Source organism: Odontesthes bonariensis, chromosome 14 (genome assembly GCF_027942865.1).
Source record: "Odontesthes bonariensis isolate fOdoBon6 chromosome 14, fOdoBon6.hap1, whole genome shotgun sequence".
In the NCBI taxonomy this organism is placed as follows: domain Eukaryota; kingdom Metazoa; phylum Chordata; class Actinopteri; order Atheriniformes; family Atherinopsidae; genus Odontesthes; species Odontesthes bonariensis.
Genome location: NC_134519.1, coordinates 8,496,109 through 8,628,667, shown reverse-complemented (window position 1 = coordinate 8,628,667; position 132,559 = coordinate 8,496,109). Strand labels below are relative to the sequence as shown.

Genomic DNA, 132,559 nt, shown 5'->3' with positions numbered 1-132,559 from the left:
TAATATTTCCATTTTATCAAAAACTCAAGCATCATATCTGTGGGCGCTGAAGCTTTAAACCAGGTTGACGTAACTCGTGTACCTTGACTCTACGGAAAACAAGAAACGTTCGCAGGACTACGGTGTAAAAGATTAACACAATGTATTTATTCCAAAGTTTTCCAAGGTTTCTTGTTACAGGAGTATTCCAAATCAAAGTTTCTCATCCGAAAAGGCATAGCGGTTAGAAAACTGTGTCGCTAAAGCGCTGTTTTCTTAAAGCGACAGTGATAAAAAAATGTTACAAAATTCTATTAAAATAAACATGAATTCAATCAAATTAATTAAATAACCTTCCACCCTTTTCCTAATCAACGTTTTATCTATTCAAATTGACATTCATATGAACTTTCACACTAAACAAGCAAAGGCATGTAGAAACACACTTTGGCTCCCACAATATCCTCTTATCAGTGTTGATTCCGGTTGTGTTATGCTTCACAAAATCTCGAGTCAACAGCGGGGTCATGAGCAGCATTCACTTGATGCCCAACATGCGCCTGCATTTAGGATGACTTTCAGAAATCTGGAGGCAAACAGACTCCTTTAGTAAGAGGAGTTTGTCGTAGTCTGGTCCATTACAACACAGTGGATCAGGACCTGGGCCGTCTCCAAGGACCTCGAGGTGGATCCTCCCGATGATGTACAGAACGGATCCACAGGAGCAGCTTAAGACTTTGAATAGAGCGAGCGCGTCTGTATGCAAAAGCACTTCCTGCGGTCGGCTAGAATGCTGCTCAGAATGATCAAACCGAAAGTACGTGATCACCAGCCGGCTCTTTTATATATCAGTCTCATTTAAATATGATCTTTGTGACAACATGATGGACAGAATGAGTGATGGAGACAGAGAGGGATGAAAATAGTGCGAGAGAAAATAATGACTGAGTGATAGAGGGACAAAGTGGTGGAGGCTCCAATCATCAACCTTTCAAACTCCTTCATGAGGAAACCAACCATCCATAATGCATCACACGTCTCCTAGCAACAGCCGGATCCTGGCAACAGTATCTTAGCAACAGCAACAAACTGCCACCCTCCTCGTGTTTTTAGCCAATAGCGGAGACCCGTTTCTAATTCGTAGCAGCCAATCGAACGTCATGGAGCCGGAACGAGAGTGAAGTGGGTGCGACCCCTGCACAGCTGATTGAGCGCACAGACAGACAGGCAACACACGCACGGGCAACACATGCACGGGCAACACACGCACGGGCAACACAGACAGACAGGCAACACACGCACGGGCAACACACGCACGGGCAACACACACGCACGGGCAACACACACGCACGGGCAACACACACGCAACACACGCACAGGCAACACACGCACAGGCAACACAGACAGACAGGCAACACAGACAGACAGGCAACACAGACAGACAGGCAACACATGCACAGGCAACACAGACAGACAGGCAACACATGCACGGGCAACACACGCACGGGCAACACAGACAGACAGGCAACACACGCACAGGCAACACAGACAGACAGGCAACACACGCACAGGCAACACACGCACAGGCAACACACGCACAGGCAACACACGCACAGGCAACTCACGCACAGGCAACTCACGCACAGGCAACTCACGCACAGGCAACACAGACAGACAGGCAACACACGCACGGGCAACACACGCACGGGCAACACACGCACGGGCAACACACGCACGGGCAACACACGCACGGGCAACACAGACAGACAGGCAACACAGACAGACAGGCAACACATGCACGGGCAACACACGCATGGGCAACACAGACAGACAGGCAACACATGCACGGGCAACACACGCACGGGCAACACAGACAGACAGGCAACACACGCACAGGCAACACAGACAGACAGGCAACACACGCACAGGCAACACACGGACAGGCAACACACGGACAGGCAACACACGCACGGGCAACACACGCACGGGCAACACAGACAGACAGGCAACACACGCACAGGCAACACAGACAGACAGGCAACACACGCACGGGCAACACAGACAGACAGGCAACACACGCACAGGCAACACAGACAGACAGGCAACACACGGACAGGCAACACACGGACAGGCAACACACGCACGGGCAACACACGCACGGGCAACACAGACAGACAGGCAACACACGCACAGGCAACACAGACAGACAGGCAACACACGCACGGGCAACACAGACAGACAGGCAACACACGCACAGGCAACACAGACAGACAGGCAACACACGGACAGGCAACACACGGACAGGCAACACACGCACGGGCAACACACGCACGGGCAACACAGACAGACAGGCAACACACGCACGGGCAACACACGCACGGGCAACACACACGCACGGGCAACACACACGCAACACACGCACAGGCAACACACGCACAGGCAACACACGCACAGGCAACACACACGCAACACACGCACAGGCAACACACGCACAGGCAACACAGACAGACAGGCAACACAGACAGACAGGCAACACATGCACAGGCAACACAGACAGACAGGCAACACATGCACGGGCAACACACGCACGGGCAACACAGACAGACAGGCAACACACGCACAGGCAACACAGACGCACAGGCAACACACGCACAGGCAACACAGACGCACAGGCAACACACGCACAGGCAACACACGCACAGGCAACACACGCACAGGCAACTCACGCACAGGCAACACAGACAGACAGGCAACACACGCACGGGCAACACACGCACGGGCAACACACGCACAGGCAACACAGACAGACAGGCAACACATGCACGGGCAACACACGCATGGGCAACACAGACAGACAGGCAACACATGCACGGGCAACACACGCACGGGCAACACAGACAGACAGGCAACACACGCACAGGCAACACAGACAGACAGGCAACACACGCACAGGCAACACACGGACAGGCAACACACGGACAGGCAACACACGGACAGGCAACACACGCACAGGCAACTCACGCACAGGCACCGAGTTTGGAAACTCACATGTCAGCCTGGAGTGCTGTTAAAGACACATGCACACTCACACAGCTGCACAAAAACTCTGAAGTGAACCACGCACATAAAATGTCAATGAATCCGATCAATGCGAGGACTGAAATGCTGAAATGTATCGTTGGTTCCCTCTCCATAATTACACATGCCATTCATCCCAGTTTTGTAAAGTAATGGCATACAGGTACAGGGAAGCAAATTTGTCTGGATGAGGGGTTGAGAATACCTGGAAAAGTATAATGTCATCCCTTCAACCCAAAACCTGAGAGATAAGGAAAAAAAAACAAATATAGGCGAGAGAGAGTAAAAAAAAAAAAAAAAAACAGTGAACAAAATGGCAAGTTCATTGGCTCCATATAGGGGAATTGAACTTAGGTAATGTACTTATGTTTAATAAAAGGCATCTAGATTGGAAAATAAGAGATTATCTCAAACAGCACAAGTCTAAATCCTCATTATTCTCCTAAACTCGGCTCCAACCACAGTTTGTGCCACCCATGTAAAGACATGTAAGGTCCAAAACGTTTAGTTAAGATGGAGAACATTAAATCTGGCTCACTTCCACCCCAACTTGAGCTCCTATCCTCCATCACTGCCGGCGGTAACTCCCGCTCCCCCTGGGGATTTGAGCAAAACAGAGTAATCGTCCCCCTCAGAAATATCCAACATCCGTCACAAGTTGGCTTGTGACTTTAACAGAAAAATGCTTAATTGCTTCAATCACCTGCAAAAATATATTTTCTTGCCTTCTACAGATGACGGACGGTTTAAGAGAACAAACCACGTGACCCCTCAGAGGCAACCCCGCTCACACTAATAAATTACATCGTTATTAGAGCCAAAGTCATTGTTGATAACTCAAAACTCCAAACTGCTCTCAGGATCTGTGGCTTTGCACGTAGTTCATTCAGCTGGTTCAGCCTCTCCGCCCTGAGAAATGTTGCAGCGTCGACTCTGCACCGCTCTCATCGCATTCAGGCCGAACATGCAGCAGGTTGATCTCTAAATCTGGCTTCCTCTTGCTGTGGGAATACATCACCCGCTGCAGCTTTAAATCCTGGATGGCTTCGGCTTCCCTGTACAACATTGTTATGATTCAATATCTTGTTACTGGTCTTGGCCTACTGCACGACTCCCCAACCTTGGGAACCTAATAATCTAAACAAAGCATTCATCTTATAACTTGGGAGTTGGTGTTTTTTTTTTCAACAAGCACATAAATAGTCTTGTTTATTTTAATGTTACAAATTAGATCAAACTGTCTATCAAAGACAAAAAAAACAGTCCAACCTAAACCCAGCTGACTGCTTTGCACCAATGCTCCACATCCAACCTGCCTGAACAAACATTTCTGCCAAATAGATGGAGAGAAAATTCCAAAGAGATGCCGTTCAAAGCTTTTTCAAGAAGCTACCATTACTACCAAATGCAATGTTTTCAACACTATTTGCTCTATTAGACTGTTGGCACGCAGTGGTGCAAGTTAACCTTCCCGTGTTAAAAACGTGGAAAAAAAAAAAAAAAAAAAAAAAAAAAAAAAAAAAAAAAAACTTATCTCAGCATCGGGCTCAGTGGAACCTTTGGATGGTATTTCTGCATTTCCTCAGCCGCCAGCACAAGAAACCTTAAGTCTAGGTTTTAATTGTTTTTTGCTAAAATAATACAGTTGGGTTGTGGCTGAGTGATCAGTATTATGGACCGTTTCTAAAAATTAAAAGTTCCAGTCAAGATGAGTCGCTAAATATTTACAGCTGGAGTTCCGTAAATCATTAAACTAAAACATGGCAATCGTTTTTACTCCAAACATCCAAGAAGAAATTATTTCATTCCTTCAATTTTCCATGATTGAACTCATCTATTTGTAAATCACAAAAAGCGCCAATGAAGAAGCCATGTTGAGTCTGAAAGCACCCTTCATCATCATCCTCTTCCTCTATTGGTTTGAAGATTGCTTGGCACCGAATGGAGAATGAGCTCCATCAAGCTAGCTAAAAGGCAGGCGAGTTCAGCCTCACTTTTCATTCATCCATCCGAGACCAGGGAATGAATCTCCAGATATTACACACACCTTTGGCCTTGGAAATTGAAAAGTCTCGTTTCTCTGCATGATGCATGATCCATTGAAACCCATTTTCCTGATTTTTCTATAACATGGAAATATTCTTCAAAACTGAAGAAGTCTTTTCTTTCTCTTGCTTTAAACTGGTTCAAGTCCTATCTCGAGGACAGGAAATATTTTGTTGAAATTGGTAACCGTCTCAGACCAAATGGCTATAACCTGTGGGGTTCCCCACGGGTCAATCCTGGGACCCGTATTGTTTAATCTGTACATGCTTCCATTAGGCCAGCTAATACACAGCTATAATGTGTCCTACCACAACTATGCAGATGACACTCAGATCTACGTGTCACTGACAGCAGGAGAACACGGGCCTGAAATCATTGTCTGTGGTCCACAGAAACAAAGAGAAAGTGTTATCAGTCACCTTGAGACGCTCTCTCTAAAACCTAACTATCAAGTTAGAAATCTCGGGGTAATATTGGACTCAGACCTGAACTTTAACAGCCACATTAAATCAGTAACATCAGCAGCTTTTTACCATCTGAAAAACGTTACCAGAATCAAAGGAATAGTGTCTAAACCAGACTTAGAAAGACTAATCCATGCGTTTGTCTCCAGCAGGTTAGACTGCTGTAACGGCCTGCTCACTGGGCTCTCTAAACGGGCTGTAAGACAGCTGCAGTACATCCAGAACGCTGCTGCTCGAGTCCTGACTAGAACCAGGAAATACGACCATATTAGTCCAGTGCTCAGGTCTCTGCACTGGCTTCCTGTCGCTCAGAGAATAGACTTTAAAACAGCTCTGCTTGTGTACAAGTCTCTTCATGGTCAAGCGCCAAAGTACATCTCTGACATGTTAGAGCCATATGAACCAACTGGGACTCTGAGAACCTCAGGGAGGGGTCTCCTGCTGGTGCCCAGAGTCAGGACTAAACAAGGTGAGGCTGCGTTTCAGTTTTATGCTCCTAAAATCTGGAACAGCCTTCCAGAAGATGTGAGACAGGCCTCAACTCTGACAATGTTTAAATCCAGGCTGAAAACAGTTCTATTCAGCTGTGCATATGACAGCTGAAAGTATTTTATCTGCACTCTTAAATTTATTTAATTAATTAATGATTATTTTCATGGAATGATTTTATTTGGCTTCTTGTGATTTTGTTGCTGTAAAGCACTTTGAATTGCCTTGGGTACGAATTGTGGTCTACAAATAAACGGGCCTCGTCTTGCCTAAAGTCGAGTTCAAATACAAGAATTTGAGTAAAATTTTTTCAACCCAGACAAATTTTGGAGGTTGCAAACAAATGTTCAAGAACTGAGGAAATGGCTTTGCACTAATGCTCCACATCCAACCTGCCTGAACTAACATTTCTGCCAAGTAGAAGGAGAGAAAATTCCAAAGAAATGGGGTACAAATCTTTAAAAAAAAAAAAAACAAAAAAAAAACTTGAGGCTACCATTACTACCAAAGCTGTTACTGACTGAATAACTATTAGCCGTCTGTAGGACAAATTGTTATATTTGTGACGAAAATCAGAATTCCCTTTACAAAGATTAGCTCAGACCATTGTTAGCTAGAAGCTAAGTTAAAAGAAGCAATAATGCACATCCTATACAATGAATCCTACAACTATTCATGCGGAGCAGGGGTATAATTTTCTCATTTGTGACACCAACAGTGTCGGGTGAAGACTGAAGGGCGGATTATAGTTCTGCGTCTATCGTCTTGACGTGTTGCTTTGCTCTGGTCGCGAACCACTTTTCATGTTATGGTTCTGCAACCTCGGTCTGGAATTTCTCAGGACGCACAGCAGTTTCCCCTCGCGAGAATGTCAGTGGGCGGTGACGAGAACTTCGGCGGCGCCAGCGGAAGTGTTTATCTTTCAAAAAAAAAAAAAATAAAAATAAAAAATGTATGCAAGATATGGATCTGGAGCTGGAGTTGCTCGACATCGAAGAAGAACAGCTTCTTTTATTGGAGTTGGCGAAAATGCAAAGGAGGAAGCCACACAGACAACCGGAAAGGCACACCGAGGACCAATCACAGCCGCTTTTGTCTGCGCACTTCCGTTGGTGGTCTGCATGCGTCTTTCGCGTAGTCAGGATTTTTCTGAGGTGCACGACAACGCGTGCAGAGCCTCTGCGTGGGGGAGTGGTCAAGATTTTGACGCTCGCAGAGGCTCTGCGTCCGAGCGTCAGAGGCTTTGCGTCTGAAGCATAAATCAGCCTTGAATCCATGCCAGCTCAAAGACAGACATTTAGATATAGGCTGTGTTCAAAACCGCATACTACATACTTCCATACTCATCGTTCAGACAGTATGCAAAGCGTTTACCCACAATGCATTTCACTCCTGCCCGAGCCGAAATCAGCCGTCGTGAAGCTGATTTCGCTTAAGCTCTAAACTCTGTAAACTTTAGCAACATTTGAAACATTTTCAGGCGAGAAAGTAGTCGTTTAGATCCCCAACGTGTTGAAAACCTGACAAAATACCGGCTATTTACAATTTTGTTCCCACGAATTCGGCGCTACTAAAGCTAGCCGCAGTGAGCAACGCACTTCCGGTTATTTTCACAAAATAAAATACCCGTTGCCTTTTATCATAGGGAAAGCCATTACGATACAATTGGTGCTTTTGTTTTGAAAACAGGAAGTGAACCTACCCTCATTGTAGCTAGCTTGAAACTGCCGTTTTGACAGGAAATGACGATCGGCGACGTCACGTCACGTTGCATCTTGGGTAGTTTGAGTATGAGTAGTGACCTCATGATGCATACCCAACATGTCGGCGAATCTAGTATGCATCCGGGAACTTCTCTCACACTCAAACTCGCATACCAACTCAAAAAGTTAGGAGTAGTAGGAGAAGTATGCGTTTTTTAACACAGCCATTGTGTAGGAGTTTTGGTGAATTTCTCCTTTTTGTCCAATGCCTTCGGTCAGTCATTTTGTTGGCTTGAACTGCAGCAGTACTTGGCTATATGGGCTGCTTGGTGTCTATGGGATTAAATAACCTACATCATCTCAGGAATTCCACCTGTTGTTCACCTCTGCTCATCCCTATGGATCAAACAGAGGCGGTGTGTACCGCAGTATCAGGCTGTGCACTACATCATGCAACAAGGCGCAGCAGTGGCACAAAGGACCCATCTTAAACAGGTTGTGTGTAATTTCTGTCCAATTGTAACAACCTAAATCATACCTCTGGACTTAACCAATGAGACAAAAATCACATCTTTAAAGATCTTCAAAGTAGAACTCAAAGGCCATTACAGGGGCCTAACCGAGAGTTCATTTCCAGCACATTCAGTTCTTTCAATGGTTCATTCGTTAGAAATTTAGATACCACACTGGCACTCTAACCTAACCACACAGTAATACCAATCCCACCACATTTCTGCAGGAATTTACTCACAATTCAGCAACTTATTGATAGCTTCTGAAATTTTAGGATTTGGTTCAAATTATTCAACTGTAACACAAAAAAAAAAAAAAAAAACAGATTAACAGGCATTGTGTATCCCTTTAAAATGAGGATGAAGCAAGCACAAGTTGAGCTGAATCCCAGTCAGTGTTTGGAGATATATATATATATATATATATAAAGAAAGAAAGAAATGAATAAATGACTAAAATGTGTTGGTGTTTGCAAGTTTACAGCAAAATGTGCTCACTTAATTGTGTCTGCACATAAAAAAGCAAAAAATATGGAGTCCGTTGACAGGCGTTCTGTGATTCATTTGCAAAAAGAAAGAGAAAAACAGCCAATTCTCTGCTTCAGTGTGGAGCTACATCAGATTAAGTGAGTCACCCACGGCTCTTTAAATAAGTAATTAAAGGGAGCTTGCAGTTGACATGACATGCAATCAACTAAGATCACGTTTGGACTTCTGGATATTTAATATTTAAACCTTTTCTCTCACCTTGTTGAGAGAAATCTGAATTGCAAATTTGCCTGCGTTGACGGTGGCTGCTGTGCCAGTTCAAAGAGATCCTTGGCTTTGGAGAAGTGATTTTCAGCGGGGAGAGAGGTGAAACAAATGACAGTGTAATGAAAGCCTGTATAGGCCAGATGAGGATCAGTGGAGGAAAACACATTCCTATGGAGAGTAGAAATGGTGAATTTCTCTGTGTGTTTTATAGATGGATAGTATTGTTTCTGTGTTGGATGCATAAACACTGCTGGAGCAGCCCAATGAAAATATTTAATATGAAATTCAGTTACTTATCCATCTGAAAAGAACAACCGGTGCGCTGTCGTAGTCTTGCGTCTCCATCTCGAGTCGGAGTAAATCTGTGCAGCAGGGTCATTGAACGTTTTGACGGGTGCCAATTTACAGCTGCAAACACACAATGAATGGCAGACCGTACCTAGCATCTACCACAAAGCTTGCCCGGGTCTCAGGCTCACTACTTTTCTTGTGTTTGTGACGACTTGTTTGGAAATAAATCTTGTTGAATTTGTCACGTTACAGCTTCCCCATACCACACATTAACTCTGCAGCCTCAAATAATAGCCACAAATCCTACAGTGTTGTGCCAGTGTACAATAAAAATGGATCATTAAAATGTTCATTAGAGCATGCACTTTGTGGTACAAGCCCCCCCTCAAAATTCCCTAGGTATGCCATTATTGTTTGAAATGTATTATTGTGTTAACTGCAACCGGTTAAGCACATTTCCACAGAAACAGTGTCCACCCTACATAAATTGCAACGACTCAAAAAAATAAATAAATAAAAAACACAAGAATATGTAGTCATGACACATAACTTGGCATGTTATTGATTGGTACCATCCTGGGAAAGGACACCTCTGTGGCTGTGCTCTTCAGGGCACCACAAATGTTCTGCATTTGAAAGATAATACATGCAAATAAGTTTAAAAAGATACACATGTAATACCTTCATCAACGTTTCTCCATTTCTATTGCAAGAATTTTCCAAATGGATAAAGAATCTTTAGGGTATAATTAAATTATTGGGTGCACACCAAAAGTGGTTTCAGCCACCTGCACTGGTTGGGAACTCATCCAATAGTCAGTTTAGTCCAGTGACTCAGTCAAATCATGATGGAGTGCATTTAAAGGTGGGAACTGAGAAAGATGAATTGGAGCTAATACTGATTAATATTGTGGTGGAAGGCATTTCAACCACAACATGTTAAAGAGCTAGGGCTGGGCAACGATTAAAATGTTTAATCTAATTAATCACATTTGTACGCAAAATCCAAAAATGAACTCAAAAGTAGTGAGGTGTATAGACCCTCAGACAAAATGGAGGAAACAGGCCTTATTTGAGTTCATTGAGTCCACAGCTCTATAAGTTCATTAAGTGCATAATGGTTGCGCGCGCCTCCGCGCGTCTCCGTGCAAGGCACTGAGATACACTGAAAAATAAACCCTTAATATGACCAAATAAGGTAGATTTGAGACATCCTTACAGTCAGACCATATCTCTTGGCTTTACGCCTGGCCTTGAAAAACCTTTAAAGAGTGAGGACTCTCTCTCCAAGGGCAGAAAGGATTTCATAGGGCTATTGGACAGACTTTCTCCAGAAGATGCATCTTTCTGTAAATTGGACACGAACCTGACGACAGAGATAAAGATTTCTTTTGTTCGACTAAATCCGTGTCTTCAGACTCCATCACTCATCTCTACAATCGTTCGGCGAACATCACAAATCCACCAAAGTAGTGTATAGCTTTTAGCATTTAGTTTTATTTTAAATGTGCTGCCATATGAATGAAAGTGCCATAACATTTGTTGTGCAAACACACTTTTAACATCAGCATCTTTCTGTAGTTTTTATGTAGAAGCCTCGCTCTACTGTCTGTTTCCTTGAATGACTTGCTGCTATCAGTTGTGTGTTTTGCCTTTAAGTGATATTTTAGACTGGAACTACTACGCTGAGAAGACAATTCAACTTGGCAGTGTTTACAGATGACTTTGGTTCTGTCGACTCCGCCGTCTGGAAGAACTTTAAAATGAAAATGGCCGAGTAAAAGTTCCGTACCCTTCTCCATGTTTGGTGGATCCGCCGATTACTTTCTTTTCCGGTTCCACAGCAGACAGCAACAGACTTTTACAAATTAAAAGCCTGTGAGCAACAGAGTTTTACAAAATAAAAGCCTGTGAGCAACAGACTTTTGCAATAATAAAATAAATAATAAAACAGGCGCCCCATGTACTAGAGGGTACAGTCCTCGCTGCAGCTGGCCCCGGTTCGAGTCCCACATCGTACAGCCCTTTGCTGCATGTTGTTCCCCCTCTCTCTGCCCCCTGCTTCCTGTCTCTCGACACTGTCCTATCTCATAAAGACATAAAAAGCCCCAAAAAATAATTAAAAAAAAAACATAAGATGTAGTCATGACACATAACTTGGCATGTTATTGATTGGCACCATCCTGGGAAAGGACTCCTCTGTGGATGTGCTCTTCAGGGCACCACAAATGTTCTGCATTTGAAAGATAATACATGCAAATAAGTTAAAAAAAAAAAAATTAAAAAAAAAACAAAAAAAAAAAACACATGTAATACCTTTATCTACGTTTCTCCATTTCCATTGCAAGAATTTCCCAAATGGATAAAGAATCTTTAGGGTATAATTCAATTATTGGGTGCACACCAAAAGTGGTTTCAGCCACCTGCACTGGTTGGGAACTCATCCAATAGTCAGTTTAGTCCAGTGACTCAGTCAAATCATGATGTACTGCATTTAAAGGTGGGAACTGAGAAAGAGATGCATTGGTGCTAATACTGATTAATATTGTGGTGGAAGGCATTTCAACCACAACATGTTAAAGAGCGCATTGCAGGCCCTGAGGAGAGCAGATTGAGTTGAGCCATAATCAACTCAAGGGAAGATGAGGATGCAAGCAAAGTCCACCCGCTGTCTAAAGATATCTTCAGAGATAAGGTGAGAGGTCTGGACACGGGGAAAAGAACAGAACCCATTGCAACTTCTTGCCCGAGGGAGCAAAGTTACCGAGGTGTGGAATTGATTCAATCATTTGATACAGACGCCTTGTGGAGGCATTGGAGTAGAGCCTGGGGCAGACACGGAGCACATAGGAGTGTTTACATGTCCCATTTGCCCTGAGAATACAGAGGAAAATAAATATATTAATATATTTTCAAAAATCCCCCCCAAGGGAGCTGGAGAATGTGACAGGTGCTCCTGAACTACCCGCCACTGTGACATGGAGCCGAATATAATGGTTTGAAAGGGAATGGATGGATGATACCCAATTTGACAGGGAAAAAGAAGATGATAGAAATGTATGTGTCTTTTTCTAAACAGCTCAGGTTTTCTGTCTCTCTGCTTGCTTTTAGATCCAATCCAGCGGGGGCGGCAGGAGCGAGGACGCTAAATCAATTTCCTTTCCTCGATGTAAAGTCCAAATAAGTGTTGCATGGTGACTGGATGTGTGCCCAAATAGAGATTACACCTGTTAGCGAGTAAACACCAAACTTCCTGCCCTTCCTAACTCGTCCTTCTTCCAGTCCGCTCAGATCTCACCCTTTCAGACTCTTCGCACATAGTTTTCCCTTTCCCTCCGATACTTTCCACTCTCTTGTCCAACATCTTTGTATTGCAGTCCCATTCCCTTTCAAAGACTCTCACCCATTCGCTTTGTATTCATTTTTACGCTCTTGATTTCTCTGCTCTCTTTATTCTCTACAATTTTAAGTCAATTTGCTTTATTGGCATGAATTTGGTCAAGTTGTACTTCTGACATTTACAGTACACGCTGCATCCGCAAAGCAACCAGTATTGTGGATGATCACAGACACTCTTCACCCTCCTACCGTCTGGGAAAAGGTACCGAAGCATCCGGGCCCTCACATCTAGACTGTGCAACAGTTTCTACTCCCAAGCTATCACACTGGAAAAAAATCTAAATCTTACCAAGTATATTTGTCTCATTGAGTATCTCATTACACACAACTGCCTAACAAGTACCATTTCAGCCAGATATAGGGACTTGTTTGAAGACAATACATCTTGAATATCTTGTTAAGTGAAAAAGTCTTGAAAACAAATTGTTTTGAGTCATATTTCACATGAAACAAGCTTTTTATTTTCCATTTGAAGAGGTTTTTAAGCTAATTTCAAGATCACTTTCATCTCAAAAGTCCTAAATATCACATCTTATTTCAAGAAATCTTGAAAAGCCGATTTTCACTAGTTCCATTGGCAGATTTTTTTTTGCTTATTTCAAGCAAAAGCGTCTTGTATTTATTGTTTTTCATATCCATTTTTGGAGGGGCATTTTTTCCAGTGTAAATCTGTCTACACAAACTTAGGAGTACAATATTTACATTATTTCAAATATGGACAAATAACTGCTGCTAAACACATTGTTTACACCTACTGTTCCCACTATCAGTGGGCTATCTGCACTGTTCCCTTCCCTGTATTTACTGTTTTTTGCTCTGTTATATTGTAAACTGTCCTGCGTACTTATTATGAATCGTCTTGCGTTATTGCACACGCTACTGCACACGTGCACTTTATGTTGTGTTTTGTAGTTCCTGTTCTGTGTAGCACCTCGGTCCTGGAGGAACGTCGTTTCGTTTCACTGTGTACTGTACACCACTGTATATGGTTAAAATGACAATAAAACCACTTGACTTGATCCAGTCAGACAATGAAAAGAATAAAGAAAGAAAGAAGTCCTCCCTGCCCCTTTCGTTCACCCCATCATGCCACATTCTGCTGGCTTCCTTTTCTCCCCACACGCCGTCTCAGGTCTCTGTCACAGCTCAGATTATTCAGCTGCTTCCTGCCAGTGTCTGAGTGTCAGACAGCAGCTCAGTGTCCTGACTCTCTGTCCACGTGTCATCGGCCTGCCTGCTGCGTCTTACCGTCTGCTTTTTGATTGGATCGATTTTTCTCTCTTTGGGTAAAGAATTCCCTAAACAAAACAATGGGAACCATTTCCATATCTCATATCTCCATGTGAAACATCCCCTCAGCAATCACTTGCAAAAGCTTTTCTTCTTTTTTTGGCCATTTTGGAATCAAGCAGAGCTTACAAATGAAAGATTTTTTGCATGTCTCCACTTGGATTTCGGACCATACATGTTCTGTGGTAATCTCTGGGTTTTTTTTAAGATTGTAAAGTTTCTTTGCCCTTTAGCTGCATAGCTTGGATCATTGTCTTGTTGGCATTTCAAATGCTGTCCTCCTGAACCATGTTTCTTTCTGCAGACTTTCTGATATTTTTCTCCAAAATCTTATGGCATTGAAGTCTGAACGGCTGGTTTAAAGATGCAATATGAAACAATAGGTCATACCAAAACAAACTAGCACCTGATAGGGCTCTTTATCACTCTCAGGAGGCTTTTTAAGTTGGAAAATGTAGTTTATTTGGTTAAGTAAACTCTGGAAGTTTGCCTGTTCCTGACTGTTTAACCTGGAATCCGATGCAGAGATTAGAAATCTGCATTACAAAAAAAACATCACAGGGAAAGAGACCTCCTTCTCTGGTAAGGACACAGTTATATTCGGATAGATCTTCACACAGATAATAGTGGTTTGCTGCCATATAAACACTCATAATGCTGCATATGAAACCTCTAAGACACGAATGCGTAAATCTTGGCCAGCATTTTTTAATTCATCCATGAATCATCGGGGGCGTGTTGTCATGCCGAATGTGCACCCGTTAGTCTTCAGTGAGTCAGCATGTCAGTGAGGAGTCAATTTATTCCGGAATGAAGCTATGTCCAGGAAGTCCTGGACCACTGGACATGTGTCAGCTTGATTCCAAACCCCACAATAAATGGACTGATGGAGAATTTTGACAGCTACTCGTTTCCCTGCGCTTACTTCCTGCCCTGCTTCCATGGTGACAAATATTTACACTGATACAGTTCATAGATTAGTTTCTGCTCCTAACGGTAGATGTATAAGCACTAGGGCTGGGCAAGTTAAGGCGATAATTATTTAACGCAGATAAATATTTTATTGTGCATTAACGCAGTTTTAAAAAAATATATATATATTTTTTTAAATTAATTAATTTTATTTTGTAAAAGTCTGTTGGTGTCTGCTGCGGAACAGGAAAAGAAAGTAATCGGCGGATCCACCAAACATGGAGAAGGGTACGGAACTTTTACTCGGCCATTTTCATTTTAAAGTTCTTCCAGACGGCGGAGTCGACAGAACCAAAGTCATCTGTAAACGCTGCCAAGTTGAATTGTCTTCTCAGCGTAGTAGTTCCAGTCTAAAATATCACTTAAAGGCATAACACACAACTGATAGCAGCAAGTCATTCAAGGAAACAGACAGTGGAGCGAGGCTTCTACATAAAAACTACAGAAAGATGCTGATGCTAAAAGTGTGTTTGCACAACAAATGTTATGGCACTTTCATTCATATGGCAGCACATTTAAAATAAAACTAAATGCTATACACTACTTTTGAATTCATTTTTGGATTTTGCGTACAAATGCGATTAATCAGGGATATCAGAATAAAAAGACTAAATAAAGTAACTTCTGCACAAAGAATTTAGCATAATCACAGAAAAGCCTCTTCTTGCTTCCTTACAGTCTCTCGTTGCCACCGATGAGACTCCCTCTTCTCATCCTATAAATTGATATGTCCCCCCCCTACTTATTTAATTTGATATCACATTAAGGCTATGGAGGAAAAAGTTAATTACGCAGCATTTTGAATTGTGATACAGTTTAGTAACATATTGCCTCATTTCTCACCGCAGACTGAAGCTGCAATGAGATATTTAACAGTTACTTTTCAGGTATCAGAGGTGCCATGTTCAGAGGGATCTTTTATATTAGTTGAATTTTATATTAACTTGATATCATCTTTTCTTGAGTCGCACATGACAGATGAAGGGCTTGATTCCAGCATGATATACGAACTGAATCTGGAGAAGAAAAAGAAGCCTCATCTGAAATTCCCTTTCCTACGAGTAACCCATAATGTGACTGTCTTAAACCGTGGTTGTTTAACTTTTTTTTCACTGTTATACTCCACTAATAGTTTTCCCAGTTTAACTTATGTTAAAAAATTAGCATCTCAAATGAGAGCAGCGAGGTAGATCACTGCGATCAGACATGCAGCAACCGGTCACCGAGGACCCCTTCTGACGCGTCTTTTGAACCAAGCTGATACCTGCGTTTACAGAGGCACGATGACACAGTGCACTGGAAAAAAAAATGGTCCTCCAAAAATAAGTAAAAAAAAAAACAACAAAACAACAAATACAAGACGTTTTTTCTTGAAATAAGCAAAAAAAAATAATAATAAATCTGCCAATGGAACTAGTGAAAATTGGCTTGTCGAGATTTCTTGAAATAAAATGTGATATTTAGGACTTTTGAGATGAAAGTGATCTTGAAATTAGCTTAAAAACCTCTTCAAATGAAAAAATAAAGCTTGTTTCATGTGAAATCCAACTCAAAACAGGATGTTTTCAAGACTTTTTCACTTAACAAGATATTCCAGATGTATTGTCTTAAAACAAGTCCCTATATCTGGCTGAAATGTTCCTTGTTAGGCAGTTGTGTCTTATATCAAGTGTAATGAGATACTCAATGAGACAAATATACTTGGTAAGATTTAGATTTTTTCCAGTATGAGGTCCTACTCCGTTATAAGCAAAGAAGTCAAACCATCTCATCATTGTGATAAACAAGTGGAAGTAAATGAGGGCATGCAAAATCTGTATTCTACACCTAAAGTTGCACGACACAATTTGCTTTTGAGAGCTCAAGTTTTTTGATTAAAGACCAAAGAAATCATCGTCATAGCTAGAGTGATCAGCACTCTAAAGAACTGACCAGAAACCAGAGATGGGGACTCAAGTCACTGTGACTTGGACTCAAGTCGACTCGAGTTGCTGTTTTGATGACTTGTGACTTGACAAAAAAATAAAAGACTTGAGATTTGACAGTTAAAGACTCGGCACTTGACTTGACTCGAGACACGATGACTTGAGTGTTAAGCATCTAGCATAATTTCAAACTTTGTTCCTCATTTGAAGATCCATTCTGACCAGTAAGTGCTTGATAAATTAGCTAATATGAACCTGTTAGCCTAGTCGGTAGTTAGCTAACGTTAGCTTGATATGATACGGGGTGGACAGGTTGGACACATTGGCCAATGATGTTTACTGACAATTACTTATATCTTGTCTTTTCACTTTATTAAGATCAGATTCTGCAGGTAAAATTGCAATAAGGTGACTTGACTTGAGACAGGACTTGACCAAGAAAAAATTACTTGGGACTTACTTGAGACTTGAAAGCTAAGACTTGAGACTTGCACATGTGTGACGTGGTCCCATCTCTGCCAGAAACTGCTTCTTTCACCTAAGGAACATTGCCAAATTAAGGTCACTGGTCTCGAAGGCTGAACTTATGATTATCCGTGCTTTTATTTCCTCTCGATAAGACTACTATAACAGCCCTTTTTATGTGTTTTAATAAGAAAGACCTGGATCGTCTCCAGACTGCACAGAATGCAGCTGCACGGCTTTTAACTCTTACTAAGAAAAGAGCCCACACATCAGCCCAGTTTTAACATCCCTGCATTGGCTTCCAGTCCATTTTAGAATCCATTTTAAAATACTGGTCCTTACTTTTAGAGCCCTACATGATCTGATCTCTGATCTGATTTGTTACCGTACATCTGCCCATACTCTGAGATCAGAGGTGGTTGGTTGTTCCTCACACACACTTCCACACTCGAGGAGACCCAAACTCTGGAACGCCTTGCTGCTTTCACTGAGGTGCTCTGAATCTGTGGACTCTTTTAAGAAGCAGCTGAAAACTTTTTATTTAAGCAAGCTTTTAGTTAGACAGTAGTGAACGTACCTATGTCTCCAGTTATATATATATATATTTTTTTTCTTCATCTTGGTATGGTCTTTTGTCTTTTATGATGGCGTTTTCTTATAATTGTTTAATGTATTTGATTGTAAAGCACTTTGGGATCTTTATCTGTGAAAGGTGCTATATAAATAAAGTTTACTTACTTACATAAAAGTAAAATTTATCACTCTGTTACTTGCTGGACGAACATTAGGTGTTGAAATTATGTGTAAGAACCAAAGAAAGCAAATAACTTCTCTTCCATTGACCAAGTTGTCCTGGTGACGAGTTTTGCTCCTGAAGAAAAAAAAGATTGTTGGAAAAAAATATATATATGTATATATATATATATATTCTTTTAAAGTAATGTCAGACTAACCAAATGATATATTCTCATGAGTATGAACAAGTAGTGTTTTTCCTAATTCTATCTCTGAAAAGTGATCGTAACCTTAAAACATTTAAAAGTGATGTAATGGACTCCTTGTTTAAGGTCCGAATGAAACACTTTGCAGAATTCCATTTGGTTTCTCATATTTACACTGGAAAAAAATGCCCCTCCAAAAACAAGTTTTAAAAAAAGCAACAAATGCAAGATGTTTTTGCTTGAAATAAGAAAAAAATAAAAGTCTGCCAATGGAACTAGTGAAAATCGGCTTGTAGAATAGAAAAATACTTTATTCATCCCCCAATGGGGCTTCTTGTCAAGATTCTTGAAATAAGATGTGATATTTAGGACTTTTGAGATAAAAGTGACCTTGAAATTAGCTTAAAAACCTCTAAATGTCAAAAAAAGCTTGTTCATGACTTAAAACAAGATGTTTAAGACTTTTTCCACTTAAGATATTCAAGATGTATTGTCTTCAAACAAGTCCCTATATCTGGCTGAAATAGTACTTGTTAGTCAGTTGTGTCTTATATCAAGTGTAATGAGATATTTTGACTAGAAATGAGACTAAATTACTTGATAAGATTTAGATTTTTTTCCAGTGTACACTAAAACTCCCTCCGAAAAAGCCTCGTCTGCTCTGATTGGACGGCTCCAGCAGCTTGATCAGACGCTGCCAATCATTCTGCTTCCAGTATGCTGAAACTGCCCGTCATGCAGACAGAGTCAGCCATTTTTTTCCTCCCAACAGTTTTCAGGGGAAATTCAAACTGCTTGAAAGCTCTCATGAATCAAAGTGTGTTAGAATTTCAATATACCACAACAACTTACATCATTTGGCGTTTTAACAGTAAAATAGGAGCTTGCTCGTTTATTTTTCCTCAACGGGGGCACACGAGCTGAATCACCATGTGCAATAAACTATTGGGGTAGCCTTGGCTCAGGTGAGAGAGCGGTTGTCTTGCAACTGGAAAGGTTGGCAGTTAAATCCCCATTGGGTCCATGTGTTGGCGTGTCCAGGAGCAAAACATTAGGCCCCACATGGCCTCCAGTTTGTTCAGTGTGAGATTGTTGAGAGATTAGCTCAATACCAGTGCTGTGTGAATGGGAAACACTTGTAAAGTCCTACCTCAGTAAATAGACCAGATTTATATAGTGCCTTTTTGAACCTATTTGTCAAGAATTTGAAGCCAAATGCAAGATTATACGATACTAATAAACTGGGATTTTCTGGCCCCAGGGGAACTAAAAAGCTGCATGCATTGGTATGTTGTATTACTGACATGAGTTACTCAGATACCGGCACTGAAAAGGTGCAGTTTTTTTTTATTTAAGACCTACAGGGGAAAAAAAAAAAAAAAAAAAAAAGGACTGATCTGACTGCTTAGGCTGAAACTAATTAAAAGAAAAGGAACCATGTGCAGTCATAGTCATTTAAAGATGCAAGAAATTGAGATTATATTGAATAATGTATTTTTTCCAAATGGAATTTATTATTTTTTTTTCCCTGTATCAATCGAAAAATAATTAAATTTGAAATAAAATTGAAACATACGAGCAAATAAAATGGCAGATTAGGCATTTCATCTCAGAATCTCCCGGCAGAGTCATTATGAAAGGAAATTGAGATGCACCTTTAGATGCATCAAATCATTATCGGGTGAACTGAATCAAATCCCGAGGCAAACAAAGATTCACAGCTCAAGTTCTGAGGGCTTTTTATGGGTTATGAAGACATGAGAGCGCTCTGAAGGACAACACAGATCCAAGGGCTTTTTTCTTTGTTGAAAGATAGAAACACTAAACTGAAGAATGAAGGGAAAAGTAAATCCTTCCGTCTTATTTAAATTTGATAAACCTTCGGTTTTATCGCCACTCCATTCCTGGGTTGTGTTTTTGTTGTAATTACGGCAGATTCTGGTGTCTCGCTTACACATTCAGCCAATCAATCACTCCAACTTGCATCGTCTAGACTGATCATTATACTGTTTAAAAAAACAAAAAAAAAACAAATAAAAAAACCAATCACCATGCAGCTGCTTCAAAGAGAAAAATCTCCAATGGGGCAGAATAAAAGCTATACGAACCACAGTATAAAAGGTTTTCTGCACTTTAACGGGACAATTTCTGGAGAGAAAGTTGCTGTATTTGAAAATATAATTCCCACAATGTTGCAGGCACAATTATTCACACTTGTTAGCAGTCGGTGTCTAACCCACTGCAGACAGTTTCCTGACGGGAGCGCTGAAGTTAAAAGCTGGAAACAAGAAGAGCAAAACTGTGGCAATTCAAAGCAACTCGAATCTGAAAAAGGGAATTCTTAAAGGGATAGTTCGCCTCTTTTGACATGAAGCTGTATGACATCCCATATTAGCAACATCATTTATGAACATTTTCTAACCCCCTGCTTGCCTGTGAGCCGAGTTCCAGCCTCGTTTTGGCGTTGACGAAGATAGTCCGGCGAGTTGGCTGGGGCTTAAAAAAATAAAGCGTTTTGCTTCTCAAAACAATATGCGTTCAAAAGGGTAATACATTTTCGGGATCAACTGCCAGATTTTACAAGGCCTGGCAGCCTTTCATCACAAACGTAGAGAACTGCGGGCTGGATTTAACAATTTGAGGTTTATTGTGTCCGGAGCTGAGTGTTGCCGTAGCGTGGGATGCGCCAACTTTAATTGATTGCGCCCGATTTATTTTGACCCCCTTTTTTTTCATTTTATGCATTTGTTTTTTTTTTTTCTGGCCCCCCATTGTTAGGAATTGTAATTTTTATTTCGTTATTTCTCGCCTGTCGGCAGCAGGCAGTGATACAAGGGAGAGAAAATAAGGCCAAGTGATTGTGAGGTCTGACTTTTTCCTGGAGAACGATTTTGATGCAAATGTATTACTCTGTTGAGCGCATATTGTTTTGAGAAGCAAAACGCTTTATTTTTTAAACCCCAGCCAACTAGCCGGACTACCTTCATCAACACCAAAACGAGGCTGGAACTCGGCTCACAGGACGCAGCAGGGGGTAAGAACATGTTCATAAATGATATTGCTAATATGGGATGTAATACAGCTTCATGTCAAAAGAGGCGAACTATCCCTTTAACTGTTCAAACATGTGCTATATTACGCCACAATCACCTCTACAGCAAACAGTCGTTTAAATTTCCACCACAACTCCGCTTTCCAATTACAACACCGTGTGGGAGCCATGTCACATGGACCCAGTCTATGCAACTGATGCAGAAGAGAGGCGGTGTAAATATTCCCGATGTAGTGTTTGCTCAAACTGCTTTTTTAGGTTCAAGATGAAAAACTCCCAACGGAGAAGCTTCAGATTCTCAAAACGGAGAGCACTCTGCAAGATAAGTAACAACCCCATTTAAGTTTAGTGAATAAAAAGTCCAATTTTACTCATCAAGCAGACAAATTAATACACAATGACAACGTATAACAAGTTTGAGGGCCTCACAATCTGATTTATACATATTGGAGTAATAAATACCTACATGATAACTTCTAAACATAAGTGAGGATTTGTGGAGAGCTCAGACTCCCACATTTACACTCTATACCATTCCTGACCCCCACTCCCACCTTCTCCAACGTCCCCAAACCCCCCCACCCCAGTCATTTACATTTATATTGAATTAAGCCATGGTGGAAAGCGAGTGGAGGCAGCCGAGACTGATTATAATGGGAGATTATGGCCCGACTGCACCACCATTATGTCGTGTAATTACAAAGAGAGAGAGGATGGAGCGCTTGGATTCCCAGATGCCAGGATCTATTTCATTTAGGGAAATAATGCCTCTCTGCTTTCCCCTCCACTTATTCTACCTGTAAATATTACACACAGGCGAATTCCCCCCTCCGGTGTTACGCTGGTCTTTATGGGTCGCAATTTATTGTAGACAAATATCATACAAGGCATTAAGGAAGATGTGTGGGTCCCCCAAAAGGCTTTTACCACTGCATCTCGATCCGCTTTATGGCCTCTTTTGATTGCATCGATCTGGTGGTGTAATGCATGTAGGATTACCGGTCATGCACTCTGGAGAAAATCTAATGTGTTCAACATAATGTAAAGCCCGTTTGAAGAGATCATCCTTTGTGTTTCTCCTTATAAAGCACTGAGGGTGACAGCTTGGTAATTCTATGGACAGTCTGAGTCATTTCTGTAATATGTGAACTGTAATAGCGAGGGATGCATTGCCATGTTAAAAGGAAATTACAGGGAGCACAAATCAATTATATGTTCCCCCTTTAAATAACAATTAAGCTAATTTTCTAAGGCTCAAAAGCAACCAATAAGAGTTTCAGTCAGTTAAGAACAACTCCTTGTTGCCAGCTCTCATCAAGTGAGATTAAACCGCTTTAATAATGGAGCATTTAACAGATATTACAGTTGATCAGAAGGTTTACACACACTGAGAAACAACTTTTTAAAGCGTGTCCAGGACTGGTATGGACAGAATGGGAAGGCGTGCAACCAATATAATGGTAAAACCAACATTATATACTAATGAGGAGCTGCAGGAAATAGGTAAGAAGTTCAACCATGTATCTATTTAAAAGCCTTGCTTTAACATTGGCCTGCATGCGCATACTCTTCAGCATTTCAGGTCAGCCACTTTTGGTCCTACCCAACATCTATGAGGTTTTAAATGATCCCAAACTGATAACCATTAACAGCAGTAAGTCACATTTTAAAGCTCACATCATAAGTAAGAAAAAAGAAGGAGTTCATGCCGTCTTTAGGTTTCAAGCTACATCCAGTTACACCACTAGTACGTTAGCTGATGGTAGTGTAACAGTGGTGTGGTCTGTACCTTTGTTGTCCTAACATTATCAAACCCAGTTTTAAATGAGGATTCAGTGATGGGGTAAGAAAAATAAAAACTGGACTGAATGCTACAGATGAAACAAGAAAAAAAAGCCTCACAGTTTGAGTAAAATCCTGCAGTTTCAGACCAGGCTGGTCGAAGCTCAACTTTCAGTGGATCACGAATCATGAATGTAAAGCATCTTGTAGAAATAAAGACTTTCGTATATATTGGATACTATACTCAAAATCAAGCTATGGGAACACGGTGGGACAGATAGAAGATCTGATAGAAAATATTCACATTATTCAATAAACCTTACTGACTTTATTCCTGCCAGAGACTTTGTCCTACACTTGCCTGGAATGCACAGTTCATGGAAATTAACTGCAATAATCTAGAATTTGCCTCAATTCTGTCAACAACAAGGTGTTGGAAACATTCCTCAGAGATTTTGGTCCATATTGACATGATAGCATCATGATAGCTGCTGCAGATCTGTCGGCTGCACATCTATGATGCAAATCTCCCGTTCCACCACATCCCAAAGGTGCTCTGTAGGACTGAGATCTGGAGACTGTGGAGGCCATTGGAGTCCAGTGAACTCATTGTGATGTTCAAGAAACCAGTTTGAGATGAGATGAGCTTTGTGACATGGTGCATTATCCTGCTGGAATCAGCCACCAGAAGATGGCTCATAAAGGGATGGATAAATTAATTGTAAAAATATCTATACACACACACACACGTATAGATACGTTAACACGTTAAATTTAACATATTTATAAAACGTGCGCACGTTAATCTTGCCTAAAAAGCTTATTTTGCGTTAAAGGAATAGTTCTCCTCTTTTGACATGAAGCTGTATGACATCCCATATTAACAATATAATTTATGAACATTTTCTTACCCCCTGCTGCATCCTGTGAGCAGAGTTCCAGCCTCGTTTTGGCGTTGAAGGTAGTCCGGCTAGTAGGCTGGGGCCACAAAAATAAAGCGTTTTGCTTTTCAAAACAATATGCGTTCAAAAGAGTAATACATTTGCATCACAAAATCGTCCCTCCAGAAAAAGTCAGACCTTACAATCGCTATGTGCTATTTTCTCTACCTTCATATCAATGCGTTCAGCCACCTGCCGATAGCCGCACCTGTTACGTGTTTGCTGCTCGGTCTGCACAGCACGCAGTGATACCAAGGGAGAGAAAATAGCACCAAGCGATTGTGAGGTCTGACTTTTTCTGGAGGGACGATTTTGTGATGCAAATGTATTACTCTTTTGAACGCATATTATTTTGAGAAGCAAAACGCTTTATTTTTTAAACCCCAGCCAACTAGCCGGACTACCTTCATCAACACCAAAACGAGGCTGGAACTCTGCTCACAGGACGCAGCAGGGGGTAAGTCAATGTTCATAAATGATATTGCTAATATGGGATGTCATACAGCTTCATGTCAAAAGAGGCGAACTATCCCTTAAGAGGCAAAATTTCAGTTAACTTAACTCGTCAGACCAGGCAGCGTTTTTCCAGTCTTCTATTGTCCAGTTCTGGCGAGTGAGTGAATTGTAGTCTCAGTTTCCTGTTGTCAGCTGACAGGAGCGGCACCCGGTGTGGTCTCCTGCTAGCCTGGGCGAAAGCCGACTGTTGACTCTGTCAAACAGTCTGGGAAAACCCAAGAGGAATCCGTTTCCATGGAGGGCGGGACCTTACCCAGCAACTTAAATTCATTGGAGTAACGGAGTTCCCTTAACCAATCATAATGTTTAGAAATGACGTTGGTTATGCGCCGAGGTTCATGCTTACTCTCGCGAGGCTCTAGCTCGCGAATCACGCTTCCCACATCCGCTTTCATTATACCGGTACCATTTGATAAATCAAACCTTTCCCAAAGCCAGTTGGAAGGAGAGCTTCGACATCCTTGCCACTAACAATATTGAAGAGGCATTCCTCTTGCTCTCGTTTTAATTGTGTAATGATCTCCAGAGTTGAGACAACTTCATGGATAGCTTCTGGCGTTCTTCCGTCCCCATGTTTATTTCCGCTGCGGTTGAACTACAATTATATGGACTACAATGGACTCCGCGCGTGAGTTCTGCGTCACCACTCGCAACTGTTTGCTGATTGGCAAAACACTGAGCGAACCGAGGTAGGGGGATTTGGCCAGACTATGTGCGGAGCCAAAATCTTTGGGCGGAAGTACGTAGGATGGCGTCGCCAGGCTAGTCTCCTGCTGCTGCAGCCCATCTCCTTCAAGCTTCCACCTGTTGTGCGTTCAGAGATGGTTTTCTGCGTTCCTTGGTTGGAACGAGCGCTTATTTCAGTTACTGTTGCCTTCCCATCATCCGTCTGCCTATTCTCCTCTGACCTCTCACATCAACAAGGCATTTTCACTGGATATTTTCTCTTTTTTGGACCATTGTGTGTAAACCCCAGAGATGAAAATCTCAGCAGATCAGCAGTTTCTGACACACTCATACCAGCCCGTCTGGCACCAACAACCATGCCACGTTCAAAGTCCCTTAAATCCCCGTTCTGATGCTCAGTTTCAGCAGGTTGTCTTGACCACCTCTACATGCCTAAATGCATGTTTGTAGCTGTTTGTGTTAACAAGCAATTTAACATGTGTACCTTATAAAGTGGCCGGTAAATATATATATATATTCATTACTTAACTTTACAGCAGAAATAATTCATACAAAGACAGGAATTCAGGGGGGAAAAAAAAGAATATTGAGGAGAGATCTGCACAAATAAAACACTGATGATGAATGAGAGGAAAAAAGAACAGAGACAGGTGCAAAGAAAATCTCACTGAATAATACATGCAATATATATTTCATAAAAATACGGTATGCACAGATGGTAGAACAGTAGTGTGTTGGCCTGTCAAACGAAGCTGCGCTGTTCAGCACTGTCATGGTGAACGTATAAGAATCATGTCCTAAATCAGTGCCTGAGACAGCGACACCGAATGAGCCGACTGGAAAATGAGCCCTGCTGTTTCTGCGCTGCATCGTTTCTCAATCCTCTTAAGTTCTAGATGCTCTCCAACACACCCGATTCAGATCTCAGCGCATCATCAAGCTCTGCAGAATCTCCTCAACGACCTATTTATCGGAAACATGGACTAAAAAAAACACTGCTATAGGATACAGAGTCATAAAAACTACCTCCCCTAGTTTCTCTGGACACCGTTTTTATTTAAACAAATTAAGTAAACTCTACTTGTTTTTCATAGGCAGGAACATCATTTTACTCAAAATTTTAAGTAAATTTTATATATCTGTAGTATTTGCTGTTATGAAGTAACTTAGTAGATTTAAACGATACACTTTCAGAGTAAAGTTTATGTAGTATTTCTAGGTTTATGTACATACAACTATTAAACATTAAAATTGTATGAGGAAACCTAAGTAAAACTTACTCTTCCCCCATAATGCATGAAATATCTTAACTTATCTAGACTGTTGCCTGATTTTAAATTCATTTAAATGATTTTATGTTTCTCTTTATATTATTTTATGTATTTTTAATGCTTCTTCCACTCCCTGTTGCAATGCTTTTATTTTATGTAAAGCACTTTGAACTGTTTGTACATGAAATGTGCTATACAAATAAATTTGATTTGATTTGATAATTCATGTATTACGTTAATAAAATGTTTAATTTTACTTAAGAAGCTCTAGTTCTTACTGAATCTTAAAAATATAAAAGGTAGAAATTACGACAGTTACTCTAATAGAGTTTACTTCACCAAAAAGTCACTTTTTTCTGTGTACAAAAACTACTGGAGGTACTGAACCCAATGTGTAGTTATGTTATTTCATGGAGAATTACACACACATATATATATATATATATATATATATGTAATGTAAATCATGAAAGTTACTTTAAATGTTCATTATCAAGAATGGCAATTCAAAAGAACATTGGAAAAAATGCCTCACACACCTTCCTGCCCTCATATGTATTTATATGAATCACACTTAATATGATTGTATGAAAATAATCAAGCGCCACTTTAAATGTTGCAGCCACACAGAATAATCTCCCTCCATTTCACAAAGGATGGTCCAGTGTTTCCTGGACAAAAGGAGGTAATAAAGTGTAATTTAAGTGCCTCTCTCTTAGCATGAAGAGAACACAACATGATCTTTATCATGCCTGCCACCCAGATCATTTCACTCAGTTAGGAGCTCCTACAGCAAAGAAAAGCAACAGGAACCACAGTGGGTCGGGATGGATTGGAACAGTTTGCTCACTTACCTTCTGCTCGTCTGCAAAGGTCTCCAGGTTGGGATTAAAGGTGATTCCAAACATTTGGATGAGTTCGTCTTGGTGGCACCACAGCCCAATAAATGACAGTTTCAGATAAATGGGTCTCGTTGACATTCAGAAGCAGATGATTCCTGCTGTGCCACTTTGGAAGTTTTCAACTATCACAACCCGCTACATCTCCAGTGACATTTCAGTGCAAGGGTCCAAGGAAACACATAGACTGCATTGTGTTGATTGGGTTTATTGGCTGCACCTGTGAAGGTGAGCAGCCTGGAGCTGCTTGCAGTGGGACTGCTGCTCCTCTTGTTGCTACAGCTTTTTACAGGTGCCACAACAGAGTTGTCAGACACCAGAAACTGAGACTGAAAAGTCCCTGTAGCACTCCTGTGTTGCTAACCACCACAGGCAGGTCCCCAGACACAGAAACTGCCTGTACTGCAGTCACCAGTCAAGGAAACAGTTGACAAGCTGAGAATCCTTATTTGCCTCCAACTTGGAAATAGTTGGATTTTTGTAAAAGTACTGGACGAATCGGAAAAACACGACTGTGCCACGCAGAAAAAGAATCCAGGTGAGAGTTTGGGCTAGTACTACTTCAGAGTAGGGCTGGGCAACGATTAAAATGTTTAATCTAATAAATCACATGATTTCCCTGATTAATCACGATTAATCGCATTTGTACGCAAAATCCAAAAATGAATTCAAAAGTAGTGTATAGCTTTTAGCATTTAGTTTTATTTTAAATGTGCTGCCATATGAATGAAAGTGCCATAACATTTGTTGTGCAAACACACTTTTAACATCAGCATCTTCCTGTAGTTTTTATGTAGAAGCCTCGCTCCACTGTCTGTTTCCTTGAATGACTTGCTGCTATAAGTTGTGTGTTTTGCCTTTAAGTGATATTTTAGACTGGAACTACAACGCTGAGAAGACAATTCAACTTGGCAGTGTTTACAGATGACTTTGGTTCTGTCGACTCCGCCGTCTGGAAGAACTTTAAAATGAAAATGGCCGAGTAAAAGTTCCGTACCCTTCTCCATGTTTGGTGGATCCGCCGATTACTTTCTTTTCTGGTTCCACAGCAGACAGTAACAGACTTTTACAAAATAAAAGCCTGTGAGCAACAGACTTACAATAATAAAATAAAAAAACAGGGGTGGTTTGTGGCATAGTGGGTTGAGCAGGCGCCCCATGTACAGAGGCTATAGTCCTCGCTGCAGCTGGCCCCGGTTCGAGTCCCGTATGCTGTGTGTTGTTCCCCCTCTCTCTGCCCCCTGCTTCCTGTCTCTCTGAACTTTCCTATCCATTAAAGGAACAAAAGCCCCCCCCAAAAAAGAAAAAAAGTGCAATAAAATATTTATCGGCGTTAAATAATTGACGAGTTAACGCGATAATAACGAGTTAACTCGCCCAGGCCTACTTCAGAGACATGGCAGCTTCATCCACTCCCAGGTGTGGTTGATGATTAAACTGGATTCCACCTTTGGTCCAGCTGCACTGTCCTGTTTCCACAGAAAACACATTATCCTGAAACCAATATGGGTCCAAGTCCACAAAGTTTTCAGTTCTGTAGTATTCAACAGTACAAATGTGTCACAGTGGAACAGAGATTTAATCCTGAATATTTGTAATGCCTCAGAGATGACAGAGCGCTGGATGAATGGACGCACAGAATGAATAATCCAAGACAGAACTATTTCTCAAGTTCACGTTTGGATCTTTTCTTTGAGACTGAGTCGGTAAAGTTTCAAGGACAAGTCTAAACAAAAAGTATCTGTCAACAAATCTGAAAGATAGTAGGATAGTCTGTATTACACAAGAAAATTAAAGGACAGTGAAGACGATGTCTCTTTTATTTCCATTTTCTGGCGCTTTGGCACTAAGTTGCAGTGTGTGGAGATGAGCTGAGTTGACTTTAAGGTCCAAATCACCTCATTTTATAGGGATTTTTCTTAGATAAGTGTCCACTTTTCACCAAGATGCATAAAAGTTAAACTCAAACTCTAACAAATCCTTTAAAAAAAAAAAAAAAAGACTTATTTGTGAGATCATTAAAACCGGAAGAAAGGTAACCTAGGTGTTGCTTTGGACTCCTCTTATTGGTTTCATTCATGTTAGTTATTGAGGAAGTTACCTTCCATCCTTCATGGTGCTCACATGGATTTATTTAATCTGTTTTACATTCCCACCAAACAGTTGGAGAGGAAAGGAGACCGTACACAGGTGAGCATTTCAGAGGAGATGGCTGACTCATGACATGTTCATATTTGGTTAACTTGATAAGAGATCCTGAGCAATAATGTGTCTTGACTACAGAAGTACAACATCAGCATTTCCCTTTAAGACGTGGTAGTGGGTGGTCTTAAAACAGCTTGTTATCATTTTGTTTTTGTTTCGTGTCAGCTGTAATCCTAACGTTTACATAAACCTTTATATTTTGAGGGCGGTAACAACAGTCCTTCAGCCACATAGCTCTGATATTTGAGCTCTGTGAGGAGTTTATATGATTAAACTATTTCTGATAATCCAGAACATGTAGATTCGGACAGTACAATGGCTCCACCTAGTGTTTAAATCTGACTGGGGCCTGTTCAGCTGTTCCGAGTAGATCTAAAAGCTTCCTTTGATTTTATGGGAGAAACAAATGAAGGATTTATTTATTTATTTATGCGAGGATGCAACTTCTGTGATCCCCTAAAGCTAATGTAATGTATACATGAGAGTTTATCTTGTCTTTATACTGTTTGATTTCAACAAGGACAACAAATGTTCTTACAATATTTAGTTCTGATAACCCATTTATCTTCATAGAAATTCAATTATCCTGTCAAAATTCCTTGAGATCGCGATCATGTAGTTTCAGTTCTCATTAATCAAGCACACCAAAATAAACTAACCATACTTTTTGGAGGTTACTCGTAACGGCTGCTTTTATTTTGAAGGCTGTTTTGGTACTCACCGGAAATAGACGCTTTACCCACGCGTGGGTTCCGTAGTATATCTGTCGGACAAGGTTCATGGGTGTTCTTGAACTTTGACTTCTTCTCTTGTTGCTTTGTTGTCCTTTAGCAGACGCCACACCGGTTATGAGTGCCATGATTCCCCGGATAGAGCAGCTGTCTGCTCGGGTTGTTCGGGTTTTAGGCTGCAACCCGGGACCGATGACTCTGCAGGGAACCAACACTTACCTGGTCGGCACTGGGGAAAGGTGACTCCAAGACCTACGTTAGCTTTCTTTATGGTTTCCAAATGAAATGTGATTTGACTTGTCTGTCCTTTCATATTATTTGTATCTAAAGACTTTCATCCGGCTAAAACCGTTTGAAAAACCGTGATGACGCAACCTGTTATCTCATAGAAAAGTACGTCACGCCAAATTCAATTCGATTTTTTTAAACTTCTAGGTTTACTTAGTGTTTAGGAATTATCTTCACACTGTTTACATGAGTGGAGGTGAATAATGAATAATCATAATGTTTTAATCACTTCGGCGTCCATTTTTCATCGGGTTAATTGATCATTTTACAACGACTTGCAGTTATATGACCAGGTTTTTCTCTTATTTCCCTCAGTTCTTTTGACTGTTTTGGCTATAGCTTTCACTTTTAATTTCTGTTCTATCATGCCTGCCAACGGCTATATATACATCCAACATGCAAAGTATCTTCCGTAAAGATGAAGTACTGATAAATGATTTATGATAAATGATTGGGGCTGTATGGATGCCATCAACAGTAGGAAGCTGAATTTCACCAAAAGAAACATGCTTGTCAACATGTACTGTGACTACTGAAGCAGATCATGATACTCTCCATAGGATTTCAGTCGAATCTCACACACGTCTCTTTTAGCCTGGCAAGGATGAAACGCACAACGATGACCTCCCTTTTAATGCCTTTTCATTTCATGACATTTCGGGCCAACACGGCCCATTCTCAGGGAGTTTAACATAGGGGTGTACTCACTTTTGTACCAGCATAATTTCACAAAAATGGACAAATATGTCATTTAAGTTATATTATTGACCTTTCTTTTCTGTTGTAAGCTCAACAGATGTTGTATTAAACTTACTCTATGCACGTTTTGGGAATAACTTGTGTGTGTATTAAAATATTGTTCAAAATGTTACTTTTCAACAGGGGTGTACTCATTTTCACTGTGCACTGTATATAGTTAAAGGGATAGTTCGCCTCTTTTGACATGAAGCTGTATGACATCCCATATTAACAACATCATTTATGAACATTTTCTTACCCCCTGCTGCGTCCTGTGAGCAGAGTTCCAGCCTCGATTTGGCGTTGACGAATCTAGTCCGGCTAGTTGGCTGGGGCCACAAAAATAAAGCGTTTGGCTTCTCAAAACAATATGCGTTCAAAAGAGTAATACATTTGCATCACAAAATCGTTCTCCAGGATAAAGTCAGACCTCACAATCTCTTGGCCCTATTTTCTCTCTTCGTATCACTGCGTGCTGCTGCCTGCCGAGAGCCGCGCCTGTTACGGTGTTTCCTGCTACGATTTTGTGATGCAAATGTATTACTCTTTTGAATACATATTGTTTTGAGAAGCAAAACGCTTTATTTTTGTGGCCCCAGCCAACTAGCCGGACTACTTTCGTCAACACCAAAACGAGGCTGGAACTCTGCTCACAGGACGCAGCAGGGGGTAAGAAAATGTTCATAAATGGTATTATTAATATGGGACGTCACACAGCTTCATGTCAAAAGAGGCGAACTATCCCTTTAAGTAAAAACAGAAATCCTCATGTAGGTCCTGTGCTCTCACTCTTCTGTCCAGCTTCATGAGCTTTAATTCTGGAGACTGTGCCGGTCTTTTTTTCCCTCGTTGTTTTCGGGTTATTGTTTCTCAGTAAGATGACCCCAACCGGGAAGATGACTTCTTTTGTTACGGGCATTTTTTTTTTGCATATTGCGCCATCTGAGGTTATTTACTGGGCTCCAACTCCAGCTAGAAAAATGTGGACACTCAAAAACCTTGTTTCTGGTGTTCCAGACGTGTGCTGATAGACGCCGGAGAGCCTGCTGTGCCTGAATACATCAACAACCTGAAAAGTGCTCTGGGGCAGTTCAACGCCAGCATCCAGGAGATCATCGTCACACACTGGCATCAGGACCACACCGGAGGAGTGGAAGATATCTGCAGAGACATCACAGGTTCGGGCTGCATGCACCGCTTCATTCAGCTCTGATTATAATTCCTTATTTCTGAATGATACCGACCCTGGAAATCTGTCCGTAATGACACCTTTACAGGCTCAGATCTGCTTTCAGTCACATTAAATAAACGGTAAACATGTCAGCTGCTTATTTGTCAGTATTTCTCCGTTTTTTTTTTTTTTTTTTTTTCTTTTTCTTTTTTTTTTTTTTTCTCTCTCCTGCAGGACCTGAGGTCCGAGTCAGCAAACTGCCGCGCTCCATTCAGGTGACAGAGACGGCCGGAAACAAGAGTTACACTTACCTAAAGGATGGAGATGTGATCCAGACAGAGGGAGCCACTCTCAGGTCAGTTCAGTTCAGACAGGAAATGATCCAAGAGGAAAACCGGAGTTAGTTATGAGCTAATAAGAGCTTTTTTTTTTCTTCTGTTGCAGAGTGCTGTTCACCCCGGGCCACACTGACGACCACATGGCCTTGTTGCTGGAGGAGGAGCGGGTGCTTTTCTCTGGAGACTGCATCCTGGGCGAGGGCACCGCCGTGTTTGAGGATCTCTACGACTACATGAAGTCTCTGAAGATCCTGCTGGACTCCAAGGCCGACCTCATCTACCCCGGTGAGTCAGGACACCGTTATTATAATATATCTAACCCACATGTGTTCTCACACTCAAAGATTCTCACTTTCACCCCCTTGAAACTGCCCAGAGTAACCACACACTAAGAGCTGAGAAAGCCTCAGTGGTGGTAACAGAAGAGAGGCATTATGGGTAAAAATGGAGATGATGCTCTTTGGTCCAAGGTTTAAACCTCCAACTTCTCAGCTTTTTGATTTTGCTTCATTCTTTAATGTTCATTCTCACCATTCAAATATGCTTAAAGGGATAGTTCGCCTCTTTTGACGAAGCTGTATGACAGCCCATATTAGCAACATCATTTATGAACATTTTCTGCTGCGTCCTGTGAGCCGAGTTCCAGCCTCGTTTTGGCGTTGACGAAGGTAGTCCGGCTAGTTGGCTGGGGCCACAACAATAAAGCGTCTTGTTTCTCAAAACAATATGCGTTCAAAAGAGTAATACATTTGCATCACAAAATCGTTCTCCAGAAAAAGTCAGACCTCACAATCGCTTGGCCCTATTTTCTCTCCCTTCGTATCACTGCGTGCTGTTCAGGCTGAGCAGTAAACACCGTAACAGGTGCGGCTGTCGCTAGGTGGCTGAACGCATTGATATCAAGGGAGAGAAAATAGCGCCAAGCGATTGTGAGGTCTGACTTTTCCTGGAGAACGATTTTGTGATGCAAATGTATTACTCTTTTGAACGCATATTGTTTTGAGAAGCAAAACGCTTTATTTTTCAAACCCCAGCCAACTAGCCGGACTACCTTCGTCAACACCAAAACGAGGCTGGAACTCGGCTCACAGTACGCAGCGGGGGGTAAGAAAATGTTCATAAATGATATTGCTAATATGGGATGTCATACAGCTTCATGTCAAAAGAGGCAAACTATCCCTTTAATTTAAAAGAACCAGATTAGTAATAAAGCAAACACCTACTTTTAAAACTTCTGGACAGTGAATCTTTGGCACTTTTGAGCCACAGAATTTTGCTTTTGCATCATTTTTTTGGAAATGGGAGATAACAGAAAGTTTTGATGGAGGATTTTCATCAATTCTGGTACAAAGCGCCCACTTTGAATCGGGGATCACGTGTTAGGAAGTTGGCCATCAGAACTCACTCTATCCTAACTGAAACATATTGTTGCTTATAAGTCAAAAACACTAATTATGACAAAATGTCTCTAGTTTCTTGGATTGAAAGTTGAAATTTGCTCCAAAAGCTTCTTGTTTCCCAACGATCAGTCGTTAAAACGCACAGCTTGATGGCAGAAATAAATCGTTTCACTGTATGGTTCAAAAAGGCATTTCTGGTTCCCACCTTGATGAAAACTGCGCAGGTTAAGGCGCCACAAAGCGACTGAAGGCTTTGGCTTCACTCCTGCTCCGCTGCTCTCTGTGCAGGTCACGGGCCGGTGGTTCAGGATGCCGGCTCCAAGATCAAACACTACATCAGCCACCGGGACCAGAGAGAACAACAGATCCTGGCAGCCGTTCAGGACGGGGCAGGAAAGCCTTTCTCCTCCATGGAGCTGGTCAAGGTCGTCTATAAGGTCAAGACAAACCCCTCTGTTACTTTGATGCTCTTTCCTGCCTGTTGCTAAGGACACTCCAGCCAAAATCACTTACCTACAACACCTAAACCAAACCAAAGCAGATGGAAAATATAGTCTGCGTTAATCCAAGTCGGCGTGTTTAAGGGCATCTACCCAGGTTGGAAGTAAAATTAGATTAAAAATTAGGGCTGGGCAATGATTCAAATTTTTTATCTAATTAATCACATGATTTCCCTGATGAATCGATTTGTACGCAAAATCCCAAAATGAATCCAAAAGTAGTGTATAGCTTTTAGCATTTAGTTTTATTTTAAATGTGCTGCCATATGTATGAAAGTGCCATAACATTTGTTGTGCAAACACACTTTTAACATCAGCATCTTTCTGTAGTTTTTATGTAGAAGCCTCGCTCCACTGTCTGTTTCCTTGAATGACTTGCTGCTATCAGTTGTGTGTTTTGCCTTTAAGTGATATTTTAGACTGGAACTACTACGCTGAGAAGACAATTCAACTTGGCAGTGTTTACAGATGACTTTGGTTCTGTCGACTCCGCCGTCTGGAAGAACTTTAAAATGAAAATGGCCGAGTAAAAGTTCCGTACCCTTCTCCATGTTTGGTGGATCCGCCGATTACTTTCTTTTCCGGTTCCACAGCAGACAGCAACAGACTTTTACAAAATAAAAGCCTGTGAGCAACAGACTTTTACAATAACAAAATAAATAATAAAACAAGGGTGGTTTGTGGCGTAGTGGGTTGAGCAGGCGCCCCATGTACAGAGGCTACAGTCCCCGGTTCGAGTCCCACATCGGACAGCCCTGTGTTGCATGTTGTTCCCCCTCTCTGCCTCCTGCTTCCTGTCTCTCTGAACTTTCATATCCATTAAAGGCACAAAAGCCCCCCAATTTTTTTTTTTTTTTTTTTAAATTTTAAAATAAATAAATAAATAAAAACTGCTTTAATGCGCGATAAAATATTTATCAGCGTTAAATAATTAACTAGTTAACCTGCCCGGCCCTAATAAAAATCTATAATTAAGTACATCAATAAGTATGCTAAGTTATCAGACTTCTGCCTGCAGCCGTTCACACACGTCCTGCGCTTCACTTTGCTGTTTGGTCAGTGAAAACTGACACTGATTGTGTTTGGTGCTCTTCTTCCAGGACACGCCTGAACACCTGCACCAAGCAGCTAACGTGAACTTAGTCCATCACTTAAAGAAACTGGAGAAGGAAGGCAAGATCAGTCTGGGTATGTCGCCGCTTTGTACCGTCTTTAAAGGTGTTGAAAAGAAAAAAAAGGTCATTTCCAGCTAAATAGACACCTGTTGCCTGTATGAAATTAGGCTTTGCACTCTGACTGAGGCCTAAAGTGTCAGTGCAAACTTGTTTTCCCACAGTGAACGACTCTTCAGAGAAGATCAAATGGAGGAGTAATCTATGAAGACCACCAGCTCCAGAGATGAAACCAACCCAAGCTGAGCTTTTGTGCCTTTTTGAGACTTTCGGTGTTATTTTTGTGATCAGATGCTTGATTTACAGATTTCCTAAATAGAAAAGATCTGTTGCTTTGGAGGTTTTCCGGCTCGGAGCATACACATGAACACCAGTTGGGACTTATGAGGACTCAGCTGTAGCTTGTGTCAACGTTCAACAAGGCAAAAACTCTGTCTAAAGGTCAGCTGGCTGCTGCCTGTCCCGCAGTGTGACCAGTCTGCCACAACGCGTCCTCGCTTCCTGCATGGATTCCTATATACAGCATACACTGCCCTGCATATCACTGACTATAATTACTGATGAAGCCCTGAGGATGACTGCTTTCAAAATGTCCATCGGTGAATTATTGTTTGTTCTGTGGTTGGAACCTTCCCGGCATCTCCGGACAGCTTTTTACACGCATAACGGAGAATTAGTGGCTGAACTGTTTAAGTTTGGTGTGTGTGTGCTTCGGACAGAAACTCTCCAACTCTTTTAGGTTCGTCTTCCCCCAGACCAACACTTTTTTTATGCTCTTTGCAGACTTGGCTGAAGCGTCATGTGAACTTTGTCACAGAAATGCTGCACACTTTTCCAGTGGGTCACTAGGTGGCAGCATGTGTTAATAATCCGAGCAGCCAATCAAAATAAAGCGAACTAAATGCTGCAAAAATGATTAGAAATGTTTTATTTTCTTGAAACTTTGTCAAATGAATGAATGAATAAATAAAAGAGCATTTGTGTTGTAGAATATTTGCTCTATATAAACATGCATTTCTTTAGTTAACATATAAAAGTAGGGGCTTGAACAGCTGACTATGACCCTAACTCGATCACTATGAACCCATATCCCATTAGCAACAAAGAGAGCTCTTGTGTGACCTCTTGAACTTTGGCCAAGCCGTCCCACCCCTCCCAGTGACTCTCATCAGTTTTCATGTTGACTCATGACTGATGCAAAACGCCTGCATGGGGACTGACTTTCTTTTTGATTCTGTGTTTTTTTTTTTATCGGTACCCAATCTGCTTTTGTGTTGGAATGACTTACAGTAAAGAAAACCTGAGATGCCAACACACACAGGACATTAATGAAGATTCAAGATTCAAAGGTTTATTACCATATGTGCAGTTAGAAACGTGTTTCCCTGTACAACGAAATTCTTTACTTAGTTGCCCGCACTGGATGTCCAAATATAATAAAAGATAAGATAAAATAAGCATGCAACAACAATAAATATAGAAATAAAAATATAGAAATCTAGCTTGTGAACTCTAAAGACCTACAAAAACGTAAGTGTGTGGACAGTAACGGGGCAATTTTACATGCCTAATACATGCCTAAAAAGGGTATTACTATTATATAACAATATCTCTTTCAAAAGACCCGTTGAATCCTAATGGCCAATACTGAATTATCACGTTTTAATAGCAGTAAACTAGTCTGAAAATAAGGTGCACTGGAAAAAAATCAGTCTTACCAAGTATTTGTCTCATTTCTAGTCAAAATATCTCATTACACTTAATATAAGACACAACTGCCTAACAAGTACCATTTCAGCCAGATATAGGGACTTGTTTTAATACAATACATCTGGAATATCTTGTTAAGTGAAAAAGTCTTGAAAACAAATTGTTTTGAGTCACATATCATATGAAACGAGGATTTTTCTTTACATTTGAAGAGGTTTTTAAGCTAATTTCAAGATCACTTTTATCTCAAAAGTCCTAAATGTCACATCTTATTTCAAGAAATCTTGTGAAGCCGATTTTCACTAGTTCCATTGGCAGATTTTTTGCTTATTTCAAGCAAAAACGTCTTGTATTTGTTGTTTTTTTACTTATTTTTGGAGAGGCATTTTTTTTTTCTTCCAGTGTGGAAGAAGCTTCTAATGGATTCTGTAAGCCTCTTTACTTATTAATCAGAAAAAAAACTAAACCTAACGATGTGTTTTCTCTGAAACTTGCATGCAGAAATGGGAAGTTTTCAGCTCGTGGTTTTCTCACGTTATAAAACTGTCAGCAGCAGCAGAGTGTTTGGTGTGAGGAGGTGGAGACGGAATGGAAGTAGAGACACCCAGCTCTGTGGTAATGAGATGAGAGGAGGTGGAGGTGGTGGTGTAGAGGGAGGAGGAGGAGGAGGACGAGGAGGGGGGTCTACTGGTAAAGATAAACAGCCGAGGAACCTCTGAGCCAGATGAACATGGCGGCTCCGGCTCTGGACGCTCCTGCCGCTCTGTCCCGCTGACCAGCACCTTCACAACGGAGGCACCCATGGCCGCTCAACTCTCAGGTAAGTTTCCCGTCATTCCCTGCCTGACCCCCCTCCCAACTGCTCCTTCAGTCCCACCCCCCACCCCCAATATAATTCCCAGCTCAAACAGTCGCGTACAAGGCTTGTGCATTTTTTTTTTTTTTTTTTCTCTTGTCAGTTTATATCGAGGTTATCACACTTGAAGATGCTTTGTATTTACCGTTAGAGCATTTTTTCTTTCTGTGGGGTAATAAGAATATACCACGGGGTTAACTAGTGTCCAGGAAATAACGTTCCCTGGTCGAGAGAAGCGACAACTGGAGTTTTTTTTTGTTTTGTTTTTTTTTTTGCAGGCAGTGCGACAGCCAACAAGCGTCTGGGTTCGTTGGAGTTGAAATTCACCGTCAGTTAAAAAAAAAAAAAATCTGGGTTCATTTTCACGTAGATTTATGAGACTGAAAGCAAACGTGTTGTTTTTTTTTTTTACAGTGAACATTTCAAGTTATTCCGTAACCGGTTTCGTGTCGCTTGGACTTCCTTAAACAACTTAAACGTCAAGCCGGATAAATATGATCTTCCGCTTCCGGTGTGGAGTTTCAGAACAAAATACGATTAAATTTGACAAGTAAGAACTTTTTCAGGTGGGTTACTTTTTATTTTTCTAGTAAATGGCCAATTGGTAGCAGGTTGATTAATCAAATCAAATTTATTTATATAGCACATTTCATAAAAGCATTGCAGCATGGAGTGTAATAAGCATTAACATACATAAAAGAATATAAAGAGAAACAAATGAAATAATTTAAATGAATTTAAAAACAAGCAACAGTCAAGATAAGTTAAAAGATATCGTGCAGATGTCATGCATAGACACATGAGAACAGAAATGTTTTTAACCTGGATTTAAAAATGTCTCCATTTGGTGAAAGTTTAATCTCCACTGGCAGTTTGTTCCACTTGTTTGCAGCATAACAGCTAAATGCTGCTTCTCCATGTTTAGTCTGGACTGGATTATGTACATGGGCTTATTCAAGTATGTTTAAATTGTGTTGACGCTGTATTATGTATTACAGGCGGTTTTGTTTTGATGGTTTGTTAATTGAGATGAGATCATTTTCAGAATTTTCTGCCAAATAAAGGGTAGCTGTTGACCAATGATCATCATTTGCCATTATATAGATCATGACCACATCCAAGGTGGTTGTATCTGGATACTTAAGAGTATATTTCATTTGGAGTTTTATTTTTTTAATGTACTTACGGTTTTCCTGTGGTGAAAGCTTGTCGCTTTGTTAACGCAACAGACTTTGGGAAGAATTTTTGGTTATTTAAAAAGTTTAAATTCCAGCTTTAAGCAGGGATCTAAGTGGAAATAAAATAATGCCTTAGCAAAAATAAAAAATATTCTCCACAGATTTTAAACAAGAATAGCTTCCCTAGTCAAAGGCTTTCTTGGAAAAGTCTTTGGAGCCCAGTATCTGTGAACATGGTCAGGCATCCCTTTTGCACAAATGGCTGCTGGTAAAGAGCCAAATGTGGGTTACCAAGGGGATTAAAAACAAATGCATCCAACATACAAGTCATGTAAATGTGTTTTTAAATGACTACGACTGAGTGTTTTGCCTTCTTTCTGGCAGCAGGTTCAGTGTGCAGGCGTTTTTTTTTTTTTTTTTTTTTTTTTTTTCAAACACAAATAAACCCTATGTAACACAGAGTGTGTTTTCCATTTCTCTCCGGCCCGTAATATCCCGTTCTTTCCTTCTGTGTATTAAACAAGGCCCTACCATCTACTTTGTGGTCACAGGCATGCTTGGATCATGGCATCGGATGAGCAACAGGACTGTGGCTTAGCATGCGCTTCCAGCTTTCTGCTGAATGAGATGCAGCTCAGAGCTTATTGTTGAACGCTGAGGTAGGACATTGTCAGGGCAGGTGCAAGAATGTGTCTTTATTTGCTGTTGTGCTGGTATGTTAATATCAGAAACCTGTCGGTTTGCCTACGTGACAGGTGCCATCGGACTGCTCTGGATATGTTATCTTTGAAGCCTGGACTTATGAGTTTTTGGCTCTTTTAAGCTTATTTGTTCTTCCCTGCACCCCAGTGTGAACTTTGAAAAGGATTGCGACATGTATGCCAAATTGCAGAGTCTGTATTTAGCCTCCTGCTCTGAGTGACTCCTGTTTCTTCACCCAGTTTGTCCTCTTTTTGCAGCCATGATCAATATTTTACTGTTCATGCATCCAGACGGGTAGCTAATATGAGCCGTGCTGAATGCTTTTGTTATTCTGTGATCCTGGATGCTAATGCTGTTGTCTTTTTTTCATCGGCTTTGTTATGATGAAACTCTTCTGTCACTTCCAGGGTAGTAACTTGTCTGGTTAAATATAATCAGTGTACTCCTTGTAAGTATTTGTCAATGCTGAAGCCGCAAAGTCGTGCTGCTGCAAGAGTGCAGAAATGTACTTAAGACCAATATCCTAACTTGAGATTGGCAGCTCGCCCAGTGAGGGATCCTCGGTGGCTTGAATTCACTGAACCACGTGAGAGCTCAAGTGATGTTCTGGCCAATGGCAGCAGCGGTAGAGAGAGGAGGAAGGGCCGCTGCAAGAGTGCAGTTCTTCATAGTAAGTTGTTCACGAGGTCTTATCCTCAGCAGGCATGTCCACGCTTAAGAAAACACACAGACTTTTCTAAACCGTCTCCATCGGAGCCCTAAATCTGACATATTTTGTGTCAGGGTGCAAAAAGAAACATTGTTATTAATTTCAGGGCTTTTTGAGTGAACAGGATTCATGTTAAGCACCTTAATCAGAGGTAAGATGTGTGTGAGAATCCCGAACTCTACACTAGATGTCCTGCGTTCTGTTGTTTCTTTTCACAGTTGGTTTACAGTCAAGTGTACGCCAGCTTTATTCATTTTATTATAAGACAAATAAGGTGGGAGTGGGAGTATAGGGACCAATCGGCAGAGGTGGGTAGAGTAGCCAAAAATTGTACTCAAGTAAAAGTAAAAAGTAGTCATCCAAATAATTACTTGAGTAAAAAAGTGCTTGGTGAAAAAACTACTCAAGTACTGAGTAAATGTTGAGTAACGTCTGATTTATTTGTTAACACAAGCATTCAATCAGACAGACAAAAATACTAAATAATCATCTTTAGGCAAATGAGAGTTCATCCAATCAATAAAATAAATTAAAATGAATTACAAAATAGCTTAAATTAAAATAATCCAGGTAAATTCAACTACCTCAATAAAAAATAAAAGAGACTTAGGAAATGTTTAAAACATATGTAACCCATATGGAATCTAAAAAAAAAACATTCACCTATCCATGGGGAAAAAAAGCTAATTTAGGAAACTTAGCGCTACATGTTTCCTCAAGTTAGATGTTGAGTTTCTGCTGAAATGTGCGTTTGTTTTGGTTGACACAGAAGACACATAATGTAGCTGCTGTTTCTCACTCTTTGTAAGGTAAACATGCTTTCAGTATGAGGCCTCGTCTGTGTCTTCATTTCCCACCGTTGATTCTGACATTTTTCATCTGTTTCTTTGTTTGTTTGCTACGACTGCTAATGCTAAAGCTAACCCGTCCCGCCGCTGAGATTGAGTATGGTCACGTGACCAGACTGCACGGCTGCGTCTGATTGGTGGAACACAGTCAGGTGGTAGAGCCTTTGGCGGAAGTCTCTCTCTCTGTCAGAATAAAACATTAAAATGAGGCGTACGCGGGGGGATAAAAATAATGAGGCGTAGAATACCAAAGAGGTAAGAAGAAAAGTAACCAGCTCATTGTAGCCTAATGTAGCGGAGTAAGAGGACAGTTTCTGCTGCACAAATCTACTCAAGTAAAAGTAAAAAGTATAGAGATTTAAAACTACTCAGAAGTATAATTTTTTCAAAAACTTACTTAAGTAAATGTAACTCATTACTACCCACCTCTGCCAATCGGACCACCTTAAACTGTGTGACCAGCATGTTTAAATAAAATTTAGAGCAATTGTGGCGTTTAATCTGTTTTACAAAAGAAAAGAAAGACTGTGGATATGAACTTCGTGCTCTTTGGGTTCGATGATTTAATATTGACGGTTCCATTCGTGACATCTGCCCGATGTGAACCGAGGCTGCGTTCACAACTGCTTTTTCAATTGAATTTATGTTTTTTTATTGTCGCCATCTGCTATAGATTATAAATCCTTTTCGAAAACAACAAGTATTGCAGCACCGTTAATAAAAATATTGGTCTGGTTTAGGCTGGTGGTTCGCTGAGAAGAAATAGACAAATATTGTGGTCTGTGAAGACGAACGCTTTCCCTGCACTTCTCCACTTATACTCTGAGTATATCCCAAAGGGAGGTTCATTGGAAGTGAGAATTATAATGACGTAATTACGTAACTCTGTTGTGAGTTTCTGGTTGTGGAAATCCAAACTTAATTGTTATTGTTTTTTTTGAGGGAAACAATAAACCCCAACCGCCAAGTTCCACGGGATCGATCCTTATTCCTCCTACGCTCATATGTGAGGTAGAGCTTAGGCTCTTCTCCCTGGCACCATTATTGATGGTATTTCATGGCTCTGTCCTCGGTTATGAACCTGATGTGCTGCCTTTGACATCATGGCATTTGCGCATTCCTGGACTTCCTGGAAGTCTTTAGGTAGTTGAAATAGTTGCCTTTGCAGCTGCTTGTTTCTCCACATGGACCGTCTTCATTGACCACATATGGAAGGTGATTTAGTTGCCCCATATTTTGTCGTTTCTAGAAAATGCAGCTCTGGTTAATCCTCTCAAGCCTGCTCCTCAAATGGTCGGCGATGGCGTTCTCGTATGTGCCAAGTGAAAAAATGCATAAGCTGGATAACGGCTGGCAGGAAACGCTGTAATTTTGTTGGAAATAGTGCTCAAGTTTATACACTTGGGTAAGGTGGTAAACTTTGTGCACTGATGAAATATGAATATGACGTAATGGCAGCATACCTTCGCACGGCTCTTACCAGAGCACATAGTCGTAATATCAGTTTGTACACAGCTCTGTGTCCACTTTGCAGTTTGTCCACCAAGCTTTTCACTGTGTTGATTTGCTTTTTCTTTGTTTTAATATCTGACTTCATCTCATTGCATCTTCCTTTTTGCAGTTCTAGCTGCTACCTTCTGGTTATCTTTACGAATTTTCCCTCAGTGGTCCAATGTGTGGGATGTAGTGACATCTAGTGGCATAAACTGTACATTGCAACCAACAGTATACATCTCACCCCACCTCCTGTTCCAAGTGAGCAGGAAAAACTAAGAGAGCCAGTCACTGGGGTGACATGGCACTAGGGGTGGGCGATATGGAAAAAATGTTGTATCACGATTTTTTTGGATAAAATCACGATTTCGATTTTTTTATCACGATCTTCCATCCAAAAAAAAAAAAGACCAATTACAGTAGAGTTAAAGTCGATATGCTGAACCACAGAAGAGCTAAGGAGTAAAAGAAAGAATTTGGCAATCAACACATTGTAATTCAACTGTAACCCAATTCAAGATGAAAAATAATGATCTAATTAATGACATCTGACACAGCGAGAGTGAAGCAACCGGAAATAGAAAAACGAACCACTGATGACGACTTGACTCCACCTCATGATGCCATTTAGCAACAGATGAGCAACGCTGCATGTTCATTTACTGCAGCCACAGTCACGCACTGCCATCACCAGAGCGCCCTAAAGGAACACTTTTCAACTGTGTAATGTTTGTCACGGTCGCGGTGCATCCCTTTTCTCTTGCACCGTAGTTAGCTTACGAGCTAGCGGTTTCCTCATCCGACCCGAGAGTGCTGCTGCTGGCCGTGAGTTTCTCCTGTGCGCCGCTATGGATGTGCTGTGGATGGTGCCGCTGCTGCTGTTCCCATTCCTGATGTGGACCAGCAGCAGTGGGTTAGGGTAGAAGAAAACCCGAACCAATTCCAAATTACAGAGGTGGATTTCCTCTTTTTCACCAGCTCGTCGGCTTGGCTTTCAGCCATGGCTGTCTATGCGTTTTCTAAGTTTTTACAAACACAACATGGAGGCGTGTAAGAAAGTGTCACGACGCACAGTTTGCTATGATTGGTCGGTTAGGTTAAGGACGCCCTACGTCTGCTGCATCGGCGGGAACCAGCATTAAAAAAAAAATCATTGCGCTGGCAAAGGCGATCTATACGGTTTCTCTAATTTGGTAGATCGCCTGCGATTCTCCACTCTTCATCGCCAGTCACGATTTTATATCGTCAGATCGCACACCCCTACATGGCACCGAAGGGATCGGATAATTGGCTAAATTACAATAAGAACGAGTTGAGCAAGGGTAATTCTCCTTGGATATATGGCGGTGAATGAATCGGATCAGAGGCACAAAGCGTGTCATACCCCGGTATGATAGGTGGCGCTGTACCCATTTCAACTGTTGCTAATAGAGCCACTTCCTGTTGACCTCTTCAACAACAAACTCAGGCATTCGAGAAAAATGGCGAACAAAGAGCAAGATGAAGCTACGTCCCTCTGATTGTTGCATATAAGCACGTTTATTTTGACTTTCAACCGACTTATCTCGGGGTCTTAATCCGATCGCGAGTAACCCGATTCGACCTCATTTCTTGTCAGATGAAGGTGTCTACATGCACTTAATAACTCAGTCTTATTGTAATTTAGCCAATAATCCGATCCTTTCAGTGCCATGTAACCCCACTGAGTGTTTGGTTTGTCTCCTCAGACATGTAGCAGTGCAGCATTGTGCTGAAGGGCCAAGGCGGACGACCTGTGGCAACTTTGCATGCAAATGACTCCAATGACTCTGTCCAATATTATGTAAACATTGCAGTGTTTTTGGAGACTCTACACCGGTGAAATGATAGTTGTGAGTTTCATGGGGCTTTGTAAGTGGATCACCCCACCTGTCACACGTTGGAACTTTAGTAGCTTGTGGAAATGTGCACAAATTGGCATTTTATTTTGCTGATTTTTTTTTTTTTCCTTTTCTTCAACATATAGCTAAAATGTATGACACATTTAAATGAAAACCCAACACTCTCCTTCCAGTTGAAAAGATGTCTCACAGCCTCTTCTACCTTTTTGGTTAAGAGGTAGGAGTGGGCGAAAAAAATCGATTCATGTACATATCGCGATTTTTAATGGGATGATTTTAAAAATCGATTTTTCTCCCCAGAATCGAATCTATTACGTCATATCCGTGTCCAGAAAAACTTCATCAATTCACTACATTAAGTTATGTTAAATCTAGCCCACATCTGTGCTGTGTGGACATTTGAATTCATTTTGTAACTGTAAACTTTAAAAAAATGCTATGTTAAGTACCTCTTTTTGTCTGAGTTGAAATAAATGTCAGCTGCTAGACTGACTGACATAGACTGATGTGTATCGTTTATGTGAACGACTTTCATTCTGGAAGTGAATGATTCAACTTGTTTGGTTTTTTTAAGGAGGAAGAAAATTGCAATTACTGATTATATCGAATCGCGATACTTGTAGAATCGCAATTATCAAGAATTGGGATACAATCGAATCGTGACCAAAGTATATCGTCCCACCCCTATTAAGAGGGGTGTTTGACTCTTCTTTCATCTAGCCCCATGAGCAGTTCCTCTTGCCTCTTGTGAAGCACTGATGCTCAGGCAAATGTCCCGATAAGACCTGTGAGAAGTATTAGTTTGAGTTTGTGCTGCTTCCCACCCAATGGACCACTGTACTCCCACCAATCGATATGATCTCATTGCAGTTTCCCCCTTTGGTTGCCTGTTGGTTTTGTGCCTGAAACGACTTAAAGTCTGCGCAGCAGCTGTGGATAATGCTCTCAGTGCATGTTGCTACATGATGTCAATGGCCCAACTGATCAACTGGTGCAACACTTATCCATGCACAGTTAAACCAGTGAAATGACACATTGGTTCCCATATAAGCAGGAACAAACGACAGGAAATTAATCTTTTTTACACACACCAGCTGACATCTTTGTCCGTAAATGTTTCCAGGTGTACTGTTACCCGTGTAACTCCGCTCATGTGGTTCATCTGTACATTGACTGGGATTTACCAAAGGCTAAATGTGTGGGTGTGGTCGAGCTGGACTACTTATCTATGTTTGTTTATGTCTGGCCCTTCTTGCTGCCACCAACTAATCAGACACACACTGCCTCTGGCTTTCTGTCACGTAGCAGAGACAGTCGTCTTCCACGCCTGATCCTCCTGAGACCAAGTGCTCTAATTAACCACCACACACACACACACACACACACACACACAGATACACACTCACACTGCCATGCCGTGACTCCATTGAAAGCCTCCTGTTGTGCCAGAACACCATAATCACTGTAATGTTCCCTCAGCAAAATTTAGCAGGAGGATGTTCATACAGCAAAGTATATTCCAGGTTAATGTCTTTTTGTTTTAAATCGAGCTTCTGCACATTCGCTCACAGCGACTGTTACATATATTTAGTCATTTCATACATTTTATATGTCATTTTGGTCGTTTTTACGAAAGAAAGGTCTTTGGAAATATGGAATCTGAAATGTTTGCCTGAGGCCAATGCCTGTAATCTTATTTCACATGTCAAAAACAGTGATAATAATTACTATAAACAGTGTAAATAAGCACAGTTGGTTGTGTTTTAAAGTGTTTATTGTTGCTTATTGCCCCACATATATGCCCACATACTATATGTCTGTTATAAGCTTGTTATCAGCCAACCAGTGGATTAGTCCGGCTCTGTTTGCCAAGTTTTACAGCTTATTTAAGAGAAAATAAACTTATTAGCCCTGTTACCATGTCCTTGTGTGTGTGTGTATATATATATTTAAAAAAATCTATAAATAAAGATGTTGCAAGACACATCATAAGTGAAGTCGGCATTGGTGCCACGGCTGAAGAGCCAACAACACGAGATACTCGCTGGCTACAGGAGGCTCGAGCACAAGCTAGATCAGGGGTGTCAAACTGATCCGTGAAAGGGCCGGTGTGGCTGCAGGTTTTGGTTCCAACCCTGCAGCAGCACAGCAGCACCGGCCCTTTCACGGATCAGTTGGACACCCCTGAGCTAGATGGAGAAGCTGTTCGGTATGTTTTAAAGATGGCAGACCTGACATGTTGTGTTTCTGATTGTGACGCCATGGAATCATATTCCTCAAGCATTCCTGTCTTACCCAAAGATGTTTAACTGTGGCAAAAACAATGGATTCTGTTTATTTTGGAGACATTTTAGTGTCGATAAAAGAGATGACATTTGCCTGCAGTCGCGTTTAACACATGAAAGTTAAAAGAAACAAAAAGCCTTCTATTCCATCTATTTACCCAGGAGACGCTGCAAGTGTTAGCAGGCAGAGCGGTTAAAGTTTATTTATTCATTTTTAATGTTTTATCTGTCCTACTTCCATCGGGAATTCCTGATCTCGATTACTAAGCAACAAGTCTTTGACCGGCTGCCATGGGCTAACTGCTCGTCACTCCAGAAGCCAGCACTGACGTGCCAGATACTGTGGTCTCACAGACTGTCCACCCCGGGCTGAGAATCAGTCACACGCTGTTCGAGCTTCCTTTGAGAGAACCGAACCCCTGGGCTCATTACCTGAAAGGCCCAGGATAACCTCCCAGGATAACCTCCCAGTCTCACCGACTCTCTGGCCCTGGCTTTCCTCTGGTCGGTGACGGCAGGGCACGTCTGTCGGCATCTCGCTGAAAGGGAAGCGAGTACAGGTGGGCGCCTTCGTGAAAGTCTCAGTAAGTGGGACTTATTAACCCTGATGCTTATTTTACCGTCTCGACGGTATGACCGAAGCAGAGCTGGTTTTGCACGGCTGCAGGAGACTTTGCAGGAATATACAGAACTGGTAGGCGTAGTTGAGGGCAAGGTCACATTAGCATATTCATAGACCCGCAAAAACTTAGAGAGAGATATTGTATATTTCTGATGGACCCACACTCAAACCGAAACTGAGCTTTGGAGTCATTTGCATCAGGCACAATTTAAATAACAACAAAGGCTTGTTTCCATCAGGGCTCGTCAGGGAGAGCTCTCAGACTTCACATACAGCAGTCGCAGCGTCGTATTAATGGTCCCATAGAGGTCAAGGAGATGCACGCAAATGTAGGTGTACCGTACATATTCCCTTAAGTGATGCTCAAAACTCTGCCTTTGCAGGGATTTTTAGTTATTGGTTACACTCAGATGTGTGACGTAGGATATTTTTCCTTCCCGAGAATAAAAAAGGACAAACAATCAGTGGTGATCGTTACAAACAGGGAGGGCGTCTTTCCTTTAAAGGATAACTGCAGTATTTTCAACATTAAGCCTCTTTTCTGAGTCGTCTTCAATGTTTTAGAACCCCCCTCACCGCTTTTTTTTTATGTTTACTGCTGTCTCCGGTATTTGCCTAATTTTGATTCTTCTCAACCTGCTTCAGTATGGCAAGTCATGCGCATGTCTAGAAAGGTCCGTAAAAGCACCATAAACGTCCGTTTTCAAAATAATCAACTCACCAGAGTGGTTACTGGTGTGCACTGGTAATCCATATCAAATTTCGTGGCGAAAAGTTGCTTCTGTCGTGTTTTATTTGACATTTTGTACTGGATGTTCGTTGATATTACTCCGCCACCGCTAAGAAAATAGTGCGAGCATGAACGAGCTGCCAAATAAAACATGACAGAAGCAACTTTTCGCAACGAAATTTGATATGGATTACCAGTGCACACCAGTAACCACTCCGGTGAGGTGATGATTTTGAAAACGGACGTTTATGGTGCTTTTACGGACCTTTTAAGACATGCACCGTACTTGCCATTCTGAAGCAGGTTGAGACGAATCAAAATTAGGCAAATACCAGAGACAGCAGTAACTCAGAAAGACTCAGAAAAGAGGCTTAATGTTGAAAATACCGGAGTTCCCCTTTAAGGCTTTATTATACTTGCAAATTGTGACCCGCGCTGTGCACCGACACAGATTGAGATATCACAGTGTGGAACTGCGACTAGACAGAGGCTGTGATGAATTAATAACAGAATCTCCATTTAGGGTCGTTGCACATCCGACTCGAGCAGCGACATGTGTGCAGTCGGCTGTGCAGCAGTCTGCGGGGCCTTACTATGCAAAAGGTACTGAAAGCTGTGTGGGGTTAAGCACCAGACCTGGGAGCCAACTGCAGCAGGTTGCATAACAAGTGCTAATTTGGTTAGCTGGGGCTGACAGCGGCTGTCATTTTCTAGCACTATGACAGCGGGGCTGAGTTAGAAAGAGTGACTCCACAGGCCTGCAGTCGGGTAATACAAGCGGATGGCATAACGAGCTTTTGCAGGAGAAATGCAGGCCGTGGCCACAGCTAATTGAGATGCTCATCACCGCCTTTTGGTGACAGAGAATTGTTGCTAAGATGCCAGTGAGCAGGTTAAGCCACACACTAACCAAACCTCATTCATGCTCAGCGCAGGCACCGAGTTACCAGTTACTCTGCCATTACTTTTAAACCAAAAGTTGCGATTCAGTTCTTCTAAACTCGAGTCAGCAGACAACTTGGTTCACTGTGTTTTGATTGGGCATTTCACATTTGCAACTGGGGGGTGAATGCGAGGATGGGGACCAAATAAAATGGGAAGAATAATGGGTCTTAAAGCTGCAGTAGGCAAGTTTTCAAAATTGCGAGTCTAAAGTCGGAAAATTCGAACTGATACAACTTTCAGGTCCCTCCCCCAACCTCTAACAAGCTCCGAATCGCCCCCCAAACCCCTCCCCCTCTGTGGACGAGGTTGTGCACGTGAGTTCACACCAGTGTGAGCGCACACAAGCTGGGGAAGACTCACGCTCAGCAGCGTGTGCACAAGCTGTGATTGACAGGTAGGATTCCTCCACCGTAACTTGATTGGTTAAAAACAGCTGGGAGCGCTCGGTTTTTGTAAGCATGATTACAGGCTTCAGAGGGAGCTACAGAATTCGTTATTTTTCCTAAACAGCCTATTTAATATTCTACTTCCAGAATCCCATGACAGTTCAAGCTAATATGACTAAAAAAAAGTTGCCTACTGCCGCTTTAAGTAGGGCTGGGCGAGATAACTCGTTATTATCGCGTTAACTCGTTAATTATTTAACGCTGATAAATATTTTATAGTGCATTAACGCAGTTTTTTTAATTATTATTATTATTATTTTTTAAAATTTTATTATTGTAAAAGTCTGGTGCTCACAGGCTTTTATTTTGTAAAAGTCTGTTGCTGTCTGCTGCGGAACCAGAAAAGAAAGTAATCGGCGGATCCACCAAACATGGAGAAGGGTACGGAACTTTTACTCGGCCATTTTCATTTAAAGTTCTTCCAGACGGCGGAGTCGACAGAACCAAAGTCATCTGTAAACACTGCTAAGTTGAATTGTCTTCTCAGCGTAGTAGTTCCAGTCTAAAATATCACTTAAAGGCAAAACACACAACTGATAGCAGCAAGTCATTCAAGGAAACAGACAGTGGAGCGAGGCTTCTACATAAAAACTACAGAAAGATGCTGATGTTAAAAGTGTGTTTGCACAACAAATGTTATGGCACTTTCATTCATATGGCAGCACATTTAAAATAAAACTAAATGCTAAAAGCTATACACTACTTTTGAATTCATTTTTTGGATTTTGCGTACAAATGCGATTAATCGCGATTAATCAGGGAAATCATGTGATTAATTACATAAATAATGTTAATCGTTGCCCAGCCTTAGTCTTAAGAGTTAGTATCAAGCTTCAAAGAAGAGAAATTTAAAAAAAAAAAGGTCCAAAGATGATAATGTTTTGATTCAAGTGCAAATTCTGGATGAAATCCCATTTGTTTTTAGCAGAAAATCAATCACTTTCAGCACCATCGCAAACCACTGATGTGGTTTTCTGCAGACCAGGCGTCCTTTGAAAGATTGCAGTGTGTTCGTATGTGCGATTATATATTGTACCTCGTGATCCGGACCGGGATTATCAGACTGTGGTCAACTTGTGTTATGTGGTTGAACTGTAGAGCAGCCCTGAGCTCAGAGTAGCTATGGATGTCTGTGTTACCATAGAGCTGCTTAGTAACAGAAATGAAACACAGTCAGGAAGCAGGCCCGTCTCTCTGTGTGTCTCTCATTGACTCTCTGTGGCTCCCTTTCACTCTTCCCTTCGTGAGTTTGTGTGTCAGATAGCTTACCACAATGTCTAGTATGCAAATAATTAACAGCTAAAACTCTCCATCGCAAGCAGCAAAATTCGGGACTAGCGCACAATTTCTGGGGCTTTAACTGTACAACATTGTGTGCTCTTCCTGCTGAAGGCAAACCACAAGCTAACAGTACCTACACTGGAAAAAATGCCTCTCCAAAAATAAGTAAAAAAACAACAAATACAAGACGTTTTTGCTTGAAATAAGCAAAAAAATCTGCCAATGGAACTAGTGAAAATCGGCTTGTCAAGATTTCTTGAAATAAGATGTGATATTTAGGACTTTTGAGTTAAACGTGATCTTGAAATTAGCTTAAAAACCTCTTCAAATGTAAAAAAAAAGCTTGTTTCATGTGAAATATGACTCAAAACAAGATGTTTTCAAGATTTTTTCACTTAACAAGATACTCAAGTTGTATTGTCTTCAAACAAGTCCCTATATCTGGCTGAAATGGTACTTGTTAGGCAGTTGTGTCTTAAATCAAGTGTCATGAGATACTCAATGAGACAAATATACTTGGTAAGATTTAGATTTTTTCCAGTGTAGAGGCTCGTTAGTTTCTTTCTAAAACAGTTCCCAGCTGTTTATTTAATGTACTTTGTATCATTTCATTTGAGCTTAGCTGCACAAAGCTGATAGTATATCCGTACTGTAATGTTTCTGTAGTTTTAGTTTTCCAAAGAAACAGCTTCTTGCTCCTGGGATTATCATCGATGGGACTTAAGTATGTGTCCCACATCCCCACAGTGTCTTTCTGTGTGTGCGGAGACGGTATCTGTGCTCGAGTGTGAGTGCTTGTGCCGCTCACAAAGCAGTTGGGCAGAGATCAGCTGTCCATCCCTCCCACACAGACACACTCTGATGCACACACAAACTGACAAATGCACAAATATGCAGCTCTCTCCGGAGCGGCAGGTGCACGTTGCAAGTTTTGCGTCCTTTGAGTGTGGCGTGTCCAACTGACCGAGGAGACGGCTGTCTCACATATGTGCACACACACACACACACACACACACACAGTGAAACCACATGCACCACACGAACCAGAGGGAGCAGGCAGCAGATGTTTCAGATTTGGCTGTCGACCAAAGAACTAACTTCTTCTTTTTACTACTTTTCATTTGGTGTTTTCTTTTAGAAGAAACCCTTCCCACCCTCACACAAGTCAACACGCTGTCCCAGATATTACATCACAGACGGCCAGAGGTGGGTAGAGTAGCCAAAAATTGTACTCGAGTAAAAGTACTGTTACTTCAGAATAATATGACTCAAGTAAAAGTAAAAAGTAGTCATCTAAATAATTACTTGAGTAAGAGTAAAAAAGTGCTTGGTGAAAAAACTACTCAAGTACTGAGTAACTGTTGAGTAACGTCTGATTTATTTGTTAACACAAGCGTTCAATCAGACAGACAAAAATACTAAATAATCATCTTTAGGCAAATTAGAGTTCATCCAATTGATAAAATAAATTAAAATGAATGAATGAATTAATTAAAAAATAGCTTAAATTAAAATAATCCAGGTAAATTCAAGTATTTCAATAAAAAATAAAAGAGATTTAGGAAATGTTTAAAACATATGTAACCCATATGTAACCTAAAAAACAAACATTCACCTATCCATGGGGGAAAAAACGAGTTTAGGAAACTTAGCGCTACATGTTTCCTCAAGTTAGATGTTGAGTTTCTGCTGAAATGTGCGTTTGTTTTGGTTGACACAGAAGACACATAATGTAGCTGCTGTTTCTCACTCTTTGTAAGGTAAACATGCTTTCAGTATGAGGCCTCGTCTGCGTCTTCATTTCCCACCGTTGATTCTGACATTTTTCATCTGTTTCTTTGTTTGTTTGCTACGACTGCTAATGCTAAAGCTAACCCGTCCCGCCGCTGAGATTGAGTATGGTGACGAGACGAGACTGCACGGCTACGTTTGATTGGTGAAATATAGTCAGGTGGGAGAGACTGAGGGGCTGTATTCGAAACCGCATACTACATACTTGCAAACTGCATACTTCCATACTGCATACTCATCGATCATCCAAGATGGCCGCCGCGCTGATACGTCAGCTGCAATAGACAGCGCCTGACTCTGTACCACCACATAACAGTAAATACTAAGCTGTTTTTCCCATTTGTTTTGAAATATTATAGTTCTGATAAAAAAGAGAGATTAAAAAAAAAAGAGAATAAATATACATATATATAGATAGGCTATATTTCCGATCCCTGATCGGGATGAAACGTCCGATTCCAATCGAATCAGAAGCCACGTGATCGGCCCCGATTTGGAAATGGTCCTTAAAAGTTTTTAAACTTTAAAGTTGGAACGCTTTGCATCGTAAACATCGGTGTATCAGATATTTTTATTTTGTTCCTGACACTGAATTTGGTTAAACGTGTGAGAGCATCACTCACAGAAATAGCCTATAAATGAATCGCTGGTTCAGTAGATAGTGGCGTCCTTCACATTCCAGGCTTCAGTTAACTCAGATATGTAATTTACAGTAAATTCAAAGATAAGATAAGTCAGCTTTCCTATCAAACTCTGCTAATTAGGTAAGAAGGAATAAAAATTGCATGAGAGGACGTGATTCAGTGGAGAGGAATTGTGTAATATTTCCTGAAAAGGGGAGTTTTTTACCAGATTATATACTGTGAGGTGGGACGACACAGAGTTATGGACACTGGTGAGCAGGCTGGATTTTTTGGTGTCTTTGCTCATGTCACATATGCGATATTGGACTTTTCAGTGACAGCACAGTTCGTCTGTGACATGAAAATAGAGGAATGTGCTGTAAAAAAACGACTGTCAAGAGTGTGATGGGATTCAAGTAGGTTCCCACTTAACTTCAGCTGTACAAATACAAGGAGACTTTTTTTCTTTTTTTTTTCTACATGAAAAAGGATGTTTGTAAATGTGAAACGAAGTCAGTGGGAACTTGATGAACCTGGACCAGCACCACACTGGTGCAGGTCGGCCTCATGGCGTGAACAAGGCCTCGGAGCTCTCTGAATCATCTTTCCAGGCAGCTGCCATTGTCTGGGAAAAGCTGCAGGTTTTCTTGTTGTTGTTGGCAACGGAGAGGTGAGCAGTGGGGTTACGATTGAGATGAAACTCTGCAAAACTATTTCATTGTGAAAACTCTGCAGCTTTTAGATCAAATGCACACTCATCAAACTCTTAACATTTGATCCTAGGCGTGGCCGATACTTGCAGTTGATGACTGATTGACTCCTGTAGAGCAGGGAGGTGATGTTTCACTCGAGAATGCCTCCCATATCTCGGTAAATGGCACATTCCTCATTCTCTTTGGCATTCTAACAAGATGCCTAAATACAGCAATTCATTCAGCGTTTAGTTGGGAAGCTATTAATCTGGAGGCTACTACTCAGGCTGTGAGAGTCCCTTGTTATTTCTAAGAAGAGGATATGAGTGACATCACCAGCGTTGACGACAAAGCTTGGCTTTTTGGTTCCCAGAAAATGAAAGACAGATCTCTTGAATTGCATGATGGGGAAGTTCCCTGCTGCCAAATTAGCTCTGACCCGTTGGGGCATGCTTGTCTGATACAGTGCAGCTTGCAGACTTAATTTCTGAGGTCTCGCAGGTGATTTCACCCCTCGGGAGTCTGTGCTTCGAGCCGGTGGGAGTTGAGCCTGAGTAAATGGCTTCTGCTAAACAGACTAAACTTTGACTTATTCGGCCCCTTCTTCCCACTTTTAAAATCTGTTTCTGAAACCAAACCAAAAACTGAGATGAGAAGAAGGGAATTGAGTTGCTTCATTTTATTAATATTTGACCTATGAGGTCTTGCGTAAAAGTTTGGACTTTCGTAACACAGGCGCTTTGCTGAGCTTCCTGTTATCAAAATGTGTCTTTTTTTCAAAGCCACTGGACTAAACTAGAGCGACTACATGCTCAAGTATTAAACTATAACTATGCGCATGTGCCATGCCTATATGGTATGAGGTAAACTAGTGAGAAGAAAGCAAAGTCGTTGTTCAATTTTCCTTCTTAATGGACATATAAGGTGTTAAAATTTTCGCTGTCCCTTATGTTTTAGCAGCTTTATAAAACTTTGAAACATCCCTATAAGCAACATAAGCCAAATGCACCTTCAGCTGAAGGGAAATGATGTTGTATGAACATTCGATTGTCTTGGAACAGCGTGAAGCATCCACTTGCTCAACCAGAGGCAGTCTGCTCGCGCTCAGATTCTGTTTGCTTAGGGTGCAGGGGCCTGATTAGTGAGGTCACATGACGGGGGCCTGAAAACTGAGGTCTGCCACGAGACCCTTTGTATGTGTCATAGGCAACATTGACATGAATGACCCAAAGTTTCCCAGCCAAGAATTGCATTCATATGCACCCACGAACATTATCTATTTCACCAGTTTGTGGTTTAAATTTTTGATCTGTATCCAGTGGATGAAAGGTTTGCATCCAGGCCTCGGAGTTTGGACCCCCCCCCCCAAAAAAACCCCCCCAAAACATCTGTTTTTTTGTTCCTCATTGTTTAATAAATCTGAAAATAAAATAGTCTTCTGTTATATTATTCAGAATTCTTGTTTTTTTTTGTATGTTTTTTTTACAGAAAGGACGAATTGACCTCGGAAGTTGGATGTTTACCCAGGATGCTTTGCATCTGAGGTGAGTGAGTCTTTTAGCTAATCCAAGGGTAATTAATTTCTTCATTGTTTTTTATACATTATCTTATAGAGATCTATATAAGATCTCTATAAGACGATGTAAAATGAAAAATGTAAAATATTCTGTCTTTTTGAGGCTCCTTCCTCCTGTTAAGCCCAATATTCTCTGATTTGTCAGTTTATAAGTAAAAAGAAATGTCAAGACGGCAGTATTTCTTCTTTACTTAAATCCAAACACGTGAAATCGGAATCATAGTTCTGCAGAATGACAGCCATGAGAATAAGTGGATTTCTGAATGGACCTCGGGTTGGGGCGAAAGGCCGAGAACCTTTGCAGGAGTTTGTGCAGCAGAGCTTTGAGAGTGGCTCCCTGAAACTGCAACAAGCAAATAAGGACATCCTGACATGGCAACATGGAAAGTGAAAGCAGAGAAAGATGCGAGTGTTCAAGTGAGGGTAACGGTTAGTCTGACAAATCCTGTGTGTCTGTGTGCTCTGCTCACTTGTTGTTCGTGTGGGAAGCTTCGCTGCTTCCACTTAGAGCCGTGGTCGTTTGTAAAATTACCTTTCTCATTCTCTGTTGCTCATTTTTCACGTTTGTTTTCTGCCATCTCGGTGCAGACGAGGCTCGTTATCAAAGACGGGGCTCGTTTCTGCCTCTGGCTTTGCTGTTTTCTACTGAAGCCTCAGGAAAGAAAATGTGACAGAGAAACACGTTCAAACTTTTTTTAATTTATTTCTTTTAACCCTAATCCCTGATAGGGGACATTTCTGTCCACTTGGGGTGAACTTTCTCCTCTAATTTCACACTGGAAATAGTGATACTCATCATATTTGGTTCAGTTGTGCATTTTTTTTACTATTTTTTTCGAATTTCAAACACACATCATACACAATGCAATTTTTCATTGTGTAGAAAAAAAACTCCTTCATTTTTGTCCCCTTTTAGAACGACCTAAAAACATCATATATTAATTGCATCAAAAGGGTTAAATTTTTGAAAATAATTGAAAACTTGGTAGTTAAAGGGGACCTCCGGGGCATTTGAAGCGCGTTTCCATTGCTAGAGGTTGTCAAATACTGATAGTATGACACAGAGAGGTGCAAATCTGTGCTCCCTGTGTGGAGATCGCTCTGTTCGCACAGCATGTCATGCGAGGCTAATACGTGGTGGCTAAGGGGCAACTGCTAACCCTTCCACGTAAAACAACAACTTGCACACTGCAGAAACGTCACACCACTTTATAAACCATCCGACAATAAAGTCACAAGCCTTACCATCAAAACCATATGCATGGTTCTCACATTACTGGCATGGGGACGTTACAAAACAACTTTATAAACAGCATGTCACTCACCGGCTGGTTGTAGGCTCGCGCATGTGAAAGCCCAGAAGAGTCGATGGACAATAATCCCATATACAAAACAATTATCTTCTCTAGAAAAACTGCGTTCAAGTATTTAAAACATTAAAACAATATTACTGGGCATGTATTGTTGTAATGTTTTAAATACTTGAACGCAGTTTTTCTAGAGAAGATAATTGTTTTGTATATGGGATTATTCTCCATCGACTCTTTTGGGCTTTCACATGCGCGAGCCTACAACCAGCCGGTGAGTTACATGCTGTTTATAAAGTTGTTTTGTAACGTCCCCATGCCAGTAATGTGAGAACCATGCATATGGTTTTGATGGTAAGGCTTGTGACTTTATTGTCGGATGGTTTATAAAGTGGTGTGACGTTTCTGCAGTGTGCAAGTTGTTGTTTTACGTGGAAGGGTTAGCAGTTGCCCCTTAGCCACCACGTATTAGCCTCGCATGACATGCTGTGCGAACAGAGCGATCTCCACACAGGGAGCACAGATCTGGACCTCTCTGTGTCCTACTGTCAGTATTTGACAACCTCTAGCAATGGAAACGCGCTTCAAATGCCCCGGAGTTCCCCTTTAAGATCAGAACTGAAGTGGACTAAAAGATTTATGAAAAAAAAAGTGGAAAAAAATATTAATATGATGTTTTTAGGTCGTTTTAATAGGGGACAAAAATGTTCCTTTTCAGAAATTAAGTTGTTTTTTTTTTTAAATCAGATATAGCAAAAATATAATTATAATTATCCCCGCTCAACAATTCCACTTTGCATTCTATATATTGAAAATATAGCAGTTTTCGTGTTTTTTTTTTATTTAATTTTTTTACAGAAATTGGTGTTTACATCATATAAACCAGTATTTAAGGGTTAAATTTTTTTTAAATAATTGAAAACTTGGTAGTTATGATCAGAACTGAAGTGGAATAAAAGATTTATGAAAAAAAAGTGGAAAAAAATATTAACATATGATGGTTTTAGGTCGTTTTAAAAGGGGACAAAAATGTCCCTTTTCAGAAATTAAAAAAAAAAACTATTTTAAAACGACCTAAAAACATCATATATTAATATTTGTTTCCACTTTTTTTTCATAAATCTTTTATTCCACTTCAGTTCTGATCATAACTATCAATTAATTTTCAATTATTTAAAAAAAATTAACCCTTTAGATGCCAATTAATATTTGATGTTTTTAGGTTGTTTTAAAAGGGGACAAAAACGTCCCTTTTCAGAAATGAAGTTTGCGTTTTAAATCAGGTATGAGGGTTAAGCCACGAGAAGCGAAGCAAAGGCTTTAAAAGTGCCCGAAAGATTAGAATTCTTTAGAATTACTCAACTATTTCTTACACGTTCACGTGTGTTTAAAAAAAAAAAAAAAAAAGACCAATATCTGTGTCAAAGGGAGTTGGAAATAATGCACGAGGACAAAAGAACAACAAAAGTTTAGTAAATCATTCAGTGGCTGGAAAGGCTGTGAGGAAAGGAGCTTTTTTTTTTTTTTTCTCGGCTCGTAGGAGGGGAGGAGTGTGCGTGTTGGTGTGGGAGGAGACGGGGAGGAGTGTGCGCGCATGTGTGTGCGTGATAGGGGGAGGGGAAAAAAGAGGGAGAGGATTTGTGGCATGTAGTTAGTCAGCTGTCATTAGATGCAGTTGACACACACACACACACACACACGCAGGCAGGCAGGCAGGAGTAATCTCACCGAGGAGAGAGGCGGAATGTGCGCGTTGATGCTGTGCGCGGTGTGAAATGCAACGCGTGCGCCCGGCTGGCATGCGACGTTTCAGCCGGCTATGGGACGGTTATGGACGGGTTTAATCAAAAGCAAAGGTAGGTTAGACTATCCGAGTCTCTTCCTTTCTGTTCTGCTCTGCTCTGACTGGCAGATTTAAAGGCGCAGTTTAAAGTTTTCACACGCAGCACGCGTGCAGATGGGGCTTTCTTTTTCCTTTTTCTTTTTTTCTCATTTCCCACCGTAAACAAACCTTTAACTGCCAATCTGAGATGTAATTAATGATGAAGTAGCCCATCAATCAGCGTGTTGTGAGTGGAAATGGCTCAGCTGCTGCTGCTAAGTTTGGATTTGTTGGATCATGTCATGTTTGCTTCATTGAAATTTTATTCTTTTAAAACTTTGAAAACAATTTGAAATAATTGTATCTCTGATCCCGATGCCCCTGTGTCACCAAACAGGGATGAGTTTGATGCTCACAGCTGGTGCGACCGTCTTACTCAGACTCGGACTTTGAGCTGTCATGTACTGTTATTGTGGTTTTAACGCTGCGTGCGTGCGTGCGTGTGTGTGTGTGTTGCGAGGGGAGTGGTTATGAATGACTGGTCGCACGCAGAGTGCACAGTCAGCAGGCCTGAAGCTGCTCTGTCACCTGAGGTCTAACCAGCCAACTGTTTACTCAGTTTGCTCCCAAATAACTGTTGCTGAAACTCATCCACTCAGCAGCAGGTCCAGCAGAATGTGTGCAAAATGATTCTGAGGAAACCAAAAAAAAAAAGAAAGAAGTAGAAATGAGTGCTTTTTAATGTTATCCTCTATAAAGGATAACATATTTACAAATTAGAGATGGTCTCTCTGTCAAAGAGGATCGGAGACGTTGTTGCTGGTGTGTTTCTCTTAACTGGCCAGAACTGGCTTTTGACTGTATGTTAATTTTCACACTGACACTCGCTGCCGCTGGATTTCAGTCAATCAGTGAGCTGTAGCTGGAGTTTGACCCCCCCGGTCAGTAGGACAACCTGAAAGTCCTGCACAATCTCAAAGTGTTTTTGCTTTCTTTTTGAATTGCTTTCTGCAGGCGTATGACTTTTTGCAAAGTATGATTCTGTTGATCAGTGCCAAACTAATCCTGTTGGTTTTGTCCAAAATGGTGATTGTTTCTGTGTCTTTGTGTCTTATTTATGATTTTAAAGTAGGGATGTGTAATACAGGACCGTGCAAAAGTCTGAAGTCAGAGCTCATTTCTTTATGTTTATTGCCAGGAAAACAGGAAAGTCAGTACCTGCTGTGAGCTCCTTTATCCTCCAGCACAGCCTGAACCCTCTCAGACGAGCTTTCTGTCCTTTCTTTAAGGAGTCTTCTGGAATAGTTCTCCAGGCTTCTTGAAGGACATCCCAAAGCTCTTCTTTGGATGTGGGCTGCCTTTTGTTCCGTTCTCTGCCAACATGATCCCACACTGCTTCAGTAATGTTGAGCTCCGGGCTCTGGGGAGGATTCATCCCTCCATCAGACCTGCTGCCACTGATTTTCAGCCCACTTCTTGTGTCCTTTGGCACAGCTCAGCCTTTTCTCCCTGTTTCCCTTCCTTAAGAACGGCTTCCTGACAGCCACCCTTCCATGGAGCCCATTTCTGATGAGGCTTGGGCCAACAGCAGATGGATCAGCTGAAGCTCCAGATGCATCTCTCAGCTCCTGTGTCAGGTCTTTGCTGGAGTTTTTCCTCTTTCTTAAGGACATCACTTTCAGATCCTGTTCATCTGCTGTAGATAGTTCTTTAGGCCTGACACTTCTTCTTCTTTTGTCCTCCACTTGTCCAGTTTCCTCAAATGTTTTAAGGACACACTGCACACCATGCTGAGATATGCCAAGTTTTCAGCTAACAGCTCTTTGGGAATCACCTTGTTGCTGCAGAAATCCTGTTTTCTGGAAATCCTGTTTTCTGTCTGTCAGACTGTGTTATCTTTGCTGTTTTTCACAGATGCAGCTAAAGAAATGGGAACAAATGATGCGTCTCTGTGACAGGCTGCTGGGAACAAAGTGCCTAAAGATCCAGTTTAAATTGGCTTCTTTGCTAAGTTGCCTGTTCTGTGTGGACACGACACTGGTTCATCCCTTGAGTTAGGAGCCTTTTTCCTGCCTGAATGGTTCATAGGTCAGAGTTAAGTGGCTTAACAAAGAAAAAACACATTAATCTGAACTGAAAATGGATGAAAAAGGCAGAAAATGTCCAAATAAAAGCTATTGATCGAGACTGTAAAATATTACAGGAAAGTAGCTGCTTGGAAGGAAAATGTAAAGAAATGAGATCTGGATCAGGACTTCTGCTCCATCTTTTGTTTTCATGATTTTAAATTTACTTATTTTATCTGTTCCATCTAATAGATTTGACTCCCTTCCTTAATTTCGTTGCAAAACAAAGACTTTTAGTCATAATTTACCCTTTTTTTTCAGTATAAAAGCATTAACTTTCCTCACTTTTGTCCTGTGGGATCATTTGAATCTTAACTAACTGAACATCAGTGTTTTAATCTTGAACTTTTCTGCAAAAAGAACAGTTTTATTACTCATGTTTAGGTACATTTATTTTGTCCAGTTTCCTCAAATGTTTTAAGGACACACTGCACACCATGCTGAGATATGCCAAGTTTTCAGCTAACAGCTCTTTGGGAATCACCTTGTTGCTGCAGAAATCCTGTTTTCTGTCTGTCAAAAATTTAAAATGCCTTCAGAAAACCTGGAGAACTTATTGTTCAAGGCCACGGAAAGTCTGGCTGATTGGAAGCAAACTCTGAGGACATGAAGAGCGGCTCAAAACTTTTGCACAGCGCTCCGTGTGATGTCCCACAACATGAAAATGGATTTTGAACTGTCCTTTTTTCTTATCTTTCCTCGTGTCAGACTGTGTTTCCATAGATACGGACAGTATCAGACCATCAGGCCTGTGCTGTAAACTAACTCCCAAGTTTTAAGCAGCGCAGTGGACACAAGACAGCGAGTGTCTCTGACAATGAACAAAGCCTCTCCCCTCCTTTTCTTTGTCTCCAAGTTTGACTCTGCGAATGTGAGAAACACTTGCATCTTGCGTCACAAATACTCGCCACTCGGTGTCTGGATTTGTTGTCTGCCCCTATAGAAGAGTATTGGTTTTGTGTTTATCTTGATGCGCCCGCCCATCAGTGTGTCTATGTGTGCTCAAAACTGAGTTAGCATCCGGACAGGCACGTTCAATGATATTGATTCCACTCTATAATCGATCAGTCTCTCATATTACATGAAGCTGCACATTTGGTCAGCTGGGGGGGGGGGGGGGGGGAGCAGCTGCTGGCTGAGCAGCATACAAAGTATGAGAGTTTTTTTTTTTTTATTAAAGGGGAACTGCGGTATTTTCAACATTAAGCCTCTTTTATGAGTCGTCTGCAATGTTTTAGAACCCCCCTCACCGCTTTTTTGATGTTTACTGCTGTCTCCGGTATTTGCCTAATTTTGATTCTTCTCAACCTGCTTCAGAACGGCAAGTCATATGCATGTCTTAAAAGGTCCGTAAAAGCACAATAAACGTCCGTTTTCAAAATAATCAACTCACCGGAGTGATTACTGGTGTGCACCAGTAATCCATATCTAATTTCGTGGCGAAAAGTTGCTTCTGTCGTGTTTTATTTGACATTTTGTACTGGATGTTCGTTGATATTACTCCGCCACCGCTAAGAAAATAGTGCGAGCATGAACGAGCTGCCAAATAAAACACGACAGAAGCAACTTTTCGCCACGAAATTTGATATGGATTACCGGTGCACACCAGTAACCACTCCGGTGAGTTGATGATTTTGAAAACGGACGTTTATTGTGCTTTTACGGACCTTTTAAGACATGCATATGACTTGCCGTTCTGAAGCAGGTTGAGATGAATCAAAATTAGGCAAATACCGGAGCAGTAAACATCAAAAAAGCGGTGAGGGGGGTTCTAAAACATTGCAGACGACTCAGAAAAGAGGCTTAATGTTGAAAATACCGCAGTTCCCCTTTAATGTTTATTGCACATTTTGTTAATTTACAAACGGTGAACAACATAGAACAAGAAGGTACATACAAGAAAAAAAAGCAACGATAATAGTAGCAATAATAATTATTCAAATGAAATTAATAAATAAATAACTGGAAGGAGAAAAAAAAAAAGATAATAATAAAAGAAGACGTTTTTAACCACAAAACAAAATATCATTGCTTGTGTAAGAATCGTGGTGGTAAAGAGATAAATATGTGAATAAATAAATGCGTATATCTATATATACACTTATGATACGTATATGTAAAGGTCTAAATGCGTACACTAATTCAGCTCATTCCAGCCATCGACTTCAATGTCATTTTTCTCAAAGAAATTACAGAAAACCTTCCAGATTTTCCAAAACTTGTCAAGCTTATTTTTTGTGGTGTAGCTTATCTTTTCTAAAGCCAAGTATGAGAGTTTTTTGACTGTGCTTCCTTATGTGATGCTATGATCTGTACTGATTTTGCCTTAGATTACCGTCAAGTTAAACAGCCGACTGCTACACAGATGCGTTCCTTAACAAGTTCCTCTTCTTGTTTTTCCTTTTTTCCATTTCAAACAGAATTATCTTGGCTTTTTTTTTTTTCTGTTATTGGTTTGGACACCTAAGACGGAAAAGTAACAAAAAAGTAGGCCCGAGAAACCCTGCGCCCCGCCGAAGCTAAATTATCCAGTTATTCAAATACCAATCAGGCTTGTTTGTTTAGACAAATAAAGATGTGGCGTTGCTGGCTGTCGAGCCCGAAAGAGGAGCATTTGTTGAAGTGGGTCAATTTGTACAGCTTGGATTTTTATGGGGACTCACTTCTCAGCACACATGAAAGCATTTGCTTTCCATTCCAGCACACCAGTGTCAGGAGTCTCTGGAAACTCTGACCATTCAATAAAAAAAAAAGGTGCTGGATGCCAGGTGGCAGAGAAAGGGCAACTGTTTTTGTTCCCATAATAACCAGTTGTGCTAAACTTGTTGACTGCCCTAACGCTGACATTATTCTGCGCTCACCTTTAACACCCGCCCCTCAGGACAGACCTGTATTGTGATTAAATTTGCATATATATTATATCTACTACCATTTTTGCATTAAATTTGGAAAGCCTGTAAAAGCTGAGGCAGAAATTACATGTGAAGCAACAACTCTGCCGTAAAGAAGTATGAAACGGTCCAAAGGTTTATGGAAGTTGTGTTTTATTGTTTATTTTTTTTATAAATAATGGACGAGCCTCATGCAAATCCTGTTTGACGTGGTGAACATGTTACTCACGTGACTGATAAACAATCAGCCGTCAGGAGTTGAAATAAACCTTGAAGACCCTTTTTTTTTTCCACCCATTTTTTTTTTTTTTTTTGTCTTGTAAGTAGCCAAAGCAACTGGTTTTATCTGTGTCTTTTTTTTTAAGTTTTGTTTCTGGTGGCAACTCTACCGCTGCTTATCACGGTCATGCCTAATGTAGCTCACACCATCACCACCTGAAGACATCAGGCGGCCTACTTCAGACATTCCAAACTAGAGCATGGAAAATAGTAGGGCTGGATGAGTTGACTCGTTATTATCGCGTTAACTTGTTAATTATTTAACGCCGATAAATATTTTATCGCGCATTAACGCAGGTGTTATTATTGTAAAAGTCTGTTGCTTTCTGCCGCGGATCCACCAAACATGGAGAAGGGTACGGAACTTTTACTCGGCCATTTTCATTTTAAAGTTGGACATCACCGTTGCTGGTGCTCCTCGGTCTCTGGCTGTGTTCGAAACCGCCTACTACATACTTGCAAACGGCATACTCATCGATCAGACAGTATGCAGAGCGTTTAACCACAATGCATCTCGCTCCGGCCCAAGCAGAAATCAGCCGGCCTGAAGCTGATTTCGCTTAAGCTCTAAACTCTGTAAACTTTAGCAACATTTGAAACATTTTCAGGTGAGAAAGTAGTCGTTTAGATCCCCAACGTGTTGAAAACCTGACAAAATACCGGCTGTTTACAATTTTGTTCCCACAAATTCGGCGCTACTAAAGCTTGCCGCAGTGAGCAACGCACTTCCGGTTATTTTCACAAAATAAAATACCCGTTGCCTTTTATCATAGGGAAAGCCATTACGATACAATTGGTGCTTTTGTTTTGAAAACAGGAAGTGAACCTACCCTACGTTGTAGCTAGCTTGAAACTGCCGTTTTGACAGGAAATGACGATTGGCGACGTCACGTTACGTTGCATCTTGGGTAGTTTGAGTATGAGTAGTAACCTCATGATGCATACCCAACATTTCGGAGAATCTAGTATGCATCCGGGAACTTAAAAAAAGTTAGTTAGTAGGAGTAGTAGAAGAAGTAGGAGGTTTCAAACACAGCCTCTGTGTGACGGTCACTGAGCTAACGGCACTACTTCCTGTTTTACTTGTTTCAACATAATAGCACGTATTTCCAAATAAAAAAAAAAACTAAAAAAAAACTCCTGCATTTACAGCCAAGTTGAATTGTCTTCTCAGCGTAGTAGTTCCAGTCTAAAATATCACTTAAAGGCAAAACACACAACTGATAGCAGCAAGTCATTCAAGGAAACAGACAGTGGAGCGAGGCTTCTACATAAAAACTACAGAAAGATGCTGATGTTAAAAGTGTGTTTGCACAACAAATGTTATGGCACTTTCATTCATATGGCAGCACATTTAAAATAAAACTAAATGCTAAAAGCTATACACTACTTTTGAATTCATTTTTGGATTTTGCATACAAATGCGATTAATCGTGATTAATCAGAGAAATCATGTGATTAATTAGATTAAAAATTTTAATCGTTGCCCAGCCCTAGAAAATAACCTTCTGCGTATTTTCAAGAGACATCTAAATTTGCTTCACCACTGAATGGGGAAAAAAAACCTCTAGTTTTTGTTTGGTAGAGCTGCTCTGGGACCGAAAATCTTAGATGTTCTGATTGTTTTCATGTCCAAAGAAGAAAAATTCAGTTCTTTGGATCTCTTGTGTGTAGAAATATCTTTAACAGGTCGTTACGCTTTGGTCATTCAAGTCCTTTGAGTCTGGGGTCATGTTGTGACCTAAATTGTGATTTTAGCTATTTGACTATATCTACGTGTGTACTGATGTCAACAGTACTGCAGGAGATTAAATCAGGCTCCGACCAAAGGCTCAGTTTAACCATCCAGTAATGCAGGGTTAATTGGTAAATGGACTGGACTTATAGCGCTTTTACTCTTCAAGCCACACATATTCATTCACCACACCATAGTCCATACGGTGTTATTGTATTTTACCTTTCACATGCATTCGCATGGAAACATTGGAAGTAATAAACATGGCGTTCAGTCTTGCGCTTGACAATTGAGCTTCCGATTGGCAGACTGCTGCTCTTCCTCCTGAGTTGCAGCCCTTTGTAATTGTAAAGAATCTTTTTTATAAGTCTCATTTTGAGCTGTGTTTCTACAGCAGAAACTTTACAGAAGTATTAAGGACCTCGTCCCTACCTCTTTATACTTCCGCCAAAGACACCATGACCTTCACAAAGTATCGGGGGGAGATATTTTACCCTTTGAAATGGCTCTGGTCATGAGGTAATATTTCCAAAATGCCTTATTTGGTGCTGGGAAGGCCATTAAAGAGCTGGTTCAACTTTAAAAGCATCTGAGATCTAGGTTTTTAGCCAATGCATTAGAGTTGTCAAGTGACTAAAGGAATTAGTTTAATTAATATGATAGTTCTGTCAAAATAGCATGTTAATTTTGATAAATTAATCACAGAAAAAATAATGCATAAAAAATTCAATCTTATTAATTACATTCTGAGGTGACCTTTGACTTCCTGTCATCCCGGTGATAGCCCTGCTAATTACTTATATTAATTTCTCTGTGATTAATTCAGATGAATTAATCACATACATCAATTTGTGCTGCATTTTGGTTGATAAGTGAATCCATGAAACAATCGAGTCTCTTTGATTTCACAACCTTTTTTCACTGTGCATTTGAGGTAATGGCTGTTGACGAATGCTGCAGCAATGAACAATGATAGACCTCTTTTATTCGAATTATGATGATGGTCAACAACTGCTAAAGATGCTATCTGTAAAATCTCTGCTGATTCCCTGTACTGCAGTCCATTACAGTCCAGTACTGTGCTAGCATTAGCGACTGCGCTAACATTAGCTACTGAGCTAGCATAAGTAGCATTAGCTAATCACCGCGGACCTCCAGTTTAGCTGCTTTGCACTTAAGTAAAATTTAAGGCTTTAAGTTGTTTGAAGATGTGAAAAGTTGCTACTGTTGAAATTGATTAACTTATTGAAAGTAATGTGGCTTTTGAAAGCGCTAATCAACGTAGCTGCAAACACAGTTTATGAACTCGGTTAAAAACAGCAGCTGTGAATGTCTTTTTTGTTTTGTTCTCTCTGATATAAGCTAGATGCTTAGTTTAGGGGTTTTTTTGCTGTTTTTTTTTTTATTCAAATGAGGCAGTGACATAGTTGGTGGGGTCGGGTGTTTTAACCTTTTAACCTGTAGGCTACAGCACTTTGTGTTACATTTTATGTATGAAAGGTGCTCTATAAATAAAGTAAATACTACTACTACTAATAGTAATAATAGTTTTAGTTGGTCTTGCTGGTCAAAATAATCCTGCCCTGACAAAAGTTTTTTTTTTTCTCTGGACCAGCACAGCATAGAATCAGTGCCACTGCAGCACCAGTTTTCCTGGCAAGGAACCAGAGCTTTGTTGGTCAAAGCAGAGATAACTGGCTCCAAGTCATGGGCACTGGCTCCAAACCAGCATTTTAATGGATTGATCGGCTTTATCAATCTGTTAAAGCAAACCCTTTCCGGGTCATAGATAGGTCACAGCTAATTTAGACACTCACAACAAAGACGGAGAGAACCATGGTGCCCACATATTTGCCAGTCACAGAAGTGAGGTATAATGCCATAGTCTCATATGCGTTTTCTTAAAATAATACATCATACTGCCATCCCAATTCATTACAGTCGTTGAGTGTAATGTAAATGGCCCAGCCTTAAAAGATTTCAGTAAAACACTGGTATGTTCATGAGCTAATGAAGCTGAGAAGCTGACGCACTATTCAGTTGCCTCCAACTCAGTTGAAGGGAATACATGTGTGATGTAGGTTAGAGTGTTTCACAGCAGTAAGCTTTTACCGTACGAACAAAAGTGACAACACCTCAGCACAACTGTGCAGGAATGTGCCACAATGCCAGATTGTGCAATTGAAGCCAAAGCTTCCGAGGTTGCATGGAGCAAACCAAAGCAGCGACTCGAATTCTTTCAAAAAGGCCGTGATCTAAAGGAATCTTCTATTTCTTTCAAATAGGTCCCAGCTCTAAAATCAGGTAAATGTTTTTATGGAAACACAGCTTCAGATGTCAGAGGGGTTATAATATTGAGTATAATACTGTAAATACATTCATTAGTGTTTGAGTGGGAGCGTGAATTTTATTCTTATTTCATCTTTCTATCATCTTTTTATTGGTAGCAGGACAAGGAAGAATTTCACTGCACATTGTACTGTGTATGATTGTGTATGTGACAAATAAAACTATCTTGAATCTTGAATAGGTGTATTTGAACCAAGATGTTTTTTTTAAAGTCATGTAATCAGTTTAACTTAAAGTCAAATGTTATACTCACATTTGACTTTTGAACTCAGCTGCCAGTTTGTGTTTGTGCTGTTTTTTATTGTGTTAGATCAGTCAAACGTCTCTTTGGAAGTCTCATTTGGTTTGCGAGTATTTGCTGAGCCAGCTCCCATGAGCCTCAGCATGTCAAAAGAGGCAACAGTCACATTTCGCTCCACTGCTGTGGAGGCCAACAGCTCGGCATATAACACCATAACACCTGAGATGGACAGGCCAACGCATAAAGATGCACATGCACATGCACATGCACATGCACGCACGCACGCACGCACGCACGCACAAACAAACAAACTCAGTGTGCATATGTTGAAGGCCCCTCCAGTGTGGGAGAAGCCCGTGTTCCTAATCCAGCCTCAGCAGGGTATTAAATCTACTTTACTCTGTATGTTTGTGTGTGATGGGAGGGTTTGCTGGCTTTTACTCTGCAGCCTTAACAGAAGCTTAGACTCGAAAGGGAGGAGGATTCCTCCTCCCAGTCATCGCTGTCAAACCCACGGCCGTCCAAGTTGTGGAGCGATCTTCGTGCTCATTTGGTCCATGGTTTTTTCCCCCGCTAAAGTATGCGCTGCATGTGTGTACTTGTGTTTCTTCCTCACGGGTTGCATGAAACTGCAGTTAATGACTAGTTTAAGGGAAAGTTAATTATCCCCTTTGATTGTTTTATCCAGTGTTGGAGGAGGTAGTCAGATCCCTTGTTTAAGAATGAGTACCAGAGCAGCAACGTGAGAAGACCTCCGTGAAATCCCCCTTAACTAAAAGCATGCAAAAGCAACCGAATGTTGTTAAAACAATTGCCATAAAGACACCAGTTTGGTATCTTTGGCTGATAACGTACGATCTGGCATCCATTATTCACACTGGAGCAACACTGTATTATTACTGGGATATTAGAACATTTGAATATTTATTTAGGGGACTGTAAATAAGACCCAGACACTGATCTTTTCAACTCCTCAGAGACCAAACATTCTGGATACTTGTTTTTATTTGGTTTAATTGAACTGTTTTGACTGTTTTTTTTTTATTGTGTTGGGTTATTTTTTTTTTTAAAATCTCTTTGTTTGAGATTAGATTTAAAAAAAAAAAAAAAAAAGCCTGTGAAACCCAGGCATCTAGAAACCCATCCATCCATTATCTATACCGCTGAATCCGTCGATCGGGTCGCGGGCGGGCTGGAGCCTATCCCAGCAGTCAATGGGCGAGAGGCGGGCATCTAGAAACCTCAGCTCTAATTTCTTAATGGCTACTTTGGCCCTCTGGCCATGTCTCTAAAGTAGGTTAAAATGAAAATAGTCAGGGAAACGGCAGGTATATCTAAATTGTGCTTAAAGGTCCAGTTTGTATAATATAAAAACGCACTCAGTGGGGTCACATGGCACTGAAAGGGTCGGATAATTGGCTAAATTACAATAAGATTGAGTTATTAAGTGCATGTAGACACCTTAATCTGACAAGAAATTGGGTCGAATCGAGTTACTCGCAATCGGATTAAGACCCCGAGACAACTCGATTGAAAGTCACTCTAAACCTGCTTGTAGACGCTGAAGCTCGTGGTGAATTAGACTTTGCGTTCTGCGCATGCTCCAGATTTTTTCCCGGGGTCGTGACCCGGAAGTCAAAGGAGACGATATTCCTGTTGTTGTCGCCGTCAGAAAGAAACAAACAACGCGATGGAGAATGCTCCGTTGGGCATCGAGTTTGTGCAACAAGCAGCTCATCACAGACCAAATTTAGAGGGACGTAGCTTCATCTTGCTCTGCGTTCTCCATCTTTCTCCAATGCCTGAGTTTGTTGTTGTTGTTGGTGGTGAAGAGGTCAACAGGAAGTGGCTCTATTAGCAACAGTTGGAATGGGTACAGCGCCACCTATCATACCGGGGTATGACACGCTTTGTGCCTCTGATCCGATTCATTCACTGCCATATATCCAAGGATAATTACCCTTGCTCAACTCATTCTTATTGTAATTTAGCCAATAATCCGATCCTTTCAGTGCCATGTAACCCCACTGAGTGGAGTCGCCTCCACAGGGCGACAGACTAAGCTCCTAACTGAAGGTTTCAGGAGCTCCACTTACTTTTTTCCGAAGAAGTTTACAAAGATACAAACTTGTGCTGCCTTTCAAAGGAAAGGTGTCAGTGGAGTAGTTCTTAAAGAGAACGAAACAAAGTTAAACACATTTCTATTAGTCTATTACACTTTAAATGAGTTGTATGTGTGTTGTTTGATTTCTCTAAGTTGGATACATTTGAACCTTGTTGTTTTTTTAAAGGTTAAATATAACCCACAGATTTAGTGAATGGCGGCAGTTCCATCAGTGCTGCATCTGTCCCCCCTCCAGAGTTCATGTAGTTCGCTGTTGTTGAGCCTTTAAGGTTATGGTTTATTCAATGAGCTAGTTTTCTGACAAATATTGGGTCACGCTGTAGGAGTACAGGAAACACAAGCTGGAGCATTTCGTGTCAGGAGATGTTTGAATTGAGAACACCTGCTGATTCAGATCTTCCTATCATGAAATATTTCGGACTACTGTGTCACGGGGGGGTCTGAAAGTTGTGCTACAAGGGCCCCACTACGCTGCTCACTGACCGGAAACATTTCCACTGATGACGACAGACTCCCGTCACACATGGCACACCCAAAAAAAAACTGAGGAGGGGGAAGAGTTTTGCCAAGGCGAGATGTGCTGGTGCTTCTAGGTGTAAAATGTAGGAGCAGTGCCTCAAAAATTGTTTCAAAATACGACTAAATGGCATATTCAGAGCTCCGTTCCACCTCAGTTTCCTCAGTGGACACAAAAATGTTTAAAGGGATAGTTTGCCTTTTGACATGAAGCTGTATGACATCCCATATTAGCAATATCATTTATGAACATTTTCTTACCCCCTGCTGCGTCCTGTGAGCCGAGTTCCAGCTGAGTTTTGGCGTTGATGAAGGTAGTCCGGCTAGTTGGCTGGGGCTTAAAAGATAAAGTGTTTTGCTTCTCAAAAGAATGTGCGTTCAAAAGAGTAATACATTTGCATCACAAAATCGTTCATCCAGAAGAAGTCAGACCTTACAATCTCTTGGCCCTATTTTCTCTCCTTTCGTATCACTGCATGCCGACAGCCGCGCATGTTACGGTGTTTACTGCTCGGTCTGCGCTTCGTTCTGCACGGTCTACACAGCAGGCAGTGATACGAAGGGAGAGAGAATAGCGCCAAGCGATTGTGAGGTCTGACTTTTCCCTGGTGAATGATTTTGTGATGCAAATGTATTAATCTTCTGAACACATATTGTTTTGAGAAGCAAAACGCTTTATTTTGTAAGCCCCAGCCAACTAGCCGGACTACTTTTGTCAACGCCAAAACGAGGCTGGAACTCGGCTCACAGGACGCAGCAGGGGGTAAGAAAATGTTCATAAATGATATTGCTAATATGGGATGTCATACGTCAAAAGAGGCAAACTATCCCTTTAAGGCTACGTCATTTCGTGATGCGAGTCGCTGCCCAACGGGAGACGTGAGCGCTCAGATAAGATCGGTGCAAGCGCCTCGGTGAGCTAACGCTCTTTCCAGGCATAGATATGATAAATCGAGCTGTTTTTCGGGCCTTCGACGTACATCGCGGTCTCCAAAATGAATCTGCAGCTTGCCTAATTCTTAACTGATACTCATGAAATGTTGTGAGAAACTCTAAAGCTGATGGGATTTTTTTCTAAATGACCGAAGAGCCATATCTTTGTATGGACTCGGCCCTTTCAGCCGCCACAAGTTCCTCCATATATGAAGAATTCCGTACAACTTGGTTGCTCGATAATATATTAATAGGCTGATTAAACTTTGATAAAGAGGAGGATGGCCAGTTCATCTGCATACATTGAGACGCATACAAACACGGTCTCAAACATTCTTTATCTCAAGTATTTTATTCTCAACTTAACGAGTTTGTTTTAGCACGGAGGCCATTAGAAGAAGCCAAATACATTCCCAGCATCCAGGTTTCATTGATCTATATATTGCAACATGGTGTTGGCACATGCACATCCCACATCGGGGAGAAACTACAGCAAGCAGTGACATGCCCACAACAGCTTCTGGGCTAACGTGCTAACGTGACGGAGGAAGATCAAGGCAACCTGCAGCCTGTTTATTCAAAAGAAGAAAAAGGATCTTTTTCAAAGGCATCGAAGGTACTTTCCACCACTGGAGTATTCTCCTAGAGCTTTGACAGCAAAGAAGATTGATTAATGCTGAAGAAAAATGACCAGAAGAAAAAAAGAGTGCACGAGATCCTCGACAATGGATGACCAACATATCAACATCAGTGCTAATTAAAAAAAAAAAAAAAAAAAAAAAAGCTTCTGATTAGCAACAGAGATCCGTCTCAGAGACGCTGACCTGAAGGGGAGCCTTCACTAAAAAAGCTGCCACAGCTGATGGACTCTATTCATTTTAGGGGATAAAAGCTTTTTTTTTTTTTTTTTTTCCCGGTGAAGGTGTTATCACATTAAGCACAGAGAGGTTTTTTCACTACACCGGCACAAACACATCAGCTTTAATTTAGTGCTGTCAGTGCATAAGGCTCCATGGTCCTTTTTGTGTGTGTGTGTGTGTGTTATGTGCTCAAAACCTCAATTAGTCTGCTGGCTAAAGCCTGATGATGATTCATTACTTTAACAACAGCCCATAGTGCGTTTTACTTCTATGACAACTATCATTTTGAAGGGCAGGTCTCTCATGCTGCCTGCTCCCTTATTAACAAACTAACAAACAAACAGTTTGTTCTGATTTCTGATTTGATCTAAATATAATTTTATTCATATATAAATCATTGCTAAAGTCTGCCCGTTGCCTCTGTGCCCCCACCTGCCCTCCACCTGGATGTAATCCGACACCTGCAGGTAGCAGCTCTTTGTTCTCCGTGAAACACCGGGAGGAACAAACTGCAGCGATGCTCTTTGAACGCTCAACACAACACGGAGATGAGCGATGACACTTTTAACTGAAATCTATAGAAATATAGTTATTCATTCATTTCCAAGCAAAAAAAGAAAAAAAGACTCTTTTTCCTCATAAATGATGGTTTAAAATAAAAGCAGCCTTAGGAGCTACACTGGAAAAAATGCCCCTCCAAAAATAAGTAAAAAAACAACAAATACAAGACATTTTTGCTTGAAATAAGCAAAAAATCTGCCAATGGAACTAGTGAAAATCGGCTTGTCAAGATTTCTTGAAATAAGATGTGATATTTAGGACTTTGGAGTTAAAAGTGATCTTGAAATTAGCTTAAAAACCTCTTCAAATGAAAAAAAAAGCTTGTTTCATGGGAAATATGACTCAAAACAAGATGTTTTCAAGACTTTTTCACTTAACAAGATATTCCAGATGTATTGTATTAAAACAAGTCCCTATATCTGGCTGAAATGGTACTTGTTAGGGAGTTGTGTCTTATATCAAGTGTAATGAGATACTCAATGAGACAAATATACTTGGTAAGATTTAGATTTTTTCCAGTGTAAACAATGAATGCACACCTGTTAAAGCCGGAGAGCCTTTCCCCAGAAAGCCTAAACAAAGAAACTGAGAAGCCACGGTTTCTATTGGAAACAGAGCCCACTTGAGCAGGCACTGATCAATCCTCAGCTTTAATTTCTTAATGGCTGCACTGACCCTCTGGCCCCGTCCCTTCTCTGCAGCTCAAATTGTTTTTAAATGGCTTCAGTTTGCAAAGCTCTCAGCTCCTCTGATTGCATTAGTATCGGCAGGAACAGGGCAAAGCCTTTTGTGGAAGCCTGCATCAGTGTTAATTCATTGCGCACGTGTCTGCCTGCCATATGCGTCTCTCTGGGTGTGTGTTTGTGTCCGTGCGCCTCAAACATTGATTTGAATATCCCAGTTATACCGGATGTGAGTCCTGGGGCTGTTATGCGTGTGCCTCTCTTTAACTGACGGAAACATTAAGGGAGGTTTTCATCAACTTCTGACTCTGCAAAGTTGAATTTACGGCTCTGGTGAACACGAGCTGTCGCATGCATTGCAGACCTGAAAAGTGGAAAACCTTTCACTGCCATTAAAACCTACATGCACCCCAGAGATGCTATCACATTCACTTACTCGCACCGTTTCTAATCGCCTCTGTGCTAAGTCTCAGCCCTCTTTATATCGATAACTACTCATTGGGAAGAAAAATATTTGAGATGAATGCTTTCTTTATCCACGATCTATTTGGGTAGTCCTACCCGAAATGAATCGACCTGTTCTGACGCCTAACCAGAGGTGGGAAGAGTAGCTAAAAATTGTACTCGAGTAAAAGTACTGTTACCTCAGAATAATATGACTCAAGTAAAAGTAAAAAGTAGTCATCCAGATAATTACTTGAGTAAGAGTAAAAAAGTGCTTGGTGAAAAAACTACTCAAGTACTGAGTAACTGCTGAGTAACGTCTGATTTATTTGTTAACACAAGCATTCAATCAGACAGACAAAAATACTAAATAATCATCTTTAGGCAAATTAGAGTTCATCCAATAAATTATATATAAATAAATATTAAATATATATATATATAAAAAATAATATTTAATCCAAATAAATTCAAATTGATTAATTAATTATAAAAATAATCCAGGTAAATTCAAGTACTTCAATAAAAAATAAAAGAGACTTAGGAAATGTTTAAAACATATGCAACCCATATGTAACCTAAAAAACAAACATTCATCTATCCATGGGGGAAAAAACGAGTTTAGGAAACTTAGCGCTACATGTTTCCTCAAGTTAGATGTTGAGTTTCTGCTGAAATGTGCGTTTGTTTTGGTTGACACAGAAGACACATAATGTAGCTGCTGTTTCTCACTCTTTGTAAGGTAAACATGCTTTCAGTATGAGGCCTCGTCTGTGTCTTCATTTCCCACCGTTGATTCTGACATTTTTCATCTGTTTCTTTGTTTGTTTGCTACGACTGCTAATGCTAAAGCTAACCCGTCCCGCCGCTGAGATTGAGTATGGTCACGTGACCAGACTGCACGGCTACGTCTGATTGGTGGAACAGTCAGGTGGTAGAGCCTTTGGTGGAAGTCTCTCTCTCTCTGTCAGAATAAAACATTAAAATGAGGCGTACGCGGGGGGATAAAAATAATGAGGCGTAGAATACCAAAGAGGTAAGAAGAAAAGTAACCAGCTCATTGTAGCCTAATGTAGCGGAGTAAGAGGACAGTTTCTGCTGCACACATCTACTCAAGTAAAAGTAAAAAGTATAGTGATTTACAACTACTCGTAGAAGTAAAATTTTTTTCAAAAACATACTCAAGTAAATGTAACTCGTTATTACCCACCTCTGCTCCTAACTTGCTTCAAACCTCGATCGGGCCTGATGTGGCAGCTTTGAACCCGGAGAAAATGTGCAACTTTAGATGTCAGCACCGGTGAAACTTTTTCCAATTAAATGCATTTGATTTTGTACTAGAACGTCTAACATGAAGGTATTCTAACCATGACCTGGTACTGGTTACTAAGTGAGGGAAAGTCAGAATCTTAACCCCAAGTCAAATTATCGCCCCCTATCTGACCGCCAGCCTCGAGGTTAGACTCAAACACAAGAAGGAGTCAGGAGTCTATCCCTGTTCTCCCTTCTAATCCACTTATGCAGCCATCTCACTTATTATTTCCCCAGCAGCACAGATTTGATGTTTTCCTGTCAGAAGAACACGCCGACTGATATGCAGCGTCGTCATGAACCTTTTTTCTCCATAAATGATCCGTATGATTGAGATTCAGGCTGCCATGTCATCGAGCTGATTAGTCTTTCCTGAACAAAAATAGTTGGAACTCTCTTTGCTTTGATGCATCATCATCCTGAACGATGAACCTTCTTTTGATTGATGCAATGAGAACAGAGTCGGAAATGTCAGTGTCCACCTGTGTATTTACTGCAGAGGTGCCATCTCTCCTGCTCCTTTACCTGCTGTGACTGCTTCTTTTTCTTCTGCTCAGCTGTTAGTGACGCTTCATGTTTGGATCTGCTCCCGTTTCCTCACAGTTTGGCTCACTAACATCGACTTCTGTCTGTCAACTTTGTTGGCTGACCTGCATGTTTTCCCATTTTGTTTGCACATCTTTTGCTACACTCGCAGCTTAATTACCTTCTTGAGGGAGCTTTATAATCCTTTCCACTGCTTTACCTGACAGCTCTCCTTCCCCTGTCAAGCAGCCAGATGCAGCAGCCGGTTAAGCTCTGCAAACACTCATTTGCATACTTAGCCTTGTGCAGGTATCTTTTTTTAGAAATACAAATTACAAACTGATTCCATCACAAACAAATAACAATTTCACTAAGATGTTTTTTTGGTACATTTTGCAAAGCCAAAAGCCTAAAATAAAAACCTAATAAAACACAAATATGACACTTTATTTTAATAAAGCACACTAGATAAGCATCTGTGGTGGCTCCACCATTTTTTTTTTTTTTTACCAGGGGTTGTATATGCAAAACTGGTCGAGTTAAGCTGCAACCAGCTCGACTCAACTGTGCTGACTCAGCTTTAACTGGCAAAAAAAATCGAGCTGAGCAGAGTTCCAGTAATATTCCAAATTCCTGTAATATGTGCAAATAGTCTGGGTTTTTTTTTGTGTTTTTTTTGCAACAGCAATAACTTTTTACCACATGTGCATGAGAGTCAGTCAACACCTCAACATACACTGGAAAAAAATGTCCCTCCAAGTAAGAAAAACAACAAATACGAGACGTTTTTGCTTGAAATAAGCAAAAAAATCTGCCAATGGAACTAGTGAAAATCGGCTTTTCAAGATTTCTTGAAATAAGATGTGATATTTGGGACTTTTGAGATAAAATTAATCCTGAAATTAGCTTAAAAACCTGTCAAATGTCAAAAAAAGCTTGTTTCATATGAAATCCGACTCAAAACAATTTGTTTTCAAGACTTTTTCAATTAACAAGATATTCCAGATGTATTGTCTTCAAACAAGTCCCTATATCTGTCTGAAATTGTACTTGTTAGGCAGTTGTGTGTTATATCAAGTGTAATGAGATATTTTGACGAGAAATGAGACAAATATACTTGGTGAGACTTTGATTTTTTCCAGTGTATATGTTGGTAAGACAGCCAGTTCTGTGGGGGTGTGGTTGGGCGTAATATACTTTTTTTTTTAACTTCAGTATGTCCCTTCAGCATGCTAACACACACTGTGAGAGTGGGAATTAAACCTGAGAGTTGACCCCAGAACTTACGGTGACACTTGAAATTGCTTTTTCCTTTAATGGCCCCTGACGGTGTCGGTGGTCACCGACATAGTTTGGCATGGGAGCAGAGGAAATGCAAGGGAATCCCTAAACTCATTACGCCACATTTTCTCTTGATACTCGGTGCTTTCTCAACAAATATTTGCCCCAATTCATCAGATGATGGATGTTGGTGCTCACCAAACATTTGACTTGCTCTGCTGCAGGAGCCATTTTTCTTCTTCTTTTTTTATCCCTGAGGCCATGCCTCCAGCACGCATAGAGATTAGGACACGAACAGAGGTGTTGATAGCTAACGGACTGGTGATGATGGCAGCTGATTACCAAGTGCTCCAAACTATAAACATGACCAAAAGCAAATCCTCCACTTGGCAGTGACTGCTTCTTGCACTTGTCAAGCTGTATGGTTTTTTTGTGAGTGCACAACCAGCCATTTCCTCTCCTCTCTCCTCTCATAGTGTAATTAGGCCATATTTCCCTCTGTCCTCAGGCCCGATTATTCAGAGCAGCACATGCCCCACCTCCCATTTTCTTCCTGCTGTCACCCCATCCACCCCCGCTTGTATTATTTTACAGCACTTCCCAACTTGCAGCCTGTGTGAGAATGTTTCCCATAAAGGTCAATAAACTGACAGTCTGTCCATTTATTTCCTCGTTTTGTTTCCCCATGATGTGTCTTTTGCATTTCTCTTCCACGCCTTCCCTCTTTCTTACCTCCCTACTTTCCTGCCTAATCTTCTATCTTTGTGCCGTCTGGCTCCCTGTTGTTTTCCCTCTTACTTATCCCTCTCTCTTGCCTCGGTCTGCGCAGTATCAGTCCCACTGACCGGCTGTTATGTAACAGTCAGGTGATGTGTTGGCCTGTCGAAGGGCCTTAAAGGCCTACTGTCCCAACAGATACTGCTTCCCAGCTTCAACTGTCGAGCGTTTGCAAACATAAGTAAAGATTTCACACGTGCATTTTGTGCCGATTTGTCCCCGCTTCACCGAACCTGCAGAACCTTCCATCTTTAAGGAACTAAAACAAACTTTTAGTTTTAGCTGTTTGTTTAAAAGCAGCAGCAGCCGACTGTCACAGAACACAACTAAGCAACGTTATCTGTAAACAGAAGTTTGTTGAGACAGTGTCGGTTCATCCAGATGAGTTTGGATCAGTAAATACTTTCAAATTTAGACGAGAAGCTGGTCGAGGCTGTATCCTTGCCAGAGCCGATGCAGATGAGGCCAATGATAAGCCGTTGATGGGGAAATAAGAAGGCAACCCAGGTGGCAACTCGTGTGTAGAATTCAGCGACCCATTGGGGGCATAACCGGAGGCCTGCAGCCCATCCGACAGGACCGAAAAGTCAGCCGGTGTTTGCATCTCTGAGCTCAGGATGCAGCATTTCCTCAAATCAAGAGTGAGGCCTTTTATTCATCTCAAATCGCTTCGGCTGCCGGGTCTTTATCAGAAGCTGGATTTTATTTAAAGAAATAAGTGTTATTAGCATGACTTGTAATATTTAGATTTATGTTTTGTGGAGCAGTACATTCAAACACTTCCACATGTTTGTTTGTGTGAGAATTACCTGGAAGTCAATTCATTTGTAGGATCCTGGTCATTTCTATGACCCCCCCCCCCCCCCCCCCCCCCCATGGAATATGTATATTCAGCTGACATATTGCATCCATCCAAAAATAAACCCTTTTCAGAAAACATGGGTGCATAGTCCGTGTATAAGATGTGGAATTGAGGCTTAAATGAACTACAGTGAGATGTTCGAATACATTTAACACTTCCTGCTTTGTTTCAAATTAAAATACCCCCATGATTTCATCGTCCTGTTCTCCCTGTTCTTTTCTTTCAGATGTACCGGCATTTTATTTGATTAAATCTCTGTTTTCATTTGAGGAAATCTAATAATTAAAAGTGGACCAAAATGACCCTGATGTTACCTGTTGTGTTTTGAAACCCTGAGTTTGACATTTTTGGAACCAGAAGTGACCATATTTTTGGAGAAGAGAGTGAAGTGTTTAGTACGCACATAAATCTGTTTCCGTGTAGTTCTGACCACGAGGTCACCAGCTCACTGAGCAGAGGGAGTAAATGGCACCATAATGCCTTGTGGGAAAAGTTAATTGACAAAGTACTCTGCTTTGAATGGCAGTCTGCTGGAGCCAGAGTCACTTTAGAGCAGGTATTTATGGTTGTCAGTGGTATTGCACTTTAAGGCACTCTCATTAGGGCTTCACAGTGGATTCCAAATGATGTGCCCATTTTCCTACAAACAGCTTGTGTATGTCCAGCCTTCCCTGAGTTTGGGATGCACTTGTATTCCAACCTTTCTGGTAAATGAAAACCTATGATTACTTTTCTATATTATTTGTTATACCTGGTAGAAATGATCCCCTCCGCATGAATATTAATCTTCTATGTGTGTAATAATTTCTGTCTTGGCAGCTGGATACAGCCAGATATGTATAACTGCACCAACTTCAGCCAATATAATGCAGTTATTTAGAATAGAATAGAATAGAAAAATACTTTATTCATCCCCCAATGGGGGAAATTCAAATTAGTCAAGTAGCTCAAAAAATATTAATATTTACAATGATTGTATATTAACAACAATAATAATACCAATTCTAATAAAATACTACTACTAACTAATAATAATAATAATAATAAATGACTAAATTTTAAAAAATTTAAAAAAATAAAATTCATAAAAATCAATCAATTTGAGAAGAACTCAGCAGTCACTGTTAAAAAGCCTTATGGCTGTGTGTTTATATGTGGTTTCTCAATGTCCAGTTCGGATTTTCATATCCTCTCTTCAAAAATACAAAACTCTATGCTTTCATTCTGCAGCTATTATCGAGGGAATTACAATAAAGGTTGTAATACGACAGCACGGTGAATTTAATGGCGTCGGTTAGCGAATACCGACTGCTCGGTCCAATCCGGCGGCTCGCTTGCCTCTGAGAGCTAATCTAGAGGGCTGCTGGGTTATACTCATAAGATGCGACCCAGTTCCCCAGCTTTTCGTGGCCCGGCAGCAGCAGCTTATCATTGGCCAGATCGGTAGCTGGCTTCAGCAGAGATGCAGCCTTTGTCCGCTTCTCAGTACTCTGAATTTTGTCCCTTTTACTGCACCATATGGTACAAGTCTAACAGCATGAGGTGACCATATGGCGCGTCTCTCCCTGCCAATGAGTGTTATATTTTTAATGTCACCCATCTTTTACATTTCTGTCTTTTCACTCCTCTAAAAACAACCCCATTTAGGACAACAGAAATATATCACCAAAACATTTCTGCTCTCGGCACCATCGCTCGTATCATAACAACATTAATGGCAGAAGAGTGAGAATCCCGACGTAAATTAGCTTCTACAAACTGGAGTAATTATTGACACCTACTGTATCCCCACCGGGCCTCCCACGTATGGCCTGCAGCCTCATTACAGCCGCACATCGTTGTCATGAGTCACGCACACTCCCTGTTTGATAATGCACCACGCAGGTTGTGTACATCATCAGCGCATTAATTAATGGATTTCAGGAATATTGTGGCTCATTACAGAGTAAACATCACTGAAGAGGAGAGGGGGGGGGCACTTTCCTCTGTTAGTTTTTGTCCAATTTAAATTTCAACTGGTGCATCCATGTTAAAATCCTTCTCCTTTTATTATCAGCCAATCAAAGCAGGACACACGTCACGCCAAAGCCAACATCCTATTATTAAAAAAGGCTGATAAACTGTCTGGATGTTTTCTTGGCCTGCTGGTGTGTAAATGTTGAGGTTGGCATATGCAGCAACTGTTCTGTGTTTGCAGTGTTAAAACGGGTCCAAGTTTCTACTGTTGGGCTGTAGTTGAACTTTAAAAATGGCTGCTTTCGTATGATTTATCATCTCTTGTTTTTTCGCCTTTTCTCCCTTCAGGTGCCGATAACTGCTGAAGATGAGTAGTGGTGGGGGGGACACCCCGGAGCCCCCCAGAGGGGAGCCTCTGAAGAGGAAAGACTGTCAGTCGGACCTCCTGGGTCCCAGGTGAGAACTTTCATCCACCATCACTGAGACATTAACAAATGCGAGCTCACTGGAACTGATGCTGCTGAGAGAATCTGAGCCAAAGAAGCCTCAGTCTGTTCATTCCTGAGGGAGAACTGAACGTGAACTCAGACTGCAAATGATTCGTTTACAACATCTGAACATCTCCCATGTCTGAGCAGCCAATTCTCGTGAGATCCTGGTTAAACAAAAACCTCGTATCAAAGCAAATGCTAAATATCAGGCCCAAATAAAACTTAGATTTTGACAGACTCATTAGCCGCATTCCCACTGTAGGAACCTTCTGCAGTTCCTAGAACCTGTTAAGGAACGGGGCCGTTTTTTCCCTCATTCGGACATACAGGAACTAGGGACCCCCCTCTTAGGACATCACCTGCTTCGTCCTAGCTCCTTACGCACTTATTTGTTTCCTAAATGATCTTCCCATCTGTCTAGGTACCTGACTTATCGCACTTACTCTAGCACTAGTTATGCTCTTAGCTGTTTGGTTTTGGAAGGAAATGCACTTATGATTTCTTGTGACCTGAAGTTCTTTTGCCTACCGATGTTGAACACACTTATTGTAAGTCGCTTTGGATAAAAGCGTCTGCAAAATGACCGTAATGTAATGTAGGGACCACGGCCCTCAGTTCCTGGAACCATTTCAGCTCCTTCTCCTCAGCTGGGTCTGTTCTGGTTTCCATAGCAACACATCTGACGGAGGTGTTTGGTGGTTGGTAGCTCCGCCCCTTGTCATGTTGTCAGGCTGAAATGTTTCCTCATACGACACGGACACAACCTTGGCGTGTTTAATAAGTTAAACCTCCACGTGGTCTCCTTTGTCTGCGGCGCTCTGCTCTCCTTCCTTCATGAAACCAAGAAGTATGGCCTGCGCTCCATCCTTCGTCTCCTGACTCTCTCTGTGAGCTCTTCCAGCCTCCATGTTAGACGCCCGATGTGATCGTCCATGATTAATATCACCATCATGCAGACCATGAACACGGTGGCCTCCCCGCTCTCCATGTTAGCTTCTTGGTGGTGCTTTTTCTTCTCTCCTTACTTTTCGCGGGTTTTGTTTTGTTTTGTTGTTGAATGTGGCGCTAAAGTAACACGTCGCTGTCGCAGACGGTTGCGCCGCATCAGTCCCTCAAGGTCCCGACTCATGTGCGAATGCAAACTGAAACAGTTCCACTGGGGAAGGACAGTTATTAGAACAGAATTCAAGGAGGACCGTTCTTGGAACGGCGTTCTTAGAACTGCTCTGTCTGAATGCGGCTATTGTCCCACTAACCTTCACCAATACAATCGTACAACGCCAGTTATGATTTACTTTTGTCCATCAACACAACTCTCAGAGGTCCAGCAAAGCGAGATAAACCTTTTATTTTTACCTCTTACGGTTTAACTTCTCATGCCGATAAAATCTAACTAAAATGTTTACCCACGGCTTACCATCGGGTGTAAAAGCTTAATTTGGGACTCTTTTAGAGGCGAGCGTCGGTCTGAGTAACAGATGCTTGAGCACGCAAAAAGAAAAATATCTCGTCTTTTTTTGGTGAGCAGTTGAAAACAAAAGCAGACCACAACCCGACGCCTTGCCAAGTCTACGTTGGATAAACAGTCGCGTGAGGAGTGCAGGCGCTCTTAAAGATGTCTCCACCTGGTCCGCAGAAATGTTGCTTCCTTTGTCTGACATTTCCTCACCAGACTTATCATCATGGTGATGATGACTGTGTGTCTCTGTCTATGTCCTCGACTTTCTTCATGTTGTATTTGTAGTTTGTTGTTGTAATCATAGTGAGACATTCAGGATGAGCATGGTTTTTGTGCTGGTTTTTGCCCATTTTTAATTAAAAACCGATCCATTGTCCCTGCATCATCGCGCTAAAGCAGCTAGCTGCTCTGCGGTCAAGTGTGACGGTGGTTTAAGCGGGCTGCGTTGCCAGGTTTAACAGAGCCCCCTTTAGGGCCATTTCAGACCGGGGCGGCAAAGCGTGGCGGAACGGAAGCGATTTTCACCGGCGGAGGTGAAAATACATGGAAACAGATCTGTCCTTGCACACCGACGCGGCGGTAGTTGGGCGGTAGCGGCGCGGAGACGCCTCCGTCCCGCGCTGCTTTTGGAAAATAGAACTCGAGCGGAATTTGGACGGCAGCGGCCGGCGGCGGCCGGCGGTGTACCGTTGAAATGAATGGGGAATGCAGACAGGGCTGGAGCAGAACTACCGCGACCGCAGACTGTCCGGTGTGAAAAGCCAAGTTGAACACACCGCCTGATAACCGGCGTAAGACTGCCTATATTTTGAGATCTCTGCATCAAGAATGTTGGAATAATAAGAGAAAATATGGGAAATGTGATGCACAGATACCATAATAATGAAGACGTGAGTGATGATTTTAAGCTGAAAGAACCGGATTTATATTCGAGTCCCCTCCCTTGGTGTTGTTTCCATTGATTGAACCCCCCCCCCGTCACCGTAACTTCAAATACTTTGACTCAGTCCAATAAGACGAGCAGTTTTTCATTTCTTGCTTGTTTTTTTTCTCAGATTCTTCCACCAAATGGCTTGTAATTCTGAGATTCCTGCCTCAGTTCTGCAGAAGTCCTTTGTGGTCTATCCACAGACTTTAGGGGACGTATTGATTGGTGGTGGTGGGTGGGTTGGGGGTGGCGGGGGGCTTCTGCTTGTGCCTCTGGAAGCTCTCCATTGTAGATTTTGCTGCGTGTTTGGGATCATTGTAGATGATTGTGTTGCAGAAGCCATTCTCTTTCATCCTAAGCTTTTTAACAGACGGGGGAGATGATGCTTCTAGAATTCGTGGGATCAATTATTCCAATTTCCCATAGCTGGCAATTGTTGAGGAACAGGTTCGGTATCGATTGTGAGAAGCCATAGCCTGAAGATGTTTATTCACATCTTTACATGCAACTGAATCAGCTTTTTTCGGCTTTTATTTACATTTTTTATTAAAGATATGTTAATCAAACCCAAATTTAAATTTGAGTAATTTATCATAAATGACAGAAAAAAGGTAGTTTATGGCTCTTCAGGGAGTGAGAGACTCTCACGGGTCAATGCAGAGATAAACGCTGCTGCAGCACTTTTACTGACACCGGTTTACACAACAGCAAACAGATTGTTGTGGTATTGATGCACTGCGCTCTGATGTTAAGGGACCTCATTAATGTCAGGTTATAGAGAGGTCACGGAGTTAATTTATGGTTACCGAAGAGGTCTCTGTCTCACAGAAGGCAGCGGGTCGCTGCGCACGGACAAAGGTTTCGCAGATTAAATGTTTTTACAATAATCCCCGACACACAATTAACAAATGCCAACGTCTCTGTGGACATTTCACTCATTTTTTGGGGGGTTTCTTGTTGTTTCCCCTCCCCGCAGCCCGAAGAGGAACACGGAGAGACGGAACAGGGAGCAGGAGAACAAATACATCGAGGAGCTGGCAGAGCTGATCTTTGCCAACATCAACGACATGGACGACCTCAACGTCAAGCCTGACAAATGCGCCATCCTCAAAGAGACGGTGAAGCAGATCAGGCAGATCAAAGAGCAGGGTGAGGAATCCCCGACAACAGCTGTGTTTGTGAGGCGGCTGCAGCAGGTTGTTTTCTGTCAGTTCCAGGGTCGTGTTTTACACGAAGACACGTGTCACCGTACGGCAGCTCAAACCGTGTTTCTGTGCGATTTCTGTCTTTTTCTGTCCTTTTGGCCCGGGAATTTTTCCTCAGCACACCCAAAAAAAGCCGAGAAAAGTTGCACTATCACAGAAATTCAATTTAATTCAATTCAGTTTTATTTATATAGCGCCAAATACAACAAATGTCATCTCAAGGCACTTAAATAATAAAGTCCAATTCAAGCCAATTGGAATTCAATTCATTGTAATCATAATTATTTATAAAATAATCCAATTCATTCATATAGAGCCAAATCAAAAACAATTTCCCAGCTAAGGAAACCAACAGATTGCATTGAAACTTGTCTTCAGTCCAATCTCCCGTCCTGAGCGTGCCTGAGGCGACTGTGGAGAGGAACGACTCCCTTTGAACAGGAAGAAACCTCTGGCAGAACCAGAACCAGGAAGGGTGGCCATCCGCCTCCAACAGCTGGGGTTTGAGAAGACAGAAAAGAGGGAAAAAAAACCCACTGTAACACCATTCAAAGGATACCTGTTGGAACAAGGAAACACGAGTTAATGACCACAATAATATCACATGTACATAACATCATTTGACTAATTAAACAGGGGAAAAAGAGAGTAAAGTGAGGAAAGGTGTGACAGGTGAGGCCCCCCAGCAGGCTGGGCCTATAGCAGCTTAACTATGGGATGTTTCAGGATCACCTGAGCCATCCCTAACTATAAGCTTTATCAAAATGGAAAGAGGCAAATAACACGAAACGTGTTTTTTTCTGTCAGAATCACAGACAGTCTCTGAGCCACAAACATGAGAATCTTGCCGGGGAAAAGTGTGATTAGCTGTAGGAAGTGAAAACTCATAAATAATTGTGTTTGTCGAGCTAAGCACAGCGTCCGTTAACTCCGTTAACAAATGCAAAGCTAACGGAGGCGCTTTCTGAATAAAAAATGAGCTCTTATGTGTGAACGCGGCCCAATTTTACCCCTCAGACCAAAAAGAAAGTGAAAAGATGCCATCAGACGCACCCACAGCCCGTTTTAAGCCCGTTTTAAGCCCGTTTTAAGCCACTAACACCTAATTAAGACCTTGTCCGAGGAAACGACACTGAGTGGTTTTCCACTAGACTCTGAAGTCCTCCCACTGAAATGTAAAGAAGAAACAAACTCTGTGAGATGACAGTCATGCTGAGGCAGACTGTGGCAGAGCTTTTATGTAACAGTGACCAACATGATGTAAGCCCTCGCAGGAGGGGGGGCAGATCTCAGTCCCTGTCTCCTTAACTGCTTCCTCTCTTCCCTCCTCTTATCTTTCTTTTCACCTCCCTGTATCTTTCTCAGCCTCTTCCACTCCTCTTTTTTTCATGCCTTTTCACCTGACTCTGCTCCTTTTTCATGTATTTCCTCTCCTCTCCTGTTACCGCCTTCTTTCCTTCTTTCCCTTTTACCCTCCTCTTTATCCCCCACCATTGTCTTTTCCTTCTCTCCTCTGTCCTTCCACCCTTCTGTTATCCTATCAATCTGTCACCTTTGCTCATTCATCATTTTCTTTCGTCTTCCTTCCTTCCCTCTCATCTCCTTCTCTCCTTTCCTTTCCTTTCGTCTTCCTTCCTTCCCTCTCATCTCCTTCTCTCCTTTCCTTTCCTTTCGTCTTCCTTCCTTCCCTCTCATCTCCTTCTCTCCTTTCCTTTCCTTTCCCTCCTTTTCCTCTCCTTTCCTGTCCTTTCCTTTCGTCTTCCTTCCTTCCCTCTCATCTCCTTCTCTCCTTTCCTTTCCTCTCGTCTTCCTTCCTTCCCTCTCATCTCCTTCTCTCCTTTCCTTTCCTTTCATCTCCTTTCCTTTCCTTTCGTCTTCCTTCCTTCCCTCTCATCTCCTTCTCTCCTTTCCTTTCCTCTCGTCTTCCTTCCTTCCCTCTCATCTCCTTCTCTCCTTTCCTTTCCTTTCATCTCCTTTCCTTTCCTTTCGTCTTCCTTCCTTCCCTCTCATCTCCTTCTCTCCTTTCCTTTCCTTTCATCTTCCTTCCATCCCTCTCATCTCCTTCTCTCCTTTCCTTTCGTCTTCCTTCCTTCCCTCTCATCTCCTTCTCTCCTTTCCTTTCCTTTCATCTTCCTTCCTTCCCTCTCATCTCCTTCTCTCCTTTCCTTTCGTCTTCCTTCCTTCCCTCTCATCTCCTTCTCTCCTTTCCTTTCCTTTCCTCTTCCTTCCTTCCCTCTCATCTCCTTCTCTCCTTTCCTTTCCTTTCGTCTTCCTTCCTTCCCTCTCATCTCCTTCTCTCCTTTCCTTTCCTTTCGTCTTCCTTCCTTCCCTCTCATCTCCTTCTCTCCTTTCCTTTCCTTTCCTCTTCCTTCCTTCCCTCTCATCTCCTTCTCTCCTTTCCTTTCATTTCCTCTTCCTTCCTTCCCTCTCATCTCCTTCTCTCCTTTCCTTTCCTTTCATCTTCCTTCCTTCCCTCTCATCTCCTTCTCTCCTTTAATTTCCTTTCCTCTTCCTTCCTTCCCTCTCATCTCCTTCTCTTCTTTCCTTTCCTTTCGTCTTCCTTCCTTCCCTCTCATCTCCTTCTCTCCTTTCCTTTCCTTTCGTCTTCCTTCCTTCCCTCTCATCTCCTTCTCTCCTTTCATTTCCTTTCGTCTTCCTTCCTTCCCTCTCATCTTTTTCTCTCCTTTCCTTTCGTCTTCCTTCCTTCCCTCTCATCTCCTTCTCTCCTTTCCTTTCCTCTCCTTTCATTTCCTTTCGTCTTCCTTCCTTCCCTCTCATCTCCTACTCTCCTTTCCTTTCTCTCCTTTCCTTTCCTTTCGTCTTCCTTCCTTCCCTCTCATCTCCTTCTTTCCTTTCCTTTCTCTCCTTTCATTTCCTTTCGCCTTCCTTCCTTCCCTCTCATCTCCTTCTCTCCTTTCCTTTCCTTTCGTCTTCCTTCCTTCCCTCTCATCTCCTTCTCTCCTTTCCTCTCCTTTCCTTCCCTTCTTTCTCTTCTCTCAAATACCCCCCACCCCTCCACTCTGCTCCCTCTTTCAATGTCTGTCTCCTCTCATCTTTCCTTCCCCATTCTCTCTTCCTAATCTCGTTAGATCCTTCATCATCCTTTGCTCTTTCCTTTTTTCTCTTCCTGTTCCTATCGGTCACATTTTCTTTTCTTTTCTATCCTTTCATTTTGTTTTCCTTCTCTTCCCCGCTTTCCATCTTTCCTTCCCCACTTCTGTGATCCTTTTATCCTTCATCCACCTTTTCTTGCTCCTTCTTTCTTTTTTTCTCCCTGTCATCCTCAGCTGTGTTCCTCCCCTTTCTGCCGCCATCTTTTCCATGTTCCTCCCCTCTCTTCTCCTCTCTCTCTCATTCCGTCTCTCCGACACTCGTTTTTTCTCATCTTTCTTCCCTTTTTTGTTCCTGTGGGTCAGCCAGTTGGTGTCCATGTGTCGTTGCACTGTTTGGGCCTGAAAACAACAGCTGAATAAGCACACACTTGCACACAGAGATAATACACAAGTCCCACAGCTGCGCAGTCAACGGCAGAAAAGCCTTTATTGTTGGCTGAGAAGCAGAATTTTCTACAAAAGCTCTGAATTTAAACACGGAGCAGAGAAAAACACCTGCTAGAAAACGTTGTGTAGATCGCACACACTCACAGGTAAAAAAAAATGAACACTGTTGTATGTGAACGCTGTGCATTGTGTGCACGTGTCCTCACCTCACAGTCACAGAAACTGTGAGATTTCTGTCTGCTCATCCGTTTGTTGGAGCAAAATCCTGTGACAGGGTCGTGCTGCGCAAAACATTTCAGCATCAACACCGCGAGAAGGGCAAATTAAGACAAACTTGTCTTATTTTTGATGATGAATCGATCACTTTGTCTTAAAGGGATAAAGGGAAGCTTTTTTTGACATTTGAAGAGGTTTTTAAGCTAATTTCAAGATCACTTTTATCTCAAAAGTCCCAAATATCACATCTTATTTTAAGAAATCTTGACAAGCCGGTTTTCTCTTGTTCCATTGGCAGCAAAAACGTCTTGTATTTGCTGTTTTTCTTACTTATTTTTGGAGAGAAATTTTTTCCAGTGTATGAATATACATGTAGAGGGACTTAAAACTGCCGGTCAGATATCGGTTTCTTGCTCTTGATGAAGCTGTTTGGGGCTTAAGGGTTTGTGCATTTGTCAATAGTGCAGATAATGCAGCACCGACTTGTTAATTAGCCATTCGTATGCATGTCTGCGTGCAGGGCTTGAGTGTTTGACAGATCGGTCGTTGTGATTACGTAAGACTCGACCACAGGAGAGGGTCTGCAGTGTAACTCTCCGACCCGTCCGAGGCAAAGCGGGGATTTCAGCGTGAACACGCAGTAACGACACGCTTCCCGACGTAAAGAAACACAGATCGCCTCCGACCTTTACTGCAGAGCCGCCCCATGCTTTTAAGGGCTGATGACTCCACAGCTATGGTCCCACAACAGGAATGTCAGCTATGTGGCCTAATGGGGCCATGGGAGGCTTAGCAGTCCACTGGTACAGCCATGGAGGAGAGAGACGAACCGGCCTGAAATATGACTGTTAAAGTCTGATATGAACAGTGCGTTTATGCGGCCATACCGGCCGTCATTAACATGCAAGTAGCTCAAACTTTCACGTCATCTTTTAGACGTTTAGAGACCTGTAGGTTCGACTTGAATGTAATTAATGTTGTGATAAGGCCAGGACAAAGAATGTGATATGTGGAAAGTCCTCTTGTACGTGAACACAGAGTCTGTGTGTGGGTGTGTGTTTGCCCGATGGCTTCATCATCTCAAAAACAACACGCTCAGTGTTGTCTGCATAAAGAAAAATGCCCGCTAAAAGCTGTTTTTTTTCCAAGAAAAACAAGCACACTCTGGGGTGAAACGTACAGTCAGTTATTTCATTCGGTCCTTATGATGCTGCAGCCTAACTTTTGACATGCATTTTTACCACATTAACAATGAGTCATGCATTCATTACGGTGCACGGAGGGCAGCAGAAAGTTTAAATAAAGGGCAGTTTTCTGTTTTCTCTGTGGTGGATTTTATTAGATAGATAGATAGATAGATAGATAGATACTTTTTTGATCCCGAAGGAAATTCAAGCATCCAGTAGCAGACATAATAAAGCAATAAAAATGTTTATACAATTATAAACACTTTAAAAACAATCTAAGAATTTAAAAAACAATTTAAAAAAACAGTTTAAAAATATAAAGTGACCAGAGCTGTTGTACGACCAGAGGAACAAAAGAGTTTGTGGCTGTGTTCGAAACCGCATACTTCTACTACAACTCCTACTACTCCTACTACTCATACTAACTTTAACTTTTTTTAAGTTCCCGGATGCATACTAGATTTGCCGAAATGTTGGGTATGCATCATGAGGTTACTACTCATACTCAAACTACCCAAGATGCAACGTAATGTGACGTCGCCGATCGTCATTTCCTGTCAAAACGGCAGTTTCAAGCTAGCTACAACGAGGGTAGGTTCACTTCCTGTTTTCAAAACAAAAGTACCAATTGTATGGCAATGGCTTTCCCTATGATAAAAGGCAACGGGTATTTTATTTTGTGAAAATAACCGGAAGTGCGTTGCTCACTGCGGCTAGCTTTAGTAGCGCCGAATTTGTGGGAACAAAATTGTAAATAGCCGGTATTTTGTCAGGTTTTCAACACGTTGGGGATCTAAACGACTACTTTCTCGCCTGAAAATGTTTCAAATGTTGCTAAAGTTTACAGGGTTTAGAGCTTAAGTGAAATCAGCTTCAGGCCGGCTGATTTTGGCTCGGGCAGGAGCGAAAAGCATTGTGGGTAAACGCTCTGCACACTGTCTGATCGATGAGTATGCAGTTTGCAAGTATGTAGTAGGCGGTTTCGAACACAGCCTTTGAGTCTGTTGGTGGAGCAGGATTGAGACAGCAGTCTGCCACTGAACACACTCCTCTGCCTGATGAAGGTGTTCTGCAGAGGGTGGTGGGCGTTGTCCAGTATGGACAGCAGTTTTGTATTATATCCGATTAAAAGTTTTTAACATTATTTAGTTTTTTTGTTCATTAGGCTGATAAAAGCTGATGATCACAGAGCCCTTTTAACCCCCTGCTGTCGTGTTTTCTGGTGTCTTCGACAGAAAAGGCTCCAGTGGCTGATGCAGAGGAGGTGCAGAAGGCAGACGTCTCGTCCACAGGGCAGGGCGTCATTGATAAAGACACTCTTGGGCCCATGATGCTGGAGGTAGGTTTTGCTCTGCCCCTTCAGATGAAATGAGTCCAGGTATCCGTTGAATTCAAACGGCTGCTCATCTCAGTTTCACTTATGTGACACCTCTTTGTTTTAGTGTCATTACAAAAATATCCTGCAATCTTTTGCAGTCAAACACAGTTTCAACACAGTTTTAACAGCCTGGTGTCACGAGATAGTCAATCAGTGGGGTCACATGGCACTGAAAGGATCAGATAATTGGCTAAATTACAATAAGAACGAGTTGAATTTGGGTAATTCTCCTTGGATATATGGCGGTGAATGAATCGGATCAGAGGCACAAAGCATGTCATACCCCGGTATGATAGGTGGCGCTGTACCCATCTCAACTATTGCTAATAGAGCCACTTCCTGTTGACCTCTTCACCACCAACAACGAGGTGAAACAAGCTTTTTTTTACATTTGAAGAGGTTGTTGAGCCGATTTTCACTAGTTCCATTGGCAGATTTTTTTTTTTGCTTATTTCGAGCAAAAATGTCTTGTTTTTGCTGTTTTTTTAACTTATTTTCGGAAGGGCTTTTTTTCCTGCGCATAGTTAGTTACCTGTTAGATTTATGATTAGACCAAGCCAGGAATCTTATGATTCTAAGATCTTGATGATTGCCCCACATGCCACAATCACAGCACTCACATCTGCCGGTGAGCAGATCTGCCCTCAGCGGGGCTGCCGTCACCTGAACACACACGGAGCATTTTTCTGACCCTACCTGCTGTCGCACGCCACGTGACACAAAGAGATAAGAGTTCCTCTGACCAACAGCAGTACCGCCATCAGGCCTGCCCGAGTGTGTGTGTGTGTGTGTGTGTGTGTGTGTGTGTGTGTGCGCACAAGTGTGAGATGACGTTTAACATGGGACCCAATGAGGTATAAATACCTCTGGGAAAAGCCAGATTAGAAAAGGAGGGGGAGGAGCCTGACCACACACATACACACACACACAGAGTATATATAGCGTTCACCCACAACAACTTTGGCTGAGGAGTCTGCTTGTGGAGTTGCAAAGATAAACATCATTGTTGCCAAAAGCATTTTGATTATAGTCTGCTTGTGTAGATATGTGAAGGCAGAAGGAGGAATCAGTCTATAGGTTGTGTTGGAAAATGTAGAGGTGACAGCGGCACACACAGTAGAAGAGAGGTCTCTGTAGACATGCTGTGAGTCAGCGGGGTGTATTTATCATGGCCCAGTTAAAGCTGGGCCATGATAAAAGTTTCTATCAAGTAGATTAGTCATTTTGTAATTGATTTATCACAAAAGACGAAACGAAACATGCCTTGCTCCTGTAAGCAAACCAGGAGCAAAAAATGCCCCTCCAAAAATAAGTAAAAAAACAACAAATACAAGACGTTTTTGCTTGAAATAAGCAAAAAAATCTGCCAATGGAACGAGTGAAAATCGGCTTGTCAAGATTTCTTGAAGTAAGATGTGATATTTGGAACTTTTGAGTTAAAAGTTATCTTGAAATTAGCTTAAAAACCTCTTCAAATGTCAAAAAAGCTTGTTTCATATGAAATATGACTCAAAACTATTTATTTTCAAGACTTTTTCATTTAACAAGATATTCCAGATTCTATCGTCTTCAAACAAGTCCCTATATCTGGCTGAAATAGTACTTGTTAGGCAGTTGTGTCTTATATTAAGTGTAATGAGATATTTTGACTAGAAATGAGACAAATATACTTGGTAAGACTTTGATTTTTTCCAGTGTAGCTTTAAATTTAATTTAATGCTGTGTTTTTTCAAGCACTGTAACTAAATCCAACTGGTCTTCTTCTCACCTTCCTTCTAACTCCTCATCCTCTCTCTTTCCTTTGTTTTTTTTTCTGTCTCCAAACAACCGATCGTCCTCTTTTTTCTGCCCGTCCGCTCTTCACCTTTAACCGTGTCATCTCGTTTTCTCAACACGTTTTATTCTCACTCTCCATCCATCCTCAGGCTCTGGACGGCTTCTTTTTTGTCGTCAACATGGAGGGCAACGTCGTGTTCGTGTCGGAGAATGTCAGCCAGTATTTGCGCTACCAGCAGGAGGAGCTGATGAACACCAGCGTCTACAGCGTGCTGCATGTCGGAGATCATGCCGAGTTCATCAAGAACCTCCTGCCCAAGAGCATGGGTGAGAAGACTGACTTCTATATCAACTTTTTAAGCTAATTAAATGTCTAGGAGGGTGTGGCTGGTTATTTATTGACAATAACAATGTTTGCTTTGCTAAATTATGCGATTTTTAGCTCTAATTATTTCCTTAAATCATGTTAAGTTTTAACTTTGGACGAGTCACTTTACTGAACCAGTGCCTACTGGTTGCTAACTGGTTAATTGAGGTGTCCAACCAGTAGAATTATGGAGCAGAAACAGTTTCAACTTTAAGTTGATGTGAGATTAACAGAATTAATTACGGCTGAAAACATCTAACCCCTTAAAAAAAACATTCCAGCACCCAATTAGTTCATTTAAAGTCTGATTTAAGCAGATATAAACTGACCTTCTTAGGTGCTGTTTACACATACCCGGGTATTTTGATAAACGCATATTTTCTAACCTTCGTTTGCAAAAAAAACTAGGTGCACACAGCCCCGTTTTTAAAAAAAAAAAACACGTCTACATTGATCCGCATAAATACGCTATCAGGAGCTGTTAAATTACGCCAAGCCTGACGGTGGCAGTGTTAGAACAATGAGAATTCCACACAAGCCAATCAGAAGCCTAATAGAGAACCGCTGACAGGAAGAACTTCCGGATCCTTTTCAAGAAGAAAATATGGCGCCAGGCTCGTGTGTGGACTGATAGCGAGACTGAGCTACTTTTACACGTTGCGCTGGACTATAAAACTGCTAAAGCTGTGAAAAATGTCTTTGTTGTTCAATACATTGTATGACTGTAATTTTCAAAATCACACAAGCGAGTATAGCTCTCAACAACAGAAATGCTGCTAGTACCTCCATGCTTGCCAGATAAACAATGAATGGCGTTATCACGCTAGCATCCTGCCAACATGGTGGATAGGGGCGGGGCTCTGTACTATGACGACAACTCCGCATTCCATTCTGAAAACTCCGTTTTCGTCTCTTTCAACCAGTTTACACACAAAAGCTAAACGGAGTTTTTAAAAAATCTCCACTTTTGCCGGAGATTTTTTTTTTTTTTAGCTTCGTTTTCGGAGGAAAAAACTCTGTTTGTGTATAAACGAAAGGCACAAACGAAGGGAAAGGTCTTCGTTTATCAAAATACCCGGGTATGTGTAAACAGCACCTTAGTTTGTCACATCACAGACAGTTAACCACTTAATAGAATTAGATCCTGAAATGAAAGGAAATTGAGCCTCTGGGGGGCAGGTTTCAGATCAGCTCAAATGAAACATACGGGGGTCGGAGTTAAAGGGAGCCAACTAGCTGGACTACCTTCATCAACACCAAAACGAGGCTGGAACTCGGCTCACAGGACGCAGCAGGGGGTAAGAAAATGTTCATAAATGATATTGCTAATATGGGATGTCATACAGCGTCATGTCAAAAGAGGGGAACTATCCCTTTAATTATAACCAAAGCAAACAGCTTAATGCTCACTGCATATAGTGAATATTTTGGTCACAATCCAGCAGTGAACTAAGTCCTCAGCATGCTCATGGTGGGTATTTCCTAATTTCCAAGTTTCAGCAGACAACTTGCAACATGAGCACACAAGAGTGGGGGGAGTGAGAGCCTCAGCGTATCAGCGTATTGGTTAATCCGAGCTATTTCCAGTCAAAGTTTGTAGAAGCGACAGGTGATTAACGAGGCAGGCATTAGCAGCAATCCTGAACTCAGAGTGAATCCACAGGACATCCGCTGGCCGTATCTGGCTGCCTCAGGAAGGGTGCAGCCTCCATGATGCGCTGCTGGCTGCTGTTGGGCTGCGTTTCAACTTCACTCTACGAAATGAATCCAGAATCCAGCTCAGATCCTGAGAAAAGTCTTAAGAATTCAGGTTTATCTAAATGGTGCCGACTCAGACTGAAAGGGGCAGAAACACGTGTGCAGTAGAATGAGCTAAACAACCTCCAGGCTGATGAGCAGGACTGATAGACACTTTCTGGACACATTTGGCTGCAGTTATTGCAGCAGAGGTTCACAAACTTAAATCACTTTTTTCCCCTCGACAAATCACTGGAAAAAAATCTAAATCTTACCAAGTATATTTGTCTCATTGAGTATCTCATTACACTTGATATAAGACACAATTGCCTAACAAGTACCATTTCAGCCAGATATAGGGACTTGTTTTAATACAATACATCTTGAATATCTTGTTAAATGAAAAAGTCTTGAAAACATCTTGTTTTGAGTCATATTTCACATGAAACAAGCTTTTTTTGTTCATTTGAAGAGGTTTTTAAGCTAATTTCAAGATCACTTTTAACTCAAAAGTCCTAAATATCACATCTTATTTCAAGAAATCTTGACAAGCCGATTTTCACTAGTTCAATTGGCAGATTTTTTTTGCTTATTTCAAGCAAAAAACGTCTTGTATTTGTTGTTCTTTTTAACTTATTTTTGGAGGGGCATTTTTTTCTAGTGATGAACAACCTGTTGGGAGTACTTTAAAGTGTTTTGTGTACTATTCATGCAGAAAACCAAACCATTTCAGACTTATTTAGTGTCAGCATTAATGCGATATATATGAGATAAGGCAGCTTGATGTTGTTCTTTATGCCGAATATTTCCAAGCACATGTTGATATGCTTCCAATGTAACCTCTCTCTTTTGCCGTGTCTCTTTCTGTCTTGCAGTCAGTCATCGCAGCAGTGAATCGTCCAACAGAAACAGCCACACCTTCAACTGCCGCATGCTGGTTAACCCTCATGCTGACGGTGAAGCCCGACCGGCCGCTGAACAGCAGGACGCAGCACATCAGAAGTATGAGACCATGCAGTGTTTTGCTGTCTCTGAGCCCAAGTCCATCAAGGAGGAGGGGGAAGGTAAAGTTTCAAGCTTAGAGTAGCCTTTTTTATCTTGATTATTTCTAATTCCTCCTTTCATTTTTTCTATTTTAACTCATTCTTTCCATCTATCCTTCTGCCCCTCCAAAAATAAGTAAAAAAACAACAAATACAAGACGTTTTTGCTTGAAATAAGCAAAATATCTGCCAATGAAACTAGTGAAAATCGGCTTGTCAAGATTTCTTGAAATAAAATGTGATATTTAGGACTTTTGAGTGAAAAGTGATCTTGAAATTAGCTTAAAAACATCTTCAAATGAAAAAAAAAGCTTGTTTCATGTGAAATATGACTCAAAACAAGATGTTTTCAAGACTTTTTCACTTAACAAGATATTCCAGATGTATTGTATTAAAACAAGTCCCTATATCTGGCTGAAATGGTACTTGTTAGGCAGTTGTGTCTTATATCAAGTGTAATGGGATACTCAATGAGACACATATACTTGGTAAGATTTAGATTTTTTTCCAGTGCTCTTACGTTACCTCTATGTTTCTCTGCGCCTCAGTCCTTTTCCTGGCTTGGTCTTTCCACTGCTCTGTTTTTTTTTGCATCTCCACCATTTTCTTCATCTTTCATCTGTGTCTTGACTTTCTGTCACTTCCCCATCACTCTTCCCATCCCTGGCCCTCCACGTCTCGGGTGTCCTGTCCTCCTTCCATCACCACTTCTTTCTGCTTTTCCTCTCTTCCACCGGGAGTGACTAATTAGTGTGTGGTACTTTGTCAGCTTCCCATCTAATCCAATCACACACACATGTACACCAGGGAGAAGGATGCGTCTGCCACTCTAATTTTAGGTGTCTGACATCCAGATATTGTGCCAATCTCTTCGGAGGGGGGGGTTGTGGTGGACAGACTGAGGGATGCAGGTTGAGACTGACTTTAGTTTAGATGACATTGATGCTCGAGTTTGCTGTGAACAAAATGTGGGCTTGATGACATGTTTACGAAAGCTGCCTGTAGTGCTGCAGCTGGATGGGAAAAAAATCTCCTGGAAAGGAGGCGTGAGGTCCCAGTTGAGGTAAGGTGCACTTGGTTGCTGCTCTGTCAGGTGCATCTGCACAAATGTACGCATCGGACATGCAGGCCTTCAGCTGAGGACGTGGTTATTGTTTGCATTGGACAGGATTTCATTTTGCTAAGAGTAGGCCTGGGCGAGTTAACTCGTTATTATCGCGTTAACTCGTTAATTATTTAACGCCGATAAATATTTTATCGCGCATTGACGCAGGTTTTATTTTTATTTATTTATTTATTTAATTACAAAAATATTTTACAAAATGTTTTTTTGGGGGGGGGGGGGGGGGGCTTTTGTGCCTTCAATGGATATGAAAGTTTAGAGAGACAGGAAGCAGGGGGCAGAGAGAGGGGGAACGACATGCAGCACAGGGCTGTCCGATACGGGACTCCAACCGGGGCCAGCTGCAGCGAGGACTATAGCCTCTTGTACATGGGGCGCCTGCTCAACCCACTACGCCACGGACCACCCCTGTTGTATTATTTATTTATTTTATTATTGTAAAAGTCTGTTTCTCACAGGCTTTTATTTTGTAAAAGTCTGTTGCTGTCTGCTGCGGAACCGGAAAAGAAAGTAATCGGCGGATCCACCAAACATGGAGAAGGGTACGGAACTTTTACTCGGCCATTTTCATGTTAAAGTTCTTCCAGACGGCGGAGTCGACAGAACCAAAGTCATCTGTAAACACTGCCAAGTTGAATTGTCTTCTCAGCGTAGTAGTTCCAGTCTAAAATATCACTTAAAGGCAAAACACACAACTGATAGCAGCAAGTCATTCAAGGAAACAGACAGTGGAGCGAGGCTTCTACATAAAAACGACAGAAAGATGCTGATGTTAAAAGTGTGTTTGCACAACAAATGTTATGGCACTTTCATTCATATGGCAGCGCATTTAAAATAAAACTTAATGCTGAAGGCTATACGCTACTTTTGGATTCATTTTTGGATTTTGCGTACAAATGTGATTAATCGTGATTAATCAGGGAAATCATTTGATTAATTAGATTAAATATTTTAAACGTTGCCCAGCCCTAGTAAAGAGATACATTTTCAAATCCAAAGAAAACAGGGCAGGTGGCCTGCTGTGTGTTTTTAACGGACAAATTTGGAGCCTGAACAAAAAGACCACCCAGGAGAGGGAAAGTGAGCTCACAGTTGCCTACAAACACTCAGAGAATGATGGGGGGAAGCAACCCAAACAACGTTGGGATTAGTGTCACTGTATGCAACAGCCTTTCTTCCGTATCCTTGGATTCATTGGGCAAAAAAAAGAGAGATGAAGGAATAAAAAAAAAAACGCCACCTGGATTTAACTAAGCAGGTAAGAGGTAAGAGCCTCCCACTGGAAAAGTACTGCAGCGTTTAATATATTTACGGCCAACTGAAGCAGCTCATTCCCTGAACATCCATGCTGGAAGAAACAGTCTGTGGTCTTAAAAAGATGTCACTCACTTTCAGAAGGACCAAACATTGGTCTGCATCAAACAAACAAAACAACTAAAGATAACGCTGAAACTTCTCAAAGAACTACTGGCCTAAAACAGCATTAAAAACTGGAACCTGGAGCAGTCATCGTCTTCAAGGAAGAGATGTGAACACCTTTTGTTAAATTTACTTAAATAAAATTAACTATGGAGCTCACATCTGATAGTGAAAGTAGGAACATTTCCACCCACACAGTTTAAAGAGGGGCTAAAGAGCTACAGTATGTAGTGAAAAGGAAGAGGTTTGACTCTGGAACAACGGACAGAAGTCATGTGGTCTGCAACCACATTTTCTCTGGGTACACTGGAAAAAATCTAAATCTTACCAAGTGTTTTTTTCTCATTGAGTATCTCATTACACTGGATATAAGACACAACTGCCTAAAAAGTACCATTTCAGCCAGATATAGGGACTTGTTTTAAGACAATACATCTTGAATATCTTGTTAAGTGAAAAAGTCTTGAAAACATCTTGTTTTGAGTCATATTTCACATGAAACAAGCTTTTTTTTTTTTACATTTGAAGAGGTTTTTAAGCTAATTTCAAGATCACTTTTAACTCAAAAGTCCTAAATATCACATTTTATTTCAAGAAATCTTGACAAGCCAATTTTCACTAGTTCCATTGGCAGATTTTTTTGCTTATTTCAAGCAAAAACGTCTTGTATTTGTTGTTTTTTTTACTTATTTTTGGAGGGGCATTTTTTCCAGTGTAAACTCGGGGGGTGAAAATGCTGCACACATCATGCCTAAACTGAACAACCATGCTACTTTACCCAGGACTAAAGCTTTTTTTTTTTTCTTTTCTTCAAACACACAGACTTCCAGTCCTGTCTCATATGTGTGGCGAGAAGAGTCCCTGTCAAAGAGCGCCCTGTGACGCCGGCGTACGAGAGCTTCACCACACGGCAGGACCTCCAAGGTAGGTCTGAAGAGCGCGGCTCCTCTGTTAGCATGTTGTGTTGTGGGATCACTTAAGTGGTTTGCCAACAAACAGTTAAATTTCGTAGTTTAATATCTCTAAAAGTGGGCAAATGAAGATGGATGTAAACATTATTAATTCAATTCAATTCATTTTTATTTATATAGCGCCAAATACAACAAATGTCATCTCAAGGCACTTAAATAATAAAGTCCAATTCAAGCCAATTGGAATTCAATTCATTGTAATTATAATTATTTATAAAATAATCCAATTCATTCATATAGAGCCAATTCAAAAACAATTTCCCAGCTAAGGAAACCAACAGATTGCATTATTAGAGGCCCAAGTGGTAAAGCTGAGGGAGGCCGTTGTTTAACTGTTCATGCAGCAGAAACCGCAGATACCATGTGACCAGGAGACATGAAACCTCATGACACAATCCCAAATATTCCCTATATAGCCTATATATATGGTAAGTTATAGATCTAAAATTCAATCACACAATTTAGGGTCATGGCTTAGTCAATCCATAAAGTATGATGATGATGATGATGAGTGAGAACAGTGAGCGGGCTTATTACAACACATCTGAGTAATGTTGGCCCAATTCAATTCAGTTTTATTTATATAGCACCAAATACAACAAATGTCATCTCAAGGCACTTAAATGATAAAGTCCAATTCAAGCCAATTGGAATTCAATTCATTGTAATTATAATTATTTATAAAATAATCCAATTCATTCATATAGAGCCAATTCAAAAACACTTTCCCAGCTAAGGAAACCAACAGATTGTACCGAAACTTGTCTTCAGTCCAATCTCCCGTCCTGAGGGTGCCTGAGGCGACTGTGGAGAGAAACGACTCCCTTTGAACAGGAAGAAACCTCTGGCAGAACCAGAACCAGGAAGGGTGGCCATCCGCCTCCACCAGCTGGGGTTTGAGAAGACAGAAAAGAGGGAAAAAAAACCCACTGTAACACCATTCAAAGGATACCTGTTGGAACAGGGAAACACCAGTTAATGACCACAATAATGTCACATGTACATAACATCATTTGAATAATTAAACAGGGGAAAAAGAGAGTAAAGTGAGGAAAGGTGTGACAGGTGAGCCCCCCCAGCAGTCTGGGCCTATAGCAGCTTAACTATGGGATGTTTCAGGATCACCTGAGCCATCCCTAACTCTGAGTTTTATCAAAAAAAAGTGTCTGACTGATGGCAGATATCCTCCTCGGTGCAACCTTTGGTGCATTCAGAAATCCATAGCTCTATATTTTTAAAGTTATCTAAGCCGCAGCTCCACATGTCCTCAAACACGGCCGAATCTGCCGACTATATTTTACTCCCGAAGGATAGAAAACTTCCTGCATGTGTTGTAAAGTGTAGGATATTTAATGTGCTTTGAATCCTCACATTTCTTAACATTCACAATATGTTGTGCATAAAGTAAGGTTGTTGTTGCCTTGCTCAGACACACTGTCAGAGTAGCTGATTGGCTAGAAGTCTGGTCTCCGTGTAAACTTGAAGCATTAATGGCGCGTCCTACCCGTGCAGGGAAGATCACATCACTGGACACCAGTCTCCTGCGTGCGTCCATGAAGCCGGGCTGGGAGGACCTGGTCCGGCGCTGCATCCAGAGGTTTCACCTGCAGAATGATGGCGAGATGTCTTTTGCCAAGAAACACCAGCAAGAAGGTAAAAAGTAAACCCCTCACCTTCTTTAAATGATTAAATCAACCTTTTTTATCCCTTAAATTCCAATTGTGTAATTGCACCCATTCTAAGGTATAACCTAAAGACAAGAGTCCCTCTAATGATCAAATACACTGGGAAAAAATGCCTCTCCAAAAATAAGTAAGAAAAACAACAAACACAAGACGTTTTTGCTTAAAATAAGCAAAAAATCTGCCAATGGAACTAGTGAAAATTGGCTTGTCAAGATTTCTTGAAATAAGATGTGATATTTAGGACTTTTGAGATAAAAGTGATCTTGAAATTAGCTTAAAAACCTCTTCAAATGTAAAAAAAAAAGCTTGTTTCATATGATATGTGACTCAAAACAATTTGTTTTCAAGACTTTTTCCCTTAACAAGATATTCAAGATGTATTGTCTTCAAACAAGTCCCTATATCTGGCTGAAATAGTACTTGTTAGGCAGTTGTGTCTTATATTAAGTGTAATGAGATATTTTGACTAGAAATGAGACAAATATACTTGGTAAGACTTTGATTTTTTCCAGTGTATAACTGAGTGTCAGTATTTTTCTTCTGGAGGTCCAACAAGCTGTTTTACTGTGTTGCTCTCATTCATATGCTGTAACTATTTGTTTTTATACTTTATATAAGTGTAATTTCCCTCTCTGTTGGTGTCCTCCCAGTGTTAAGGAACGGCCATTCGCTCAGCCCTCTTTACCGGTTCTCTCTGGCAGACGGCACCATCGTCTCAGCTCAAACGAAGAGCAAACTGGTCCGAGCTCCAGCCACCAATGAACCGCAGCTCTATATGTCGTTGCACATCCTGCAGAGGTACAGCTCCTCCAGTAACTCTTACTCTACTGCATTTGCCTTGTAATTAGTCTTCAAAGCCCCTTCAGCCTGCTTGCATCCCCATCCATTCCACCCCCCCATGGGGACGCGTCCAACTGCTGATCAGGATCATCCATGCATTCATCTCCAGTAGACTCCATCACTGTAATGCTCTTTTAACTGGACTTCCCAAAAAGAGCATCAAACATCTGCAGCTCATCCAGAACGCTGGTGCTGGAGTTTTAACCCGGACTAAGAGATCTGAACACATCACAGCAGCTTTAAAATCTTTACTCTGGCTTCCAGTCAGTCACAGAATAGATTTTAAAAGCCTGCTGATGGTTTACAAATCCCAGAACGGTTTAGGCCCAAAATACATCTGTGATATGTTCAGAGAATATAAAGCCAGCAGAGCTCTGAGATCCAAGGACTCAGGTCAGCTGGTCCAGTCCAGAGTCCAGACTAAACATGGAGAAGCAGCATTTAGCTGTTATGCTGCAAACAAGTGGAACAAACTGCCAGTGGAGATTAAACTTTCACCAAATGGAGACATTTTTAAATCCAGGTTAAAAACATTTCTGTTCTCATGTGTCTATGCATGAAATCTGCACGATATCTTTGAACTTATCTTGACTGTTGCTCGTTTTTAATCATTTTAATTATTTTATGTTTCTCTTTGTATTCTTTTATGTATTTTTAATGCTTCTTCCACTCCCTGCTGCAATGCTTTTATTTTATGTGAAGCACTTTGAACTGTTCTGTACATGAAATGTGCTACAGATAAATTTGATTTGATTTGGACGGCAGTCAGAAAACAATGCCAGATATTTTACTCACAGCGTTCGGGGTCAGCAGCGAGAACTTGGCCTTTATACCTTCACAAGTTTCCCTTTAGGTGTTATCGCTCCAGCATCAGTGCAGTGAGAGCTGTGTGTGATTACAGCTTTGTGACATGGTGTCTTTTCATCTCTGTTTTCTTTTCTTTCCAGGGAAAACCTCAGCGGCATGACCACAGACGTGCCTGGTGGCCAGGACACGGTCAAGCCAATGACCCCAACGAGCGTGGGTGGACCCTCCCCTTCACCCGACGCCAGCGTCAGCAGCAACACCCACCACTCCACCACAGCCTACAGCACCCCTGGACGTGGCTTTGGGGCCGCATCGGTACGGGCCCCCACGCCTCAGGGGACCTGCGGTGCACTCAAGTTGGGCAGCCCTTCTGCCCAGGGAAGCCCGAGCGTCACCTCGGGGGCCCAGAGCGCTATGATGTCTCCACGTCATCGCCAGAGCCCCAACACGGCGGCCAGCAGCTGCTGCAGTAGCCCTCACCTTCCCCAACAACCCCCTGGCTCTTTCTCTCCGGCAGTCGGCCTCCACTCGCCGTCATCTGTGTGCAGCAGCACAGGAAACGGCCAAGGGTTTAACTCCCTGAGTGCACTACAGGCTCTCAGCCAGGGCCACCGGATCCCCCAGGGACTCACCGAGGGGCAGCATCCAGAAAGCCAGGAGTCGCCTGACAGAAAACCAGCAGCCCTTAAGAGCCCCCCTCACAGCACCAGCACTGGCAGCCAACTGGCCAAGAGTAATCCCGGCTTAGAGGCTGATTTATTTGGAACTTTTGAGGAGCAGGAAGACTTGTTGTCATCCCACAACCAGGAGGGTGTGCAGGGGGAGGACAAAGACGCGGATCCCGACAGCCTGGGAGGTAATGGGAGCCTCGGAGATGCTGGCGATGGACCAAACCACAATCTGAACGCCAAAGGGCACACCAAGCTGCTCCAGCTCCTCACCACTAAGCTGGAACCCTCTGATCCCTGCTCACCACCAGGGCCTCTCGGGGACGACCAGAACTGTAAGGACCAGCTGGGAGGGATTGGAGGTGGGACGGGGCATCACAACCAGTCCACCTCTTTAAAGGAGAAACACAAAATCCTCCACAGGTTGCTGCAGAACAGCACCTCGCCTGTGGAGCTGGCAAAGCTGACAGCTGAGGCCACTGGGAAAGACCCCGTCGGTCCAGAGTCCGCCTCGGGGGACAGCATGGCTGCTCTGGGTGAACTCTGCATAAAACAGGAGCCAGGGAGCCCTAAAAAGAAGGACAACGCACTGCTTCGCTACCTTCTGGACAGGGACGATAACGGCATTCTCGATAAAGCCATCAAGACGGAGCCTGGAGACGGACCAAAGCTGCCCAACATTAAGACGGAGAAGCAGGACGCCGGTTTCAGTTTGGCTGAACAGGTGAATATTAAAGCAACTCATCAAGATTACAGTAGCAACTGCTGCTCTGCTGGCTCCTGCTTTAGAGATGTGAGGGTTGAATGTTTAGGCCTGAGCGGTGGAGTGATGGTTAGCTCTGTTGCCTTATAGTAAGAGGGTTCCCACAGTCCAGAAACATGCATGTTAGGTCAACTGGCGATTCTTTACCCTTGGATGGAGTGTGAGTGTGTATGGTTGTTTATCTCCATTTGGCCCAGGCCTTTTTTTTTTTTGTACTTTATTTTTATAGAAAGAAACAACATACAATATACAGAAAAACATAGAACAAACAGTTGGTCACCTACACATTCATACAGACATTATGCTGATGATACCAGTTGGTTCATACAGTAATGGCTCAGTGAGCATCTCTTGTGGCCACAAACACAATCCATTATTCCCAGTATTGCGAGTACTTATCGCTCCGTAGACTTGGCGAAAAGGTCAGCCTCTCCATATTTTGAATATTTGTCACAACATCTATCCAGTCTGTCTCTGTTGGGGATGAAGCCTGCAACCATTTCGGGGTTACAGCTTTCTTGCTGGCTGCTAATAATATTTTTAAAAGATATTTGTCTCGCATCAGTAAATTGGGTGCAATATTGCCGAGATAGATTGTGGAAAAAGAGCGAATTCAGTATTTCTTTGCATACTACTGTTGGATTAAAGAAAAGGAATCCCAGAGTGTATGAATGGCCGCTTATTTTGAAGAAAATACTGAGAATTGGGAGCCTTGACATTGTGAGGCCTGAAATTTGTATCCTGGTAACACTTAAACATAAAAACAATTTATGATAGTTTAGGAAGCTTCTTCAACCAAAGAGTCGTCCTTATTTATTAGCATTTATTCTTAAAAAGATCAAGACCGCGTCATTACCGACAGCTTGTTTGATATGTTTGGATGTACAGCAATGTAATTAGCATGCTATGTTAGCATTTTTCAGCAAATATCCCAGCTCAAAACATGCTTAAACCATGGGATATTTAGCTTGAAACAGATGGATGGAGCCACCTCTGTGGGCTCATTAAACCCCTCGCCTTGTTCTTCTGAAAGTTTAGAAGTTGATTGTGAGAGGTTAAAATTATCAATTACGATGATGAACTTATGAGAATTTTAATACACCGTTTAAGCCACCTTTGCTTGATTTTTAAGTCAGAGGTTCTGTGTCCATCAACAGACTTTAATTAAAGCTTGTAGGGAAAGATTATAGAGTCTGTCTACTTTACAAAAGACATATGGATGCATTTAACAGCCTTCCAGTGCACCGCAGCTGATGAGTGGTGGGTGTTCAGCTCCATAAAGGAGGCGTTTTTTAAGGCGTAGGCACGTGAGCCACTGTGTGTGAGTGAGGAGAAGGAAATATCTGTGTTTAGCTTGTGTGTGTATGTAGCTAGTAGTTACAAAACTGTTACAGACCCTACCTGAACACTGGCTGCTCTGGCTTAGTACAGCATGTAGGTGTGTTTGTGTGCATTTGTACAAGCGTGTATATACGTGTGTTTGAAATATATGTGTGTGCACAATCCTCCCAGAAGAGTTGGTGGAGTAGGCCAACAGACAATACATCATCTGCTTCTCAGCCTCTTCTCTGGGCCTCCATCATCTGATCCAATCCAATTTTATTTATAAAGCACTTTACAACAACCTCAGTTGACCAAAGTGCTGTACAGAAAAATAAAAACAAAGAAATTAAAAGAATAAAATACAAGAATAAATTAAAAGGCGTAAAACGGCTACAAAATTTAAAACAATAATAATATTAAAAATAGTAATTATACATTCAACATCTCACATTGTGTTGAAAGCCAAGGAGAAGAGATGTGTTTAAGATAGGATTTAAAAACAGAGAGGAAGCCTGTCGGACGTGGAGAGGCAGATCGTTCCACAGTTTAGGAGCCGCCACAGCACGCTCACCTCTGAGCTTGCGCTTGGTTTTTGGTACACTCAGGAGGGATTTAAAAGTAAATAAAATCATTTTAAAACTGATCCTAAAATGTATGGGCAGCCAGTGGAGTGAGGCTAAAATGGGGGAAATATGCTTGTATTTAAGTGTGCCAGTTAAAAGACGTCCGGCAGCATTTTGCACCATCTGAAGACGGGCGATGGAGGACCCTCTAACCTCCACATAAAGAGCATTACAGTAATCCATAGAGTGGTCACAAAGGCGTGAATTACTGTTTCAAAGTGTTGCTTTGAAAGAATGGGTTTTATTTTTACAAGCTGCCTCGAGTGGAAGAAACTCGATTTAACATCCGAATTTACCTGACAGTCGAGCTTGATATCAGTATCCACTTTCACCCCAAGGTTAGTGACAGTTGGCTTAATGAACTGGGACAAGGAGCCCAGATCTACAAAGGGGGGCCCAGTAGTGCCACCAAAAACCATCACCTCTGTCTTTTTCTCATTAAAATTATTAATATGATAATTAAATCTGATGCATGCCTCCATCATCTGATGCACGAGTCCATCATCTGATGCACGAGTCCATCATCTGATGCACGAGTCCATCATCTGATGCAGGCCTCCATCATCTTATGCACGAGTCCATCATCTGATGCACGAGTCCCTCATCTGATGCACGAGTCCATCATCTGATGCACGAGTCCATCATCTGATGCAGGCCTCCATCATCTGATGCACGAGTCCATCATCTGATGCACGAGTCCATCATCTGATGCACGAGTCCCTCATCTGATGCACGAGTCCATCATCTGATGCACGAGTCCATCATCTGATGCACGAGTCCATCATCTGATGCACGAGTCCATCATCTGATGCACGAGTCCATCATCTGATGCACGAGTCCCTCATCTGATGCACGAGTCCATCATCTGATGCACGAGTCCATCATCTGATGCACGAGTCCATCATCTGATGCACGAGTCCATCATCTGATGGAGGAGTCCATCATCTGATGGAGGAGTCCATCATCTGATGCACGCGTCCATCATCTGATGCACGCGTCCATCATCTGATGCACGCGTCCATCATCTGATGGAGGAGTCCATCATCTGATGCAGGCCTCCATCATCTGATGCACGCGTCCATCATCTGGTGCACGCGTCCATCATCTGGTGCACGAGTCCATCATCTGATGCACGAGTCCATCATCTGATGCAGGCGTCCATCATCTGATGCACGAGTCCATCATCTGATGCACGAGTCCATCATCTGATGCACGCGTCCATCATCTGGTGCACGAGTCCATCATCTGATGGAGGAGTCCATCATCTGATGGAGGAGTCCATCATCTGATGGAGGAGTCCATCATCTGATGCACGCGTCCATCATCTGATGCACGAGTCCATCATCTGATGGAGGAGTCCATCATCTGATGCACGCGTCCATCATCTGATGCACGAGTCCATCATCTGATGCACGAGTCCATCATCTGATGCACGAGTCCATCATCTGATGCACGCGTCCATCATCTGGTGCACGAGTCCATCATCTGATGCACGAGTCCATCATCTGATGGAGGAGTCCATCATCTGATGCACGCGTCCATCTGATGGAGGAGTCCATCATCTGATGCACGCGTCCATCATCTGATGCACGCGTCCATCATCTGATGCACGAGTCCATCATCTGATGCACGAGTCCATCATCTGATGCACGCGTCCATCATCTGATGCACGAGTCCATCATCTGATGCACGAGTCCATCATCTGATGGAGGAGTCCATCATCTGATGCACGAGTCCATCATCTGATGCACGCGTCCATCATCTGATGCACGAGTCCATCATCTGATGCACGAGTCCATCATCTGATGCACGAGTCCATCATCTGATGGAGGAGTCCATCATCTGATGCACGAGTCCATCATCTGATGCACGCGTCCATCATCTGATGCACGAGTCCATCATCTGATGCACAAGTCCATCATCTGATGGAGGAGAAACACGGGGAGCGTAGGGATGTTAAAATTGTGAGAAACTAGCCAGGGCGGCCATGGCTCAGTGGTTAGAGTCGGTCGTCCAATAACCGGAAGGTGTGCAGGTTCGATTCCCACTCTCGCCACTCAAAAATTGGTGGAACTGAAAGCTGGAGGGGTGTTCATCCACCTTCTTGCCACAGCTGAGGTGCCCTTGAGCAAGGCACCGTACCCCCATGCTCCCCGGCGCTACGAACGGCTGCCCACCGTTCCAGGTTGGCATCTGTCTCTCTGAGTTTGTGACCCTGTACACGTGTGTCAACAGGTGCCAACCTGGATGGGTTAAAAGTGGAGGACAAATTTTGTGTGTATGCATGACCAATAAATCTGATCTTAATCTTAATGACTCCTCTAGGTGTAGCCAGTTCGTAGAGTTGTTTGGCTTTTTGAAGTCTTTGTTTTCATGTAGAATGGCATGGCCAAAGACAGTTCTAGGTGAAAAAGAAGGATGGCTGAGGTTCAGTTTCTGAGACAAATGAGCTCTTCTTTCCAACCCGTTGTGCCTCCAGAGCAGCGAAGGCTGCAGCCAGAGAGGAAGAGAGCCATTCACGGGCTTCCATCCAGGAAGGATCCGGTTTGTAGTTGGTTGCACGGGTCAGGAAGGTGCTTGTTGTTCTACGGAAGTTCAGCCTGTAGGGATGATAATGACGTGTCGTCTAACGAGAAAGTAAGGCAAAGGTAACCTTCAATACCGATTGTTTTCAAAGACGAATTTCATCCGGCGAATAATTTTCCCGAATATTACTGGAAATATTAAAAGGAAACATGAATTTTCATAATGAAAACAATACGGTGTTGAAGTAATGAACTGAAGACGCAAACATTAGAGCTGTTATAGAACAGATAATCTGTTGTGTACCTGCTGTGCACCTTTTAGCACGTGTAATATTGTTTTGTGCATTTGTAGCAGTGTGTGTAAATGTTTGTTCATGAGGAGGGCAGCATCTGCTTCCTCTGTGGAACGCTGTGAATCCTCAGTAAGACGAGGCCTTCCGTCGTTGCCTTGTAGCCGCTGTGGAAACCTACAGCGGGGTCAGTAAGCCTGCGACCCCTCCCCCCACCGACCTGCTACCTGTTGAGTATCTGACGCCGCAGCTAACTGCTGCTTTAGCTAACGAGTTCAGTGAGAATTAGTGTTTCAGCGCTCTGTGTGGGGAGAAGAATGCTTGTGTTTGGTATGAAAATCTGACATGTTGCGTTTGGTATGCGGCCAATCTCCTCTCACCATAGTGTGTGTGTGTGTGCGCACTTCTTTATAGAGCAGTGACTATGTGTCCTACTGTACATCACACATGACCTCATTAGTGCCGGCAGTTTATTTTTAGCTCCTCCTCTATTCATCAGCCAAACGGCCCTAGGAAAGCATCTCTGTCAGCGGTGTGTGTGTGTGTGTGTGTGTGTGGAAGGTTAAGTTACACTTTGTTACTGAGGGGGATTTACGTTTCTGTCATCAGACTTGTACAACATGTTTTACCTTATTAGTTTTTAAATATTTACTCAGTGTGGTTATTTCCCTGTGTGAAATTGAAATTTAAAGTTTGTCTTCAATCATCTGATAGTTCTGTTTGTGCTTTAAATCAAGGATCACAAGGTTAAAAGTCTGTGATTTATGTGGAGTTTGGTTTAAAAACTTGAAAAAAGACTCAAAACCAAGATTTCTACCCATAGCGAAACGCAATCGGTGTCATTCAAACTTAAATGGACCCAGTTCAAATGTAATGGAGTCCAGTTTAAGAATATTTGCTTTTTAGAATCTATTATGAGATGCTGTTAAGTTGTGCTTTTTTTTCGTATCTTGTGGAGGTACTTATCGATAAATTAAATCAAATCAAATTTATTTATATAGCACATTTCATGTACAAACAATTCAAAGTGCTTTACATAAAATAAAAGCATTGCAGCAGGGAGTGGAAGAAGCATTAAAAATACATTAAAAAAAATATAAAGAGAAACACATAAAATCATTTAAATGAATTTAAAAACAAGCAACAGTCCAGATAAGTTCAAAGATATCGTGCAGATTTCATGCATAGACACATGAGAACAGAAATGTTTTTAACCTGGATTTAAAAATGTCTCCATTTGGTGAAAGTTTAATTTCCACTAGATAGTGGAGCCTAGAGTTCAAACTAGACACGGTGAAGCAGCTTTTAGCTGTTATGCTGCACACAACTGGAACAAACTACCAGCAGAACTGAAATCAGCCCCAACTGTAAGCACTTTTAAATCCAGGTTAAAAACATTTCTCTCTTGGTGTGCTTATGGTTGAGTTTATATTTTTCTTTTTCCCCTCTTCTTTGATTGCTTTTAACTAATTTTTATTCTATTTTTTTATTCTCTTTAAATTGCTTGTTTTCATGCTGCTTTATGCTGTTCTTTTAAATGCCTTGTCTTTATGTAAAGCACATTGAGTTGCCTGTGCTATGAAATGCGCTGTATAAATATAGATGCCTTGCCTTTTCATCCTGTGAATCTATCCTCTAACCTCGTGTTTTTTTTCCCTGTGCCTGATCTCAGGCCAGTGAGCTGGAAGACCTGCTGGAGGACCTACAAAGTGGCGGCCAGCAGCAGCAGCAGCAGCAGCAGCAGCTGTTCCCCAGTCAGCCACCGTCCTCTTCGTCCTCCTCCTCTGTGCCACCTTGCTCCTCCATGGACAAACAGACCATCATCAGTGACATACTGCAGATGACTGACAGCAGCAGCTCCCCCAACCAGCACAGAGCCTTCCCTCCCATCGGCCCCGCAAGTACGGCAGCATCACTAACACTCTGTTTGTCTAAGTCAGTTCATATGTAGCTCATATGTAGAAAATCTTTATAATCTATATGAGACAATGAGGATACCGTACTCTGCAGCCGATATGCACTATAGAAAATAAGGACAATAAACAAAACAGGACACAGAGACCACACAAACCCACTATTCATAAAGTCACATATTTACAATTAATGTACAAAGCAAGAAATAATCTATTGCCAAAAAACATACAAGGAATGTTTAGTGATAGGGAGGGGGGATATAAGGGGAGACCTAAATTTTAAAAAAACCAAAGGTCCGAACAAATATGAAAAGCATGTGCGTATCGAGCTGTGGGGGGACTTTGTGGAAGAGTCTGGAGACTGAAATAAATATTTTTAAACAAGTTCATGGAAGAGGAAGTATGTTAACGGAGGACGATGAGGGAGAAATATATGAATAGAATAGGGTTAATTGTTATATTGTAATTTAATTAGTATATGGTATATATTTATTTATGGGGATAGTTATATATATTTACAAGGATATGTGTGTAGTATATATTTATTTTTATATATTTATTTGGATATTTAGGAAGTGTATGGCATATATTGTAGTTAGGATATTTACAAACTGAAGAGTAGTTAAAAAGGGGTGGGAAACTAAAAAAGGATTGTACTTCTTCCCATTCCTTTTTCGAACAATGTGCGGTGTTTTGTTTTGTATTAGCTCTTTATGTGATTGAATTTTTTTTAATTTTCTCTTTTTATTTCTTTTGTATGTACAAATAGTTACATACATTTTCTTTTTTTAAACATGTTCGAAAATAAAAATCTATCTATCTTTCTAAATAAAAATCTATCTATGTTCATCGCATCCGTATCTCAGGATATAGAGTGTACGATACCAATAAAGGAGAAAACTTTTTATCCCAGCAGGCTTTAATGGAGCCAGGCCGGGCCAGCCGGTTCAGGGCGCTCCTCCAGTCAGGAGCATGTCGTTGGATGGCAGCCTGGGCCCCAGCCCTGCCAGACCTTTCCCTCCTCAGCACAGGAACAGCAGCCCCTACACCTTTCTGCAGCAGCAGCAGCAGCAAAGCATGATGGGAACCCACAGCAGCATGGCCAGCAAGGCTCCAATGGCCAACACAGGTGAAGCAGAACAAGAAGTAACTTTGCAGAGTGTTGACACCATTAAAGAAACATGTTTTTATTTATGGCGGATCCCAGTAGTTCTTAAGTAGTTCTTTAATTTGACAGTAGCTCTTGTGTAAAATTATTCAAAATAATATTTATTCCTTAATCAGGCGTTAGGGGCTCCATGCAGCAAGGCTGGGGGCCCCAGGGGCCGATCGGGGGCACCGCGGGGCCAATGATGGGACAGGGAGTCGGTCGCATGGTCCCCAACATGAACCCTTCGCTCCCCACAAGAGTCGGTGGCCCCCCTGGATCCAGAGCCATGGTCAACATGCAGATGATGGGCAACGGTGAGGAAAAAAGTCAACCGAAACTACAGACAGACTGAAACTTTGACAGATTCTCGTGTCTTATGGGTATTTTTCATCTTTGCAGACATGGACATGGCAGCCCCTCCGTACCACCAGCAGCACGCTCCACCCAATCAGACTGCTCCGTGGCCAGACCGAATGATGATGGATCACTATGGAAACCAAAGCAGGTATGGCTTCAGTCCACCCTAAAGTTTGAAGGAAAAGAAACGGCAAAGTTTAGTTACAATAGGTTTCCTTGCAGGCCACCGTACGGCATTCCCCAGGAAGACGGGTGCTGTGGAGCTGGTCCTGAGGGCCCGCCGGATGAAGGAGCTCTGCTGAACCAGCTCTGCTCTGTGCTGAAGGACTACGAGGGTCTGGAGGAAATTGACAAGATGCTGGGAATCCCCACACTAGCAGGACAGGTGAGCTCCTTGTAACCCAACAACACGTGACCGATAGATTTAATATATTATCTGGTGATTGACGCAGCGGCCGACCTGGCTAGATTTACGCCCTGGGCGAACCATCCCTTTCCGCCGCCGCCCCACCCAAAAAAAAAGACTTCCCCGCCACCAACACAACAACATATTATATTATTTTATTATATATAATCTTAAATACAAAAATGTACAAAAAGATACCACATGTAGCTTTACAAAATGCCATGTCAATGTATATTAGAAGTTATTTAAGTTATTTAATTTAGCATATAGCTCATAACAATAAAAAAAATCCACAGTCAGGACTTCTTGTTGTGTTGCAAACACAAACTAGACCAGGTTGCCTTTTGGTGAAATTAGTTGCGTGACATGATGCCTCAATTCTAATTCTAGTTCAGCAAAACAAAAACTCAAATACAGTCGTGGCTAATAGCAACATATTAGCAAGAGGCTAACAGATAGCCTATAGCCTACATCACTCATAGAAATCTGGATCCCTTTATCTTTTGCCCGTTTCTCCTCTTCTTCTTTTCTTCTCTTTCTAAACTGGGCACCTGATGGCTTCTTTGGTCTTTTACCATGATGATGATCCACATTATTAGGGACCGAGCAGTGAAACTGCAAGGACCCTATTGTATCTGTATGAGTTCTTCTATATTATTCTTTCTTTCTTCTTTGCAAAAGGTACTCGAAAACTCAGGAAATTTTGCGAGCACCACCTGCCAGTCGACGACATGAAAGAATCTAAACTTTATATTTTTGGGAGTTGCTCATTGACTCTGTAGCGCCCCGTACGATGCTTAAAAATGGTCCCCACAATGGGGTTAGTTTTGCGTGGGACGACGAAATTCGGTACACTCATTCATCATGCCCAGACGCACAAAAAAGTCTCATGCTGCCATGGTCCCACGTCCACAGGAAGGCGGCCATTTTGGATGGAAAGTGAGTTTTCGTGCCATTTTTGACCAATTCCACGCCTTGTGTATGATCGAACTCGTCCTACAGATTTAATGCTACAAGCTTCAAACTTGGCCAGGTTACTCTTAAGACATGGGGGGGGAAAAAAATCATAGAGCAATTTTTTCAAAACTTAAAGGGCGTGGGCGTGGCCGCGGCGACGCCTCAAAGTTTGATGACTCGCCATCACTCGCCACAAAAAATGAAGTCGCTTATAACTCCCACATACATTATCCAATCTGTCCCAAACTTCATACGGTGAATGCTGGACCCAGCCTGAACACAGACATATTATCGTAGTGACATCCACCTATAGCGCCACCTGCTGGTGGTTGGAAACGTCTCTTTTTTTGCATTTGAACAAACTCGTTCTACAGATTTAATGGTAACAGCTCCAAACTTGACCAGGTTACTCTTAAGACATGGGGGAAAAAAATCATGGATAAACCTTCCCAATCTATCCGGACTACCTTTGTCAACACCAAAACGAGGCTGGAACTCGGCTCACAGGACGCAGCAGGCGGTAAGAAAATGTTCATAAATGATATTGCTAATATGGGATGTCATACATCTTCATCTCAAAAGAGGCGAACTATCCCTTTAACACCGTCCGTTCACCCGTCAAAGCAGTCACGTGACGTAAACAAATTCACGTAGATGACTGCACATATTTATTTTTTTTTTCATTTTTCACATAACCCAGTTAATTACGTGAAGGTATATGGGTCTATGATCATTTTAGGAATGAAATACAGTTTATTTGGATTGGAAGCAGCTTGTGTTGTGTGGCCTGGGATCAGGCCCTCACATAGAGTGCGCCCCCACATTGATCATAGCAAAAACCGGCCCTGGATTGACGAGAAAAGCTTTTCTTTTGTCTCTGCCTGCAGGGTCCTCTGTCCGACCAGGACCAGTACATGGGCTCCTCTGACCCGTCCGCCAGCCTGAAGCCACCTCTCTACAGTCAACACTACGGCGGTCAGCCAGGTTATGGCGGCATGCCCCCAGACGGCGGTTACCACGGTCCATCCATGGGTGGACACATGGGGCCTCAAAGGATGGCACCCACGGGTTACCCCCCGATGATGAGGATGCCCGGTGTGGCAGGGCCCAGGCCTGCTGGAATGAGACCAGGGGGACCCAATCCAATTGTCCCCCAGCAACCCAACAACATGAGGCTCCAGCTGCAGCACAGACTCCAGGCCCAGCTGGTAGGTATTTTCTGCATCCGGTTCACCAGCCGGTGACGGGAGCTGTGCCCGGTCGCACCAGAAAGCAGCAAAGCACGGTTTATTTTCTGCTGTAGATGGGGACAAAGGCACCAGTGGGTCATTCAGCGGTCATGTTGCTTGTGGCTGGTGCCATTGCATGGTAAAAAAAAAAAACAATGAATGCGAAGAGGAAAACGATTTGCTTGTTAGCAGCAAGGTCAAATTAAACTGGAAGGTTTGTCTGATCTCTCTGTGGAGCTCAAACAGGGAAGTCATCGACTGAATAGAAGTCGGTCCAAAGTGTTTTTTTGCTTAAAGGAATGCTTCTAATGTTGGTGAGACATTTGCTAAAGGGAACCAGCAAACTTCTCTCTTTGGGTTTCATTGGTTGTCATCTATCCGAAGTAGAATAAAAGAGTTCCTCAGCAACGTCTAACATCTGCACTGAAACTTTTTATCCAGCTGTGCTACATGTTAAGATGTCAAACGGGCAACGTAAGCGTTTTCCCAAACTGCTTACCTGTGAAAATCTGTAATCTTGCATCAGCTCCTTTATTTTTTGTGACATTTTAGGATTAAAATAGCCAGCCACAGCTGTATCAGCTCAGTCAGGGATTCTCACCTCAATTTATTTACTTCATCTAAGTCGCTTTGGATAAAAGCGTCTGCAAAATGACCGTAATGTAATGTAAGTTAAATGAACTAAAATTCATCTTCATCCTTCACGGGGGAACAAATCTAAATAAATTTAATGTAAATCTATAAATTGAAGGTGGGAATGTTTTAATAAACTGACTTGGAATCGCTCTACAGTGAGACAGATGACCATTCCCTCTTGATTGTTATGACCATAAATACGTTTTTTTCTCTCTTCCTCCTTTTGAATGCAGCTTTTTTTTTTTTTTTTTTTTTTAATTACTCTTGCTTGTTTTCTCCTTTTGGCCCAGAAACATCATTACCATAAAAAAAGCCATTCAAGTAAAACGTTCTCATTGAGCCTACATTTAGTAAATTAATACATTTTTTTTCTCATTAAAAGAGATGCACCAGCGCAGACAGGCAGGTCAGCAGGGTTCGCCGAGTTCAGACAGCAGCAGCAGCCAGAAAAGAACAAGCATGTTTAAGCTTTTCTCGCTTAATCAGCAGTTCCCTGCTGCTGAGACACCTAACAATAAACACACAATCTCCACACAAATTCACACGCTCACTCACAGATAACTCCACGCTCACAGCATCGTACCTTAAGAGGCTGATTAACACACTCCTCCTTGAAGTATCCGTGATATTCTTGTTGTCAGACGCCGTGCACAGCACCTTTTATGTGTCTCTACATTTTGCACTAAAGAATGTATCGTTGTTTCGGGGTGCAATGTCTCTTGAGTGCACGTCTCGTGTGTTTGTGCAAGCTGCCACCTGGTGGAAAGTTGAGGAAAAGCAGCTTGTGTTAAAAAAAATGGCAACGCTGAGCAGGATGATCGGATGTGATTATGGCACCGGCGGGGAAACAGTGAAGTCAGAGAAAATTAAAGATGTGCAAACCTGAGAAAGTTGATCACAAATGCTGAGCAATAAGACGGATTTGTCTTTCTTAAAGTCTTTTTTAAAGAAACACAGTCTACTTTATAACTGAGGTAGGAGTGCGATTCGATTAAGTTTCCATGCATTATTCAAGATGACAGGGTGTGAGCCAACAATAAACCTGCTGGTGTAAATAAATGAATTAAACCCCAAACTGAGCAAGTAACTACAGAAGCCCAGAACGGACGTGGTACGTATAAACTTTTTTTTGATGGTTTTCTCGAGATAACGAGTTAATTCACAGATGGTTTTCGAGGCCACTTTTTCTCCCCAGTCCGCCCTTGTTTATATGTGTTTAAATCAAATCAAATCAAAATCAAATCAAATTTATTTGTATAGCACATTTCATGTACAAACAGTTCAAAGTGCTTTACATAAAATAAAAGCATTGCAGCAGGGAGTGCAGAAGCATTAAAAATACATAAAATAATATAAAGAGAAACAAATAAAATCATTTAAATGAATTTAAAATCAGGCAACAGTCTAGATAAGTTAAAAGATATTTCATGCATAGACACATGAGAAAAGAAATGTTTTTAACCTGGATTTAAAAATGTCTACATTTGGTGAAAGTTTAATCTCCACTGGCAGTTTGTTCCACTTTGTTTGTTTATATGTATTTCTGGCAAAGGTTTTTACCCTTTCATTGAAAACTGAATCAAGTAGCCTATGAATCAAACATGGAATGTGGAGCGTTTGTGTTCTGCTGTGAAAATACACAACTCGTGGTATCGAGAAAACGATAACGGCACCTCTCGTGCATCATTCAGTAACCATGGAGACGGCCTGGTCCCCTCAGCTGGTCACTGATGAAGTCGACTATATCAGCAGGATCACTGAGGTGTAAACGCCTGTTGAGCTGCAGTCGAGCCGGCCGTCTCCTTAAAGGACGCGGGCTGATATGAAAGTTATCTCTACAAGACAAACAAATTGCGAACACATAAAACACATATAAACGGGTGGACTGGGGAGAAGAAGTGGCCTCGAAAACCATCGGTAAATTAACTCGTTATCTTGAGAAAAGGATCATTGTTAACCATCAAAAAAAAGTTTATACGTACCACGTCCGCTCTGGGCTTCCGTAAGTAACGAATAAAATGTAAATCAATCTTTCAATTCATGCCTAATTTGATGCATTGTATTATTTTGTAATTCGTCTTTTTTGACGTTTTATAACAAAAGATTATTGAAAAAACAACTTCTACTAACTCCCATTCATGCAGATAGAAGAAAACTGTATCTGGTGTCACTAAACTCTTTGATAAAGATTGAGTTTGGACTTCCCTTTCACTCTTTCTCGTTTAGAACCGTCAGCCAATGGTGAACCAGATGGGCGGAGTCTCCAATATGAATCTACCTCTACGCTCTAATGTACCGACCCAGGTCAGTTGCTGTAAACACAAACCCATTTGAAACATTCTCAGCAACGGTTGCAGATCCTGACGCGTCTCCCTGTGGTTTTTGGCCCCCTGCAGGTGACTCTAAACGCCCAGATGTTGGCCCAGCGTCAGCGTGAGTACCTCAGCAACCACCTGCGTCAGCGGCAGCAGCAGCAACAGCAGATGCATCAGCAGCGTGCCATGATGATGCGGACTCAGGGCATCAACCTGCCGCCTAACATGCCCAGCGGGGGCGCCGCTCCCACGCCGATGCCCATGGGCGGAACCAACCCCCGGCTGCCGCAGGGCAACCTGCAGCAGTTCCCCTACCCGGCCTCCAGCTACGGTACAGGCCTGCCCTCTCCTCCTCCACCTCCTCCTCATCCCGGCTCCTCCAGCCCCTTCTCCTCCCCTCTCTCCCCCAGTCATCTTCTGGCAAGCCAGGGCATGATGGGAAATATAGGCGGGCAGTACAGCGGTGTAATGAGCCCGCCATCGCAGCACAGTACCTTCCAGTTCAGCAGTTCAGGTATATGATTGAAGCCCAGCAGCCATCCGTCTGTGTGTGCTTCTTGGAGGCTGTGCAGTTGTGGCTTTCTTCTGTGGCGGTGGCGGTGATCACGTCCTTTTTGTGTGGTGGCTCTTTTCTTTTTTTCTTTTTTAAGCTAAATTGACTAAATGGTCATGAAATGTTGCATGATTCAATCATTTCCCGTGCTGAAGATTGTCTGCTTTCACAATCAAATTAACAAGGCCGAATATCTCCTCATTTATGATTTGAATCCATTAAATTAATCAGTTAGGCCGCATTTTCTGCAACAGTTGTGGTGCCAGCACTTGTCTTGAACTCTCTGATTGTTTTGGTAAGATCCTCAAATAATTAAGTGACCTGTGAGCAGAGGTGGGTAGAGTAGGCAAAAATTGTACTCAAGTAAAAGTAAAATGTAGTCATCCAAATAATTACTTGAGTAAGAGTAAAAAAGTGCTTAGTGAAAAAACTACTCAAGTACTGAGTAACTGCTGAGTAACGTCTGATTTATTTATTAACACAAGCATTCAATCAGACAGACAAAAATACTAAATAATCATCTTTAGGTAAATTAGAGTTCATCCAATTGATAAAATAAATTAAAATGAATTAATTAATTACAAAATAGCTTAAATTAAAATAATCCAGGTAAATAAATTCAAGAACTTCAATAAAAAAAGACTTAGGAAATGTTTAAAACATATGTAACCCATATGGAACCTAAAAAACAAACATTCACCTATCCATGGGGGAAAAAACGAGTTTAGGAAACTTAGCGCTACATGTTTCCTCAAGTTAGATGTTGAGTTTCTGCTGAAATGTGCGTTTGTTTTGGTTGACACAGAAGACACATAATGTAGCTGCTGTTTCTCACTCTTTGTAAGGTAAACATGCTTTCAGTATGAGGCCTCGTCTGCGTCTTCATTTCCCACCGTTGATTCTGACATTTTTCATCTGTTTCTTTGTTTGTTTGCTACGACTGCTAATGCTAAAGCTAACCCGTCCCGCCGCTGAGATTGAGTACGGTCACGTGACCAGACTGCACGGCTGCGTCTGATTGGTGGAACACAGTCAGGTGGTAGAGCCTTTGGCGGAAGTCTCTCTCTCTGTCAGAATAAAACATTAAAATGAGGCGTACGCGGGGGGATAAAAATAATGAGGCGTAGAATACCAAAGAGGTAAGAAGAAAAGTAACCAGCTCATTGTAGCCTAATGTAGCGGAGTAAGAGGACAGTTTCTGCTGCACAAATCTACTCAAGTAAAAGTAAAAAGTATAGTGATTTAAAACTACTCCTAGAAGTGTAATTTTTTCAAAAACTTACTCAAGTAAATATAACTCGTTACTACCCACCTCTGTGAGTAGAATAGAGTAGAAGTAGCCGGGTCCTTAATGAAGTATAAATCAAAGTTTTTCCCAGTTGGCGTGTGTTATCATACACAGACTTGAACGTGCATCTTATCTGCTCCACCCTTCCAGGAATGAGCCAGCAGCAGCAACACCAGGATCCAGGGTCATGCTTCCCATGTGGGGCTGCCACCCCACAGAGCCCCCTGCTGTCCCCCAGGATGGGGCAGAGTCAGGGCCCCATGATGCAACAGAACCAGGGTCAAACCCAGCCTCACCCCCAGGCTCCGAACCAGAGAGGACCCCCCAGCTACCAGCCGAGCGCCGACCGAAACGGCTGGTCGCAGCCCGCTAACATCTCCACCAGCAACAGGTAGCGACATGTTCTTCAGAACTTCGGTGCTGCCTCCTAACTAACATCCATTTATTAACCGGTCTTTTTTTTTTTTTCTTTCTTTTTGGTATTACACATTCTCTTTGACTCAGCGGGTTTTCTTTCAGTGTGTACCCCCAACAGTCCCAGTCTCAGTACTCCACGCAGCCCGCCGGAGGAATATACAACAGTAGCAGCAACATGAACCTGGGAGTTGCCATGAGCGGTAATGGTGGCAACATGAACCCGCTGTCAGGACAGATGAGCTCCATGAATGAGCAGGTGATGCAATCACTGTGTCATTTGAGCCCCAACAGTCCTACACTGGAAAAAATGCCCCTCCAAAAATAAGTAAAAAAAACAACAATTACAAGACATTTTTGTTTGAAATAAACAAACAAATCTGCCAATGGAACTAGTGAAAATCGGCTTGTCAAGATTTCTTGAAATAAGATGTGATATTTGGGACTTTTGAGTTAAAAGTGATCTTGAAATTAGCTTAAAAACCTCTTCAAATGTAAAAAAAAAAGCTTGTTTCATATGATATGTGACTCAAAACAATTTGTTTTCAAGACTTTTTCATTTAACAAGATATTCCAGATGTATTGTCTTCAAACAAGTCCCTATATCTGGCTGAAATGGTACTTGTTAGGCAGTTGTGTCTTATATAAAGTGTAATGAGATATTTTGACTAGAAATGAGACAAATATACTTGGTAAGACTTTGATTTTTTTCCAGTGTAACAACAAGCTCTTAGAGTTATTCTTTGTTTTTTATTCTGACTTTACTGCTGCAGGTGGGTGACAGCAGCATGATCCTGGAGCAGCTCGCAGGAATCGATATGTTGACACAAGACGGTGACGTCAATTCTGTGAGTAAAACACTCGATTTGAGCAGCTCACCCAGTGTATTTTCATTTTTTCTTTATCTAAGAAACAGCACCGGTAGCTTAAATAATTATTGCACAATTTCCCCTGTTAGAACGCAAAGTATTGTGAACACTTACAGCTTCCCTGTGAAGCTCCTTTCATTTAAAAGAGTGCAGGTGAAAGCAAACCAAAATGGCTGCTGCATTCCTTTTTATGCAATTTAATGCATTTTATGTCTTAAAAGACAAATATGATTGGTTTATGATTGGCTAATGTTTTATTTAAAAATGTCACTTGCTTGGACTTCAGCCCCTCTGCATCAAGCCCATCCCAGTGCTTTTCCTCAGAGCCTCTTATATGTACTCACTGATTATCTGGTCTCCCCTAAAAACTGGATTGAGGGACGTATTATTCATCATTTCTGATAAACTTGGTGCTTCTCAGGGATTGGTGAAAGAATCCGTCTTGCCAGATAGCTTCAAACTGCATAATTGTGTCTGGAGCACTGTCGTCTGATCAGTCTGCACTCCACAGTCACAGCTACGGGCAGCTTTTAAAGGGATAGTTCGCCTCTTTTGACTTGAAGCTGTATGACATCCCATATTAGCAATATCATTTCTGAACATCTTCTTACCCCCTGCTGCGTCCTGTGAGCCGAGTTCCAGCCTCGTTTTGGTGTTGATGAAGGTAGTCCGGCTAGTTGGCTGGGGCCACAAAAATAAAGCGTTTTGCTTCTCAAAACAATGTGCGTTCAAAAGAGTAATACATTTGCATCACAAAATCGTTGTGCAAGAAAAAGTCAGACCTCACAATCGCTTGGCACTATTTTCTCTCCCTTCGTATCACGTAAGCACATTGAGTCTATGTAACAATATGAAATGTGCTATATAAATAAACTTTGACTTGACTTGACTGCGTGCTGCCGCCTGCCTGACTTTTTCTGGATGAACGATTTTGTGATGCAAATGTATTACTCTTTTGAACGCATATTGTTTTGAGAAGCAAAACGCTTTATTTTTGTGGCCCCAGCCAACAAAAATGGCTTCGACAAAAATGTTGACGAATTACCTTCGTCAACACCAAAACGAGACCGGAACTCGGACGCAGCAGGGGGTAAGTCAAATTTAATAAATGATATTGCTAGTATGGGATGTCATACAGCTTCATGTCAAAAGAGGTGAACTTTCCCTTTAAGTGTGATGAGCAGTCCTAAAGAGGATAGCACGCTGTTTTAGCATTAGCATCTGGTGCATCAAGTCATGCCTATTTTGGCTTGCAAGTGGATTTCAGTTTATGTATTTTGGTCCTGAATGAGCATATTAACAAGGCTCTTAAAATAAAATTGGACTTTAATTTATCAAATCAAATCAAATTTATTTGTATTGCACATTTCATTTACAAAACAATTCAAAGTGCTTTACATAAAATAAAAGCATTGCAGCAGGGAGTGGAAGAAGCATTAAAAAAATACATAAAAGAATATAAAGAGAAACAAATAAAATAATTTAAATTAATTTAAAAACAAGCAACAGTCCAGATAAGTTCAAAGATATCGTGCCGATTTCACACATAGACACATGAGAAAGAAATGTTTTTAACCTGGATTTAAAAATGTCTCCATTTGGTGAAAGTTTAATCACCAAATTATTACTGTAAAAAAAGAATTTCCCTATTGCAGTTCAGGTACTGCAGTAACACAATGACTGAATCACAGATCACCACATGCCCAAAGGGCCAATATAACTAAATGCACTCTCTTAGATTTGGTGAAAGTTTCAGCCTAGTTTGCCACCTCTAAGGCTCTGTTTACATTTATTCATTTCACCATTTCTTCGTGTCGGCGTCTTGCAAACTATTCACATTTACACACAAACGGGGATCGGCTGATTCGCTAGTCACATGACTAATCAGCCATCACATCACATGATCGCCCTTGCTTTATTATTTATTATGCTTTATTATTAATTCTTTATTGTTTATTCTTCGGCGACAACAACTTTGTCCACGAAATTGTCCCACCATGCGCTGCTTCTTCCCGGTCTAACCCAAAAGCAGCGCTCCATGTACGGCTTGCGTTGCTGCAGTGGCTGGGTTCTCATCATAAAAGCTTGTTGAATCTGGCGCCTCCTTGCCACGTATTGTTGTGCACAGCGTGCTACCAGCAGTAGGACATGGAGCAGGCTCCCATGCTGATCGTGGTTGTCCATGATTTCCATATTCTTCTCGATGACACGAATAGAAAGGAAGTGTGTAGCTGAAGTGAAGCACGCCTGTTTGTTTTTAGTTTCCCAGCACTCAAGTCACATGACCAACGATACCAGCCTAGCGAATCAGGGAGGAGTACGTCCGCAGTATAGAGCTCAGCACTGCAGATCCTCGTTTCTCACCGTTTACAACTGCTAAAATCAGCATCGTATGCGAATGCTTACGTGGGCTCCGGCGTCTTTGAATCCTTCCACCTATGAAGTCGTATTCCAGTATTTTAATGTAAATGGACAGCACATCCGCGATAGAAACAATATAGAAACAGATTAGTATAAATGGCACCTAAGCTCTCCAACCGCCAGGTTCCCTTTTCTACTTTCATGATAAGTTTGACGCAACTTCCCCTGGTGATTGTTCTTCTTCTTATCTGTTTGTTTGTTTTTTTTTTGTAGAATTTCTGCTGACTGTGGCCTCGGTTAAGACAAGGTAACACAGGAACCTGTGCAAAAAAAAACCCCTGACACTAACTCTGCTCATGGAGAAGCGTGAAGGAGCAGAAGGAAACGCTGCTCCTCCTCTGCCACACCAGCCAAGGACAAAGGACGACCGGTTAAACCCTCCGAATCTACAATCAGACTAACTGAGATCTGGTTTCATTGTTTCATGCCAAAAAAAAAAAAAAAAAAAAAGGAGTCGAACATCAAACAATCACAGGGAAACCGGCAACTAAACCATCCTGACAGCTAACGCATCTGTAGGCTAATCACAGAAGAAGAATGCCAGTCTCTGATTGGTGTTTTTGTTGGACACGTTTCAGTTTTTTCACTGCTGTCATCTTTGATGATCAATCGTTTTTTTTGTTTTTGTTTTTACAGTATTTATCTGTATACCATTCTCTGTAAACTCTCTGCACGCGGTTCTCAAACAATCAGATTTAGAATAAGAATCGTATTTAAGCGTCAAAGCCTGCCTTTGCTCGTGAATTAAGCTAGCATCCATCATCATCCATCATTACACTTTCAGTCCAACTTAGAAGAGCCTGTATGGTGGATCCAACAAAACATGTACTTCCAGTGTCAAAAGTCTTTTAATTAATTTAACAAACGCACTGGATTTTTACCGCGAGAGGTTGGCGACACGTATTTTTTTTTTTTAGAAAACACTGGAATATGGGGTGAGAAGTAACACTAAACTTTCTGAGCTTGGAGCTCGCTGCAGTAAAACCAACTGATAGACGGTTTATAGGAAGTGGACACGGTCACCGTGACGACACCCACTGATTTAGTGAGCTGCTCAGCTTTGCCCCTTTTGGCCTTTTCAGAGTCAGAAGCTCCATAAGCAGAAGCACACGGCTCTGAAGCACTGAATCTGTCTTAGCCACGTCATCGTAACTTCTGGAGAAAAATGTATTAACTTTGTATTCCATCAGAGAGACTGACCCTGTCTCAAATGCGAGTCTGGAATCGGTGCCTATTTCCCATCAGAGGTGTTGCTTCCACACTGGCTTAACTAATGACGGTATGTGCGTAAGTCCTTTTATGTACAACCTGGTCCGCCTGACACACATAAGCGTTTGCTGTAAGAACCGCGCTGCGGTTTCCCCTCTCAAAACATCAAACTGTGATACTCTCAAGTCTCTGAGGTGGTGTGTTTTAAAACTATTTTATGTACGTGTGTGTGTGTGTATGAAACTGAAACAAATGTCAGTTTGACACTGTAGAGATGAATGCATTCTATGTCATACGGTTCTGTTTTAGAGCCTGACTAAAGATGATTTATGAAAAATATTTTACGGTTATTTATAGTTTTGAAGAAATTTAGATTATTTCTATGAAGAAAAAAAAAAATCAAGAATATCTTTTAAGAAAATCCTTCAAAATGGTACTCGATGTTGATTTTAAAATTAATATATTTGAACTGCTGTAGTTACAGTACACGGGACTTGAGTCCCTATTTAATGAGTTTTTGAATGAAGGTGAATGTGTATAGACAGTGTACATATATTTTTATTACCCTTTTTTGTTTCCTTAAGTGGTATTGTAAAGCAGCAGTTTTGGAGCTCAGAAACATATATTGGAGAGCAGAAATTATGTCACCGGTTAAACAAAATGGTCTAACCGGTTTTTATTCCAACAAAGAGGAGGCTATGTCTTGAATGGATTGTCATCATATTAGGCAGAAATTTACTTTTCTCGAGCTTTGCTCTTGTGAAGATTAGCATGCTAATATGCTAACTGGTGCTAATCATTAGTGTTTTTTGGCACTTTTAGCACAAAGAAAGCACAGAGGTTATTCTTTCTCAGTGGCAAATGTTATACACAACAACACCCCTTGTTGTGTAAAAAGATTTAGTGCAACCATAGAGTGTGTGTACAACTTCAGCAGTGTAACAAATGTTAGCATTACACCCCTTTCAGCTCTAGCCTATAGCTAAACATGCTAACGTTGCTGTTAGCTTGTTCCTAGTCTAGTTTTGCCAACTTTCAGAGCAATCTTTTCAGTGAAGTTTTAACCAGTGACATTAATTCTGCCTCCAGAGCAGCTTTGCCTCTTAAAATATGTGCAACCAATGAAACTCCATGCTAATGCTACTCATTTTGAAACGTTGGCCTGCAAGGAGACACTCTTGCATTTCTGCGTCTGGCTTATAAGCTTTCTGTCATGCTGAAGGACAGTTTTTTTTATGTTGTTTTAGGTCTTTTTGGTTCTGCTTGGTATAGTCTGTGCACTAAAAAAAAAATAAACCCTGGTTCCAGTTAAACTTCATTAAACTTTTTTTCTTTTTTTTTTTTACACAAAGATCCTTTGACCATAGCAGTCCAAAAACTGGATTTTTTTTCAGTCTGGAACATTTTGGGAATAGTTTCAGTGCGTCAAAGGTGCTGCTCATCAGGTGCTATTTCATACACATGAGTTTATAACTGTGCAGAAAACTGACTCTAACTGGCGACTGTGGATTTGTTGAATCCCTTTCTATTTTCTTGAATCTGTTCACGTGCAACTCTGAGAGGGGACAATCAAACTGAAACACTGTATAAGGAATCTTAAGCATTCATATTTCTCTCCCCATTTCATTTCATTTTCTTTTTTTCTTTTTTTTTTTACTCCGTCTTTACTCCAGCATGTAAAAGTGTAAAATCTCAGAGATTGAACTTCTAATATAAGCCATGGAAATGTTGAATGTCGCTCGTGTACAGTGTCTCCCAGTGTCGTACATGAAGGCAAACGGTTTATCTTGTTTTATTCTGATGCAATATACATACTGAAGTTTTTTGTATATAAATTGCAAAAATACTGCAATTCCTGTAAATACTTTAAGATGCTCAACACATAGCATAATGCCTTAGCTTTTTGATTCTCCGTGGTGTCGAACTGTAAAGTTTAAAGAAGTACCATATGTGTCACACACTGCTGATTGAGTGATTTGCCACTTTATGCTGTTGATGAAATAACTAGATGAGCAGGATTTTTTTTTAGATTTCCTCGTGATTAGTGAGGCTGCACAACCTGTTGATCAACTCTTGAAAATGATGGTTATGTTAGTGAGTGCAAGCTTTTCTAATATTTTGTTTGTAGTTACACTGTATTGACATTCTCCTCGACTAATGCAATGGTTTTTTTTTAAGGGGGGGGCGTTCAGTTTTTTTTTTTTTTTTTCTCTTCCCCCTGATATTCCCATTGAAGCTACCCCATTGTGCTGCAGTTGTATGGAAGTTTTCTGTGCCGTCAGAGTTTGAATACGAATTTCTAATATTGAATTTTTACAGCGTCAAAATCAGACTTTGAATTTGAAAAACCAACAGTGGAAAAAAATTTGGTGGAAAAAAAATTCAGTTTTTTTTTTACACTGTTGGTTTTTCAAATTCAAAGTCTGATTTCGATGCCGTAAAAATTAAATATTAGAAATTCGTATTCAAACTCTGATGGCACAGAAAAACTTCCATAAAGTTGGCTATGAAGTATGGTGCATGTACATTTTGATGTATCGTGATACATTTCAAACATTCAGAGCTACGGGAGAAGGGTTGAGTGTTGAGTACATTTTGTTTGTGTTAGTCTTGTATCCAAAAGTTTTAGTACCAATTCAAAAAGTGTTTTAACTCCAAAACAATTAAAGTATTTCTTTTACACCCCCTTTTTTTAATGTTGCAAAAAGCCAAAGTTCTCAAATGTTAGGAGGATACCTTGGATATTAAGACGTGGGGATGGATGAGGGAACTTATCCAAACTCTGCGTTTGGATATGCAGATAGCGGTACAGGCACAAGCGGCTCAGCTAAAAATATCCATCAGGTCTAAGTGCATGTTATGTTTAGAGTATTTCTACCTACTTTATCTTGTCAGGTGACCCCTTTTCAGACAGGACACTGAAGCTGTTGTGTGGCTCCTCCAAAGCTTTCACACTTCTGTGACAAAAGCAGCCATTTAGCCTCAATGAACGTAGAAGTTTCTGTCCCAACACTGCCTGTCTGTCCGTTTGGTGTTTTTAAGAGTTGGTTAAAAAAAACTAAGGGGGGGAGGCGGCACAAAGAGACCAACAATGCCTGTGCTCTTTGAGGAACCCACGCGCTGACCACAGATAAGGAGCTCATACGAATCCACTTCAGAGAAACTGAACCTTCACTTTAAATGCTGTTTCAACGCAGGCAGTAATGCAAGAATTGATTTGAAAGTTCAGAAATTTGGAATATGAAATATTCAGTTGGGCTTCTGAGGCTTTCTGTCCTCTGCTGGGTGGTTATTTAACTTGGAGCCTCAATATTAAGGCACACGGGGCAGAGAGAGTTTGACTAAATTGAATCACCTTTTCGGGTGAATGGAAAGAATTTGGTCAATATTCTTCTCATTTTGCTTCTGCTTATACAGTCATGAATGTTTAGATCCAGCTTTTTATGTTAAAAAAAATATTTTTGCTTTCTAACATCTGTTATAGAAACATATTAACGGCCCATTTTTGGATGAAAATACTGTAAAATCTGCCCTGATTTGCTTCCCACTTTCAAAATGTATTTGACATCCTGAACCCTGAAACCAGGACCGTGTGTAAAAGGGTTCAAATAATCCCTTTTTTTTATTTGAAGTACCCTCTCTTCTGTGAAGGTCATGTGAAACATCTCAGCTGTGATGCGGTCCAGTACCTGCAGCTTATTCGTGTGTTTCATTACCAACACACTCACACACTTTATGCAAGCTGTCCACTCTATTGTTGCTTCTGCCAGTGCTGCTTGTTAATTTATGATTTATGCCACTGTAAATAAATTATTTTTATTGAGCTGCTCAGCTTCTGAGTCTTTTTTTTTTTAACTGTGAGTGATAATGTTGTGCAAACTCAGTCATGTAGTACAGTTAGCTCAACTCACTTGTGCAATTCCCTATGTTTCCAGTAGGTGTCACCCTTTTCCTTTAGTTTGCTGAAAGCCTCAGCAACCATGATGCAAATAATTATCTCTCTCTCTGTGTGTTTATGTTTTCTTTGGCATGTTTAGTGATAAATATGCCACTTAATTATCATTAAGCACAGCTGCAGAATGCAAAATGAATGCACATGCTAAGCAAATTTCTTTTCCAGCGCTTAGTAAGAGGTTTGCAACCTCTGTGGACCCCTTTTTTTGTTTTACACCTTTGCTTTTACAAGTAAGTTGAATCCTTTTAATCCCTCAGAAATGCCTGATTCAAGCCCAAAATAATTCAAACCCACTTTGTTCTACTTAGATCCAAACGTCTGTAAAAATCAATCAAAATGAAGCAAGATACATCCTTAATATTTCTGTTTGAAAGAGAAATCAAAGGTTTCCTCTCCCAAAAAGACCAGGAGAAACTCATCCATGCATTCATCTCCAGTAGACTCCATTACTGTAATGTTCTTTTAACTGGACTTCCCAAAAAGAGCATCAAACACCTGCAGCTCATCCAGAACGCTGCTGCTAGAGTTTTAACCCGGACTAAGAGATCTGAACACATCACAGCAGCTTTAAAATCTTTACACTGGCTTCCAGTCAGTCACAGAATAGATTTTAAAAGCCTTCTGATGGTTTACAATCTGTGATATGTTCAGAGAATATAAAGCCACCAGAGCTCTTAGATCCAAGGACTCAGGTCAGCTGGTCCAGTCCAGAGTCCAGACTAAACATGGAGAAGCAGCATTTAGCTGTTATGCTGCAAACAAGTGGAACAAACTGCCAGTGGAGATTAAACTTTCACCAAATGTAGACATTTTTAAATCCAGTTAAAGACATTTCTGTTCTCATGTGTCTATGCATGAAATCTGCACGATATCTTTGAACTTATTTGGACTGTTGCTCGTTTTTAAATTCATTTAAATGATTTTATTTGTTTCTTTATATATTATTTTATGTATTTTTAATGCTTCTTACAGTCCCTGCTGCAATGCTTTTATTTTATGTGAAGCACTTTGGACTGTTCTGTACATGAAATGTGCTATACAAATAAATTTGATTTGATTTTGATTTGAGCAAAAGTGAATTTACTGGCTTTGATTAATAATCTTTATTCATGATTTTCTGAAACTCATTCTCACACACTTGAATAAAACCATACCTTGATTGTACACTGTTCAACAGTTTATGATACTTCCAGATTCGTGTGGCATTGCAGCATTTCCTCATTCTGAATCCTGGAAATCAAATTTGAAGAAGCGAGGAATGGCCGAAATGTCACAAGACCCCAGAGGAGCCAGACTTCTCTGTATTCTGCAGAGAGAAACCTGAGAGCGATCCGGTGTGTGATGGCCTCGCTGAGCCCTTCGTGTCTAATCACAGCCACTCTGCTGAGGTTTTGTGTGAAAGCTGTTCCAGCTTATGCTCAGATAAAAGCTTTTGTCATGAATCTTACACACAGGTGTGAGGGGTCATGCTTACAGTAGATGAGATCAAGTCTGCAGTCTCAGGGGAGAAGTGAAGGTCGTGAACTCTGTGAAACGTCACAGCTTGTCTTAAAAACACAGTAAAAGTGGCATTTTTAGGTTTGTGCTCAATTATCTGAACTGCAGGTTGTGATACAAGAACTACGCATTTGAGAAATACTCAATCAAAGGTCATGGACTGATAACTGGAAGTATCTGAGACTTTTGTCTGTAATCAGTTCTTTGTTGCTCCCATTACATAATTTCATCCAACAATCTAATCTTTAACAGTTGCATCGTGCCAAACTTTTCTTTCTGTAAGATCCCTCAATTCATCTCAGTGTTTGGATTATAAGGCAACTTCTGAATTAAAGCTGATAGTGGATCACTTCCTGATTGGAGTATTGTTGTCACTGGATGGAATGTTCCTCCGCGGGTCAGCTGAGCGCTCATTGGTGGATTTAAATGTCAGTCAGGAGGATACCTGACTGACGTAAGGCTGCCCAGCTCCGGCTTTGGCTCCCAAAGCCAGAACAAAAAATATGAGGACATATCACTCTGGTCCTTTTTTCAGAGTTCAAAGAAAAAGATGAGGGAAATTTGTGTGAAAGGAGATTTAGTTTGTATAAAAAGCAGCTTTCTGCTGTAAGATCTATAGTTATATCTGTTGATTAAGTTCAAGTTTTCAAAACACAGTGGCAATTCAGAGTTTATTTACTTCTATAAAAATCATTTCGCATCTCTTCCATGATTCACCTTTTTTTTTAAACATCTTATATTCTAAAATGTCAATTTAATGCAATTAAAGGCACAAGATCATAGCTGACAGATGTGGGACACAGCTGGACACAACAAAGAGAAACTGCAGTCTAACGTGTAAATGGTTTTAGAACCATTGCTGACACAATGTGGAACTTTGGATTATTAAAACTCCTCGAGGTGATGAGAACGTGTGCAGCCAACATGTAAATAAATAGGAATTATGGGATAATAACTATGACTTTCAAATCAAATCAAATGTATTTGTATATTGTATATTTATACCCTAACCCAACATCTTTGAATTGTACACGTTTAATTTGGTGATCTTTACCAACTTACCTGTTACTAACTTGTGTTTTAAAATGTTTGGGGTTTCACTGGAGTCTTTAA

The 132,559-nt window shown here is 41.5% G+C and overlaps 2 protein-coding genes across 8 annotated transcripts; both read left to right on the top strand.

Moving 5' to 3' along the window:
- The first annotated feature begins 30,391 nt into the window (after positions 1 to 30,391).
- lactb2 (lactamase, beta 2) lies at positions 30,392 to 36,992 on the top strand. Its single transcript, XM_075482178.1, has 7 exons — positions 30,392 to 30,633; positions 32,438 to 32,598; positions 32,826 to 32,946; positions 33,036 to 33,214; positions 34,618 to 34,766; positions 35,930 to 36,017; positions 36,166 to 36,992. The coding sequence occupies exons 1-7, from the start codon at positions 30,512 to 30,514 to the stop codon at positions 36,207 to 36,209; spliced, it is 864 nt and encodes a 287-aa protein (XP_075338293.1). The 5' UTR covers positions 30,392 to 30,511; the 3' UTR covers positions 36,210 to 36,992.
- Positions 36,993 to 38,430: 1,438 nt separating this feature from the next.
- On the top strand, positions 38,431 to 129,817 carry LOC142398663 (nuclear receptor coactivator 2-like). 7 transcript variants are annotated; one of them, XM_075482754.1, is made up of 23 exons: positions 38,431 to 38,531; positions 56,282 to 56,337; positions 82,302 to 82,409; positions 85,808 to 85,980; positions 92,175 to 92,278; positions 94,243 to 94,420; positions 97,073 to 97,261; positions 100,605 to 100,706; positions 102,266 to 102,406; positions 103,089 to 103,236; positions 104,226 to 105,477; positions 111,950 to 112,178; positions 113,107 to 113,319; positions 113,475 to 113,654; positions 113,740 to 113,845; positions 113,920 to 114,082; positions 115,948 to 116,268; positions 119,152 to 119,229; positions 119,322 to 119,754; positions 121,232 to 121,472; positions 121,601 to 121,754; positions 122,269 to 122,343; positions 124,999 to 129,817. In XM_075482754.1, the coding sequence occupies exons 3-23, from the start codon at positions 82,321 to 82,323 to the stop codon at positions 125,008 to 125,010; spliced, it is 4,581 nt and encodes a 1,526-aa protein (XP_075338869.1). In that variant the 5' UTR covers positions 38,431 to 38,531; positions 56,282 to 56,337; positions 82,302 to 82,320; the 3' UTR covers positions 125,011 to 129,817. The 7 variants fall into 7 exon arrangements, with proteins under 7 accessions (XP_075338869.1, XP_075338867.1, XP_075338870.1 ...); XM_075482752.1 differs by having other exon boundaries at positions 121,586 to 121,754; XM_075482755.1 differs by having other exon boundaries at positions 113,104 to 113,319; positions 119,322 to 119,571; positions 121,586 to 121,754.
- The last annotated feature ends 2,742 nt before the right edge of the window (positions 129,818 to 132,559 follow it).

Excerpts from the sequence above, each read along its gene's own strand:
- LOC142398663 (XM_075482749.1), top strand. The coding sequence starts at position 82,321 with ATGAGTAGTGGTGGGGGGGACACCCCGGAGCCCCCCAGAGGGGAGCCT. Across the intron at positions 97,262-100,604 it reads CATCAAGGAGGAGGGGGAAG|ACTTCCAGTCCTGTCTCATA; the intron begins GTAAAGTTTCAA and ends TCAAACACACAG. Across the intron at positions 121,473-121,585 it reads AACATCTCCACCAGCAACAG|CGGGTTTTCTTTCAGTGTGT; the intron begins GTAGCGACATGT and ends TCTTTGACTCAG.
- lactb2 (XM_075482178.1), top strand. The coding sequence starts at position 30,512 with ATGAGTGCCATGATTCCCCGGATAGAGCAGCTGTCTGCTCGGGTTGTT. Across the intron at positions 30,634-32,437 it reads CTGGTCGGCACTGGGGAAAG|ACGTGTGCTGATAGACGCCG; the intron begins GTGACTCCAAGA and ends CTGGTGTTCCAG. Across the intron at positions 32,947-33,035 it reads ACAGAGGGAGCCACTCTCAG|AGTGCTGTTCACCCCGGGCC; the intron begins GTCAGTTCAGTT and ends CTTCTGTTGCAG.